Here is a 144,179-nt window from a genome sequence, read left to right on the forward strand (position 1 = left end):
TCAACATATGCAGGTTTCTCATGATAATTTGTATAAACAGTATAGCGCTTTGTACCTGCAATCCATAGATTGCTGTTCATATGGATTATTAAATTAAAAACAATTTATATATTTGCTTATTCCTTTATTCAGTTAAACTACAAAGCTTTATGGCATGTAATTAAATACTGTTTTATTTTTATGAAGCAGTAGTAGTAACTAATAGTACGAAAAAAATATCGTCAAATAATACGGGCATTTAAATCAGTATGTGTAAAAAACCTCATCGTCACATTAAAACTCATACAAAAATGATCTTTATACAAAACAAAATAAGCTCTATAATTAAATACAGCAAAAACTTTATCAATTATTAAAGAAGCATGTTATTTTTATTAATCGCATATAAAAATTACCTATAACTCTTATGTAATAAAGATCACAATAGCTTGAAGAAAATAGAGCGTAAAAAAAAGAAAATGACTGTAAATAGAACGTTGTTAATAGAGGAAAGTCGGATCCGGTCCGGTCCGTTTTGGAAAAGAATTATGGAATAAAAGGCGGTGGACTGGAAGTAACAGATGTAATGTTTTCCTTTACAAAGTTTCTGTAATGTTCATGGGTCGTCCAATAAAGATTTTCGTACTTTTTAGATTGAAACTTGAATCGTATTATACATAATATATATTTTTTTATTCAATACGAGTCGAGATGGCCCACTGGAACACGTGGCTCTTAATAGATGATGATTGCAAATTCAAATCGAAGCAACAGTACAGTACAGTAACAGCTTGTTAACGACCCATTGCTGGGTTAAGGCCTCCTCTCCCTTTTGAGGAGAAGGTTTGGAGCTTATTCCACTACGCTACTCCAATGCAGGGTTGGTAGAATACACATATGGCAGAATTTCAATGAAAGTAGACACGTGCAGGTTTCCTCACGATGTCAAGTTATAAATACAAATTAAGCACATGAAAATTCAGTGGTGCTTGCCCGGGTTTGAACCCAAGACCATCAGTTAAGATTCACGCGTTCTAACAACTAGGCCACCTCGGCTGTAAATCCAAGCAAGCACTACTGAATTTTCATTTGTTTAATTTGTATTTATAACTCATTTCTTGCTCGGTGACAAAGCATAACGTGAGAAAACCAGCATGTGTCGGTAGAAAATCTGCATTGGAGAAGCGCGATGTATATATAATCCTTTTTGCAATAAATGTAAAATAAATTCTATATGTATTATTATTACAAAGTTGCGTGACTTTGATAATTATCACACAATAAATTAGGGTTAACGAGTAACATGATTAATTCAAAAACGTAATATAACCTTATTTTATTTAAGGAAACTATTATTAAAAATACATTGCAATATTAAAAATACATGGAAGTTTTGTCTCAACTTTGTAGACTAATCCTGCTACACGCGGTTTTTCTCGCGTTAAACGTTTCGAATCCACTCTATGGGCCATGGCGTGATGTTAAATAAGTTATAACGTTAATTAATTGGGCTAAAAAAAGAAAAGAAATATCAAACCCGAATGGTAGTTTTTGGGATTATCGCGTTCAAACTCTTTAGCTTTATTGTAATTCTAGCTACGGGTTAATCGTACGGGTAGAATAAGGTTTATTTATATCCTGTATTATTTTTAATCTATGAGATATATACATTCGCCGACCGATCAATTCGACGGTACAGTGCTAACGGCTAAGGCATCGTATAAAATGCTCTGCGTACATATCAATGCGTTTAATTAAAGAACTCATAAAATTTCTAAAATTTATGTTTAAATTTCAGTGTTAGGCAATATATGTATAAATATAGAATTTAAAATTCACACGTTATTTATTTTGGATAAGGCGTTGTAGCGATTTGACTTAACTCATTCATCTTTTGCTTAATATTTTGAAATATCATCATAATATTAACGTCAAGACAATTTCCTATAATTGCTCAGCTTTCCACTGTCAAGGTGCAGTGACGTCACTCGTAATCCATGCAATCTGACATATTAAACCTTAGATTAATGCCCCGTAATTGATTGGACTCACACACGTGTGACTTGTGTGTGACGTGACTTCCATATATCACACATAAAGCTCTTATAACTTATCAAAATATATGTCCCATTCTGTGTTGCAACGATAATGTTTATGCTATTATATATACACAGATTTGATTGTATAATATATTCAATCGTCTTAATTGTAGCTGAAAATTTAGAAACTGAATTTAAATTCTAATTGAAAATATCTTATATCTTCTATATTTAATATTGATTTCAATTATATTTAGCACACTCGTACGCATAAATAATTTCAAATAACAAAAATATGTAATCGTTGTTAACTTTAGGCATAACATCTAATTACATAGAATTAATTCTCATCATCATCATCATCACCAGCCGAAAGACGTCCACTGCTGGACAAAGGCCTCCCCCAAGGATTTCCACGTTGGCCGATCTTGCGCTGCCCGCATCCAACGGCTTCCCGCGACTCGTTCTAAGTCGTCGGTCCACCTTGTAGGGGGCCTGCCCACGCTGCGTCTTCCGGTTCGTGGTCGCCACTCGAGAACCTTTCTGCCCCAGCGGCCGTCGGTTCTGCGAGCAATGTGCCCCGCCCACTGCCACTTCAATTTAGCAATTCTTCGGGCTATGTCGGTTACTTTGGTTCGTCTGCGGATTTCATCATTTCTGATTCGATCTCGCAGAGAAACTCCGAGCATAGCCCTCTCCATTGCCCTTTGAGTGACTTTGAGCCTTCTTATGAGGCCCATTGTGAGCGACCACGTCTCTGATCCATAAGTCATCACTGGCAACACACACTGGTCGAAGACTTTCGACTTGAGACACTGCAGTATTTGGGATGAGAAGATATCGTGTAGCTTCCCGAACGCTGCCCAGCCGAGTTGAATTCGACGATTGACCTCTTTCTCGAAGTTGGACCTACCTAGTTGGATGGTCTGACCTAGGTAGACATAGTTGTCTACAACTTCGAGTGCAGAATTTCCAACCTCTATTTGAGTGGGTGCAACATGGATGTTAGACATGATTTTCGTCTTGTCCATGTTCATTTTTAGACCCACTTGTTGGGAAACCCTGCTGAGGTCATCGAGCATAGTGCCGAGGTCTTCCAAGGTCTCGGCCATAATTACGATGTCATCGGCAAATCGAAGATGAGTGATGTACTCGCCGTTGATATTGATGCCAAGTCCGTTCCAGTCCAGAAGCTTGAAAACATCTTCCAATGCAGCGGTAAACAGTTTCGGAGATATCACGTTTCCCTGTCTTACACCTCTCTGCAGTTGGATAGGTTTTGAGTTCCGATCCTGGAGTCGGATCGACATGGTGGCGTTCTCGTACAAGCACTTTAACACCCTGATATACCGATAATCAATTTGGCACCTTTGAAGACAATTCAGCACGGCCCAGGTTTCGATCGAATCAAAGGCTTTCTCATAGTCCACAAACGCTAAGCAAAGTGGCTGGTTATACTCCTCAGTCTTCTGTATAACTTGCCGCAGCGTATGTATGTGATCTATGGTGCTAAAGCCTTTCCGGAATCCGGCTTGTTCGGGTGGCTGGAAGTCGTCAAGCCTTTGCTCGAGACGATTCGTAATGACTCTCGAAAACAACTTGTAAACATGACTCAGCAGTGAGATGGGCCTGTAATTCTTCAGAAGGGTTTTATCACCCTTCTTAAAGAAAAGTACCACCACACTTCTGTGCCATGCTTCTGGCGAATTAATTCTAAGCATATATTACTATTAATAAAATAAACATATAATTATTTTTAAAGAATATAAAGTAACTGAAGGAAGATTTTCGTATACATTTTTTCATTAGACTTTAGTACACGTTTTGCTAAAGCCAAGTTAAAATAAGAAACTTGTAAATTATCAGTTATTTTTTTAATTTTTAAAGGACAAATCATTTAAAAAGCGCAAAGGTCGTCTTTTTATTAATAAAGTGTTGCCTCACAGTTGGGTCTGACAAATCTATTTTTTTCGTCGTCCCTTTTATGTCTCGTGTATTTTTCTTTTTTTAAAACAGTTTTTTATAAGTTAAACTTTATTATAGACGAAGAATCAAGCAAGGCTGAATTCTATTATAACCGTTACAAGTATAATGTTTCTGATGCAATAATACTTAACTATTGTCCATAGACATATTTGTTATGAGTGAAAAGTTATAAGATATATCTTCATGAAATTATTTGCCCGGGTTTGAATTCACGATCATCGGTTAAGATTCACAATTTTCTAACCACTAGGCCATCTCGGCTTTATGAAGTAATAGTAAAATGTAGAATTTACATTTAGCTTAGAAATTAGTATAATCTAAAAGTAACGGCCTGTATTCTACCTGTATTCTATAATTACCTTTGATCTTTAAAAAACGCTAGTCCATCATTAATAAATGAATCGGGGTTGTTCATCGATCACGTTCGAGCTATCAACATTCATGATTATTTTTGCCTTATTATTGTCATGAAAAATGTCATAGAGATTAACAAGTGTCCTATTCTCATGTCCAATAGATGGGCGAAGGCCATTTCACATCTTAACGAGAAGGTTTGAACTTTCAAAGAAACAATGAATGTATATGCATTGACTTCAGCTCTGTAAGAAATATTAACTATTTCCAATTCTCCACGAATACGAACAAGTAGTTAAGCTCACAAAGCGAAACACAATACTATTTCTGTTTGTCGTTAGAATATGTGATGATGTGTGAACCACCCCGACATGCTCGCACAAAGCCTTGCCAGGTCTTAATTAAAATATATTATGTTTTCTTTATGACGTAAAATTTACAGTATATTTTATAAATAAGCTACATTAAAAGAATCCTACAAATTCTAAGCTTTCAAAATAATCTCGAATGTGTTTCCAATTCCTTTAAAATGTACTAAACTGATTACAGATCTGAACAGCGCAATTACGTTACGTTACACTTAATCCGAGCTATCTGTGGGATTGGATCTTAGAAGTACCTTTCTTCCTTTGATCAGTACAATGCAACTGCAATAATTTACAATATATAAAGATTTATATTTCATAAGAGTATTTTGATTATTATTCGATTAAAATCCTTTAACCTTTCTATTTAATTATTTTATCACTCCCGCCTTTAAAGGATTCTGAATTAATTTAAGCAACATTTTGTCATAAGTTGCCTTATACAAGAGTTTTTTTTTTGTTTTTATCAATGCATTGAAATTATAATGTACGAAATATTTAAATTGTTGCTTTGGTGATCAAGTAGGTTGTTGAGAAATCGTTCCCTTAAAATCGAGTCGAGTTTCATAATGGATTAAAATGTGTAACCCGCTTATTGAACAAAAATATATTTGGACTTAAATATGTCATTTTACTATTACATTATTATAATGAGTATTATTTTTCTTGGAAATGGCTTTGTGCAGATCGATTTAGATCGGTGCCAACCATTCATCAATCATTTTGCCGTCAAACATTAATTGTCTGTATTACTGGGTTCCAGTTTAAAAGGTGAGTGACCCAGTGTAATTACAGTCACAAGAGATATTTAAGGCACGGGCATATATCTCTTTTCATCGCCATGATTAAAATATGATTGACTTGATTAATTCTTGTTGCAGTGCCAATAATTATTTATGAGGAATGGTAACCATATTTGGCAGCCTGTTTGTCCATCTACCGTTGAATAAACTAAAAATAAGGATATTATTATAAATTACTAGCTACCCATACCGGCTTCACAAGGGTAGATTAAGACTAAACAAATCGGTTACATGAATGACGAAGAGCGAAGAGCGAACATACCAAGAAAATCATATTTATTTATTAATATATATAAATATTGACAAGAAAAGCATAAAATACTTTTTACTATTCCAATAGTTTGATGATTTTTTATTAAATTTACATTAAGCTATACATCCATCTAATAAGACTCGTAATCAAACTCCGCGGGCCTCAGTACGCAGCGGTTTGTTTGATATTTAATTGGTTTAACCAATATTTTTCTTTTGTATAGCAACTAAATCGTAACCGATATTTTATTCTCCAGGTGGCCACTATATACCTAGTTGTTAGCAAGTCATATCAAAGCTTAAAATTCAAATACTACTAAAATACATTACGTAGCACACGCACACAAGAAAACTTTTAACTGTCGTTACAATGTTTATTTTAAAGAAAAAAATATAAATTATTGTTATTGAAAACAAAATAGATGACCTCTGTTGGTCGGGCTATATTTTTATTTTTTGAAATTTGGCCCTGCTACTTAAAAGCTTAGCTAAAAAAGGCTTAAAGCTTATTCACGGTAGCATGCGAAAGCGATCCCGTGGCGCTCCTCGTTAAGACGGAAAGGGTACCCGCTGGTTTTTTAGTGGGTATTCCAATGTTCGGGGCGCACTCGGCGCCTTGGACACCGGCGAGCCCTAAATACCTCCCCACTGTTACCGTGGGAGAAACGCGTAAAGTGTTTTTCCAGCGTTAAAAAATATTATTGTCAAACAACGTTTGAAATAAATATATATTTTTTTAAATAGTCATGAAAAATTAAATATGACGTATTTTGATAGGTATCGTAAGTTTTATCGACTTACTGTTCAAAATCGTTTTTTCTATTTCTAATTATGTAACTCTACTTAATATTTAGTATTTTGCCAATTTGATATTAAATAAGTGTAGGAATATTAAATTAAACTTTAGAGTTTAATTTTAATAACTGTCAAAATATGATCGAATATTTTTGTATTTTTTTCTGCGTGTGAATAGGTCTTATATTGTACTTGTAAACAAAATCAAATTAATTCAATATTAAAAAAAATAAACCGCAAACAAAACTGTCAGGGTTTAACAAAATGTGATAACAAGTGAACAGAAATGATGCCAAAAATGATAACGTAAGTGCGCCATCATTGTGGGGGGACGCTCCTTACCTGTTATTCGTCGCCCGGACGTCGTGGCGAGCGGTCGTGTCGCGGATGTTATCGGGAGTGCGTGTAGTGGTTTCGTGATTTATGTACTGACTTGGTGAAACTCAACGCGTGGAATACAAAAGTGAGAATTTCCTTATGCTAATACCTTTTTGTTTTGTACTTACCGACATTTTTGATTTGTTGTGTCGTTCATATTTTATTAGTTCTTGCCTTCGTAATAAATCACGTTCCGTTTTAATATTATGTTTTGGAAGTTTTACTAGAAAGATTTATAGAAATATTTTGTAAGAAGTTCATAGAATTGATATTTATTTTAAACAGCAATGCAGCAGGTACGATTAACAAATATATTTCTAAGTAGAATTTGTATAAATAGAAATTGTTATAGAATATTTGATTTAAAAATATTAAAAATAAAATATATTGCGATTTGGATTAAGTCGAAAGAGAAGTTCAATTAAATACTAATTTTAAAAGGTTTTCATTACCCATATCATTTTTTTATCCATTACTCTTATAATATTCGTAGCCGCTACGTCGTAGAGATGTTCTACGACATGTAGGTATAAATGAAATCGTTAGTTAGATGATTTCATATATTTTTTTAAAAGTTTAATAAGAATATAATTATGATTATTTTTTTATTGAAAAATATTTATGAATCAAATCTGATGTAAAGATTGTCATAATATTTATGGATATTTCAAATTAAAAAATAAGGAGAAAAATATATAAAATTGAATCTTATTACGGCTTAGATTTGCCAGCTTCAAAAGAATTAAATGATTATTTTAATATGAATTTTTAAAGTCGTCCGTACTTTATTAAATATGAAATATTTCGTTATTTTCAAAACGAAGTCCTAATTTCTTATAAATTCAAGTACTGGCCAGCATTAAATTAACTCGCTTTGAAAACCGAACTCAGTTACCTTGTTAGTAATTTGCGCTTCGCTGTCTTTAGAGGATTAGCGGTTTTCACACCCAGTTTAAATACCAAATTAACATGTTTATATTCAAATACTTGTAAATGGCTAACAGTTACTTTGTTATATCTTGTGTTTTGAGTGAATATTAAATTAATTTTATTTTATATCATATTTTATTTTCGGGTATCTTTTTAATCACTTGAATTGTGGTTGACATAATATAAATATGAACTATCACCTGAACTTATTATAATATATGTATATTATAAACATATGAATTTTACCACTGTACTTATGTATATTATTGTATATGTGTTGCTCATTGTATAACTGTAATTTTCTTTATGAGTAATAAAGTTCTTTAAACTGATGTATGACGATTAAGTGAATAGTTTATTACTTACAAAATTAGTTTTATTAATAACTATAAATATCGATAAGCCTAATAACCTAAAATTGACAAGCTCACAATTATTTATACAAAAATATTATATGCGTACAATTTATAATCTGAGCCGAGATGGCCCAGTGATGAGAACTCGCGAATCTTAACCGATGATCATGGGTTCAAACCCGGGCAAGCACCACTGAATTTTCATGTGCTTAATTTGTGATTATAATTCACCTCGTGCTTTTCGGTGAGGGAAAACATTGTGAGGAAACCTCCATGTGTCTAATTTCACTGAAATTCTGCCACATGTGTATTCTACCAACCAGCATTGGAGAAGCGTGATGGAAAAAGCTCCAAAACTTATCCTCAAAAAGAGGAGAGGAGGCCTTTAGCACAGCAGTGGGACATTCACAGGCTGTTACGGTACAATTAATAATCTTAGCAATTAATCTTCAAGAAAATTAATTTATGCATAGAAACGACCCGCCGACGATTATAAATTTATCTTATTGGGGCCCTTCAAATCCTTTTTATTTGATTATCGGATATTTTTGTGTGTGTCAAGCCAGAGTTAATTACATCTTGACCTCTAATTAGAGCAAATACAGGAATTACACAGAGCGCTCGTAAATTGGTTTTCGTTATCTTCGTATTCCAAGCAAACAAACTTTAGAAAATGGTTTTAATATAAGACTAGTTAAGACTCCAATTTCGAACGAGCACAGTTCGAGATTTTCACGTTATTGTTTCTTTTTAATTTTTTGATTAATATTTGTAAAAACAAGAAACTGAGCTTTTAAATAAAGATAAGAAATATTCCGCATGTTATATAACTATTGTGTCAAAAAAAAAGTATATATACATATATATATATATATATATTAACACAAGAAGTTAATAAGACATGAAGCTAGAATATTCCTTTAATAACAAACTAAATTATATCTCATAAAATAACTTTCATAAATGAAAAGAAAATAATAGTGTTCAAATAGTTTCATATTAAATGTTGATTTATTGTTTTGGGCCAATTGTTTAAGCGTATAAGATCAGTCAGTTCTTTATACATTAAGAACAGACGTGTTTTCGAATATGGTAGACCTTTAGTATCATCCATAGAGAAAATTTCCAATGTGTTATAAGTCCAGTGGTTAGAACACGTGAAATTTAATGGTTGTCGATTCAAGCCCAGTACCACTGAATTTTTATGTTCTTAATTAACTTCCCAGAGGAAGTTGATGTCATGGGGCCGTTTCAAAGTCACCAGAATCCAGATCTAACTTTTTTATAGAGATGTTTGTGTGTGTATGTAGGTATGTTCGTATGTACGTTCGGATTTATTTTTCGCCTCGATTATCTCGCGAACCAAGAATGATTTTCGGACTGGGCTCATTCGACATGCAATTACATAATTAAGAACTAAAAATGTTTTCAGCAAAATTGGTCTTGCTGTTTTTTAGTAAAAATAAAAAAAGCAAATCAACTGAATTTTTTAAATCAATTTCAAAATGTATTTAATCGTTTTTAATTCCTCACTTCTTATGTTTCGTGTCGACCTTACAGGTTAAGGACTAAGACCACTTTTATATGTGTTTTTAATTCATTTCGAGCTTGGTGTTGAATAAAAAAAAACGTGATATAATGTATGTGTCGGGTGAAAATCTACAATTATGTTTTCATCAACCTGCATTGGAGCAGCATTGTGAAATATCTTAAGTATATGGCTTCGAGTTTATTCCACCAGCTTTTCTCCACAATATATTCCATCGCCTTTAAGAACAACATGTTTCGTTTGTTATAATTAAAAATTAAAGACATTAATCTTAGTAATGCCTGTCTCGATTTAAGCCTCTTATCTTGAGTTAAGATCTCAGTACTAAGAAATATAGCTTATTATTGGTATAGTAAAAGATTGTAACTACTACAAGCTTTGTATTTTGTACTAGTAAGGAAAGTGCACAAACACAACATGGACTAAAGTATCTAATACTTGTTCAGAGTAAGACCACTTTTATATGTGTTTTTAAGACCACTTTTTTAGTTAAGTTTTACTAAGACCACTTTTATATGTGTTTTTAATTCATTTCGAGCTTGGTGTTGAATAAAAAAAAACGTGATATAATGTATGTGTCGGGTGAAAATCTACAATTATGTTTTCATCAACCTGCATTGGAGCAGCATTGTGAAATATCTTAAGTATATGGCTTCGAGTTTATTCCACCAGCTTTTCTCCACAATATATTCCATCGCCTTTAAGAACAACATGTTTCGTTTGTTATAATTAAAAATTAAAGACATTAATCTTAGTAAAAGTTCCAAATGGAACTTCAAAATCAATTCACCGCGTTGGAAACCATAAGCAGCATTGATGAGAGAACCGACACGCTGGTCAAAATACTGCAAAACACATCCCGCAAGTGTTTTCCGCCACAGAGAAGAGACAACGCACCAAAACTCTCTGCTGAGACACTCGAGCTCATGAGAAAACGACGAGAACTACCATCGTTTTTGTCAGATAAGGCCTTAAACCGAACAATAAAAACGCTGACGCGACGCGATCTCCGACGCTCCAATACCCGTGCCATCAAGGCTGCGATTGAGCAAAATCGGGGATCGAAAGTGTTCGCTCGCAAGTTTGGGAGGCCGCGTCTGACAAAACTTAAAACTGAAAATGGTGGGGTCGTTACCTCTAGGCCTGAGATTATCGGAGAAGTAGAGAGGTTTTATGGGCAGTTGTTCTCTTCAAGATCGGATAAACCCGTGGGAATCAGTATTGATGACCAGCGCGCCCCTCTTATGCGCCATTACTCCGAGGAGCTCCCGGTCGTTGACCAAGGAGAGATTAGGGCGGCTCTAGAACAGCTTAAAAACAACAAAGCTCCGGGAGATGACGGAATCACAACAGAGTTGCTTAAGGCAGGCGGGACTCCGGTCCTGAAAGAGCTAGCAAGCCTCTTTAATTCCGTCATCCAACATGGCAAGACCCCGGAAACGTGGAGCGGGAGTGAGGTGGTACTGTTTTTCAAGAAAGGTGATAAAACCCTCTTGAAAAACTACAGACCAATCTCCCTCCTGAGTCACGTGTATAAGCTGTTCTCAAGAGTCGTCACGAACCGTCTCGCCAGACGACTTGACGAGTTCCAGCCCCCAGAGCAAGCCGGCTTTCGATCAGGCTACAGCACCGTGGACCACATCCATACTGTTCGGCAGATTGTGCAGAAGACCGAAGAGTACAATCAGCCGCTGTGTATGGCATTTGTGGACTACGAGAAAGCCTTCGACTCCATCGAAACCTGGGCAGTGCTCGACTCATTGCAGAGATGTCATATCGATTGGAGATATATCGAGGTACTGAGATGTCTGTACAACGCCGCTACAATGACTGTCCACATCCAGGACTGTAAGACGAAGGCGATCCAACTGCGCAGAGGGGTGAGACAGGGGGATGTAATATCCCCGAAACTGTTCACCAACGCGTTGGAAGACGTTTTCAAAACGCTGGATTGGACTAGGTATGGAGTCAATGTAAACGGCGAGTACATCTCACACCTTCGATTTGCCGACGATATCGTCATCATAGCAGAGTCGCTGGAACAACTCACCGAAATGTTGCGTAGCCTAGGCGAGTCTTCCCGGTGTGTCGGTCTCGGTATGAACTTGGACAAGACCAAGGTCATGTTCAATAGGCATGTCGTGCCGGGACCGATATACGTCGAGGGGAAACCTCTCGAAGTTGTTAGTGAATATACCTACCTAGGACAGATAATACAAGTCGGTAGGAACAACTTCGAGAAGGAAGCCGATCGAAGAATTCGCTTGGGATGGGCAGCATTTGGCAACCTTCGTCAAGTCCTCAAGTCGTCTATACCGCAATGTTTGAAGACGAAAGTCTTCAACCAATGCGTCTTACCTGCCATGACATACGGTGCCGAAACGTGGACACTAACTGCGGGACTAGTCCACAAATTCAAAGTCGCTCAGCGTGCTATGGAGCGAGCTATGCTCGGAGTATCTTTGAAGGATAAGATCAGAAATGAGATTATCCGGAAAAGAACCGGAGTCACCGACATAGCTTGCAAAATTAGCAGGCTGAAGTGGCAGTGGGCTGGTCACGTATGTCGTAGGACCGATGGCCGTTGGAGCAGACGAGTCCTAGAGTGGAGACCGCGAATCGGCAAGCGCAGCGTAGGGCGCCCTCCAGCCAGGTGGACCGACGACCTTAAGAAGGTGGCGGGCACCAACTGGATGCGGAAGGCGGAGGACAGGGAGCTTTGGCGCACCTTGGGAGAGGCCTATGTTCAGCAGTGGACAACGATTGGCTGTTGATTGAATCTTAGTAATGCCTGTCTCGATTTAAGCCTCTTATCTTGAGTTAAGATCTCAGTACTAAGAAATATAGCTTATTATTGGTATAGTAAAAGATTGTAACTACTACAAGCTTTGTATTTTGTACTAGTAAGGAAAGTGCACAAACACAACATGGACTAAAGTATCTAATACTTGTTCAGAGTGGATATCGACCGCAAAACCATCAGTAATGAAAACATTGCCAGTATAATAGATAGTCTAGCCCATAACCTACATATTGCACATTCGATTCGGTCATAACGCCTTTTTTATAATTATTAAATTGAATTATAATTTAAATAATATTATTATCATTTTTGACTCCAAATCTTGCACTTAAATTTTTCGGCTCCTTACATTATACGACGAGATTTTTAAATGGCCTTTAGTAATATATAAATATATATATATATTAGGAGTAATAAATAAATTTGAGTTAAAGTGGTTCTTGTCGGGTCTTATCTATATAATCCGCTCACCAGACCAATGGTAGCTTCACATTTAATTACATCATCGAAAGTGATTGTTCAAAAGGTCTGGTACAAAACCACTTTAAGTATTTAATTTGATTACTTTCACAATTTCACACCTTCCACAATTCTTCCTTTGAAAACCACATAATAGAAACGATTATTTTTAAGTTCCTTATAACAATATGTTTTATTTTAGACTGTTTGTAGTTGCGTTAGAAAACTCTGTAAAGTCTTATGATAAAATCAATTTTGGACATAGATATGAATAATGCAGCTCTAAGCAAAAGAATACCCCTCTTCTGAAGATTTGCTGTTTAATAGAATTAAATGTACGATACAAGCGTATAAAGGCGATTCTTTTCCAACAATTTTAGTCTACAGTGTTGTATCATTCATCAGATTAATTGTATCGAAAAATTACAAAAGAAACCGCAGCTAAATAATAGTTATTAAAGATATAACTTTTCTATACTCTGCTTCTAATGAATAGCAATGTGAGGTTAATATTATAATTGATCCTATTCAAATAGTTATACTAGTAAAGGTCGACCGCATTTCCCTGCAAATGTGCGTTGCGAAGAATCGAGTTGATGGAAAAAATGAAGTCAAGGTAATCTTTTCATTATTCATCCCTTTGTTTACATTCAGCGTTTTGATATTCTTTCTTTTGAATGTGAAATATTTTTCTAGATATCTCTGTTTGAATTCGACCATTTGTTAAAATATTGCAATTGTACTTTTGTATTTTATACTTAAGTTGGATATATATTTTTTGTTAAAATAATTTTGACGTCACTTATACTATACCTTCATGTCTGTCATTTATACTACACAAGTCACTTTAGTTTTTCTTGAATATTTTACTACGTCTTATTACATAAAAGCTGCCTCAGGGATTACGTTTATATGTGTATTTATAATTCAGAAGTCGTTTGAAAAAAAAAATAACGCTCATTCTTGATTCAAATTATTTTTGAATCTGCGTCAAGATTTTGTTAAAATAAAACGAAAACATATAAAAATATTATTACTAATTACGTTTATTTTTAGATAAGTCTTAAGTAACGTTTATATTAAAATAAAAGTGTTTGAAATAGAAATTTAAAGTTAATGAAGTTAATAATGTTGTCTAATGAAGTGAATTGTGTATGAATCATTCATGGGATAAATCAGACTTAAATACGTATACCATCCTATCCCGAATATAGCTGCCTTGCTGCACTAAGTACAAGAAGACAGATTTGCCACATAATAGACTTTGGAACTGCAAGACATGTTAACTATTGCCAATGCCCTACAACCTTGTAACTAAATGACCATGTGCTTGTAGTTACACTTTCTTACCCATCTTTCCATTCAGAACACACGGATACTAAATATTGCTGCTTAACGGTAGAATTAACGTAATGAGTTGATTCCCAGACAAAGCACAAAGCCCTACCACCAAGTAGCTTAAAGGCATTACTTTGAACTTTGTACAGGATAATTAGTAAACCCCAGACAACATATAGACATAATACAAATCTGACAAGCCAACTGTAAAGACGGGTTAAAACGATAAACTGCTAACTACCTAAGCTGCAGCCGTAACGATTGTTTAAACTTCTAAGCACAAAACGCTGTTATATGCACATGTATACAGCAGATAATTTAGATTTAATAGCTCATATTAAGGAACAAAAATTAATCATGAAATAACACACAACATTTCATTGTTATTAAAAAGAATAAAACCAATTTAAGTAATTTATCATTAATAAAGTAAATGTTTGTGTTAGATTTTTTTTAATTTCACCGAAGTCTAACTTATACAATTTCCGATGGGGTAATTTTCTGAAAAAAAAACACAAAACCGAAAACTGCAAATTAATATTAAGTACTTAAAAATTAAACGTTTTTAATAAACAACATAATAATATGTACCAAAAAAGTTTTGGGCATAAAAACTGATTTCTCTTTTACTGTCATTATTGATTTGACAATTGAAAGAAGAAGATACATCATTGTTTAACTGATTACTAAGTGTGTTTTTTAAATAAAGAACTACTAATCTAATTTAAATTAAATTTGTCCATGGTGATTATTTTAATATGTTTTAAAGAAAGCATAAGAATATAAGTAGAGTTGTAATTAGCACAGAACAAACTATTTTGTGACTGAAATTATTAAAAAAAAAAATCAAAACAAAACGAAGTGGACATACGTTAACGAGGCGAGCAGTTACACAATAACTACAATGGATCAACTTTATAGGGTTATATATGGGGGATCAACTATATACCCTCATGACGTGTAACTCGCTTGTTCAATTTCGATCCTTTGAATTATGTTGTAACAGCGCCTACCGCAACTACCATATGCCTTGAGAATAGTTTGTTATCAACTTTGAACTAGCGAAAGTATTAAATATCTTAGGTCCATGTGTAAACTATTATCACATAGACTTGATTAATTCGCTGAATTTTTAAATAATAACAAAATCTGTAACAGGGCTAAACATATAGTTAACAGTATAGGCAGATAAAAGTACACCTGACTACTTTTTTAGATATAAATCTTAGAAGTTTCATTTGAAACTTCTAAGATTCTAAAATTGTAAGTAAAATTGTTGTATTGTAAAATTCTAAGTTCTAAAATTAGAACTGATTATCATAATATATTATCAGCACCTTATATGTTATAGTAGCTGTGCCCGCGTCTTCACCCGCATGGAATTCACTTTGTGACTATAGAGTTACGCTCATGTGAATGAAGCAGCTCGGTAGCGCTTTGACAGACATCTTATTATTACTAAAACAAAATGTAACCCATGTTACGTTCAGTAGTTTCAAAGTTTATCGATAACAAATAAGCAAATCTTGTTCTCTCTCTTTAGAATAAAAAATGTGCTGGTTGTTTTTGCTCATGTTCCATCGGATTGAATTGAAACTTAAGTTATTACTGGCACGCAAGAATTTTAGTATTTTCTACACAGACAAAAAATTATTACTCGCGTAATACTGAGGCTCAATTCGATATAATTTGATTTTAAAAGAGGCGTCGCCTATAAATCTTCTACTTTATCCAAGTCATTGGAGTTATCTATAAAATACGATTTTTTTTTGTTTGTCTATGTCTGTCTGTATGTACATTCTAGTCTCTGAAAGTACGGAATGGATTTTCTTACGGTTTTTACAGATCAGCTACAGGTTTCAAGATCAGCTTGGAGCAAAATATAGGCATTTGTTTCATCTAAATTAGATGATAGTGAAAAAATTATCGTCATTTAAAGATAATTTTAAATTAATCTTCTATACATATAATAAAGCACTAGAAGCCTTGTACATACATGGAATGAATTTGCTAAAACAAATATAAAAAACTGTTTTTTTAATGTATGGTAAAAAACCGACTATCACGCTGAAGAAGTCTTGAGCACCAGCTAGTAAGAAGTAACATGTTCACAATATTTTTTTCGGGTTTTATATACATACATGAGGCGAGATGGCCCAGTGGTCAGAACGTGTGAATCTTAACCGATGATCGTGGGTTCAAACCCGTGAAAGCACCACTGCATTTTCATGTGCTTCATTTGTGATTATAATTCATCTCGTGTTTGACGGTGAAGGAAAACATCGTGAGGAAACCTGCATGTGTCGAATTCCACTGAAATTCTGCCACATGTGTATTCCACCAACCCGCATTGGAGCAGCGTGGTGAAATAAGTTCCAATCCTTCTCCTCAAAAAGAGGAGAGGAGGCCTTTAGCCCAGCAGTAGGACATTCACAGGCTGTTACAAAAATACAAAAAAAAAAAACAAAATACATGTTATGATTGTTCAAGGATTAATAAATTTTTAATTGAAATGTATTTAATTAACATACCTGTGTAAGTTAGCGCAATTGTGCAACTACTCCCAGTACTACTGTTTCTAGCAGGTAGAATCAACTTTCCCAGCTTGAAATATCTTTTCATTAATTAATTCAATACTGTGTGTGTGTGATTGAAAAGTGCTTTTATGAGCTTACTTCAATGAATAATATGTTCCATCTGTCGCACTGAAAACGCCATAATGTATATTTTCTTTAAATTTTCATGACAAATACGCTACGGTTATTGCTAATGTGAAAATTTCAGGTCGTCATTAAAGCTTAACAAAGGCTGATGTTATAATTAAAATTATTGTTACCGAAGCCCGTATAAACTGACTGTCAGTTAATATGCTTCTAAAAACATAGAGTACATCCTGTTATGCAAATATAACACAGTTTGCCTCTTATTAACCTTGGCCTTAATTAAGTTTTTTACATTAAAATAGCAATAATATTATATTAAATTTGATAGCGTACCTATTATGTGGACATTTTTTAAATGGCATCACCCTGACATGGAATAAAATAATACTTATTATCTGTATTCACTAGAAATATGACGGGATCTGAATGGAGGATAACTAGGAGCGTGGGAGAGGCCTGTCCAGTAGTGGATTGCATATTGGCTGATTGGTTCATATCTGTCTTTAATCGTTTCTTAATTTGATAATAATCTGCCAATAATAATATTATTTCAGTAGCAGTAATTGTGTTATTGCCTCATACCGCGTCAAATCAACATGTGAATACACCTACCATTAGTATGTTGATTTGGTTGTAGACAATGCGATCCTGAGCTTAAATCCCAGAACTGGACAATAAGAGTTAGCGAGTTTTTTGTTTTATCAAGGAATTATCAATAGTGGTCGAATTGGCATTGTCCACGTCATGTCTTGGAGAGCAGATACATACATTTGTCTTGCAGTCAGTCTCTCTTGATTCGCAGCAATTCACTTTACTGTCTCATCTGTATATGAGAGTATTTAAAGATCTACTCGTGTGTGTGTATGTGTGTATTTGCGCGTGTATGTTCGCCTATGCGAGCGTGTGTGTGTGTTTGTATTTCCCACGCCGTTTGTTAGTCTCCTGTGAGAATGGCAAGCATGGATAAATCATCAGAAATAATTACGAAACTCAAACCCGTATAACAGTTTTTATATTTATTAGATAAAACCTCATTATTCAAGTCCTATTGAATGCTGAACTATAACATATTTGTAAATATTTTTTATCAATTTTTATGTAATCTCGTATATTTTCCCTAATGGCAAGTCGGAATTAAACCTTTCATATTCACTCACGTAGCCGGTACTGTTTTGCATTTATAATTATTAATGTTCTGAATATAAAATTAAAAAAAGAAATTTAAACAAATATAATAAAAGTCAATTCAAATCCTTCAAGAAAAGATTTTTTCTTATTTATATAAATAACTTGTAATGATATGACCTCGATTACGAGGTGTGTTGCATAAAACTTAACTCTTATTGCATTAGCAATAAAAGTCAATTTGCAGCACCTTTTTTTCATATAACCAATGCAGTTTTCAGTTAACCTACTTTCAGGAACATGCACAATCACGTGTTTAATAACGTTACTAGAATGCAATATGGCATGCTGTTCGTTGAAACTGTATAGAAATTTCTACATTATTCTAAGTGACATAAGAGCGAGTTTTGAATTAAATTCGCTCAAAGTTTGCAGCGAATTTGTAAAGTAATTTTGTTTGAACTAAAGTTTTATATGAAATAGGTTTTTTATTAATAATAATATTACTAAGAACATTAATATTTGCATCTTATTAAGAAAAAAAAATAAGAGGCCTTACTTTAAATACTATCTTGACTTCTAAGTAGTAACACCTGCCAACGAACATTTATTATACAAGACAATGTATCATCTTATATTGGAAATTTTGAAGTCTCTTTTAAGGTCTGTGTGGCCAGTGGTCTGTATACGGCTAAGGATTTGGAAGTACTAGGTACTGCATGGTAAGACTTGATCAGTATATTAAAATTTATCGTTTTTTTAGCAGTCCGAAATAAATTAGATATCACTGTCCTGCCTCGACAAGTACTTGGATAAATCAATTCTCGATCTTTCTCCGATTGTGACGGTTTTTCAGCATATTAATGGTGTACATGTGTTTGTGCAAACATTTCTGTATTACAATCACGCGTTTTACAACTCGTCTCCGAGACAAGCCACATTGAAAGTCGGTCAGGGACATTATTTATATATGATTTTTGTTCCTATATTAATATTAGCATAATATTAAATCATTGCAAAGTATCAATATTTAATAAAACATTTATAAATTTTATAATAACATTTTTAAAATTAGCTTTAAATTAAGCCATAAATATAATGTATGTTATTAATAATTGCTACATTAATTAAAGGCAACAATAACTCGCAAACAATAACAGCACTTGTAAAATAAGATATATAATATAAATACCACCCATGGTACTAATACGACTACTACACTTATTGTACTCAGTATCCATAATAATGAAAGTAGAAATTAGCGTTAGAAAGCTGACGCATCAACGAAACTGATCGCTAAATTCAGAACGGGCTGGGCTACTGACAGCATATTGCATTTTGACAGCTTAACGCTGATAACAAAGGATAACTATTATAACGTAACTAATTTTAATTTGTATTCGTAATTTAATTTGATATAAAAAATCGATATAATAACTTCCAATGTGTGTTACATATATACACACCGTTTAGAAAATCACTTTATAAAATGGGCTTATTTGGATTGCATTAACATCTTCTTTCTCGGTAATTGATATAAAAAAAAAATTGATTATAAATATAAATAGTATACATTAATTTAGAACATAATTTATAGCATTTCCTCTACGTTTTAATTTTTTAAGCTAACGGAAATATTATTATATTTCGAAATTGTTTTTTTGACAGGGAAGGGCTTATTTTTGCAATAATATTTTCGTAATATTTTTGTTACGTAATTAATATGCGTAAATCGCGATGTAATGCCTCTATCGCCTATATATTAGTGCGGAACGAGACGTTGTGCTGAAGAGGCCTGTGATACTTTACTTCGCAAACACACGGTACGGATGTCTCCGCACGGTATATGTATCATCATCCCCAATCGAGCAAGGTCAACGATTTCTGACAAATATTAACTTAATTATTTATTAATATATTTATTAAGCCGAGATGGCCCTGTGGTAAGAACGCGTGAATCTTAAGCGATGATCGTGGGTTCAAACCCGGGCAAGCACCACTGAATTTTCATGTGCTTAATTTGTGATTATAATTCATCTCGTGCTTTACGGTGAAGGAAAACATCGTGAGGAAACCTGCATGTGTCTAATTTCACTGAAATTCTGCCACATGTGAATTCTACCAACCCGCATTGGAGCAGCGTGGTGGAATAAGCTCCAAACCTTCTCCTCAAAAAGAGGAGAGGAGGCCTTTAGCCCAGCAGTGGGACATTCACAGGCTGTTACGGATTAACTTAATAGTAATTAATTAAATTTATATATTTTAAATTAATAATTAATTATGTAAGAGATAGTTAATTTCTTACAGTGCTTACTAGATATTGTCTATGGGCGATCACTTATCATCAGGTGCCTATTTGCTTATAAATTATAAAAAAAATATAACTATTTATTTTAATAATTTAATACACTAGAGTGCTTTTTATAACGTTTATTCCATGCTTTAACTATGTTACTTGTGTGTGTATTTTTAAGCAACAAAACCGTAGCTTAGCTTAAGCTGATCTGAACAGCTTCCGCAAGCACTCGTATGTAGCGTGGGATGCTCGATAACATGAAACTTTTTATACTCTAAGCTTATATTCTGAGATAGCTAAGCTTCATAACGTATATGTAGATTTTATAGCCGTTTAAGTTTTTTATCACGAGCTAAAAACCGTTTTCATAGTTTTTAATATAGCTGTCTATAAAAAATATGATAACTTTATTTGTATTCGTAACTTTATTATTACGCGTTATGGAGAAATATTTTCAAATACTAGCTAGATTGTAGTTTTAGATTTTCCATATTTGATTTGGACTTGCAAAATTAAATGAACGTTATGTTATATATATTTTTTTCATTTTTTTGTTGCTTTGAAACATCTATTGATTCGCCTTGCGCCTGCGACTCGTATGTTTGTATGTGCGCTCTTTCAAATAATTACACATTTTTGTTTACTAATTTTAAATTCAATGTTTAGATTCCAGTTCAGAATGTATACGCTAACATAAACCGTAGACAAGAAACTGCACTGCACACAATGTAGATCAATTGATATTCTTGTCTTGTAAGTTTCATGATTTACTTTACGTATCCATATTCATCATCTAATATATATATTTCTCAATCATACTTATATTCTAAAACTTAATTGTTAATATGGCTGAATTGAATTAAAGAAATAATTGATTTTTGTTTTAGTTGTGAAGCCGTTTTAAGATCTCGTTATTTTAAGAATTAATTTTATATAACTAATACGAATATTAAAACAGCTGACATAACCCAGTGGTTAGAATCTTACATTCCTAAATGGCCGGCAACGCGCAAGCCCTGCAGTGTTACATATGTCCATGAGCACTTTCCATCAAATAAGCCTGTCTCCTGCCAGTTAGCATTATTTTTTATAAGAAATAAAATCTTAACCGATGCTTTAGAGATCAAATCAATGCAAGTGCCACTGAATTTTTATGTACTAAATGTATGTATAATGCTAGACGCTTAAAGAAAACATCGTAAGGACTAAGATCTTTATAAGTTTTATTATTGAAACGTAAAACTTTATGTGATCATATAAAATAAAAATCAGTAAAATATAGTGTTTTTAGACGAAATAAAAAGTTACAGCTAACAAAAACTAAAAAGTTACAGCGTGGCAATGTCGCACTACTGAGGGCTAAGGCTTCCTCTACTTTTGAGGAGAAGGCTCGAGCTTAATTCACTACGCTGTTATGATGCAGGTTGGTGTACACAAATGTGGCAGTTTTTTTTCTTTTATCGATATGCAGAATTCTTGGCGATATTTTCCTTCATCGTCATATAGGAGATAAATTAAGCACAGGAAAATTCATTGTTGTTGCATCTGGACTTACGCCCGCTTTCATCAAATAGATTGATCGGTACTGTCAAGGGGACAAAACCTTTGCTGTTTCTGTCCATTCCAAGACTCACGTTTTCCGACTGCCAAAAATATATTTTAAGCTAGTAAAATTGAAATAAATGTTTTTCGTTATTCAAACTAAGTATGTGTCGAATTTCTAAACGATACTATTTGTCGTTGTGAAGTTCTCTCTTGAGAAGGTGATTCTGGCTGCGGCATTAGTCATTTTAGCTTGACCTGGTATGTCAAGCGGTTCAAGTTTTCAAAATTCTAAGCGACAATTTATACAGATATTGCAGTTAATTTATAACTTTATATAATTTGAAATCTACTTTAGCTACATACTCGTATTTATTGCAATATTGCTAAAATATGATGATTATTTTAAAAAAAATCCAATATTATTTTATGTCTTGTTTTTTTCCGTAACAGCCTGTGAATGTCTCACTGCTGGGCTAAAGGCCGCCTCTCTCTTTTTTTTGAGGAGAAGGTTTAGAGCTTATTCCACCATGCTGCTCCAGTGCGGGTTGGTGGAATACAAATGTGGCAGAATTTCAGTGAAATTAGACACATGCAGGTTTCCTCACGATGTTTTTCTTCACCGTAAAGCACGAGATGAATTATAATAACAAATTAAGCACATGAAAATTCAGTGGTGCTTGCCCGGGTTTGAACTCACGATCATGGGTTAAGATTCACGCGTTCTTAGCACTGGGCCATCTCGGCTGTTTTATCGCAAATTCAACGAAACATAATGACGAAATTTTATAGTTCAATATATAAATATATAAATTCAAATTTATAAATTCATTTAGGTGCTACATTTGAGTTTTGAAAGTAGTCATTCATTTGTTTTTTCCTCATCATTTTTTTCTTTAGCGTCGCTTATTATCGCACAATAGAAAACATGAAATATCGGTATATTTACGAGTATGAGTTCTACCGTGGCACCAGTGTTGCAGAAACATCTTGAAAGATTAATGATTTGTTTTAAATTGAAAGCACGGTACGTTTTTGGTTTCGACCAAAAACGTACCGTGCGTGAATTTCGACCTTCAGAATCAACCCCGTGGACGGCCAGAGACCAAAGTGGAAAATGAAGAATTAAAGGCTATTGTGGAAATGAATCCATCACAAAGCACTTCAGAGATAGCTGCAGGCTTCGGGGTAAGTGATAAAACTGTATTAATCCACTTGAAGCAAATTGGGAAAGTAAAAAAACTTGAACTATGGGTACCTCATGAATTGGGTGAATCGATCTTGCAAACACGCGTCGGCTGCTGTGTTACTTTGCTCAAACGACACAATAATGAAGGGATTTTAAATCGAATCATTACTTGTGATGAAAAGTGGATACTGTATGATAATCGAAAGCGCTCGTCGCAGTGGCTGAAACCTGGAGACTCAGCCAAATCCTGCCCTAAACGAAAATTGACTCAGAAAAAGTTACTTGTGAGTGTTTGGTGGACTAGCGGCGGTGACGTTCACTACAGCTTTCTAAAATCTGGCCAAACGATTACGGCAGATATCTATTGTCAGCAACTGTAAACCATGAAGGAAGAACTAGCTGCTAAACAACCGAGATTGGTTAATCGCTTTAGGCCACTGCTGCTTCACGACGACGCAAGACCGCACACTGCACAACAAACAACCACTAAGTTAGATGAGCTACAATTGGAATGTCTGGTACATCCACCGTACTCCCCGGACCTTGCTCCAACAGATTACCATTTTTTGCGGAATTTGGACAACTTCTTACATGGAAAAAAATTCAACTACGATGTGGCAGTCCAAACCGCCTTCAAAGAGTTTATTAATTCTCGCCCCCCATGGTTTTTTTAGTAAAGGGATCAATGAACAACCTATGAGATGGCAAAAGTGCATCGATAACACAACGGTGGATACTTTGATTAATTAAATATATTTTACAAAAAAAATGACTTTATATTCCTCCCGTACAAAACGACAATTTCATATGTAAGGACCTAATATTACATATAGTTATATAAACTATATACATACATATATACATAAATCATATATGTATAGAGGAGAGTATATTATAACTATTTTGCATCTAAATATTATCAACATCGCTTTAGTCTATAGTGCACTATGTCTCTTCATTATTTAAACGTTAAGTGTTATGTGATCATCAATAGCTTCATAACAAGCTTAATAAAGTTAAGACGGCACGGAAGAAATAAACAGCTCACGGATAGACCCAAGATGAACTAGGCCGGATTTCCCATCCGGGAACAGGCGAGAAAATCAATCATTCATCATAATAAATAATCTTGTTCGATTGCTCGTGTTTACCAGTTGTTTATATTTATGTCTTACGATATGTAGTTTTATGCGAGCCTGAGTACGAATAATAAATAAAAATAAAACACATCAATACATAATCTTGTCACAGGATTAAATTGAATGTAAAATTACCATCAGTTCGGAATGTAAATTCTACAGAAATTTAGTAAAATAAACTTAGTTACTCTTATTGATGAAATTGTACAGTTAATTATACAGAATAAAATTATATTTATGTTTTTTTTTTGTATTCGCCGGGATAGCAAATGACTCTACTCCACCTGATGGTAAGTGATAGTAGAGTCCAAACGCGACGACGGCCAGTACAGTCGGAAAGAATGTTCTGTACCAGCCGTCCCCGCCTTGCCGGCCCGCAAGATGCCTCTTCACGCCTCGTTTGAAGGAACCCGGGTTGTAAGAGGAGGGGAACACGTGAGCTGGTAAGGAATTCCATTTTTTGGTAGTGCGACAAAGAAAGGAGTTGCCAAATTTCTTTGTGCGCGATGGAATTGATGTCACAGTTAGGCGGTGACATCGAGAACCAGCTCGCGTGGACTTAAGAAGGAAGGGTGAAGCAGGAATTAGAGAGAATAATTATTCAGAGCACTCGCCGTAATACAGTCGATAGAAAGCGCTCAGTGCTGCTATCTCGCGACGTATCCCGTATGAAATCAATTTATTTTACTAATTGGCAAAGCAGCATGTCATAAAATTTGTCACTGGCTCCGTAACAACTTGTGAATGTCCCACGGCTGGGCTAAAGTCCTCTCCCTTTTTGAGGAGAAGGTTTGGAGCTTATTCCACCACGCTGCTCCAGTGCGGGTTGGTGGAATACACATGTGGCAGAATTTCAGTGAAATTAGACACATACAGGTTTCCTCACGACGTTTTCCTTCACCGTGAAGCACGAGATGAATTATATTCACAAATTAAGCACATGAAAATTCAGTGGTGCTTGCCCGGGTTTGAACCCACGATCATCGGTTAAGATTCAAGCTTTCTTACCACTGGACCATCTCGGTTTTTTTTTCCACTGGCTCAATACATTCCTTAAACATATTAATCGAATCTAAATAAAGTTTTGTATAAACATAAACGCAGGCAACTCTAAAATATACTCTGAACTGAACTTGAACTATTTGATTTCTAAATATCTGACCCATTACAATATCTTTCAAATGGGACTTTAAAAAATAATGTTCGATTTTTAAATGTCGATTATTTCTTTCATCATCCAGTTGGCATAATCGAAATGAAATTCATACTTTATCGGCAAGACGGGAACGGTCGCGTCGCAACGACAGCATTTCCGTACAAAGACTTCTTTGGTTTTCAACCGGGAAAATGAAAAGCTATTTTGTTGATTGGCACAAGTTACAAATATTTAAGTTTTTTTTTTTAATTAAAAATTTTTGCTTAGTGGTGAAGTGAAAACCTTATTCAGTCAAATGTAGGGTAAATACATATTAGAAAATGGTGGTGAATGGGTAATATCACCTAAAGATTTATTTTTTTGTCTTTGTTTCTTTTTGGTGAATAAAGTTATTTATTATTATTAATATTACTACTACAACATTCCTACTGTGTGTGTATTTTACATGTATATCAATTTAATACTGTAAAGAAAGTCATTTCAATTTTCATATAATTAGACACAAACACCCGCACACATGCACACGCGCGTACACTCACAAACAACAAAATGTGTACGCATAAACAAAAAAATATTAGAAACGCTGATCTTTTGTATATTGTGTATCAAAATTCACATTTATTGCATCGATCTTTGTAGAAGTTTCAGCAATTTATATCTAATTTCTACGGTAAGGAATTTAAGTTCATATTGTAATTGCGCTATGCAAAATTGGTTGCGAATGCTCTTGACGTTTGTTACGAGCCGGTGTTTTAATCACTTTTGTTATGTATTTTATTTGATGTTCAAATAATACAATTTGCTAGTTGCATTTCATTGCTTTCTCGACTATTTTTTTAAACTATGTAATACAAACTAAGTATTTTTTATATTCATAATATATTCTTGTTTTTTGTAATAGATAAGCGTTTTTTGCACTTTTTTAACACATGATTTAAATTCATCGATGGGATAAAATTATAGTCATTATGTATTCTTATATTATGTTAATACGATCGGAGACATCTTTAATTAATCAATTAGAATCCATACTTTTTAGTTATTGGTAAATCACAATATATTATGTTTAATTTTCATGAATCGTGAAAATATCGAATGCTTTCAAAGGATACGCGTTACTATCATTAATTCATTCATCATACAAGTAACAATATATATGTTTATTTGATAGTGACTCAAACACTTTTGGAATTGCACAAGCTCATTAGCCACCGTGTACATGCTTTTCTATTCATATTTTTGCCAAGTCATACCTTTCACTGAAAATATAGCGATGTAGGATATTATTTTCTAATTGAAGTTCAACATAATTATTATACAATATAAATAATATAAAGATAATTTCATAACATAAAGCTTAGACTTCACCAACTTAAAACATCCCGGGGAATGGTATTCTGGTCTATAATAAACTTAATAAACAGGTTTCATTTACCTATAAATTACTTTAAATATGTTATAATTATGATTCCAAATTGCTTATAAGAGCGCACTTGAATAAAGTATATTTTAATTATATATTTTTCTAATTGAAATATATACCGACATCCTTGAAATAAAATATTACATAGTAATATTATTCAAGATTATGTATTTTGATTTTAAGAAGGCTGTCTCATAATTATACATCTTAATGAATTCTTAATGAACCTCTTGAAATTTAATCGATTCTTGTTTTAAATATCGTAAAATATAGCGTTCAATTTAATAAGAAATTATTTTAATGTATAATATTATTATTTTATTTTGATTACAAAATAATTTGATTGTATTTTCGAAATGTATTCGTAATAAAATAAAAATATTAATTCATAAAAAAAATCAGTATTTTTTAGAACCAACACAAATAATATACTAAATACTAAAACATTTTAATATCCACAATGTTTGTCTTATTTTATAATCTAATCATTATATTTATAAAATATATGACGTATTATATTTTATCTAAAAATTGTTTCAATATATTGAAAGCAATTGTTTGTACATTACTCGAATTATTTTCTAACTCGCCGTCGCATAACCGTTTATACCTTTTTATCGTTTTACGTGAATAAAACGCTCCCGTATTCCCCGTAGAAAAATGCGTAGGCCAACGTTCATTTGATTGTTAAGGGTTGAATTTATTTGATGGCATTTTTTCGGTTAACATTCAAACAACCTCTTTGGCGAGTTTAAGTGAAAGCTATGGCGTCATAAATATAGTATACTCGTGTCTCTCAATATTTCAATGTGTGTGTTATGTTATGGACTTTATAATAATGTCAAATATGTGCGTTTATTTTGAGATTTTATTTTATGTGCAGTTTTATGAATGATATAGTTCAACAACAGATTGATCAAATATTAAATACAAAGTTGTAAGTATTTTTTTTATTACTCCAGTCTTGTCCTGTCTAGCACATGTTTCACGATTTTAAAAGTGATTTAATTTATTTACAAAATGCATATTATACTTGTTTAACTCTTTGTAATGTGGAGGTAGCCCCGTGATTGAAACAAGTGATTGTTAACTTATGTGTTGGATGAAAATATGTTATGTATGTATCCAAGAAAAGCAATAAAACTTCAAAGAACCTTTTCCTTAAAAAAGAAGGTCTTAGCTCCGCAGTGGGACATTTACAGGCTGTTGCTGTGAACGACTACTCTTTTACTTAACCTTTGGCTTTATTCATAAAGATGTCAAACAGAAATGCTAATATACATTAATAAGCTAACACAGCTTATGCGTAAATAATTCTTATATTCCTTAGAATATATCCATATTAAAAACTGTTCGTCTAACCTGGACATAAATATGTAGCTATATAAATGTACACACAATTTTCTAAAAGTATATTTTAATGTGAAACAAATAGATATACTATTGACAAGACAAGTCTGACTCGTATGCCGTGACGGTAAACGGCATTACGCTATCTTATGCTGTCATGACGGCTCAAATCAGGCGCGCTTTCCTTGTGTGCACATCGCGCGTGTACTAAATACTTCGTTGCTATATAATATTATATTTGTTTTAAAACTAACTTTATATTTATTTATTGGTTATCTTTTATTATAAATATTTTAAATACCATCAATTTTGATGCTTTACATCTTTCCGTGGCTGGCCACAAAATAACAAATAATGTTTTATGTACATCAACTTTTATCCTCGATGTATTTTTAATTGTAATAACATGAGTTCGTAGTTTTATATAATGTAAAAAAAAAAAATCTTATAATATTCACTTATAAAACATCATAAAACACACAGGGATTAATGGTTCAAAACCCTCAACACGTACGAACCATACGTGCCTAGGATGCATATATAATTATTTCACAAAAGGGACACTTGACATAAGGCTGTTTGACCTAAAAACAAGCAAGGTTTATACAAAAATACTATATCTGGAGTAAAAGGCAAGGGTTAAAACGGTGAAAGCCCTCATAAACATTACCTTCGCCTAAGAATTCTCCCGAGAGTCTAATGGCAGGTTACACTCTCGCATAAGAAGCTCATGCCAAACTTTGAACGAGATATCGTAAAAATATATTGTGAATAGTTTAGATTATGATTTATAAAAATAATTCTATGAGATAAGATCATCAATTCATTTCACAATATTCTTAAGATACATATAGTAAAAAATAGAATAGAATATCGAGAAAAGTTTCAAACTTAACTCATACCAACAACACCTGTAAAAGCAACAGAATTTTTCGAAAGTTGCTGGCGCAATGGTATTGTAAGCGATGGTTAACATTTCTTACAAAGCCTATGTCTATGGGCGTTGGTGACAACTTATCAAAGGGTCCATATGCTCGTTCGCCTACCTATACTATAAAAAAAAAACTCTTCACAATTACAAAACAATAAAATTAAACAGCGTTTAATATATGTATTCCTCTGAACTAAGGCTTCCTTTATTGAGAAGAGGGCTTGACGCTTATTTCACTATGCTGCTCCAATGCTGGTCGATTGACACATGTGAAAGATTTTCAATTATATACAGTTTTTCTCACGATGTGTCCTTCAACGTCGAACATGAGATAAATAAAAAAAAACATAAATTAAGCAGATGAACATTTAGTGGTGCTAGCCCTGCCGTGAACCCGCAATCTTCTATTAAGATTCTCTGTCGGTCTCTCTGTCTGTTCTAACCACTGAGGAGTTCCATTTCATTATACTGGACTACACAATAGAACTTTAACGAAAATAAATAATATAAACATAACTGGCATTGAATATCAATTTCTTATTAAATGAATATGAAATATAGTAATATATACAATTTGTCTGTTGAGAAATATTCAAGACTACAACTCTGTCACTGATTTATAAAAGAAAATCTTGATATAGCTATGATAAGTATTCAGTAAGATAACAATAAAACATCGGACGGGGTTAATTTAAATATCAATACACTATTTACGTCTCGTCGTACTGCCTGTCTCGGCGAGAGTGGGTTCCGCCATTAAGACTGTCGCGAGAGGTAACTTTGAGTCTGCGCTATCATTAATTCTTGTCCCTTATCATTATTCCATGTCGAGAATTTCAACATGAATATTTTAATAAGGGAAAGAACCCAATAATGGATGCTATGAATATATTAGGTTGGATTTTTAAAAATTAATAATACAATAAATAATAAAGTAAATAACATTATGATTTAAAGGAATATTTTATATTTCAATTTTGCTTAGTGGTAGGGCTTTGTGCAAGTCATAAATAGGCACGTCCCACTCATGACTTATTCTACCTTACTCGTAGTTCATAAAGTTACTGGTTATACATAATATAACGATCAGACTATTGTATATAACAGTAACAGTAACAGTAACAGCCTGTTAATGTCCCACTGCTGGGCTAAGGCCTCCTCTCCCTTTTGAGGGGAAGGTTATATCGCACTGTAAATATACTCTAGTCAAGGCACGACTGGCAGTGTAAGATTATGTCTAAATATTTATTATTCAAACTGCATTATCGTATCCACAACAGCCCTCCCTCTCCCTTTTTGAGGCTTGGAACTTATTCCACCACGCTGCTCTAGTGCGGGTTAGTGGAATACACATGTGGCAAAGTTTCAGTAAAATTAGACACATGCAAGTTTACTCACGATGTTTTCCTTCACCGTAAAGCACAAGATGATTTATAATCATAAATTAAGCACATGAAAATTCAGTGGTGCTTGCCCGAGTTTTAACCCACGATCGTCGGTTAAAATTCACGCGTTCTCACCACTGGACCATCTCGGCTTTTTTTAACTGCATTATATTAATAAGTATTGACTTCACAGTTGTCTTTATAATAAATTTAAGAAAGGTGACACAAATGGTGGCAAGTGGTCATGTCTTCTAATATAAATGATTAAGGTAGGTTGTATATAAATGTAAATACTATTGGTAATCTATCGACGAGCAGTATTTTATTTAAAGCACTAACTTCGTCACTCACCCGTGCAATATTGAAACTGAACTGATTCCCTATTCTAATCTTATAGAATGGGTAACTCGAAATCGAATACAGTTATACAATAAATGTGTATTGCATGTAACTTAATGTTACTTCATGCAATTTAAAATTGTTTTTTTTTATAAGATATAAATAGCCCATCCAGTTTACAACCGAAGCCACATTAGACACTAACCACCTAAAATTTGTGTAACAAAGGCTTCGGAAGCATAATGGTGAAGTTGGCTCGAATTCTGGCTTTATTTTTGTGCCGTAAAAAAGGTTTATTGTCCTGGTTATTTTTATGAAGGGAACTAATGTTGAGGACGAATAAGAGGGAGACTTTAAGCTGTCAGCTTTGAAATGTCGAGAGAGAGTTATTATACGAACAAATAAAAATGACATTATGTTACGAATACGGATATTGTGTTCTGGGACATCTGTTTTTACTTTTTTATATTAAATTTGTTAAGCGATGAATATTAATTTTACTGACTGACGATGATTGCGTAAGAGATTGCAGACAAAATTAAAATATATTTATTAATGTAGGATCATATTATAGGCACGTTTTAATAGTCGAATTACGACTTTGATGCTGAATCAGCTACTGTTTATGCTAGGTAAAGTATCTTTTAATTATAATTTATAGTAACAGCCAGTGAACGTCCCACTGCTGGGCTAAGGCCTCCTCTCCCTTTTTGAGGAGAAGGTTAGGAGCTTATTCCACCACGCTGCTCCAATGCGGGTTGGGTATAATTTACCAATTTATAAATATTAAGGGAGTATTTTTTACTATTTACTGAAACTTAAGTTTCTATTTAATTTTACGTGTAACATATCTCATTCGTGACTGTGATTAGCTATAAGAAACATTTTTCATGACAAGGCGTTTTCGATCGAAATTTCGGAGAATTATAACTCTTACATACATATTACATAAAGTTGAATATCCAATAAATTTTTACAAATTTCCGTCTACTAAATTGATATAATAAGCTATAGTTAAAAAATAATTATAAACTAACATAATACGAAAGTTTCATTTCATTCGGTTCAATTATTGTTTGAACCGTAACCAAAAAAAAACAAACAACGAAAACTTATCTATTTATAATGTAGTAAATACAAAAACAAACATTATATGATATTGATGATATATATTAAGGTTTTTTGCGGTGTCTCGTGAGAAACATTTCGTATTCCTTAAATCGCAATAAGTTATTAATGATGTATTACATAAACTATGTCTACGTTGTTTTATTAAAGTCTAAACAATTGTTTCCCGTGACGCGAATCCAAGTTGATTAGTCAAATCAGTCACTGTGAAATAATCAAGCAAAAGATCACTCAAATCGATCATGATCGCTTTCGCTATTTGTCAAGCCACATCATCCTTAGTGGAAGGAAATAGAAATATTAATTTAAAAAAATATATTTCTCTTATGATTTGAAAATATGTGTTTACAATGTTATTCCTTGCCAATCAATTGGACCTTATGCGATTAAAAATATATACTCATTTTGTATTTTATTAAATTGACAATTATTAAACTTGCAATACTGAAATTGAGCAATTGGTCCCACACTTTTTCGAATAAAATTACTATCAAAAACACTTTCTTTAATATAAAATAATAACAATGAAATTTTATCTCATGCTCTTTCCGAAGAGATGATTGAATTTTGATTATCAATAAACGAGTTAATAATGATCTTGTTTTTAAAACAGCTACGCGATGTGAAATGGTTGATGTTTCATTAATTTCTTCTTCATTTATTTGGAATTCAAAATTTGAACAAGATAATCAAAATATTGAGGTTTTGTGTAACAAAGTTTGTTAACTAAACTCTAATTTTAATTTAAATGTTATTAAAGTATCTTTGTATAGGGATGAGCAAAGTTTGTCTTATTATAAACAATACGTATAAACTGTGCTTAAAACGTATATATTATATATATAGTTATGTATAAAAATTATAGCGAAAAAATGTTTGGAGCATTTTTCAGACAAATGGGCTACCTGATGGTATGACACCTCCTCCTATAGACGTTGGCGCTGTATTAAATATTAATCGTTCCTTGCATCGCCAATGCGCTACCAAACTAGGATGCTATGTCCCTTGTGTCTTTACTTGTGCAATACATGCACTCACTTAGAAAATTGGAACACAACAATACTTTAATTACTTTAATAATTGCTGTTTTGCCCTACAATGCCTGATGAGTGGCAGCCCCAGAGGGGCTAGCACAAAGCCCTACCACAAAGTAAATAAGGATGTAGAAGATGCCTGAACTCTTTCAAGTATTTTGATATCGAATTAACTACGAGTGCTTATAATAATCTTGAAATATATTTTCCGGTTCTTTTTACATCATTTATCAAGAAATGCTTTACATGTTTCTTGAATAGTCTTCCCGATATACGGTTGTCATCCTCATGGAATTTAATGAAGATCCACCAGTAATGCTTCCAATCAACTCAAATGTATTTATTTAATTTAAATAAACTTTACATTAAAGAGTTTTTGAATTGTCAATATTGTCACTAACGCCGTTTTGGAAAACAGCCTCTTCAATATCGATTATTGCTCGACAAATAACAGTATGGAATTAAAAATAGCTATTGTACAAATAATAACCGCATGGCATGGTATGGCAAGAATTTCGTTATTCCGATCCTCTGGACAAAAAATAAACTAGCCATCATGTTACCAAGAGAGGCAATAAGACGGGGCGTTCTATATTTAAAAAAGGGTTTTGCACTTTTACTTTTAGGTGCAAGTATTTCAACTGCAAACGGAACATATTTATAATTTGGAATAATAGACAAATATTTGCAATGTTTGATCGCTTCAGCTTTTTACGCATCGGCACCGGCCTTTTGTAATATTACGATAATATTAAATATTTCCAAAAAGATTTGAATAATATATATACCATTTGTGTTTCCATGAAACTTATGATTTGGGGCTCCTATAAAATTGCCCCGTTTGGGCGTTGCCCTTTTCCATGGGCACTTGCATTTTTTTTTTAGAATAGTCCGCATTCCTATTATGATATGTAAGCGATGGTTGACATTTCTTACAATGCCTTCCTATTCTATATATAAAAAAAAAAAATTTTTTTTTGTAATTCATTACAAAAAAAAAATAACGTAAAAATCGCGTTCGTTCAGAAAATTAACGACATCTAAACATAGAAAACGTACAAATTAAAAAAGGTTTTCTCCTTGTCTGTTGTAATCAGAGTTTCCCATTAATTGACCTCATTCGCCATCCCCTGTTCCGTAGTACCCTCGTATTTCAACTATTTACGCAAAATTGAGCTCCCCAGGTCAAGTAATTAAAGAGCTTGTTCTAATGGTTGGGCTATCAAGCATATTGGAAATCGTATGGAACGTTAAGCAGAAAAACAGTGTGGCTAACATATGGATATCATTAATTTAAATTTCTATAAATACAATTATTAATATATAAAAAAGAAACATTAGAAAATACAGACGGTATAATATAATTTGTTTATCTATACACAAATAAATAAAAATGAAGTGTATTTCTGAAATTGTTCACATGTGTATTCCACCAATCCGCATTGGAGCAGCGTGGTGGAATAAGCTCTAAAACTTCTCAAAAAGGAGAGCAGGCCTTAGTCCAGCAGCGGGACATTTACTAGTTTCAAAATAACTGTCTCTTTTTTAGTTAATATGGTTAATTGCGAGATACCAAAACAAAAACAATTATTTTTTAAATTTTGTCGTCTTTCGTCGCTTTGGTAGTCTTCGAAAGCCTAAATATAAATTCCTATAGCATATAGTATAGTTTGTACATATCATTTATAAATTAATTATCTTACAGTAGACCAGTTTTTTCGCTTTAATGGCGAAATTTAACAAAATTATAATAGATATAACAAAAGTTTGTGTCATGCAAAGATTTCTAGGTCTTAAAATTAATATTGAATATTTTGTAACACATTATAAAATTTTTAAAATAAATGACGACACCACTTTTAAATTTAAGGATAGAAAAGGAATAAATAATTATTAAATAATAAATGGTTCAGCTAGTTATCCAACAAAGTACAGTATGGTCTTTTTTCTGAACAAAACAGTTTTGGAATAGATTAATTAAGGTGGGTTCCAATGTACATATCTAGCAAATAAAGAGTTTCTCTGGGGATATTCCAAAAACCAGTACAGCCAAATTACCATAATTCGTACAATTAGTTCGAATAAGTTAAAAAGCATTTTTCTGTAGCCGTACCTCAATTATCCGTGTGCTAAATATAACATTAGGATATAACGTTGTAGAATAAAAGGAGGCTACAGCAACAAACATTTGTTATAATGATTGTTTTGTAAGTTAAATATAAAACGAATTTCTATTTGTGTTGATGAAATGGGCTGGCCATTTCTGTGGTATTAAAGTTAAATGGAGAAAAAATATCTTAAGAATAGATAGAAAAAAACACACGTTTATTAAAAGTCATTCACAACTTACGTATTTAGTTTAATTATTTAAATTTGTGATCAAAAAAGCACAATATTGGTGTATTGCACAATATTCTGTCCGTTGTTTTTCTCTTGAGAATGACTTTCGTGGCCCAAATCGGTCATTCGGATACCATATATCATCCACTTATCACGTTACTACCGCGAAGCAGTAATCATTTGTATAACTGTATTCCGGTTTGAATTTCGAATGAACCAATGTACAATGTACGTACATACATACAATGTACGTACATTTTGTATATATTATCTTATAGTTTTTAAGAACACTTAAACAAGTATTTATTAATTTATTATATATATATTTATTATAAACTTCTTACAATCGAAACATGCTTCCTACTATAAAATTTATGTAATACAGCAATCCTATTATAAAAGTAACTTTATACTGATATTTATATGCATTTATTCCGTGTGAAGCCACTAACAGACTTGGAATTAATATATTTATTTTATTAACGAAACTCAATGCTTAAACTTATGAGTATTAGTTATTAAATTTAATTATATATTAGTAATTAAATTATAAATTCTTTCAATAATTATTATTCTACTTGAATTGAATTATAAACATTTAGTACACCATGTGTTATAATAAAACGCAACTCATACTTAAAAAGTTATAGGTGATTGCTTATCATGTATATTGTAACATAGTCTGTTTGTCATATCAACCCCATTTCACTCGCAAACTGAGGTTTTTGTATCAGGGAGCGGTTTGTTAGTTTAGTTATGACCCGTTGTCATGACGACGGTCGTAAACATTGTGTCATGTGTCACCTGATTTGTATTATTCGGTAATTTGATAACAAATTACATTGTCATTGTATTAAAGCACGTCTCTAAGGTAAAACATTTGCATTATTTTAATAATATATAACCTATATAAAGTTGTCTGAAAATGAAACCCTTAATCCTGACCAATCTGACATATATATTATATTATATAGGATGTTGATGTATATATAGCCTAGAGCTGTCGTGCTGCGCAAGGAGTGCGGGGGGGGAACGATATTACGTTTGCCTGCCAAGGAGCACTGCACCGAGCCACGAGCCAAGCACAGCACGGAAGGGCAGCTGACGCTGTACATCGACTTCCTTATCCGTGCCGATTATGGACACCGCTGTGATTTTAGTGACGGTTTCCGTTCCCATAAGGAAGCGGAAAACCTTCCTGAAGGTTTCCACAACGTGAGAAAAAAGATATTGATATATTATATTTGACACAAAATACCCTTCACTGTTCGCCTCGGCAATCCGTATAATATATATAACTTCTTCGAAGGACAAAACCCGGTGGTTCGGCTGGTATAATATTTATAAATAATAAAACCGCAATTTCATAAAAGGCTATGAATTTTTAATATAATCTCTTATTAAAAATCCTCATTAAAATGAGCAAGTGTATCAATTTTCAGTAACGAAATATAATAAGAATGGAAATAAGTTGGCCTTTATTATTGTACCAGAGCTCAAAAATATATTAAAAAATATTTTATTTATGATATATACAGAACCTTAAAGAATAATTATTATGACTTAATTGGTGGTAGATATAAAATTAAAAAAAAAACTTATTAATAATAATATAAAAATAGCAGGCCAATAATGTTGCCCAGTGCTGGGCAAAAGCTTCTTCTTCTGTTCATCGTTATATCTAATCAAATTTTTTTACTGAAATATTAATTATCGACGGTTAAGTTTATCTTATATTTAAAAATATATGTAATTAATAAAAAAATAGTAATAATTAAAAAGAAACTTAATTTTTTATATCCTCCAGATCGTATTCAGTCATGGCAGCCAATCTTAACGGAGAATAGGCAACTGCAAGATTTCATAGTGCTCAAGTGCGAGCACAAATGATAATGTACAAAGTCTGACTGACTTCTAAAACGGATATAAAATCAATCTTTAAGCACTTGCGCCAAACCTGGAACCGACAGGTGGTGGTCTCAGGAGTTTCAAGTATGTATAATAGTTACGTGGTTGGTAATTTTAAAAACTACTTAATCCTACTAAGCCTGATTTTTGGCTTCAATTTTCTAATATTTTTCCAACTAGCCTGGAAATGTCTATCGTTGATCATGACAAGGTATTTTTAGGACTCTATTCAAAAACTCATGTTTTAGTTCGGCTATTGATTCTATTGCAGATTTTACCGACCTAATACACTTCAGCTTGCTAATCCTCTGGGTCGTGTCGGTTACTTCAGTTCCCTGACGAATCACTAGAGCGGTTCTTCAGAGTAACTTTGAATATAGCCTTTTTTACAGCTGCCCAAAATCTAGTATAAGAGTACAGTTGCAGTAAAGAAACCTATAAATGTCTCATTGATGAGCAAAGCCTGTCCCTGCCTCTTTCTAAACAGAAAGGCTTACAGCTTCCAATGCACCGGTTCACTGTGGATTAGTTTTATTTGCTTCAGAATCATAATCACAAATTTTAAAGAAAATAATTATAAGCAGGATAATTTAGTACATTTAAACAAACTGTCATAAAACAAAAAGATCTACGTAATCTATCAACTGAACTAGGACAAACGATCAAACAATATATAGAATGACAAGTCCAACACGATACGATTATAATTTCTGAACCCCTTATATTTGATCCTGATTATATTAAATCACATTGTCGTCCGTTCTCGACCTCCGTAATGCGTTTGTTACGTTCCGATTTTGACACTTGTGATATTATTATAAAATATCATATTTCTTCACCAGACCGAAGAACTATATGAATATACAACTCTATTATGTAACTGAAAAAGGTAAATACTCCAGTTACAGATTATATTAGTTAGTATGACAATATAAGTTTTATTTTTTATGTTTTTTAAATAAATAAAGTAAATTAAATTGTAATGTAATAAGGTTCTAAAATTAAAATGTCATCACAAACAAATAAATATCTAAATGTCTTGAAATACAAAAGACAAATATTTTTTCAAGTATCTTTTTTTATTGTATTTTTTTTCAGCCTTTTGCCGTCCACTGCTGGACGAAAACCTCCCCCATAGAACGCCAACCATCCCGATCTTGAGCAGTCCGCATCCATCCCGAACCTGCCACCTTTTTTAAATTGTCGGCCCATCTTGTCACACGCCGTCCTACACTACGTTTGCCTAAGCGTGGTCTCCACTCTAACACGTGTCGGCTCCATCGGCCATCAATGCGTCTGGAGACATGACCAGCCCACTTCCACTTCAGTGAGCTAATTCTACGCGCTATGTCGGTGACTTTATTTCTCTGGCGAATGTCCTCATTTCGAATTCTATCTGCCAGAGAAACCCCAAGCATCGCACGTTCCATTGGTCGCTGAGCGACCCTAAATTTGTGGACCAGTCCTACGGTAAGTGTCCACGTTTCGGCACCGTAAGTCATTACAGGTAGGACGCACTGATTGAAGACCCTGGTCTTAAGCGACTGACGATTCAAAAATATGACGTAACCTCCCGAATGCCGCCCAGCCCAAACGTATTCTTCTTTTAGCCTCCTTCTCAAAGTTGTGCCGACCAAGTTGTATAGTTTGGCCTAGGTAGATATATTCCTGCACAACTTCAAGTGGAGAGCCATTTACGACCACTGGTCTCGGGGATACATGACGGTTTGCCATAATTTTGGTCTTTTCAATGTTCACCCCGAGACCTACTTGTCTTGAAGAATCGCTCAGGCTGTTTAGCATCTCTTCCAAATCCTGCAGAGTCTCCGCCATGATGACAATGTGGTCGGCAAATCGCAGATGTGTAATGTGTTGGCCATTTATATTAATGCCGCGTCCGTTCCAATCGAGCGTCTTGAAGACGTCCTCCAATGCATTGGTAAAGAGTTTCGGTGAGATTACATCTCCCTGTCTTACCCCGCGATGCAATTGGATTGGTCTTGTGCTGTGATCTTGTACTTGGACGGTCATGATTGCGGCTTCGTACAAACACTTCACCATCTGAACATACCGACAGTCAATTAGGCATCTCTGCATGGATTCCAGAACAGTCCAGGTCTCGATGGTATCGACGGCTTTTTGTAGTCCACAAACTCTAGGCATAGAGGCTGATTATATTCCTCGGTTTTCTGTATTATTTGCCTTAGTGTGTGTGTGTGGTCTACGATACTGAAGCCTTTTCGAAACCCAGCCTGTTCCACGGGTTGGAAGTCATCGAATTTTCGGGCAAAACGATTCGTGATTACCCTCGAAAAAAAATTGTAAACATGGCTTAAAAGTGAAATGGGGCGGTAGCTTTTCAGAAGAGCTTTATCGCCCTTCTTGAAAAACAGCACCACCACACTTCTGCTCCATGTCTTCGGTGTTATACCATTGTGCAGGATGGAATTAAAGATGTTAGCCAGCTCTCTCAGAACTGGTGTGCCTCCTGCTTTGAGAAGCTCTGAGGTAATTCCGTCATCTCCTGGAGCCTTGTTGTTTCCAAGTTACCTCGTGGATGACAGGCACCAGACCATTGGTGGCGTCGTCAATGCCCTGCCTGGTTTCCAACATGGCAAATCGGTTCTGTAGTTCCAGCTGGAAGATTTCGCAACCAGCTTCGACCTGAGGCAGAGTTTGTCTAAGAGTCGACTTCATTGACCGCGATCGTTCTATTTTAGTGTTAATATTCAGGGTGCCTCTTACCAGGTGGTGATCACTTCCAGTGTTTACCCTGTTGATCACGGAGACATCCCTGAATATTTGGTGCTTATTGGATAAAATGAAGTCAATCTCATTTATCGCTATGTTATCGGGGCTTCGCCAGGTCCACTTCCTTTGGGGCTTTTTCTGGAAAAATGAATTCATCAGAAATAATCTCTGAGCCTCGAGGAAGTTTACCAGCATTTGCCCCAGATGTTTTCTGCGCCCATAGCCGAATTTTCCTACCCTCGATTCACCATCTTCTTGTACTCCCACTTTGGCATTGAAGTCACCCATAACAATTGTGTAGAAGGTATTGGTACGAGACATAGCTTTCACTATGTCTTCGTACATGGCTTCGACCTCTTCGTCAGTGTATGTAGACGTTGGGGCATACACTTGTATAACCTTCAAGGCATACCTCTCGGTTATCTTTAAGACAAATATGCCACCCTAGCCGACACACTGCCAACCTCCACGACATTGCTTCTGAGTGACTTGTGGATCAAAAAGCCGACGCCACCTTGGGATGGTTGGTGTCCTTCTCGGAAGTAGAGTAAGTGACCGGCATCTAGTGTCATCGTGTCCTCGCCCTGTCTTCGGATTTCTGATAGACCCACTATATCCCAGTTAATACGATTTAACTCTACTTCCAATTCTGTCGGATGTTCGTCCAGCCGCAGAGAGCGTCCATTATACGTGGGCAGAAACAGTCGCCGTTTGTGGTACCATTCCATTCAACCTAAAACTGCAATACAAACTATTGTTGTTAGAAAGAACTAGTTCAAATTTAAGAATCTTAAAACATTTTCTTTTTAAATATTTTAATGTTTCCGTGCGACCCGTGGCGCGGCCGCATGCAATATATTTCCGTGTGTCTCTCATATGTCATCGCGCTGACAACGCCCGACGTACATTTAACAGCCTGAACCCATTATGGCGTCGTTATGTAAATACTTTTAGCTTTATATACTTTACGTGCATATAGTGGCCAACCTTTTTGACTTAGCCTTTTTTCAAGAAACTTTATGATGTACGGGCTTAAAATGGTAATGGTACGGTTCATGCAAAAACATGTTAAGATACATATACATATGCAAAAAGGTTATGTGATTATGTTGAATTTTAAAAGACGGTATCAATTTGCATTTTTTGCATATAGCGTTAACATTTTATCAAAAAATTATTCTATATTTGAAAATATTTCTTGCATCAAAATTAATATAATTTTAGTTGATAATGAAGCGTGATAGTCGTGTAAAACATTAATTATGCTTTCTCAATCGATAATCGAATATAGAAGATGACTACGATTTTGTCTGAAGATATGTCTTACTGATAACCTTTTTTAAGCGCAGGTAAGCGTACGCTCAGATGTGCCACCGGATCGTAATTGCTAACCACCTCTTATAGACATCGCATGCCTTAAGAAGTAATTTTTATATAAATTCATACAAATAGTAAAAGAAAAATGTCTATTAGTCATCGTGCACATAATAATCAAAAACCAAACAAAAAATCGTTACGATATTGTAAATTATAGTTTTTTTTAGTTTAAAACAAAGACTGTAATACCAAAACGTTATATTTCCAGAATAGCCTGATTTTATCGAAACAAAATAATAGGATGAAAGAATAAAACATAAAAACGAATTGGCAAACACAATTTGTCTATGCAGGCATCAAGCGGAAACGATGGAATAGAATGTGTCGGCTTTATACAATATTAACTGACTACTGACTTCGATCGGGCGCAATTTTTATTTCATTTCAAGTTTTTTTTTTTTATTAAATAGAACAATAAGTATTCATTACATTTCTCTTCCTTATAGTTTAAATAGGATACTCAGTTCTTATATATTTTATCGCTTAACGATTTTTTTCAATGCTTGTATATAAAGAAAGTAATCTATATTAATATTATAAAGAAGTTAAGTTTGTGAGGTTGTAGGGGGTAATCTCTGGATCTACCTAACCAATTTTGGCAATTCTTTTACCAATGGAAAGCCACATTTATGAGTATCATAGGCTATATATTAACCCGAAAAATGAAAAGACTTTTTCGTGGTAGTGGGATTTGCAAAGTTAGTCGAAAAATAAGGGTCGAATGAAAACGTTTCTTACGAACGCTGCCTTAATGATGAGAAATATATGATTGAGTTCTAGAGAAAAAATTAAGTAGAGCTTAATAATGCCTACAAAAAAGTCAACGACAGCATATGTCTAACTTTTATATTTAAGTTACAAAAAGTAGTTTTTTATATTATAAATATAATTTATGTCGTTAGGTCATGTTTATTGGTCATAATATCAACAATTATGAATTCTTATCAAAATAAGTAAACTTATCGCCTCAAGTATTTAGAACAAAAGACTTTACATTTTTACCGCATATAATTTGGACCAATGGTTAAAGAGATAAAACGACACAGGTATCTAAAAGCCACCTTGTTGTAATCTATTGAGTGATATTTCTATTAGACGGTTTTTTCATATACAACACGTCAATTTATTTAGAAATAAATTACCTTATTACCAAGGAAATTTTATTTATATAAAATTCGTTTTTTACTGTTTGTTTTTTGGTTCCATAGTTTAAGAGGTAGTTTAATATATCAAATACGCGTAACAATTTTGTTAATGTTCGGTAAATCGATCACAAGTAAAAATGTTTATCGCTCAACGGAGTGGGCACGGGTCAGCTAGTTATGTATGTAATATATATTTTAATTAGTCGCAAACTCGTCTTGCCAATTGATCGTAAGTAGTCACTACTGCCCATAGACATTGGCTCTGTAAGAAATATTATTCATTACAACCTAATGTTATGTTCCTTGTGCCTATAGTTACACTGGCTAATAAGTTTGGCGGTAGAATATGTAATGAGTGTATGCAGATTTAAATGGTGGTGGTAGAAACATATTTCAAGTTATTTGAAAATTCAACCCTAAAGGGTAATTGGTGGTTAAAGTTTGGATAAGATTAGACACTGAACTTACCAGGTTTGTGAATATTCTACATCTAGATAATTAGTTCTTGGTAACAAACAAACAACATTGCCTAATCATCTAATTAGTAAGTATATTATACTAACTAAACCAGCGGCTTCGCGAGTATTAGTTTTTTGTGCTAAAATCCCTGTTCAGCAATTTGAAATAAAATAATAATTTTAAATTAAAAATATAAAATGCTTAAATTATAAGAAGCTCGATGTTATTGTTTCTAAACCGTTGAATTGATACCACTAGGAAATTTACATGCTTAGAGGATGTTTGAAGTTTACATTAAACAACTTCTACTGCCTTCAACGCGCACTGACTAGTGCGCGTATGCATTTTGACCTAACTCTTCTTGAGCTAATAACTAAATATTGAGTAGAACCCTTTTCTTATCTTTTAGATATTAATATTATTATAAGGAAAATAATATCTTGTATCGTAAATTTTCTCTCACAATAAAGCCTAATAAATAACTTTTTTATGTAAAATGTTAGACGCGCCTTTGTATTCGATACGATGTTATCAAGTTACCGCTTTCTGATCTATAAATTATTCGCAAAAATGTATAGCTAAATTGTAGTTCAATATTAAAAGGGTTTCAACGGACAATAATATAGAGACAGCGTCGTTTATAATATGTTTAAAAAAAAAACATCATGAAGTAAAACTTATTCTATGCTTAATTATTGATGAGGATGAACTAAGACTGTAGCTGTAGTGACCCAGTGGAAAAACCAGAAAGATCGTAGGTTTAAATCAATGAGATTTATTTGCTTAATTTGTGTTTATATGTCGTATTAACAATATGAAAAAAAGAATATATTGGGAAGAACAGATCGTGTATCACACATATTTGGTATGATCTGTGTGATTACTAAATCTCACGAAATCTACTTGTAGAAATATATATAATTGGTAATACTTGGAGAAAACTGCTTAATAACTGAATATTTAAAAATATAAATCATTTAAATTTTTCTACAGAAAGTAAAATATTCCTAATTTTACAAGTTCAATTTTTTACGGAGAGTCGTCAAACCTATAAGAGAGTCACAGAAGGACAGGCGGAAATGACAAAATTATAAGGGTCACTATTTGACTAGGGATCCATAAAAAGGTAAGTTCCTTCCTTACTAAAGGCATTAAAGGGTCTATAATGGTACAGGTCACGGATTCCATTTCAACCAATTTGCCTATAGCTTCATTTTCGTTCAAAACGAAATTCTATAACTAGTTACCTTGATATTATATGAAAAATAAGCTACAACACCTAGTACCCACTATCACGTTCAGATAAACTGTTTTTCATAAAGAAAGAAGTTATAGAAATTTAGTTATTCTTAAAGTAAAAGTAAGCTTAACTGGATAAGGTATCCTCTCCTTTTCAGAAAAAGATGATCCTCTAATGGATACAGGTTTCCTCAAGATGCTTTTCTCCACTGTCAAACATTAGATGAATTAAAAACACAAATTTAGCACATGGCACTTCATGATGATCTTCAATTAATTTATACGAAACTATTTTTGTTTTTCTTAACTTTCTTTTTAAAATTACGAACTGATCATAATAATCTATGAAATAAAATAGTTTTTGGAGTATGTCAGAAATGTGCATACATGTAACTATTATAACTTTCACTGAATCAATACAGAAATATATTTAAAAAAAATAAAACATAAAATATAGGTATATGTGCCATATACCAACGTATACATAAATTAAAAAAATATCTGTAAAAATTATTACCAGAAATAAAAAAGGGGAGATATTTTCAGAATTAAATGCTGACTGTGCAATCATCACTATTATTTGTCATATTATATTGAGACACGATTTTTTTTTAAAAAATTGAATTATCTCTTTCATATTCAACATTCAAAGTACTAGGCTCAAACGTGATTTAAAAATTTTAAAGCAATTTCGACATACGAAAAAGAGAAGGTTAACATCACATTTTACAACGAGTATTTACATTAAACTAACTAGTAAAAAGATATACGACAGTACGGCCGCTACGGTACGCTACGATACGCTACGCAGTTACGGGTCGCTTAGCGATGTAAAAGTCGCCTGATCGTTCTTGACCCCTTTGACAATAGACAATAGACGTCATCCCCACTCCCAAGCTTTACGCTTAATTGGAGGGGTAAATAGGATTATTAGTGATTCTTTAAAATAGGGATTGCTATTATTTTTTATAAAATATACAATACAATTTTATTCAACTTTTGTCAGGATATTAAAAGTATTTTCATTGAATGTTGCTTGAACAATAAAACGGTGATAGACTTGGATCTTAATTAAATATTGGTGAACTGGTGGTAGGGCTTTGTGCAAGCTCGTTTGGTTAGATGCCACCCACTCATCAGATTTTCTACCGCAAAACAGTAGTATTTGGTTATGTTGTGTTCCAGTTTGAAGAGTGCCTGAGCCAGTGTAATTACTGGCATAAGGGACATAACATCCTAGTTTCCAAGGTTTTGGCGCATTGACATGTACGTGATGGTTAACATTTCTTACAATGCTAATGTCTATGGGGGGTGGTGATTACTTACCATCAGGTAGCCCATATGCTCGTACGCCTTCCTATTCTATATATAAAAAAAGATTACGAGTTCAAATCCGGGCTAACAACTAACTTTCATGCATATATGGTGTGATTAAGAAACATTAATTTGTGTTGAAAAATCTGACATCTATGCTGCCTACATTGGAGCGGCGTGGTATAGCTTCGAATTACCATTAAGAGGTTAGAATTTGCCTTAGGAATCAGCAGCGGTATGTTAACAGGCTCAAAATTTACTTTAGTGAAATATTTAAGAATAACAAACTGAATTTATAAGCATTACAATTTTAATAAAGTCGATCTTAAGTAAAATGTTATTTATTATAATAATATGTAAATTCCTTTAGACTACGAGACTGACATTTTTAAGTAATTGGAACAATTATGGATTTATAACGTCTAGACGTGCTTTTAACAATATCTGTATTTTAATTCTGAGAAAAAAGTGATATAACAGAAAAATACAAATATCAACTTTTAATCTTTATAAAAGGGCTATATATTTTTCATCTATACAAATAAATAAAATTGAAGTATCTTTCTGTGATTCCAAAATAACTGCTAAGTTAAAAATTGCGAGTTAGTAAAATTGAAACAATATTTTTTTTAATTTACCATTGCTACCAAATAATTAAAATACTTTGTATTATGTATAATTCAAATAGGATTCAAGTTTTGACGGATTTTCGTTACAAATAGAATGCTACGTGAAGCCGCGGGTTTTGCTAGTTTGTAATAAATAGCAATGACTCAATGACAAGTCTACCAGCAATTTGGTAAGTTTATAATGCAAGTGCTATAATATGTTTTTTTTTTCGATGAACACAAAATGTTCCAAGGATTTGAAGAGGTCATTATTATTTACGTAAGCAGGTTAATCAAATCAAATATAATTATTAAAATTAAAGTGATATGAATAAAAAATCTCATACAAGCACTTTTTTTAATTCGATTGTGATGTACCGGCAAGAAATCAATATTTACTTTACTTTTACTAATACTACTAAAGTGGAAGTGGCAGTGGGCTGGTCACGTATGTCGTAGGACCGATGGCCGTTGGAGCAGACGAGTCCTAGAGTGGAGACCGCGAATCGGCAAGCGCAGCGTAGGGCGCTCTCCAGCCAGGTGGACCGACGACCTTAAGAAGGTGGCGGGCACCAACTGGATGCGGAAGGCGGAGGGCAGGGAGCTTTGGCGCACCTTGGGAGATAGGCCATGTTCAGCAGTGGACAACGATTGGCTGTTGATTGATTGTTTGATTGATTTTACTAATAATATTATTTATAGCGTACAATCAATAGAAACTGACCATTTTCATTTATGTATTATTGTGAAGAATAGTATAACTTCGTTGATCATTAATACATAGACTTATTTACTGGTAGATATTGAGATAAGATCCTTTCGTATATAAAAAACTTTATATTGTAAAAATTTACGAGTTCAATATTTACGAGTTCAATGTTCAGGGAGCTTTGGCGCACCTTGGGAGATAGGCCATGTTCAGCAGTGGACAACGATTGGCTGTTGATTGATTGTTTGATTGATTTTACTAATAATATTATTTATAGCGTACAATCAATAGAAACTGACCATTTTCATTTATGTATTATTGTGAAGAATAGTATAACTTCGTTGATCATTAATACATAGACTTATTTACTGGTAGATATTGAGATAAGATCCTTTCGTATATAAAAAACTTTATATTGTAAAAATTTACGAGTTCAATATTTACGTTTTATAGAAATAATCAAATTCAAATATAGAAGTACATTATACTTACTTATTGCACTGGTGGTAGAGCTTTGTGCAAGCTCGTCTGGGTTGGTACCACCCACTCATCAGATATTCTACCGCAAAACAGCAGTACTTGGTATTGTTGTGTTCCGGTTTAAAGGATGTGTGAGCCAGTGTAATTACTGGCACAAGGGGCATAACATCTTAGTTCCCAAGGTTGGTGTCGCATTGGTGATGTAAGCGATGGTTAACCAATTCTTACAATGCCAATGTCTATGGGCGTTGGTGACCACTTACCATCAGGTGGCCCATATGCTCGTCCGCCTTAATATTCTATAAAAAAAAAAAATTCTCATTAAATCTCAAAAAATCTATTAGACCTCAGAACGGAAAAGAACCCGCTAAAGAATTCATATTTCTATTTGTAACGACCCTGTGGAGATCTTTTTATTCCCAAAGTGTGTCAACATGTAAGAAGTTAAGTCATTAGACTTATATCCTTTAACACAAATATTCCTTAACGATTGTTATGGGATCCCGTTGTAAAAAATGCCCAACAAAATAAGTTTTTACCCTGTATAGTCGGATAATATTTATAACAAGCTTATGCTTGTTCCTGGTACGAATAGTATCTGCGTCAATTTTTTTTTTACGAACACACATCATATTAGCAAATATATATTGAGAAGCGACAAAATATATTTAACTGTTATTTTTTTCTAATGGCTAACTTGTGACGCTGGAAGTCCAGGTTCGAATTTGGAATGTTCATAAAATATAATTGAATTTTTCTTTCAATAAATTCTTATTAGCTACCTGAAGTGAGAGAATTTACATTATTACATTGAAGTTAGTCTAAAATCACGTAAAGCCATCATGTTGTTGATCTGTCTTCTTATTGGCCCATCTGAATGTGATAGTTACTCGAGGGAGTGCACTTCAATTTTTCATACGCATATTCGTATGTCTAGTTAATTTTAAATATTAACAGCTTGACCAAAAATCGCCAAGAAGAACATTATGTATGTAACATTTATTTTAATTTCCGGCCGCGGATTTACCCGCGTGGGGGTTAGTGTCAATATTCCTTGACAACTTGCTTACAAAATCATTCATTATGTAACAAAGAAACTAACCAACTTTCACATTTATAATATTAGTAAGAATGTAGTATAATTAAATCGGTATTTCAGTTAATTTATAATATTTCGGTATTGTTTTCATTTTCGTAGGAGTAGAATACTATTATCTATGGAAGGACGTGACTTACTATCGGGCCACCTTTGCCCGTCCACGTTCCAGTTTTAAATTAAAAAAAATATAAATATACACAAGAGAAGCTGTCCGACCCCGACATTCTCTCAGAAAATATTTACTTACGCTCCACCAACAGTTTGTAGTAGTTGCTATTACTTGGAAGCGCTTCACTTTGAAATATTTATACTTCACTCAGTAATTGCTTCCTAACTGACTTGTTATGAAGTATAATTTTAAAATGTTCTGCCTGCTTATACACTTTTTATAAATTCTATTTTTAATAAGATAAAATTAATTCTATCTGTCTGTTACGCTTTAGAATAATGCACCGATTTTTATGTAATTTGTTATGAAGCAGGCTTGAACCCCGAGGTAGGACATAGGCTACTTTTTAATAACTCCTCCGCTCTTACCTAATGTGGGTGAACCCATGGACGAACACTAGGTTTAGATAAATTAAATGACTGCTTATAACACAAAATATTGTAAAAATATTATATCACATTTTAGAATGCAAACGATAAGATTAAAATAACATCAGAGTTATGTAAGGTTAATAAATAGTTAATAAAATTTATTTAGATACTTTTACTTATTTATGAAATACACTTTTGTCACGCTTTATTCCATTATTAGAAAAACTCCCATATTGGCTATCCCTTTTTCGCCGTTACAGCCTGTGAATGTCACACTGCTGAACTAAGGCCTCCTCACCTTTTTTGAGGAGAAGGTTTGGAGCTTTTTCCACCACGCTGCTTTAATGCGGGTTGATGGAATACACATGTAGCAGAATTTCAGTGAAATTTGACAATTTGGTTTCCTCACGATGTTTCCCTTCACCTTCAAGCATGAGATGAATTATAAACACAAATTAAGCCCATGAAAATTCAGTCGTGCTGGCCCGGGTTTGAATCCACGATCATCGCTTAAGATTTACGCTTTCTAGCCACTGGGTCATCTCGGCTCGTCTTAATCTCGTTCTAAGGAGAATAATTGTAATCATTCCACCTCGTTGAATGAACTCCACACCTTTTTTTCACAAGATTTTTTTTCATAACTATATAACCTATAACTCATGCCATATAAGACAAATATTACAAACATTTATAGTGTGATTTTAACACGCACTCTTGTTATATTCATATAATATATATATAGTAATACTTGCATGTTGTTATATTTTAATTTTTATTTTATTTTAGCCTATTTGGCATGTTATACATATGTATTAACATAATTCTATAAGAATATTTAATTTATTTTACCTTTTAATGCACTGAATGTAACGTTTATGATGGTAGCATATGTACAAGGCGTAAACTGAAAAGCAGCTGAGGCTACGACCTTTCAACCAAATTATCAAATATCGCACTGTTAACTTTTTTTTAATGGCTTTGTACCTTAATTATGTCTTTGTTTCTTTTTGGTGAATAAAGTTATTTTATTATTATTATATTAATTTATCCTTCCTTTTATTTATGTTAATTGCTTGGACAAACTATTATGAGAAGTTAGAACTTTTAGTAATTCTATTCATAGAAGGCTTATAACTAAAATACTATATTTGTATGTCTGTCAATATTATCGTTTATTTATCACTATATATTATATATTTACTGGTGGTAGGGCTTTGTGCAAGCTCGTCTGGGTAGGTACCACCCACTCATCAGATATTCTACCGCAAAACAGCAATACTTGATATTGTTGTGTTTCGGTTTGAAGGGTGAGTGAGCCAGTGTAATTACAGGCACAAGGGACATAAAATCTTAGTTCCCAAGGTTAGTGGCGCATCGGCTATAAGCGATGGTTGACATTTCTTACAATGCCAATGTCTAAGGGCGTTTGGTGTCCACTTAACATCAGGTGGCCCAAATGCTCGTCCACCTTCCTATTCTATAAAAAAAAAAAAACACTAGTGTCATGTATACACTTGTAATTCTTGGTTATATACATAACGATATAATATTATATATAATATATATTATATACGAGTGCTCTGAGGAATTATTCTCTCTAATTCCTGCTTCCCCCTTTCTTCTTAAGTCCATGCGAGCTGGTTCTCGATGTCACCGCCTAACTGTGACGTCAATTCCATCGCGAACAAAGAAATTTGGCAACTCCTTTCTTTGTCGCACTTCCAAAAAATGGAATTCCTTACCAGCTCACGTGTGAGGGGAACACATTTCGTTAGAGAAAAATACTTTCCTGCTTCCCCCTTCCTACTTAAGTCGACGCGAGCTGGTTCTCGATGTCACCGCCTAACTGTGACATCAATTCCATCGCGCACAAATAAATTTAGCAACTCCTTTCTTTGTCGCACAACCAAAAAATGGAATTCCTTACCAGTTCTCGTGTTCCCCTCGTCTTACAATCCGGGTTCCTTCAAACGAGGCGTGAAGAGGCATCTTGCGGGCCGGCAAGGCGAAGGCGGCTAGTGCAGAACATTTTTCCCGCCTGTACTGGCCGTCGTCGCGTTTGGACTCTACTACCACTTACCATCAGGTGGAGTAGAGTCATTTGCCCTACTGGCGAATATAAAAAAAAAAGTAACGTAAGTACTTAAGTAACGTAGTATAACATTATTGTATGTAATTGTAAAAGTTAATTAATTGTGCTTTTTCTTGTCTTAATTATAATAAGTTGATTTCTTCGAAAATCTTATATGGAAACTGTTTTTGAATTAAACTTTGAAATGATCTCAAAACTTACAATTAATTATTTTATATTTAAGCATCATAAAAATAATGATAGTATAATTAAAGATAAAAACAAACAAATAATAAAGAATAGGTCCCTGTTTATAAAACATCTGTACACATTATGTTCGCAAAACTCTAAATTTAAGCTATCCAAGTTAACTGAAGCAAATGGGGGTCTAAATTATAAATCGTGAAAGCACCTGCGACACCGGACACACGTCACACAGGCACGAGAATAATGTCTAAGGGCACATTCACACAATGCCTTTTTTGTTTTCACAATAGTGCTACTAAATATAACTAGGTTTTCATCGCAACTGAGGCAAAAAGACTTGATTGCAAAACTACTTATATCTAACTTTAATAATGTTCAATGAATCGTCCAAGTGAATGCTATAACAGTCTCTTATAATGTTATCAATACAATAAAGTTTTTAAACAAGAAATTACGCTAAGATTGTTTTTAAGGCGACATGTGTTTTGTATGTACTTAACTTTATACCAACCCGCATTGGAGCAGCGTGGGGAATAAGATCCGAGCCATCTCCTCAAAAAAAAAAATTTTAATTTTTATAGCATTAAGTCCATAAAATACAAGTGGAACAATAGAGGGTTAAATAACTTAAAGCTCTATATTTCCTTGAAGATTGAAAACCACAACGGTAAATGACACATTAAGTTGATTTCAAGAGACCATCTCGTTTGAAGTAAGTGAAAATAAAAAAATATCCGTAATTTTGTACACATGAATATGTTTTTTTTATTTTGTTACTAGCACGAAATCTGGCTCCGCTCGCGGAAATTTAAAGAATATACAGATTCCCGACTTCAAATGGGTAAAATTCATACAAAGTTACACCTTAAAGTTGAATTTTTCAAAAGTCCTTTCATAGTGACTGATGTTATAAAATAAACCTACATTCAGAATTTCAGCTTTCTAGACTCACAATTAGTAATTTTGCTCTCGTTGATAGTCCCTCTCAGTCAGGTTCAGGAAAAACCATATAAGTATAAATTAGTGCATTTTACTGATGACACATTTGTCATAAATGAAAGAAATTATAGTCCGACAAGAATATTTTAGTGCGTGGTAAAAATCGGAACTAATATCTAAATTTTGTCAAATGTCATATTTTGATAGCTACTACAACAGATTGGAATCTAACATATCTAAATAGAAATTCTAAATTGCCATCCATAATATCTGATGCACTAAATATTTTGAAATATGAAGCATTGCAAATATATTTTTAATTACAACTCTAAACGAATAACTAAACAGTAAATTAAAGTGTAAGCGTAGTTCAAAACATTCAAGCGACCAAGTCTTGTTTTCGCCCGCTAACTCCCAAGTTTGTCTAAGTTAACTATTTTCACAGCTGTTCCGTTAAATAATAAATTATAAACGAAACACCTAAAATAATGCCGTATATAGGAAGTTTTAATATTATATAAGAACGTTGAAAGCCCTTTTCTCTGATATTTTATATGTATATAACATACAAAATATCATCCGTATATTTTAATTGACAGTTAGATGAGAAAATGTAGCACCTGCTAATAAGGTCATCTCTAACCTAAACTTTGTATTTATAAGATGGAGTCCTATCTAATATGTAACTAACACAAAATCTGCACCCATGTTTATATTGAACTCAAAGTAATACAATTTTTATTTTTATTTCAAATAAGTTGTCAAATTGGCAAATGGGCCCCTGATTATTAGTGAGCTGCCCATAAACATTGCTACTACGAGGAATATTAACCATACCCTTATTTTATCGTCAATACGCCATCAACCAATAACTTTGTATCCACTTGACCTAGGAACTAAAACGCTTTCCTTTTTCCTCAACATGTATGGAATTACTTTTATGTTCATTAAATATTTTGAACCATGGTAGCATATTTCAATTGTAACTAAGTTAGTTTAGTTATGTCTGTATGATTGACAAATACAGAAAGACAAATTTTTCAAATAAAAAAAAGGAAAATATAAAGTTTAAAAAATATTAAGGATACCTTTTCCCTGTATCTACCCTTTATTTAATCTGTGGTCCTAAAGTCTGGTCTTTACGTATTCGTGCAGACGGCAGCTAAATTATTAATCATGGTGCAGCACCTGTGACCGGGCCGAGTAAAAGTTTTTGTACCATCGATCTTAATTATAATGAGCGATCACTGTACATACTTGAATAAATTTTTTCATAAGGTATGATAATTTGTAAGTGACCATAAAAGAAGGATTTATAAACTTAAAATTAAAAAAACTATAAATATATTAAAAATAAATAATTACCGCAAAACAGCAATACTTGATATTGTTGTGTTCCGGTTTGAATGGTGAGTGAGCCAGTGTAATTACAGGCACAAGGGACATAAAATCTTAGGTCCCAAGGTTGGTGGCGCATTGGCTATAAGCGATGGTTGACATTTCTTACAATGCCAATGTCTAAGGGCGTTTGGTGACCACTTACCATCAGGTAGCTCATATGCTCGTCCACCTTCCTATTCTATAAAAAAAAATACCTCTTAAAATTGGACGGGCTTAAATAAAATAGAATGGAATAGAATATATTTATTGTACACCAAAAGAGTTACAGAAACATAGGTTTAAACACAAATATAAAAAACGAAAACTATTAATGTACAAAAGGCGGTCTTATTACTAAAAGAAACTCTTCCATACAACCTTACCAGAAATATGTGATAATTTAAGCATGAATTTCATTTAATAAGATTATACTGTATAATAATATATTATTAATTATTTATATATATAATATATTATTTCTGTTTATAATTCATCTCGTGCTTTTCGAAATACATAGTAATGTTACGTTCCGTTTTGAACGGTGAGTGAGTCAGTGTAACTACTGGCACAAAGGACACCTCTGAGTTGGTGGCGCATGGCGCATGGCGAAGTAAAGGATAGTTAATATTTCTTATAGCGCCAATGTCAATGAATTGAAGGTGGTAGCAACTTACCACCAAGTAACCCAATCTCCCCACCGTATTGTAATAAAAACAGAAGTTTTTTTAATTGGCATATATTCGTATGTACCAATCACGTTTTTAAAATTTTTGAGACGAAAAAAAATGTTATGAAGAAAAACTTCCAACGATCACTGAGCGCCAGAAGGCAACTTATATAATGTTTTTTTTTTTTTAAATTGGGTGTGAAATGAAGTACAAAGATTTAATGGAGTAGATATACCAGGTGGTGCTATAAACTTGGAACTTCGTAAAATTATCCTGAAAATATTTTTTCACGGGAAACCCTCTGAGACAGAGCCAATAAACGGACGTATATTTAGATGGCTTGTCTATTATTTAGTATCAATAATATGTGGAGATTAGAGTTTTGTAAAAATAATATAAGTTAAGCGTTTTATAATATATTTGATTGGCGGAGGCTTTGACAACACTTTTGATTTATCAATAATAACAATCAACGAAAAAAAATTGAAAGAAACTGAAATATGTTAAACAATAAAAAAAGTTATAAATAGCATGTATTTTTCTTTTAATCACAATCTGATTCAGAACAGATGCTAAAATCAAATAAATTTCATTCTATTTACAAAATGTGACCTCTGACCGAACCATGGACTTTTCGACCGTTCCTAAAAAGGTCAGTGTTAACTTATACCGTAACCGTAACAGCCTGTGAATGTCCCACTGCTGGGCTAAAGGCCTCCTCTCCTTCCTTCCAAAAGGGACAGGAGACCTTAGCCCAGCAGTGGGACATTCACAGGCTGCTACCATAGTGAAGCATTTTTTATTGAATATGAGGACGTATAAATGATAGACTTAACGTGTCGACGCATATAGTTGACACAGTGAGTTCTCATGTCCTGGGAAACCGGGTCAGTTCCAAGCTCATATCATCAGCATAGCTAATTCTAGAGGGCTCAATAGGAGCAGCTACAGCAGGAATCAATGGCAATTCCCCTCTATATAAAGGCAGAATAGACGTCCTTGGAGAAAAACCAGGTAATTCAAAACGATCAAGACTTTAAAGAAAACAGAGCTCAAAAATAGTGATATTCTATGCTAGATTGTCTTAGCGTATACGAAAACACAGATTTAGTTAGTAATTAATTCGTTGTTTTTTTTTTAATTTTAACGCTTTCACAGTCTTCAAGAGGTGGACGTAAACAACATTCACCATTATGTGTTCATGAAAAAATACCATATATATATATATATACATACCTATATACTACTAGTTTCCTCTCACGGCTAAATTCGCGCAAAATCCGCATTTGCGGGGAAGGAACGCTGGTGTTAGTTACCTTATGTCCTTTTCTGTGCCCGCGCCTGTGACAACATACATGCAAAAATTTATGATGATCGATTAAGTGAAAGTGCAACAAACAAACTAACTCGCATTTATAATATGCAATTAGAATTACAAAAAAAAAAACATAAAAAAAAAATTGGAACAAAAATCCACAGTTAGTCTAGGAAATTTAAGTAAATTTCTCAGCTAGCAGCCGACAAGTATCTTTCTACTTAGTGGAATGGCAACATTAATATGCAAAATACTGGAATCTATGCAAAATTAGAGCTTTTCAGGTCAAATGGATTTTCTTGCGGAATTCGTGTGATATTTAAATTACAAGTGATAAGCAGAAAGAGGAACTAAGAAAATATAGCTTGTGTTTAATGTTATTCTTGAAATTGTAAAGTTTCAGTTATGTACGCGAAATATACAATTTTAAAATTAGAATATATACTGGTGACATAGACTTTGGTAGGTAAGTTGGGTAAAGTAATCATTTGCCGAACATTTTAAGTACATTCCATTGATGTAAAGTACAATTAAGTGACTACATCCTCCTGTTAATTAAATCTCTTTAAACTGGGTATATATCACTATTCGTAATAATCGATCACTATTCGAAGTTAAAATACAATTATATATTTAATATATTTTTGATATCAAACGTCTATTGAAGCGTCTTAAGGGTAAGACCGAATCGTATGCCGTAACGGCAAACGGTATGACGCTCTCTAATGCTGTCGTGCCCTCTCTCCACTGCCACTCTCTACTCAATTGTGTACATGTTACATACTTAAGAGGAGACGAGGACATCGAAGAGAGAAACCTTTTTGGTAAATTAAAACAACAGTTCATATATGTATGAAAACTATTAAGCTTGCTTAAATATAATCCCGTAAAGCGTATCCACTCAATCCTCGGTATATCAAAAATAATAATTCTAAAATCATTAGCAGTCTTAACATATTACTGCTTAGGCCTTCTCTCCTTATTCCACCACGCTACTTCAATACGTTGAAATTTTGAGTTTTAGCCCTGAACCTGCGATGATTGCGGGTTCAAACAGATTAAGATCTAACGTTCTAAGCCATCCAGGTTCAAAATATTAAATAATGCACAACACAATATCATTAAATATATTTTATTATTCATAAGAGTATAATGTACTCGTATTATCTTTTAGCAACATACTTGCATTAAAAATAAAAGAATTATCTCTTAATGGTCGCTTCCATTTTCAAAGCGATTTTTTTTCGCCTTAACGCCTTTCGTTCCTGACTGCACCCAAGATCTGCATATTCTGTAAGAGCTTGCATATTTATTTTTCGTCAGTTTTAAATTACGCAGACACTTCTAAGTCCAAGATGTTTCAAGAAATATGTTATTCAACTTTCAACTTAATTAAGCGTTGATTGCTTTATGAGTTTCGAAATAACTTGAAATCTCTCGTGTCTATACCGTCTTGAATCAATTAAAAACACTCTCCTTTACAACCTTTAAACAGCCTCTTCATTTTATAGAACTTACTTACGTCATAAAAGAGACAATAATTAGATTGAGGTAACTGTTTTTGTTATCGCTTTTGATGTAAAATTTATTCCAAAACTTAAACTCTATTATTCAATATACAAGCAATTACACTTACTTATTGATAATGAAATTAATAATACTAGTATGTAACGTTAAATCAATTATTGTCATAACAATTATTTCTAAATAAATACTATCATCTCTACTAATATTATAAATGCGAAAGTAACTCTCCGTCTGTCTGTTAAGCTTTCACGGCTAAACCATTGGTCGTATTTTGATGAAATTTGGTATAGAGTAAGCTTGAAACTCAGGGAAGGATATAGGCATGTTTTTTTGTAACAACTGCCACTCTCTGAAAACGCGGGTGAAGCGGCGGGTAATAAATAGTACTAAATACAAATATTAACATGCTAAAATATAATCATTTCTAAGAAAATATTCCATAACAATTGTGTATTTTTGGTGATATCATTTTATGTATAAATTATAAAATCAATTTTTTCAATATATAATGTGGTTATGTATTTTATTTGTATCTATAAAATATATATGCATATTTAACACACGCACACGACGTAAGCGTTACACATGTGTTTGTGTGCTGTTGAGTTAGCGCCATAAATGAATGCGTACTGTGCTATGGTGCGCTATTGTGCATTGAATGTGTTCGTGACAGTGGCGTAAAATAATGTGTGAAACATGATACACTGCGTCCATTTTATAAAGGCTTAACAATTACTATTATAGGTTGTGGTTTTATCTTTATTATTATTAAAACAAAGATCAAAGGAGTCAGGCCTTTAAAACTTTTCAATAGCAGTCGATGATTCAGAAATAACTTCAATAGAAAGAGGGTTAGTAACGTAAGCTATTGTTACGATATCTTTTGTCTTGACAAGCTAAGTACTTTGTCGAGTGAAAGATTTTAAATAAGTAAAACAGTCGATTGACATTCAATAAAATCGATATTAACTTTTTTTGATGATGATGATGAAATGTTTCCGTTACAGTCAGCAATGGTCACAGATAGGGAAATTTTTCCAAGACTAAGCTAATTGACATAATATGTTTCAAAATTACCTTGAGGTATTTTTCTCCACGGTCGATCTTATATAATATATTTCCAACACAAAATTTTACACCTCGGATTTCAACTGTCAATTTTGTTTGTGTTATACAGAACCATTTTTACATCCGGTAAATATTGCAATATTTAGTACAGACATATTCCGATTACAAATTGTAAAAGGATCAGCTTTTGACCGAATTATAGAACACTTTGGCAAATCTCAAGATATTATAGTGCATAAGCGTGTGCCGATTCTTATAATCCATTAGGACGGCAATCTGACAAGATGAATGAATCTGAAAAGTTCCAAGTTCAATCCAGAACCCTAAGGCTATTATCTTCCCCAATCCTAACACACGCTTTAGACTTAATAAGAGAGGTAAAAATAGAAATATTAGTAATTTCTTTAGGACGTAAATTGCTAATATTTTCGCTTGACCCGATATTTGAATCTTCAAAATCCGCAAACATAATAAGGCAGCCCAAAGCTAATGTAGGCCAAAGTTGCCAAATTACCATCACATACATAAGTAAGCAAACGTTAGTATTTCGGCTCTCATCAATCAATCGTAAATCAAATTTGACAGTCGTACCTGGACAACAAATTATAAAGTGACCGGTCGTACACGGTTCAGTTCACTAAACTGCGTTGAATCTGTAATGTAAGAACAAAGAATTATTGACTTTAAAAAAAACATTCTTCAATTTTAAAATACATCGACTTTACCCAACAGACAGGCCCTTATAAAATTCTACCAACACGTGTACCTAGCTCTGCACTCGGTTATAGCATGAAGTCATTTATGTATATTCAAGTTAACTATTGTTGGTATGTACAAACGCTAACCAAAATAATTATTCTAATCTAACAAATTTCTGAGAATAACATGTTCAACTATACAAACTATCTAGATTTATAATAACAATATAGATGGCCCAGTAAAAAGAAAACGTAATACTCCATCGAAGATTACTAGCTTAAATCGGATGGATGTAAGACGTCAGATGGGTATCCACCACGCAATGGAACTGAATGGTGGAATACGCTCCTTAAAAAGAAAGAACATCCTTGCCCAGTAGTGGAATATATATCGTTATTTTTATAAGCTAATGTTATTCGTAAAGTTACATAACGTTGTGAAAAGGGTAATTTTAAAGCCAGACCAATGCGAAACTTCCAAGACTGCGCAGAAATTACTGACCTCAATAATAACAACGCATTATACGTAATACAAAATTGCTTCCAACGTTTTACTCGTTTCTTATTCGCAATTCCATTTATGTTGCTCGATATTTTAATTAATATTTCAAAATAAGTTATTCATTCTTAATAAATATAAGCTTACTAAAAATATGCGAGCCAATTTTTGCTGTCATTTTTTTAAGAATTAGTTTATTGGTAAATCATCATTAAAAAATAACAAAATATACTCATAATTTAATTATTAATTAATATAAAAAACATGTGCACGCCGTGCTTTCTTTCTTTCCATTCCCTCAGTGTTAAATTTCAGATCAATTTTAAATTATTGTCTTAGCGGTATTAGATCGTAAACTTAGTAGCAACAGTCTGTGAATATCCCACTGCAGATGTAAGACCACCTCTCTATTTGTGGAGAAAGTTTGGAGTTTCTTCCAATGCTACAATGCGGGTTAGTGGTAGAATTTCAGTGATATTAGACAGATTCAGATTGATTTATAATGTTTTCCTTCACCGCCAATCTCAAAATGAATAAAATTAAAACACAAATGAAAATTCTGTGGCGCTTATCTGGTCAAGATTCGCGCCGTTTAACCACTGTGTCATTATGAAATGGTAATATCTCTTCGCCTGTATTGGTACTACCATAACTATAACACGATTTGGGAATAGATTTTCAAAGCCACCGTTTAATGAATGGCTCCAAAGCAAACATAATGGAAGATGGTTGTTGAATTTGAATGCTACGTGACTATCAGACGACAAACTATTGAAACGCTTTGACCATTGATACCTGTAGCATCCTATATATATCTCAAAACTCAATCATTTATTGTACCTCTTTCGGGCTCAGCAGAACAGAAGAAGACATCTTTAACTTATGATAAATTATGTCTTGATATAAATTATATTAATGTCTAATATAAAAGATAAAATACAATTATTAAATGACTAATTATATTTAATCATTTAAAAAAACAGTAACTTTATTACAAAATTTAGCTTTGAGTTATTATTTATATATATATTGTTTGTTATTTGTTTTATGTGTATGTATGTTATCAATGCGTTCCTTAACTATTTATCCGATTGTAATGAAATTTAAAAGAGTAAAGAAACAATCACGTCAACCTGGAAACTAATTAAACGAGATTTTTTTATTTCGTATATTTGTCCTTTAACACAAACTTCAATATACTATGCAGATTTTTATTCTAACCGTGCGAAGCCGATATGGATATCTAGTTTATTCATAATAGTGTTAATTTGATTTCTTTTTTTTTTGTTCCTTTTTTGAAATTGGTTTTTTTTTTTCTCATAATATTATTTTTAGTACCACGTTACAATTTTGTAGAATCTTTAGCCACGAAATGGGTATTTTTTAACGATGACATCGCAACACCATTTAGTTAAACGAAAAGGAATATATCTCTAGTAAATTTCCGTTCTTAAATTTGGTTATGAATAAGTAAGTTAGTATTTCGCGGAATATAATATTATGTAGGTTAATTTCATGAAGATAAATCCTACAAAATTGAAACTTGGGAAAAGCCTTTTCTTTTACGACAAAGAGAATATATAGATACATACAAATAAGATTTATTAATTTATTGTTACTTATGGTCCTTTTTTTATTCTCTTAGGAGTTATTTTTTAAGAACCTTTTTTTTATTGTATTAGCTAGGCAGACTGGCAAGTGGGTCAACCGATGTTAAGTGGTCACCACCACCCATAGACATTGGCATTGTAGGAAATATTAAATAACCTTACATCGCCAATGTGGCACCAACCTTGGGAACTAAGATGTTATGCTTCTTGTGCCTGTAATTACTCTAGCTCACTCAACCTTCAAGGGGAAACACAACAGTACTAGGCCTTGGTGCTTGGCGGTAGAATATATGATGAGTTTGGTTGGTTCTGACAATATACCATAAGGTTGGGATTGCGCACAATAAATAACTATCAAATAAAAATACCTTAATTATTTTAATATCGATTTCATAGCAATTAAGTTTATTTTATTTAACTCTTTTCATCATAAAAATATTATTAATATTAATCTCTTAATCATGGACGTTCTTAATATAAAAAGAGAATAACTTAGATTTATTAATTGGTATTTAATTTCGATACTATATATTATATCGATACTACATATAAAAAACTTCATATATTTTGTATAATGACGATGTTACACGGTAGCGATAGATGGCGTTGATTGAATCTGTCACATTCCTGAATCGCGCTGTCTAGATAATATCCATATAATAACCATAAAGTGAACAAATAAATTATAGTTGTATGAACAGTGTAAAGCACTTCCTTAGTTTTATTTACCATTTGATCTCCCGAATATTATACCAACGTAAACATATATTATTTATTGTTAACTTAGATAACTAAATTCCATTGCCAAAAATCCATCACCGAGGAGATAAAGAGTGTTACAATACATCCGTATTTGTCTACCGCACTGTCTTTGAGCTTGCGGAGTATTAAAAGTAGAAAAGAGGCGTTCGAAAACATTTAGAATTCAGTAATGATATCTTTTTATTTATTATTTAACATATGCAACTTCTTTTATAAAATAAGTCGGAATAAATATTATAATTTTTGAAAAAAAAAAATACCGCAAAAAAATCTTTTCAGGACATCAACATCTTCAAAAAGACGACAGGAATGACAGTATCATTTTTCAAATAAGATGTAGAACTGGTAACTATAAAATTGTCACCTAAATACAATATACATATTTATCATCTTTTAATAAAAAAAAAATTATAAAAAAAATATACTTCATGTGCAAAGAAAATATTAGCGCTGGGTAATAAAAACTTCATCGATAGAAGTATACGAGGCCCTTAACAACTTAAATGTAATAGGTAAAACTTTACCGTAACTAGCAACGTGAAAAATATACTGAACACATGTATGTACAAGTAGAAAAAAATATTACAAAGAAAACTAAACTTTGTATTGTGGACCGAAAAGTTTTAATTGGATTGTCGTAGATCCGTATTATATGGAAATACTTTGTCGCTTAATAATGAAACCTTCTGCTAATATTTTTTAATATATTTTAAAAGTTATCTGAAACTGAGCGTTTAAGTTTTTAACTGAGAAGGTACTTTATAAGAATTTTAATGAGACTTCAACAAAGGTATTCCGTCGTACTTAAAATTTATGTTTAAATCAAAGTGGGTTGGATTTTTTTTTTTGCATTATTAACTTCCTATTTGGAATATGTTTTTAATGATTCCAGTGCTAGTTATCACCATCCTTTCTAAGCCAGATTTTAAAATTGTAGCGGTATCACATTTTTTTTTCTTACTTTTAAACTAGATCATATAGTACAATAACTTATTAAAGCATTTATTTTGTTTCAATTTATATTTATACCGTTGTGTAACAATTAGTATAAGACGTAATAAAAAATTGAATATGTGATTTTGACCAAATCGCTTTAAATAACACAGATTAAATAAATAAAATCAGTTACCACTTTATTAAGAAATAAAACAAAATCTATCAAAAGTAATATTTACATTTCTGAAAAACGGTAAAATATACGTCAAAGAAATTTATATGGACTTAGGGGACATTATTAAAATAAAGATTAAATCGTGCAAATTAGTGTAGCAGTTAAAGTAATCGGTTGATGTACATTAAAAAAAATTAATTGACTCAAAATCTCGGAGAACTTTATTACTGACATCGCATAATGAACACATATTTTTGAAAACAATTAAAAACAGCTGCATGAATATTTTGTTAGGCTTAATATAATAAAAAAATGTTAGTAGGTGTTTCAAGAAATGTGTTTTAGGTTACATCAGTATACAACTGATTAAGAAATATTAAAATAGTTCTTTGTAATAAAATATTATAATGACTCGAAATTCTGAACATTTTTTTCTGAAATACTCAATTACCACAATACTCTTTCACATATTTACATTTTCATTTAGAATCTTACTTGCGAAAAACTTGAAAAATGGGTCGCGGTCATTGTATATTTTTGCTTGTCACGATGATACTAAAACGTATTTTTAAAATACGAGTTATATACATTTACAAAAGTGGGTACAGTCAACAAAAAAGCTCATTTGCACTCAGGCGTGGCCAGCAGCCGTTGTTCGACGATCCGCCGGAACAGCGATCGCTATTTGAGTGGAGCCAGTCATGCATGGCGCGTTTCATAAGCGAAAGCAGGAAAACAAAAATGTGTCAGATGTTATGAAAAGATTCAGTTATATACATAATGTTAGTTTTAAAAGTCCACGGACTTACTAACACGCAGTGTGATAAAACACACTTTGAAATTAGACAATTTAAACAACAAGAAATTGTCATAGTGACCAATGGTCATCAGATAGCAAGTTGTCCATATACGTCGGTTAAATACAAACCCTTTTTACTCTATCAATGCACTGCCAACAAATGAACTTGTCTTACATGCCTGTAATTACTCTTAAACTACTATTTATTTTTGTAGTTTAAAAGTTATTTTCCTAATTCTTTCTAATAACCCTAAAAAAATATACAATTATATACAATTTACAATATACAATAATATACAATTTTTGAAATAAATAAAAATGTCGCAATATCGCTTCCTTTATTATCGTGTACCACGTGACCGTTGTAGTGGTTCCACTGACTCGTGTCAAGGGCCCATTTGTCCGTCACACTGGTCGTTTCGAGTGCTTCGAGTGTGTCTACTGTTTATATTTACGTTTTACACTTAACAGATATGTTACTGAGAGATGGAATGATACGGAGTGATTGTCACGATTTATGCAAGAAAATGCTGCATTAACAGACGTGATAAGCCTAAACAAAATCCATACTAATTATTAAATGCAAAAATAGCTATGTTCGTCTATTATGCTTTGAACGCTAAATCATAGATCCGACTTTGATACAATCTGGTATGCAGCAAGCTTGAACAAGGCTATTTTTTTAACGAATACCCACTCGTCTCCTTCTATAACAAGGACGAAGTTGCAGGTGAAGAACTATTATACTATGTTAAGATTACTTGGTAAGTACTTTTGTATATATCTGTGGTAAGAGCCGAGATGACTCAGTAGATCTTAATCGTAGATCGAAGAGCGAGCCGGTATCACCGACTTTCGTATGCATCATTAGTGCTTGAAATACTTTTTGTGCTTGAAAGTGAAGGAAAACATTGTGCGGAAAATTTAATGTTTCTGCTGAAATGACGTTATACCTGAATCCACCGCCCAGCAATAGAGCACCGTGTTAATAAGCTCCATTCTCCTCAAGAGGAAAGAAACCATTCTCTATCTACAATATTAAGTCTTGAGATCTACAGCTTTAAAGCTAGCCACTAGAAGAAAGAGCCAGTTTTGCTATCTTCCATAAATGATTTTTAAACATAATCTTTATATGCAGAACTAGACATATGTCTAACGAAATTTATTATAGACACTAATGCTTTATCATGAACGAGTTGTGTTGACTTTAATAATTGCTTTGTTTATGTCTATCAAACTATTATGATACATAGATAGCAGTATTGTTTGTTTTTTTTTCTAGTTATGTCAAAAATATAATGCAATTGATCAAGGTAAGTTCCATAACAGCCTGTTAAAGTCACATTGCTGTGCAAAGACCTCCTCTCCTTATTCGAGAGGACTTTCACCATGCTGCTCCAAAATGAGGATACATCTTCCTCGCGATATTTTTCTTCATCACCGACCACAAGATGAATTATAAATACAAATTCAACACATAAAAATCGGTGTTGCTTGCCTGGGATCAAACTAGCAATCTTGGACAAAGATTCACGAACCGCTGCGCCATCTCAGCTCTCAAAATATAAAATTGAATGTCAACTTAGATATAGTCATTTATTTTAAGGCATAATCATTTACTTTTTTATTGGTGCTAAGTACAATTTGTAATTTGAATTAATTTCCTAAAACAATAAATGATGGTAAAAAATGCAGGAAATATTATTTGTAATCCTGCCTTTTGAAAGGAAGGTTTCCCTTGGGTATCCCACAGTGATAAATTCTAAAGGGATGATAAGAATCTTGCTATGACGTGATATAATAAATTAAAAATAAAGCTTGTCGGAAGCTATCAATATTGTATAATTTATTTGTTTTAAGCACGCGATTACTTTAATAAATAATTTCGCTGGTTTTTATATAATTTAGATAATAGTTCAGTTTCAGTTCTTAATAGTTCAGTACTGCAGCCTAACGTAAGCAAGTATTACACTCGCTTGCACGGTGTTGATGCACGGTCAGTTCTTTCCCAAAAAAACAATGTTACATAGATATCTTTATTCTAATTCAACTATCAAACGATTCGGTATAAATATAAATTAATTAACCTAATAATAAAATTATATATGTTGGAAGAAGTACTTTTAAAAGTGTAAGCGTGTGTGTAAGAAGTAGTTTCAAGTGTGTGTATATCATTTATACATTGATAATTAAAAAAGTTGATTAATCTTGTAATGAAATGAACTTCAGATCTTCATTAAATCTATAATAATATTGTAAAATTCTTGATTCAACTTGATTCACTGAATCTATAAGAAAATGTATTAAAATTCTTATACAAATTTATTTATTTAATATATACGTATGTAAAATATACCACCAGTTCGGAAAAGAAAAGAAATGTCCAGATCTGAGAACTAGCAAGAGAAACACAGCGGACTTATTTTCAACTTCTATAGTTTTTTACAATTTTCTTATCGGACCTTATTCCACCACGCTGCTTCAATACGGGTTTGTAGAATACATATGTGGCAGAATTTCAGTGAAATTAGACACATGCTAAAGGATATTACACATCCGATGACTTTTTAAATGATTGCACACCCTGGGAATGAAACGATCGCCTCCAGGTTATCTCAAATTTAAAAAAAAGGTATATGTAATTTGGCTAGTGTTGTATATATATTGCAATTCTTGTAAAGAAATGAGATATTAAAAAAACCGGTTCTTCTCAGGTCTGAGGTGTTTATTTCCGAACCGGTGGTAGATTTATGACAATCAATAAGAAAGTGTAACGCTTCTATATTGAATAAAGATTTTTGACTTTGACTTTGACTTTGACATGCAGGTTTCCTGTCGATATTTTCCTTCACCGTCGCAAAAGCACGAGATGTATTATAAACATAAATTAAGCACATGAAAATTCAGTGGTTCTTGCCCGGGCTTGAACCCACGATCACGGGTTAAGATTCACGTGTTCTTACCATTGGGCCATCTCGGCTATATTTTCAGTATAATAAAATAATAGCCTAATCATGAAAATAAATATTAAAATATACTGTGTGCTGCCGAATTTATTTAACCTTTAAATAAATTAAAAATAAAATACTATATTCATAAAAATATAAAATATTATATTTGCGTTTGTACAACTATTAAAATAACTATTCATTATAAGTCTTTTTTTCACGCTGGAAAAACACATTACGCGTTTCCCAACGGGTACAGTGGGAGGCTATGTGGGGCTCGCCGGTGTCCAAAACACCAAGTGCGCCCGAACATCGGAATACCCACTAAAAAACCAGCGGTACCCTTTCCGTCTTAACGAGGAGCGCCACAGGATCGCTTGCGCATGCTACCGTGACGATTCATTATAAGCCTCTGTTATCCAACTATATCGAGTTTTAATTTTTTTGTGGAAACGCGATCCCAAAAACACTTCAACGATTGTATTAATTATAAAATAGTTAAAGTAACGTTTGTGAGCTCAATTTAACAATGAAACTAATAAATTTAGATAATTGTTTCAACTCCAACTAAAAATCTAACCTATAAATTCCTACGTTAAAACGTAAAAAGATTAATTTTTAATTTATTTAATTTGTAAAATATTCTTTTGTATGAAATGTCATTGTGATAAAACTCATTACATTCTGAAATGAAGAACAGTGAAAGGTTTAATTAGAACACTTTTTAATAGTTTCTTTTGTCCTCTAAAGGGTTGTAGGAGCTATTTACACGCGGTCTTTCATTAGAATTCATTATAACTTTTCAATTAATATGTCGTGAATAAATTAATATTTGTTTCGTTTTTATATAAAATAGGAAGGTGGACGGGTAACCTGGCGGTAAATGGTCATCATCGCCCATAAACATTGACGCTGTAAATAATTTAAACCATCACTTACATAGTCAATGTGCCACCAACACAGGAAACTTAGTCATGTCCATTGTGCCTGTAATTACACTACCTCACTCGCCCTTAAAACCGGAATACAACAATAGTAAGTATTGCTGTTTTGCGGCTGAATATATGTTTAGGGAGCTCAACTGCCTCGTTGGTCTAGTGGCTTGATATAAGGCCGTAGACCCGGAGATCCTGGGTTCAATTCCCAGGTCGGGCCAATAAAAAGTTGTTGGGTTTTTCTGTCAGAAAATTCTCAGTAGCAGCCCGGAGTCTAGAAGTTGGAAATGTGAGTATATCCCTTGCTTTAGAAAGTACATAAAGCCATTGGTCCTACGCGTGAATACTTTCCGGTCTTGTCGGATTGCCGTCCCATCGGCTTAGGAGAGTGAGGGAATAGAGAGTGCACCTGTGTTTGGGCACACACTTGTGCACTATAATATCTCCTGCGCAGTTGGCTTATCTCTCTTGAGATTAGCCTCCGTGGACAAAATCGGTCTGGAGCACATTATTATTGTGTTTAGGGGGTCGTATCTACCTAGACGACTATCATTAAAAAAATCCCTACCACCGAGTATTTATCACCAACTTCAATGAATTATACATTAAAAACTATCAAATTATTTATTTAAATGTAACCCAGTTATTTTATATAGGACTAGTACGTTCCGATTTCATACGAATGAAATACGCCTTTTTTGTTTTTGTAAAATAAAAAAAATATATAACCCGACCGTAGAACACCCTACAGGGTCTGTCAGGGTCAGGGTCCAATCAATACCATTTATGAACACAAACTTGTAATGAAGAGTTGGTCCACTGGATATATAATTCCTCAACTACTAAAATTTACGAAAACAAATTCGTTATAAAATTAATTAAGCCTTATCAAGAAATAAAAATATGAGACTCAAGTTTTAATTAAAATTTAATATTGGCTTTGGGGTTCTTACGTATAAATATATAAAATATTACACACATATTATATTGAAATTTACCGAAACATATATTGGTTTTAATTAAAGTGAAGCTTTTCCTATTAAGCGTTAATATTTGTGGGAAAACATTTCTCTAAAGAAATAGATATATGCATTTCCGTTAATATTTCATCGTCATGCAAAATATATATTATACATACATACACATACTTATCGAAAACACTACATGGACATTATAGCATACATATACATACATGAGGCACGCAAAAAAAATGTCATTAGTGCTTGCTTGAAATGAAAACACTGTTTATTAGCTCTATCTTAATAAACATCAGACTGAACTTTATACAATTAACAATACAATCAAACTTCTTTGTCTAGTGGGTAGTTTTTAAGACCTCAGGTCGAGAGTTTCTGGTTTCAAATCTTGGATCGGGCCACTAAAAACTTATTAGGTTTTCAGTTGACATATTTCCTTTCTACGTTTACAGTCTTACACCTGAAGTCTTTCTGCTCTAGTCAGACTTTCGTCTTATCAGATTACGAGAATGAGGATATAGGGCACTTATTTTTACGCACACATGTGCAAAATACGTCAGGTATAGCTGGTTAGTCTCACTTGAGAATGGACGTTATGACCAAAATCAGTAGGACGTATGTTCGTATATATATAAGTAGTATTGTATACTATATACATGTTTTAATATGTAATTAAATACCATTATTGTTTGTTCTCAGATAATGTGAGGAAGATGCACGAGGTTATTAGATGGGATCACTATGTAACAACGTAACATGACTCCAAGCAGCCTCGCTCTTTACATCACGAGCCTTCTCTGGCTTGATCTTACTAACGCTAAGATTGGTAAGTTGCTGTTTTAAAGATAACCTTAAAGAAATAGTTTATTAGTTTAAAGTTATAATATTATACACTATGATATAAAAGTTGTATATAACCTTTATTCTCTTAAATTATGACGTTAAATCATTTGAAACATTTGCAAGTATATATCTAAAAATTTTGCAAGTATAATATAATACGTCCATAAATGAAGCGTGTTCGGATAATATAGAAAAAACTATTAATAATTATTTTTTTTGGTTCTCGATGTCACCGCCTAAATGTGACATCAATTCCATCGCGCACAAAGAAATTTGGCAACTCCTTTCTTTGTCGCACTACCAAAAAATGGAATTCCTTACCAGCTCACGTGTTCCCCTCCTCTTACAACCCGGGTTCCTTCAAACGAGGCGTGAAGAGGCATCTTGCGGGCCGGCAAGGCGGTGACGGCTAGTACAGAACATTCTTCCTGACTGTACTGACCGTCGTCGCGTTTGGACTCTACTACCACTTACCATCAGGTGGAGTAGAGTCATTTGCCATCCCGGACATATATAAAAAAAAAATTATTGCACATAGTTATTGGAGCAAGAGTTAATGATAAACCCAATATTTTCTTCATCGTCACCTACTGTCTACTAATACAGATAAATAACTTTATTATTTATTTTATTTCAATACTTAATTACTTAAATGGTAACGTTATTAACGTGAATTTTAAATTTTGAATTGAATAAAACTAACATTATATATCGATTTAAAATTCAACGTGTAACTTTTGCATTACAGAAGCATTTGATACTTCAAAAGATTTTCGTAAGATGAATGCTTAAAGTTAGTTGGGTGAGTGCAGTGCATTTCGTATTCAAACTATTTAGTTTCGTTTTTAGTTATGTACTAAGTTTTTTTCTAATACTGGAATAATTATTCATATTTTACTAATCGAGACAGCTCTATGGTAGGCTTAGCTTAATTCTCCGTTCGATCACATTCAAGCACCACTCATATACGTGTCATTACAATACTAATATTTACAATAACTTACCAGATATTGTAAATACTTTAATTTTCAATAAGTAAGTGTAATGCTTTTATATTGAATAGTTTTTTGAATTTGTTACTTTACTTAATATTTTTTAAAAGAATTTCTTAACAAAGGATCGCTGGATCGAAGTATTAAAAAAAAGTAGAGAGAGCTCACTATGTGATAATGGGGATATGAATGTGCTAATATTTAAGAGACATTAATCCATATTCCATTTAAAAGATAGTAATATTTTCGAAGTTAAAATTATAATTCTTATTATTCACGTATTAATGTTGCCTTAAAAAGTCATGAGAATTTTTATATTTCACTCTACAAAAGCAAGCAAAACAATGTAAGGCAATAAAATTAATTATTTACTTTTCGAAACTCATATTTGGAGTAGACTAAAAGACATGCCTATTTACTTATATATAAGTAAATGAAATAGGCATGTCTTTCAGTATATATATTCCTTAATTTTAATAAAATATAAATGTAATTTTTTGAAATGTTTAAGCAGCATCTGGCATTCTTAAGGCCTACTAAATGTATTGTCTTAACGGCTGTCGCATCTGTTTCAAAGTTATTCTCGAAAGTGTACCGAGCATGTTTTAAACGATACTACTCCTAAATTTCATAGAGAAAATAAATTTGTATTCTTTTTTGAGATATGTACTTATTACGTTATTTAATTCTTAGAGTTTTTATGCAAGATTTAATAGATTTATTAGTCCCGTACTAAAAAGCTATTGAATTTTCCTGTTACCACTGGTCCTGCGCCTGAACTCTATCCGATCAGATGACATTGACAGAGCGTATCTGTATTTCCACACACACACACACTTGAGCTACACACTACGCAATTGACCACTACGGCCGATTGGTCTGGATGACATTATTTTTAAGATCAATAATTAACTTCCAGTTTATGTAACGCGAAATCAAAGCCAGATTTACTAAACTGAGTAAAAGCTGAACGCTCATTGGTTGCCTATTGCGTCAACAGTTGCCATCGATCAATTACAAATAAGATCGAGTAAAATTAGTTAATTTGACTTTAATTAGCGTTTCAGAAGCGAGAAAGTTCTTGTATTAAAAAATACTTCTTACACAAATAAGTTAAAGCATTTTTAAATATCTGTCTTTTTGCCGTAGTGTTATTATTATAAATGGTTCTCGCAATGTCATTCACGTCGACTTTAAAAAAGAAAATATAGCTTTTTGAATTTTCACTTAAAATACAGTTTTGTATTAAATATTACTTCAGTTTTATTAAACGTATTCGGCTTTTGTAATAATTATGTACATATCTTCTACATAATATACACAAATAATAATAACATATAAAATACAGACAAAGAAGAAAATTATTACATTATACTCTTAAAAAATAATTTAATCAAGTTAACTTAGTACTCATGACAGAAATAATAGATTCAACGACGAAATGCTGTGCACGAATTCGACCTTGAAATTTTATTTTAAAGAAAAAGTATCATTTCAAACTTTGTTGTATACCATCAATTTTTTTATTATATTTCATTTAGATGCAAATATATAAAAATGAAATAAAAGAAACATATCACCAAGATTAACTTTACAAAAACATTTAAATGAAGTCCCATATTTTGTCGGATATACCTAAACGGCCTTTGTTTGTACTAAATTCAAATTTTCTTCCCAGGGTACTTTTGGCACATCACAGATCTTCATTATGACCCGTTCCACAATTCCCAGGAGCTGCATAGAGGTAAGCTTTGAATTCAAAATTTTGTTTAAATTTTTAACTGGACTCCATACCATTATTGTGGTTTTGTTTGTTAACTTAATAGCAAGTTAAGAGTAAAACATTAGGTGTTGGGAGTTCAAGTTTTATTTTAAGTAATGACAAAATTATTAAAGTATAATTTATATTTAAGCATTTTATTTCACTACAAAAAGCAAGTTCATTTCATCGTAATTATTTACATTAAACAACAAATTTAATGCTTAAAAAGAAAAGAGTTTGTTACTAAGGTGATTACAATAGACTTAAATTATAAGATTAAAACTTTACTAAAGCAGGCTGTAATCAATTGCTTTTAAGAGTAACTAAGCAAACTAATACTTTATAATTCATGTAAGATTAGGGACGTATAAAAGGCACTCGTAGCGATCTCGTAGCAAATCACGTAGCTACGCTACAATTTACCGTGGCGCTTGTAGCAACTCAAGCGTAAAGAATCAATGACACTGAGCGTTTTGAAGCGCAGGAAATTATCTTTTTATAAGTTTGTCATGTTTTACGTTTATGGTTGAAACAAATTGTATTTTTCATCGTCAAATTTTATACAAATTTCGTCTGGAAATGGTAACGGGTGTTTAATAATATATGAATTATATTATAAAAAATATATAATAATTAGTAAATGAGAATTATAGAAAAGATGAGGTATTATTTTAAAAATAATGTTTACTAAACAAATATTAAAAGAAAATATTGTTCAGCAATTTTTAGTTTGCCGCTTTCTTGTTTATTTCGAAGTATTTATTATGAAAGTCCCTGTCACCTATGGTAACCTTAAACACTTCATTCATTTTAACAATAAATATTATTAGATTTTAATTTTAACATTTCAAAAGTGAATCCAAGTTAACATTGTCATATTATGCGTAGTGGTGACTTCGTTTCTTATACTGTGAACTGAATATGGACTACATGGCGATTTTTTTAATCTTTTAAATATATAATGTAATATATAATCTTTAATTGATATAATATACTGTAAAATTTTATAAAAAATCTAAGTATTTCGTAGGCTTAGTGGACATAATACCTGGATTTTAATCAAGGGATGAGAGATATATCCCGAGAGATTTATTTTATTCATTCAGCATGATAAAATATTTCCCTATTTGGAGTACAGGACACGAGGTTTCTGCTTCTGTCCAAAATATCAAATTTGATATTTAAAAAGATAAATTGTAAATAATTGATATAAAATAAATTAGTTTCACACTAGCTCTTCTATATACAGTCACTTGAGTCAATGAAATAAAATTTCAATGTAAATTTTCAACCCGTCACGTGTGAAAGATTCCTAAGCAATAACGTCAGAAGGCGACGCTTTCCATTCATTACACGTATCCGTTGTGGCGCAACTTGACTCGTAACATCGAGATTTGCTTTAACTTAAGTCGAAGCGACGTTCCAATAATGCATCCTGATACAGATGCGATGATATAACCGATACAATATCTTGATCTTTTCGTTCTTCATTCAAAGTCCACTGAGACATTCTAACATTCAATTCATTCGTTCCATATTTAGTTTAACGATTTAAAATAAATAATTTTAAATTCGGAAAATTTTATTAATCCATTTCATTTTTGAATTTATTATTACAAGTACTTATACTATTGTACTATTGTCTAAATATTTTAGACTAACGTTTAAAAAAGTTTTTTTTTTTGTGAACTATCAATGTTTATTCGAAACATATAAAATATTATATAACTACTACTATACCCATCCGCTGTATTAAAAACCAAATAATTAATTATTATTATTTATTCAATAAAATAAAAGGAACAGAATCTCTATCAGAACTGGTATTTTATAAAACCTTGTTTATATTCCTATAAAATATGCTAAGTATTATAGAAACGTACATAAATAAAATAATTCCATGTTATTCTTGGCTTGAGAGATAAATATGATGTCAAATGCATGACTTTTGCTCATGACGCATGACACAATATCTGCAAAATATTCGAAATATCCGGTCCTTAAGTGGAATCGTGGTATTTCACCCCCAATATTTTCATGTTACAAAAATGATTGTACAGAGTAGGGGAGTCGATTTGTATCAAAATCGAATAAATAAACATATTTCATTTCTTTCAATGTATGATAAATTCTAAACGCAATTTTTAAAAATAATAATACAAATATATATGTAGTTTTTAATTAAAAGACTTTTTATTCTGTTCAACTTTCACTTTGATTATTTACGACATTTCAGAAAGACTTAAAATTTTCCATTTGTAAGACAATCATAATATAGAATTCTCATAATGTTATAAAAAAGAGCAATTGCTTCTTAACTTTATATACAACATTCAAATATTTTAGCATTTAATAAAAAAATTAAATAGGTTGGTATGATTCGGTTATAAATTGTAAGTTACGTTACATTTGGAAATGATAAAACGGTATAATTTAATTAAGGGAATAAGTAAATTTAAATCCTTTACAAAAAACATTAGTAAATAAATATGCCTTATATAATGCTAAGCGGAAGCTTTGTTCAAGCTCGTCTTTGTAGGTACCACCCACTCATCAGATCAGATATTCTTCTAAACAGCAGTACTTGATATTATTGTATTTCGGTTTGAAGGGGGAGTGAGCTAGTGTAATTACAGGCACAAGGGATATAGCATCTTAATTCCCTAGGTTGATGGAGCGTTGACGATGTAAGCGATGGTTAACATTTCTTACAATGCCAATGTCTATGGGTGGCGGTATCCATTGGCCCGTCCGCCTACCTATATCATAATAATTATAAATTCAGTAACAGACCACTAACAGCCTGTGAATGTCCCACTGCTGGGCTAAGGCTTCCTCTCCCTTTTTGAGGAGAAGGATTATATATTCACCACAATATTATATATAATCGATAAAATAGAGTGGTTTAAGTATTTGTTGTATTTTAAATAGGAAATATATAAATTTCATTTAACACACCTGTTTAGTTTTATTGGTAGAAAGAAAAACTGCTAAGTTTCTTGCTTTCTTGAAAATATCTACATTCCGAAGCGTCGCAGTTTTGCATTTAATTAAATTCTACTGGGGGTAGACTTTGTGCAAGCTTGTCTGGGTAGGTACCACTCGGTCATTAGATATTCTACCGCAAAACAGTAGTACTTGATATTGTTGTGTTCCGGTTTGAAGGGTGAGTGAGCCAGTGTAATTACAGGCACAAAGGACATCACATCTTAGTTCCCAAGGATGGTGGCGTATTGGTGATGTAAGTTAAAATTTCTTACAATACCAATGTCTATGGGCGTTAGTGACCACTTACCATCAGGTGGCCCATATGCTCGTCCTTTTTCCAATTCTATAAAAAAAAAGTACTTGTAAGAGCCAAAATGACTAAAATATATTTTGATTTCGACAATAATTGAGATGTGTAGTTATAAATGTGGAATTCCAGGTTGTAAACACAATCGTGGTAATAGCGAGCACAGTCACCGCAATGGACGACACCGCGACCACACATGTGACAGTTCGTGGCCACTTATACAAAGCGCCGCTGCATTCATGGCGGAGCGACATCCGGACACACTAGAATTTGTGCTGTGGACTGGGTTTGTATAACCGTCAATGAATTTTAAAATTTAGCCTTTAATTTTACACCTTAAACAATTATTGCGAAAGTAATTTAAAAAACAATGCATGAATTGTTATTCTTATCATGATTATAATAGTTTATTTATGTTTAATTAATGTACATTCTAAAATTAATTTATATGATAATATATATATATATATATATATATATATATATTATATACGATTGTCTATTAAATACGTTCTTAAAACATTACATAACTCATTCCATTTAATTGAGAATAAACTGAATGAAATCTGAGTGAACAATTAATGTCGGTGATCTATTATCATCAAACAATGACAAAGTTTCCTGTTCATGACAGATTATAATTGCTGTACAATACACGTATAGCTTGTAAGTCATTCGAAATTGCTTCGTTGTTATATTATTGACAAGAATAATCTGATTACCATTGCCAATTTACGAGTAGAGACCTGATTATAATTTGAATACAATACAGTACAGTAACAGCCTGCGAATGTCCCACTGCTGGGCTAAGGCCTCCTGTCCATTTTTGAGGAGAAGGTTTGGAGTTTATTCCACCACTCTGCTCAAATGCGGGTTGATGGAATTGAATAATGTCCGTAATTGAATACAATACAATTATAAAATTAAAACATCTAAGTGTCAATATTAATAATTTACTGAAAAATAAATTACAGAGATATCCCAATACTATATAAAAGTTTAAAATGTAAGCAATATGTTTTGCATTGTATTATGCGAGTCCAGATCCGATGGTTTCGTGTTCAAATCCTGGCTAGGGTCAGTAAAAAGTAGTTGCTTTAAGTTCGGAAGATTTGCTGCCCTCGAAATGTAACACCTGATCTGTTTCCGATTATGCCGAATTGCTCTCTCATCTTATTAGAGTCCTATTAGACTGAAGAAATTTTAATTGCTCGTGAATATTGAGTTATTTCTATCAAGCCAATACAGTAACAGCCTGTTAATGTCCCACTGCTGGGCTAAGGCCTCCTCTCCCTTTTGAGGCGAAGGTTTGGAGCTTATTCTACCACGCTGCTCCGACGCGGGTTGGTAGAATACACATGTGACAGAATTTCAATGAAATTAGACACATGCAGGTTTCCTCACGATGTTTTCCTTCACCGTCAAGCACGAGATGAATTATAAACACAAATTAAGCACATGAAAATTCAGTGGTGCTTGCCCGGGTTTGAACCCACGATCATCGGTTAAGATTCACGTGTTCTAACCACTAGGCCATCTCGACTTCCTCGGTAGTATAGTGGTAAGTATCCCCGCCTGTCAAGCCAATAGCACTGTGGCAATGACAAAAAAGTAAGTTAAAAAAAATCAACTAATTTTACTAAAGCAAAATTAACGTACTAAAGAGAAATGTAAAGTTTATTTATGTAACGCTTATATACAAAAACTCTATTATATTTTATTTATATCACGCATGCACTGCTTTGTTGTTAAAAGTGAACAACTAAAATAATTTCATTTAGTAAACATTAAAACCCCGAGCACAATTCTAAAGAATAATTACCCCAACTCCAGCGTAGCTTTATCTCGCTAATGGTCAGTATACTATCTTCATTAATAAATCTCTACATTCAGCCGATAATGTTTGGTCACACAATTACGGACATTATTCTGAGTAATGGTTGCTGCAACATCTGGCTTCTGACCGATTATGCGATCGTTTGTGGTAGCTAATAATACTGTTAACAAAAGAAGACAATCTCGTGGTTTAAATAGATGCAAAAGTGAATTAGTATATAGTAATTAATAGAAAAGTATATTATTTTGTTTCATGGTTCTCATTAATTATGAACGAAAATTTATGTAAAATTAAATTAAATTTTGAGGTCTAAAGTCTAGACCGAGTTATGTAAATCAGAATATGGAGATCTTTGTCAAAATTTCGAGAAGTTTGTTTGATGGCGAAAAGTTTTTACGGTTATCAAAACCTATTTGTGAAACACTTAAAGCAAACTTTAGCCATAAGTAAAAACATTTCAAGTAGTTTTACAAGTTGCGTTTCTGAAGTCTTAAAGTTGTTTTTTGTAACAGAGACATCTTATCTTCATCGATGGAGCATCTGAACGAGGAAATTAAGTTGGAAGCTGTCAGAAATGTGACCGATATTCTCAGTCGTACATTTAGCAGTCAGTTCGTTTTCCCAGCGTTGGGTCATAATGATCCACCACCTTCGAGAAAATTAGTTGATATGTGGATGCAGTGGTTGCCAACTGAAGCGCTGCAGACGTTTGAAACTGGTAAAATCACAGATAATTTTAAACGCAATGATTAATAGAGATTTAATGCAATTTTTTTTATATGTTTAATTTTTAGGAGGATATTATACAATCGAGCAATCACATAGCAGATTACGAATAGTAGTGCTAAATAGTGTGCTGTGGGCTGGTGGAGCGGCCAAAACTGATGGCCCACATAGAGGAAGATCGCAGTGGGAATGGCTAGAACACGTTCTCAGCAAGGCAAGGAGGAAAAATGAAATGGTAAATCTTATACTTACTAATCACTTTAATAATGTTAAGTTTATGGTGTAGAATTTTTATTTTCATTCTTAGGTGCACCGTTACAATAACAAAAAGTGGTGCGTGCATGATTGACTGATGATTAGCAGTATATTGAGACTGTATAATAAATCATTCGTTCATTTTTATAGGTATACCTGGTAGCTCATGCAGGACCTGGCGTTGAAGAACGGCACAATGCCGGTAGTTCATCAGCATCAGGCGGGGGTGAGCTCACGCCGACAGCCAACGCAAGACTGCTGCATGTGATCAGAGCCTTCAGTGATGTTATAGCTGGTCAATTTTATGGGCACCGACATACAGATACATTTAGACTTATTTATAGCGAAGGTATGTAATGCGATAGTTTTGATAACTATTTTTTAAGCAATAATCATTTGTCTTATACTTGATACTTAAATGTTACCTGACCACACAGGGTAAGTTATTCTTTAGTTGGACAATGTTGACGCTTTTACCACAGGATCCTGGAATGTGTTAAAAATATTTTAGAAAAATTATATTGTTGAATTAAACTATTAATGTTTGTGTGCTTAAAAAATACAAATGACTTTATAGACGATAGCACGCATTGTAAATGAGAAGATGGACGTATAAGATAGTAAGTTATTTATTGAGTATTTAAAATTTTGTACGTTTTATATGTACCTATGTATGCACATTGATAAAGTAAATGTTCATTTTAGAAAATATATTTTCTCACTTGGTAACTGCCGTAAGTCTCAATTAAGTTTTTTAGAGAAGTTGCCATCAGAAAAATAATAATAATTATATTCGAGGTCAAATAAGTATATACATATAAATCCCTATTTTCAATTGTCGCGCAGTAAATACAATGACAAGTAAAGCTTTAACATGTTCACGAACAGCATGTTAATTAATTTATTTTATGGAAATTTACAAATATTATTTATTTTATTTAAATAATATTCTAACACATATCAGATATGGTATAATTATGAATAGATGTGGTATTTCTTTTCGTAATTATAGGTTATTTTTTTAATAGCATAAATATACTAACTATAGTGACTTAACAATCAACAAACAGTTTCTAGTTGCTACGTTATAACGCTTTTTCTTCTTAATATCTATATAAGTATATAAGGTCCTTCAGACCGATTTCGGCCACGGCGGTCAGTCAAGAGAGATTAGCCAAGTGCGCAGGACATATTATAATGCACAAGTGTGTGCGCAAACACAGGTGCACTCTCTATTCCCTAACTCTCATAATCCGATAGGACGGCAATCCGACACGACCGGAGAGAGTTCAGAGGCAGGATCAACGCCTTTATGTGCTTTCCGAGGTACGGGAGTGTGAACACTTACTACTTCCAGACTCCGGGCTGCTATTAAAAATTTTCGACAGAAAAATCCAAAAACTTTTTATTGGCCCGACCAGATATTTGAACCCAGGACCTCAGGGTCTGTGGCCTTACATCTGCCCACTAAACCAATGAGGTAGTCGAGTCGAGTCAAGAGTCGATCTTAATTTCTAGTGTACTGGCTAATTGTGCTGAATTTGCTCGGGTAACATACCCTAGTACCCTCTTCTTCATAGAAGAGATTTTGCGTTGCGCTTTGTATAGACTAGAAGTTATTTTGTATATTTGTTACAGGACGACCAGTGTCCTGGGCTCTTCTTGCACCTTCATTGACTCCTCGTGGTGCTGGTAGTATATCAAACCCTGGATTAAGACTTTACAAATTTGAATCGAATACAGGAAAGGTAAGTTATCGATTCATTCTACATCCTCAGAAGACCGAGCACGTCAAACAAATGATGGGTTTGACGGAAAGAGGCCACTACGATAAGACACGCGGATTAGCTAAAATTATTGTTTAAACCGGAAAATTAAATATTATAACAATTAAATATTTTAACAAGTCAGTATATTTCCATTTACGACAAAATTACTGTATCATTAATCTTTTTCCTTGCCGGAACAAATATTATTATTTTATATTTAAACAAACAACTCATTGTTCACGGAAAAGCTCGAGGCTTCAGTTTGCCTACCTCTAAATAACCCACTTTGTCCAGATATTTTTGATTGGGATTTTTTAAATAAATTCACTTTCAAACTCAAGCGTTCTTTTCGAATTATCTTTCTCAGTTCAAGTCGTAAATCTTTGATCGTATCAATTTACAAAGATTTATAATTTTTATAAAAATACTTATGTCTGGTTATTCATGAAACGATTTGTATGGGCGATGATGACCACTTGCAATGGTGGCCAATTTGCCAGCCAGTGAAACCTGTTTTAAATAAATTGATAAATAGTGCTGTGTGATTAAAAATTCTACCAAACTTTTTATCGTTCTGAAATAACAAAAAGAGTTAACCCTATAAAAGCTTACCGGGCATGAATCTTCGTACGGTTCAATATTCATTTAACAGCATTTAACGCGACCCCTTTATGAGTTTCGAGCGCAGAGATTACATTAAATGGAATTTTATGTTTTCGTTCTTCATTTCTTTAACCACACATTGTAATTGAAAAATAAGAAAATTTTAATTTGATGTTAGACTATTATGAAAGCTTAAGCTTTGAAGCTTTTACGGTGAAGGAAAACATCGTGAGGAAACCTGCATGTGTCTAATTTCACTGAAATTCTGCCACATGTGTATTCCACCAACCCGCATTGGAGCAGCGTGGTGGAATAAGCTCCAAAACCTTCTCCTCAAAAAGAGGAGAGGAGGCCTTTAGCCCAGCAGTGGGACATTCACAGGCTGTTACGGTACGGTTACGGTTAAGCTTTGAAAAATGTATACAACAAGGTTAAAATATGAAGAAAAAAAAAATCAAACAACTTATAGCCAATCTGTATCAGTATACACCCACCTACCACCCAGTCACTAAGCTATATACCATGGTGTATTCCAGTATATATTAATGTATTCCGGTATAAATGTTAAGTGAGTCAGTATTGGTATATCTTATATTATACAAGGGATGATGACATATCTTGAGATTAATAGATTTCGACATTATAGACCAATTATCAAGAAAGTTGGTACATATATTATGTACCTGACTCCGAGTTCAATCCCGTGCAGCCACTTAATTTCCATGTGCTTCATTTGTTTTTTTAATCACGTACTCGGCGGTGATAGAAGACATCATGAATCATGTGACGAAAAAAAATCTGTTAATCTAAAGTAACCAATCCGCATTGGAGTAGCGTGGTTAAGTAAGCTTCAAAATTTTCTTATCGAAAATGAGAGAAAGCCATTATCAGGAATTTCTTTAAAAATATAATATATTTGTTTTGTTTTTCAACTAATTAAGAAAATAACAGGGCACTGCCTAATTTCAGCTTCTACCTACTCCGCCCCAATCATGTTTAAGAAATGTACACAGGAAGATCAGATTTGCCTTTTAAGATTTAAATATCATGATTTTAAGCAATCAAATTATTGTGTTCTTTTACATCTAATTTAAAAACAAACCATATTAAAATTCAGATTTTATGTATAATAATATATCGATTCTAGAACCATGAATAGTTCAATGACCTTAACTTATTTCTTTCTCAATTTTAGTATTATTCTCTGGTAAATACTCTCCATTCTTATACAGTCATTCTATATAGATGTTTTTTTTTTAAAAAAAAACTAATAATACTTTTATTTATTTAAATAAAAACAGATTAAAATTTTGACTACAAAAAAACGAAATTTTTAAGTAGGAAATTGTTAATGTAACAGTTAATAGCAAACAATTTACTTAGCACATTTTTTTCTCAATACAAAAAAATATATAAAATACTCAAAACAAACAAACATCTTGTTAAGATTTAAACCAATTCGAATGTTTAATTATTCCACCTAAAAATCCATATCTAACATTTAATAGCATTAAAATTATATGACGACGGATTTATTTTCATTCTATTTTTAAATTAAATTGGAAACATAATTTCCATATTTAATTGACGCTTAATTAACAAATGATTGTCAATAAACAGCTGACAATTATAAGTGATTTTAGTAATACGTTGCTATGAAATGTAGATTTTTTAATAATTATTTATATTTATTTGGTCCAATATTGTGGCAAAGTCTAAAATCGGTGACGGAAAATACCGTGAGGAAACATGCCTCATGTGTGTTCACGTATTCGCATTAAGCAGCAACGTAGAATAAACTCCAAACCTTCTTCTCAAAAGGAGAGGAAGTCTTAACCCAGTGGAATTTCTAGACTGGTATGTTTTCCCAAATAAAAAAGTTGACCTTTACGCAAATATCTGTAAAATATTATTATTCAAAATATCGACAGCTGTCTATCACAACCTACGCCCGATTTTCACATTTACTGACATTTTCTTTGCCCTTTATATATTTTCCTATAGGTATATACTGTCAACAAATCATACATTTTCATGGCTGACAGGGTTAAATATAATGATGCTAACTATATCTACTAATATTTTAATGATGATGTCACTTCATTTCACTGCACGCTCATTTATCATTCAATTGATGTGATCATTATCTTGTCTATTTAAGTGATTTGATATTTTAACTTATTCCTAAAGCACATTTACAGACGTGAAATCTCACTAGAAATAATTATCTCCATATGGTATGTTGTGGTGTTAAGTGCTGATTTCATTAATTTAATCAGAATCAACTATCCTTTTTTTATCACTGGAAAAACGCGTTACGCGTTTTCCCCACGGGAACAGTGGGGGCTCGCCGGTTTCCAAGGCGCTGAGTGGGCCCCGATCATCGGAATACCCATTAAAAACCAGCGATACCCTTTCCGTCTTAACGAGGACCGCCACGGGATCGCTTGCGCATGCTACCGTGCAGAATTAGATACCCACCATAACTAGTCATTTAATATAAGAAGTTCTGTTTTTTGTTTTAGTTCTTTAAGTCGTATCATTTTAAATTTGTAAAGTTCTTAATTTTAATTTTACTATTTATATTAGCTGTTACTTAATTGTATGGGATGGATACTGTGGTTTCCTGTAATCGAGGGAGCACATAGACTTATAACTCACAGAATGTATTTAAAACTTGTCATATGCATTCCCTGTTGGAGATGTATCAAAATAAAATAAAATCGCACGGGTAGAATAAGGGCCAGCACAAAACGCTTATATCGTAATACATATATTCACTTTACTATTGGTTTACGCTGCGCATGCTAGTAAAACTGTCAGTATTTTTTTTTTTCAATATCTTCAACAATCATCGTTATTTTTCAGCCAATTTATACAAAACTTTTAAAATAAATACATTTTGCAGGTACTGGACTATACACAGTATTATCTAGATGTAACCAACACAAGGGGGGAAGCACATTGGGCGATAGAATACAACGTGACACAGTACTATGGTCTTAGGGAAGTAAGCGCCGTCACTCTGGACACACTTGCGGAGAAGATAAGGAATTACCATGACCGCGGGCTGCTTGCCAAGTAAGTTCTATTATTAATTAAACCATAGGATATATATGATGTATATCTCAAGTTTTACTATCTTCTTTTCAGCATTTGTTGTTTTCAAATTGAGTTATTTTTTGTTTTCAAGCTTCACTGAAAATTCTTCAATCAAAAATTTTTGCTATTTTTATCGAATACATAACGATTTGATGTTCTTTATGCTGTAAATCATTAAAATATTAATTACTCTTAACATTTTATATACGAAAAATTTGTAGCAATTTACACGTTATAAACGATGCTCAATGATTGGCCAGGTACTTGACAGCACTGCGTGTGCGTCATACTACTGACATATCGGACTGCGACAGCGCATGCGTACACGTCCACTTCTGTGCGATAACTCGAGCTGACTTCCAAGAGTTTCGTACATGTGTGCGTAATCCCGCGTCGGCGCTTGCGTCACGGGCGCCTCACAACTCTGCCGCCATATTGCTTTACGCCATTTTGATTTTGATTTCGTCATAAGCAATTATATAGATTATTATTAATACAATAAAATATAATTATATGTTTGATATTGTTTGTATTAGAAAATATTTAACTTCATGTTACAATTTTAAGACTGTTTTAATTTAATTTATCGTAAAATTATAATGTATATATGGTATGCTTTTAAAATAATTATAATATTGGGAAATAGAAAAAATAGCAATATACATATAATAGCAGGACATACATTTGTAAATAATCTGAATTTGTGTATCAATGTTTTATGTCCGTAAATATGTAAACACTTTCATTTTTACCTTTGAACTTATTATATACATATATATATAATAGCTTATTATAGCATAAAATCATATATTAGATTAACCTATACAGTATCGATTACTTCTGTGAGTATTTATTTTTATATCTTTCAAAAAAGTTGAATTAAGGGAAATATTAATATATGCATATTTTCCTGTAGTCTCGGTTCTGTGGTTGGAGTTCTTGTAGTAAAATTACCCAATATACTCCTTTAATATAGCTGAGTGTACATAGTTTTGCTATTTAATATTAAATCGTGTACAAGTTATACATTCAAAAATAAAAATATATCTAAATAGATTAAGTTGGTGTACAGTTTAATCATAAAGTAAATTCGAACATGTTTAGTAATAAATATTCATAGAAAAGCTTTTGTTCTCAAAAAGATTGTTTGTAAGAATTAATTTGATGCGTTAAATGAAATTTTTGAACAGCACAAGGCACTCTAATAAGAATAAAATTTGATCGCATTAAAGAAGTGGTCCTTTTTTGTTTTTATTTTTTAAATAACATATATATGATACATTACTTTTATTATATTTTTTTTTAATTAAATTAAAAAAAAACCAAATTCTGTAAGAATAAATGCCATTAAAACTATACCAACTAGTGCAACGATCGATATATATTCAAATATTTGTATAACGTATCCTAGCATAATCATATTAGTTTCGAATACACTTATTGCTGCGTAATCTGGTGTACTTATTACTGGTGGTAGGGCTTTGTGCAAGCTCGTCTGGGTAGGTATCACCCACTCATCAGATATTCTACCGCAAAACAGCAATACTTGATATTGTTGCGTTCCGGTTTGAAGGGTGAGTGAGCCAGTGTAATTACAGGCACAAGGGACATAAAATCTTAGTTCCCAAGGTTGGTGGCGCATTGGATATGTAAGCGATGGTTGACATTTCTTACAATGCTAATGTCTAAGAGCGTTGGTGACCACTTACCATCAGGTGGCCCATATGCTCGTCCGCCTTCCTATTCTACAAAAAAAAAAAAAAATGTTTGAAGACGAAAGTCTTCAACCAATGCGTCTTACCTGCCATGACATACGGTGCCGAAACGTGGACACTAACTGCGGGACTAGTCCACAAATTCAAAGTCGCTCAGCGTGCTATGGAGCGAGCTATGCTCGGAGTATCTTTGAAGGATAAGATCAGAAATGAGATTATCCGGAAAAGAACCGGAGTCACCGACATAGCTTGCAAAATTAGCAGGCTGAAGTGGCTGTGGCAGTGGCACTGGTCACGTAGGACCGATGGCCGTTGGAGCAGACGAGTCCTAGAGTGGAGACCGCGAATCGGCAAGCGCAGCGTAGGGCGCCCTCCAGCCAGGTGGACCGACGACCTTAAGAAGGTGGCGGGCTACAACTGGATGCGGAAGGCGGAGGACAGGGAGCTCTGGCGCACCTTGGGAGAGGCCTATGTTCAGCAGTGCACAACGATTGGCTGTTGATTGATTGATTGATTGATTGATTGATTGATTAAACAATATATTGCAACGAATACATAACAGCAATGCTATTCAGTAAGAACTCACTTCATTACTCACCCTTTAAATGTTGACAACCTACTTATACACTATTTTGATGCGTGTATTCTTGAAATGTTATAATTATTACATTCAATGTCGCATATCACTTTCTGAAATTTCATGACAGTTTTTTGCGATGAGTTTCGAGTTTGTCTTTACAGAATAGCCTTACTGGTAGTAGAGAGAGAGGCAGAGGAAAAGCGGAAAAAAGTTTGACGTCATGGTATTCGAGACCCCCAAAGAGCACGAATTGATGTTTCAAATAAAAAATGACATTATAAATGACCTACTAAACTTTCATCGTTTGAGTTTGTTTTAATTTTACTACACACTATATAAGGAACCCTAAAAGCAGGCTTTGATCGCTAAAATTTGTACACCCCCCTCGTTACGCTGAAGGTTAATCTCATTACGGCCCCAGTAAAAAGGCCAGCGTTTTCCGTAAACATAAAAAGGATAGATGTTGCCGTAAAAAACGAAATTCGAAAATAGTATCAAAGCAGATGTCGGTCCAGCGGAATGATTACTGCTATAAAGTAATGAAGGCAAATTCAGAACCGACCAAATCTATACATTTAATACACTTCACCGTATCTTTTTTAAAGATACGCATTATTTGTAACGAAATTAGTAAACATATTTTCATAAATCCGTATTCCGAGAACTTTTCACGTCGTCTATGTACAAGCTAAAACGTGAGTTATTTAAAATCCAAAGATTTCACGTGATACATATATAGATAGATATAGATAAGATTCTGATCACATCTGTTTTATATTAAAAAAAAACATATTTTACATTACAATCAATTCAAACATCCATCTCAAAAGTCTCTTTATCCAAATGCATTCGCCTGTGATAACGGTAAAGATAAAACATGAAAACATTGTCAGTTATATATATTTGTCTTATGCAAAACCCTTGGATAATAAATAAGTCACGCACTCACCTTGCTTATGGAAAATGTAAAAATTCAAGTCACCGGAATATGGATTTATAAAAATAATACTTCAATTTAATGTCATCCACTCTAACTAAGCCTCCCTCTCTTTTTTTATCAACGCCCATAGACAGGCTTTGTAATAAATGTTAATCATTGCTTACATCGCCAATGTGCCAACAACCGTGAAAACTAAAATGTATGTCCTTTGTACCTGTAATTACACTGGTTCACTCACCCTTCAAACCGGAATAGAACAATACCAAGTACTACTGTTTTGCGGTAGAATATCTGATGAATGGATGGAACCTACCCAGACGAGCTTGCACAAAGGCTTACCACCAATTTGTCTCTAATAGCTTTTTTTTCTCATACAACGTTCCGATACGAATGGACGAATGATATTCTTCTAATGCTGCTTTGAAAGAATATTAACGGTGCCTAAGAATATAAGCGCAGTTAGTAACACAGGTCCCACATCTGGAGAGAGAAGAGCTTCTCGTAGGGATACTATTTGCAGGTTACTCTTCTCCAATTTGGTAGATATGTGGTAGGATTTCATCCGACACAGGCAGAGTTTCTCACGATGTTGTCTTTACCGCCGAACACGAAATTGTAAAAACCAATTAAGTACATGAACACTCAGTGGTGTTTGCCTGATTTTGAAATCTCTTTGATTAAGTTTCAATTGTTCTAACCACTGGGCCATAAAATCTATCATGGAAAAAGCATAACTTGATTCAAGCACGCTATAAAAAGATGGGTAACAAAGAACATAAAACAAAGAAGACAAAAAAGCATTTATTCGACCTTGAAACTTTACTTAACGAGTTTCACATGAACAAAATTACATTACCGAGATTTTTTGTCAAAATCGCTTAAAAGTAATCAAATAAATGAATTGATTGTCAAAGGAAGTATCTTACCAAACAATCTCTTTGAATATAACATAATTAAATGTATTAAATATTCGTATTTAGACAATGTATTGCTGATTTCAATGTGATATTTGAGGTTTTGTATATATTTATTTATAAGTGAACTGAAAACCATTGTAATGACATAAGTAAATAAATAAAGATATATAATAATAATATGTATTGTTTTATTTTCTTTTATGTAAAATGTTGCCCGATGCTGTTTAGTTGAAGCCCTTCGTTTTAAAAAATAAATAAAAACAAAAAAATTTAAAATTCGAAAATGAACTTACTAACGCTAGCTACTAAGATATATATATATCTATAGATATATATATATATATTCGGTTTGTGTATTACTGTTTGCTTTACTGGCCTCTACAGCGTCACCGGGCGGGTTGGGCGAGTTGAACTCAGCCGGATGTTGGGAGCCACACAGGGCTCAAGAGAGACGGACGTCCTAAGGGTGCCTCCTGTGAGGCCGGACCTCGGCTTAGGACTCCGTTGAAATTGGGACCTATATAATAGGGGCGTAACAACATCTATATCGATTACTTTGTCAAAATATTATCGAGACATATATTTTTTTATTGATATAGACCTAATTAAAAACCTTTGGATGTTTATAAATTTATAACTTTAATATATAAGATTAATCGTCAGTCAATATGATAATTTAAGCTATAAATAACATAATTTAAAAAAGAAATCAAGATAAGTGAATGTGTGTGATATTTTTTTTTTTTCAGCCTTTTGCCGTCCACTGCTGGACGAAAGCCTCCCCCATAGAACGCCAACCATCCCGATCGATGATGATCGATCGATGTGTGTGATTACGCGTATTAAATAAATGATTAGTTTATTTTTATCTATTAAGAGGTTAATGCTAAAAATTCAGTCTGTGTTCTTTAAATCTTCCAAGAAGTACAAAAAAATAGTCAAAAATCATTATAAATGATATATTATTTTATGATATTTTTAAGGATATTATTTACCCGTAACAGAAATAAAGACGTCCAAAAAACTGTGATACTCGGTTTAAGCAATACGTCACAAAACATCGATTGTGATATTTGTTATTTTAACCTACATTTTTGGAAAAAATACAAAGAATTTGCAATAATTTTTATAGGAATATTATCAAGGAGCGCTTTCACTAATGTCTTAGTGGTATTACTAAAAGGCTACAAAATCGTTCGTAGCAACCATTTCTCTATCTGTAAACAACTATCCTGTTACAAAGACCCCGAGCTACAGAACACGTTTGAACAAATTGACCGTTTAAACACCAGACGGAGGGTCTGAATATCTGGGCAACATACTGTGGGAACTTTGTACGTTATGAATACTAGTCGAGGCCGAAAGGTAAGGCTTAGTATACTCGGTAAAAAGCTACTAAGCATTTATGAGTGGAAAAATATTATATGAGATAGGGACGTACGCGTTTTATCTCCTCTAGAATAAAAAAATACTGCAAATATTTATTATAACTATTAGTTTTTGTTTGGCTTTTTATTTCTAATCAAATTTATTATAACTGAGATTTTTTTATAGGTAAGTGATAATATTGTATGACAAATGCAAAACATAATATTAATACGTAATAATTTAATATTATAAAAAAAAATTAAAAAGAATAATTCCTCTTTGTATTAGACTAACGCAATATATTATTTATTTTGTATATTAATTAGTTTGAGTGAGTGTGTGTGATTTTTTTTCAAACTTATTTCAATATCATTAATTTTAAAATTTAAATGTTTATATATTATCGTACAAGTGTATGTAAAATATTATGTAATGATTGCAAGAATGTTGGTAGGATTTCCTTACTGAGTCGTATTGTCGGAGTCACTCGCTAATGTAAATGAACCAGCTCTTGTCGCTAGAAGAAGCAATAAGACGTATTGTTAATTGTTTAAAAATAAATAGTATGTATGCGTCAATTTACGTGTAAGTAAAGTGAGTAAGCAAGATTTCCATAAAAATGTACGTATAATTCTATAAATGTATTTTTTTTTTTATAAAATAGAAAGGAGGACGAGCATATGGACCACCTGATAGTAAGTGGTCGCCAAAGCCCATAGACATTGGCATTGTAAGAAATGATAACCATCGCTTACATCTCCAATGCGCCACCAACCTTGGGAACTAAGATGATATGTCCCCTGTGCCTGTAATTACACTGGCACACCCACCCTTCAAATCGGGACACAACAATACAAAGTACTGATGTTTTGTGGTAGAATATCTGATGAGTGGGTGGTATCTACCACCAAAATAAATTTACACACAGAGATACATTCTTCTATTCGAACGTATTGAATAAAATACTATGGAATCCAAAAATCTGTTATAAGAAATATCTTTCTTCCGCGCTTTTTCCGCATTGACTCAGGCGTACATTTTTGACAATCGATACGAAATTGTGTTACAATTTAGCGCTACTATATATTACATCTCACTTCTATCTTACTCGTGAAATATTGATCGCCGATTTAGAGTAATACGCTTTTTTGATGTGGACACGTATAACTTTCAGACACGTCTCGTTCATGTCCTGTGGTTCATTCGAGTTTATTCTTACATAAAAGTTCTGCCGAATTAAACAAAAGACTGACTGACTATGTTAAATTTTCACTTTGTATTACCAAGTACTCGTACAGTTTTGTTTGGTGAATAATGATTTTAACATACAAATAATACATTTCCCATATTAATAAATTAAGTATACAGTAAAGGTATAAAGGAGTTCATATCATAACATTACAAAAAGATTACACCGAGGATATATCATAAGCGAACAAAGGGCGGAATCCATTTAAAATTCAAACACTGAAGCTGAATCCTCACGCCAGAGGCATCTGATATCTAATTAGTGTGTATAAAAGACTACAATATATTTACCAGGGTCATGTTTATTATATTACGCACATTTAGCCCACTGACCCTCGTTGGTAATTAAATTCGTTGCAAAATTAATGAGATTTGATCCCATCGTATCCAACTCTCAGTGCGATTAAATTACACGACTAATGTCGTAAGAAAAGCTCGTTTTGTTTTCGCGAGGATAATTATGAAATGATACCTCTGAACGTACAATTGTTTCATTTGAATGTCACAGGATTATTAAAATATAAATTTGTTTGAGGATTTCGGACGAGTTGAGTGATGACATAAAGACAGGACTTTTTAAAATCGCTGTCAATTTTTCCATCATGCAAATGTAGTTAAATTAATATTAATATTCGCCTAGTGCTACTTAACAGAAAAAGATACTCATTTGTTTTGTCCTTGCTTAGTTATATAATTTATAAACACTAACATAAAGTATGCTTCAATAAACCTTCAAAATTAAATTATGTTACTCCCAAAGCAAAATCAACAATGAGCGGCAACTTTTACATTTTGAAGCGTAAAATTTTAACTAACCAAATTAAAACATCATAATCTTCCACCTCACTTTTTGTTATAGAATAACATTTTATTTGGTTTCATAATTCTACTCGCTCTTAACTCAAACGTTTAGTTTTGTCTTAGTCAACTAATTAGCGACAGAAATGCGATAGTGAACAGAAAAAATACGATTTTTATTTAACACATCTTTAAATATCAACCGATTACAAAATTGAAAGTAATTGATATTTTTAAGTAGTTTATCAAAGCGACGTGACCCATGGCCTAAGAACTGATCTTAAACGAAGTTCAAAGGTTCGAAACCATAATCATCATTGAGTTTTCACGTTGCAAAATATTAATTTGTATATGATTTCAATCATAAGTGCACTTCTTTTTCCTCACTCTCAAATTAAATAAAACGGCAAATCTGACTACCGAAATTAGGTTAGGTGAATGACCAGCGTCGGTACATGCTTTCTAAAGTACTGTATAAGCACGGACAACTTTTAAACTTTGGAATGCTACTTTACTTTATACATCATTGTACACGACACCACAAAGAGAAAAATAGGAAACATGTATACTTCCTAAATAAATGTACAATTATTGCGACCTTATCGCTACATAGCGATCTCTTCCAGGCAACCAACGGTGTAAGTAATTACAGTTAGGATATGAGGTAGGTGGTGGTACGAATAAAATAATATTAATATTTAATTAAAACAAAACCAATAAACAAATGTAAATATAAAATACACATATTATATACCAATAAACAAATTATATTATCAGTACATACAAAATTACATACTATATACAGCAACAACGAATAAAACGATAAGTCCTCAAACATAACAAGAAAAAAAAAGAAAAACAAATGAATAATGCAAAAAATACTAAAATAAAAGAAATTGTTGGTGATAAAGCATTTGAGACAAAAAGTGATATTTTACAAGTTTTAAAAAAAATGCTACTGAATTTTTCTCACAGAAAACCAATAACAAGAACATTTTTCTAAGAAGCAACTGCCATCAACGTTTCTACTGGCCTGGTAGGTCTCAAGGACAGTTACAGCTATCGAGATCGGTCTGTTGGATACTGTTATTTCAACATAATGTTCTCGTATGTTTGAATGTTAATAGATATAAAATTACTGCAATGCCATTAAAAAGGAGCTATGACGTCATGTCACGCTGTGTATATCATTTAAACTGTCTCAATAAACGGATTATCTTTTTTTTTTTTTTATATTCGCCGGGAGGGCAAATGACTCTACTCCACCTGATGGTAAGTGGTAGTAGAGTCCAAGCGCGACGACGGCCAGTACAGACGGGAAAAACGTTCTGCACTAGCCACCTTCGCCTTGCCGGCCCGCAAGATGCCTCTTCACGCCTCGTTTGAAGGAACCCGGGTTGTAAGAAGAGGGGAACAAGTGAGCTGGTAAGGAATTCCATTTTTTGGAAGTGCGACAAAGAAAGGAGTTGCCAAATTTTTTTGTTCGCGATGGAATTGATGTCACAGTTAGGCGGTGACATCGAGAACCAGCTCGCGTGGACTTAAGAAGGAAGGGGGAAGCAGGAATTAGAGAGAATAATTCCTCAGAGCACTCGCCGTGATACAGTCGATAGAAAGCGCTCAGTGCTGCTATCTCACGACGCAATTGTAAAGGTTCAAGGGTGTTTGTGACCTTTACGTCGCCAATAATGCGTACGGCACGTCGCTGCAACCGGTCCAAGGCCTCAAGTAGGTACTTAGAGGAGCCATCCCAAAGGTGCGAGCAATATTCCACGCAAGACCGTACCTGTGTTTTGTACAGCAGGCACAGTTGTTGTGGCGTGAAAAAGCGCCGCACCTTGTTCAGAACTCCGAGTTTCCGTGAAGCTGTTTTTATAACAGCCTCGATGTAATCCCTTGGACTAAGGTCGCAGCGAACGTCAATCCCCAGCATGGCGATTTTGCTTTGCATCACCAGCGGAGTACCACAGAGGGAGGGAAGAGGGGAAAATGTTGACTTTTTCGCCGTGAGAGCGCTGTGTTTTCTTGGCATTAAACTCAACAAGATTATCAGAGCCCCATTTGGCTATGAGCTCTAACGTCCTATCGAGTTCAATGACAAGATCCTTCCGCCTCTCCTCAATTTCCGCTCGCCCAGCCACTGCGCGTCCGTGGTATCCACCATGAACTGTACTATCGTCTGCATAGCAATGTATGTTCCCAAGAGAGAGCATATCATTGATATGCAAAAGAAAGAGTGTGGGAGATAGCACAGATCCCTGGGGGACCCCAGCATTCACTACATAGAATTGTGATAAAGAAGAGTCTAATACATTTTATTTTTTAATTGAATAAGTTGTTTTATAAGCAATATGTTTTATAAGCAATATACATAAAAGCGTTATAATAAAAATAAAGATTGCTTATGAAATAAATAGTTTTATGTAAAATGACAAATACTTGGCTTAAACATTTGTCCCAATTTACATCCAACATGACACCCTTAAGTTGCGGGCTTTCTAAGCAAACATTCTGTCTGACTGTCGACTCAAGTTGTCAGCTGAGCGTCGTGACCCCATGACCCATGCACTTTACACGTACGATTCATCTTCCACGGTTATGAGTTTTGAAATGTTAAATTTAATCCAATTATCTTACAAAAATATAGAAAGGTTTCATTTCTGTGAAATTTGAGCAAAATGAAATATATATGTATATATCTGTTTGAAAATTACATATATATTTTTATAAAACTTATAAATAATGGACAAATTATAAAAATATAGAAGATTTTTGATCTATTTATTTATGTTTCTTCACTGATTAAATTGCTTGTTAATTTAGATGATTTAAACTTTCTAAAGTTAAAGGTCTTCGTGATACTTGTTTGAGTTATACATTTTTCCATTTAAATATTGTTATATCGAGATTTGTGGAGATCCTCAAAGGGAATAACAAATCAGTTCCGCGGAATACAGTTTATTATAGTAAATTAATTATGCAACCACCAAAGTCCCTAATAATTGACACCATAACATTAGTTTCAATAATATTAAAATAAATTAAAATGACACTTCGTTAGCGCGATTCAAAATACAACTAGTGCCATCCAGTGACAAAAAAATTAACTAACCTACTAGGAACTATTGACGATTTTAAAATGACCGTAATTTCTATCTATAATCGTTGTTACAATATGTAGGTTAACTACTTAAAAAACTAATCACTGATTTTCTTGCCGGTTTTTCTCGATGGTATCCTAACAGAGATAGTTTTTTTTCCTTTAAAAGAAAGTCTAAAATATATAGTTAAGCTTATAAAAACCTTTTTTTTTATAGAATAGGAAGGTGGACGAGCATATGGGCCACCTGGTGGTAAGTGGTCACCAAACGCCCTTAGACATTGACATTGTAAGAAATGTCAACCATCGCTTATAGCCAATGCGCCACCAACCTTGGGAACTAAGATTTTATGTCCCTTGTACCTGTAATTACACTGGCTCACTCACCCTTCAAACCGGAACACAACAATATCAAGTATTGCTGTTTTGCGGTAGAATATCTGATGAGTGGGTGGTACCTACCCAGACGAGCTTACACAAAGCCGTACCACCAGTATAAGTGTCCGTTTCGTAATCAAAAGAAAATTTTCAGTATACTATCATCAATATTTAATTTTTGTGCATACAAATAATATGCTTTTTGTAATCCAAAGAAAAAGTAACATACGACAAAGATAAATGTTATAAAATAATATTAAAAAGTAAATTAATTAAAATTGTAACGTACAATAAAAAATTAAGCCTAATCCAATGCCTGGCTAAGCCAGTACGTGTATCCGGTTCTCGTTTTTATAGATCTTCCATAGATTACCAGTTGCTGAAGGAACCAGGGAGTATCGTCCACACTTATATATATGATTATAGAAGTCACAGAGAACATATATTAATTCTCTCTCTCACAGAAAACACAGATTACATTTTTTTATGAGAGCGCGTAAAAATCGACCTCGTTCGTTTAGTTCGGATATCGATTAGTCGTCAAATATTATTATAATATTATTAGTCTGAGTCTTCCGATGGGGCGTGGCCTAGCGGCATGACTTGATCACGTGCTGATCATCATAGTGGGGACTGGCCCTGCCGAGCTCGTCGGCCGGCCAGGCTGGCTTTAAGACACTTCTGCTTGGACTCTCGGTTGTGGCGGATATCTGATAAATAATATTTTAGTTGCTCAGTTTTGATTCCTTCTTCTATTTGTGTGTGTAAATTGTACATCAATCTACGTTTACTTTTTTGTTGTATAGTTGTATTGATTTATCTCTTTTTAAAAACCTATTTCTATCTTGATTTCTAATAAAATTATTACTGGTCAGACGCGCGACTACCCACATGCGTTGAACTAATCCATATTCGAACTAACCGGTCGATATTTTACGCTGTGTTCACTGTGAGTTCTATCATTATAATATATAAGTGCGGACGATACTCCCTGCTTACTTCAGAAACTGGTAACCTATGGAGGACGTATAAATAGGATGACCGAAGACGCGTGCTGAATCCAGTGTACGTAAGCTGGTTGGTGCTGTTGAAGGTGCTTAGGCTCAATTCCCTATTGTACGTTACACAATCTTTACTGACGATATTAGTATATTCATAATATCGGAACGTTTCTATTCCTCTATTATGAATGAAGAAAGTACTCAAACTTTATCCCGAAAAAAGAAATAAAAACTAAATGCATCTTGTTTCTAAAGATTGTGTTGTTTTATAAATTAAATTTCTAGTATAAGTAACAAATTAATTATAACTTTATTTCGGTTCGGAACAAAAATAATAAATGTTATTACGAGATATTTTAGTAATTACGCGAGTGATTCTGTAAGATTTATTATTATTAACACAGTAGGTACAATACTTATTTATATATTTAATTATTATACTTTTTACTGGTGGTAGGGCTTTGTGCAAGCTCGTCTGGGTAGGTACCACCCACTCATCAGATATTCTACCGCAAAACAGCAATACTTGATATTGTTGTGTTCCGGTTTGAAGGGTGAGTGAGCCAGTGTAATTACAGGCACAAGGGACATAAAATCTTAGTTCCCAAGGTTGGTGGCGCATTGGATATGTAAGCGATGGTTGACATTTCTTACAATGCCAATGTCTAAGAGCGTTGGTGACCACTTACCATCAGGTGGCCCATATGCTCGTCCGCCTTCCTTTTCTATAAAAAAAAAAAAAAAAATATATATACTCATGTATAAATATTAATCAAAAATGTTCTGCCTTATATAAATCTGTTGTTCTAACTTCGTTTGTCTCCAAAAAAAACGTCAACTCTTTGTTGGATGTAAAAAATACGCCAGTTCAAAACCCCGTCACGCGCTGGGTCGGTTTCATAGTTTTTGCTTCATCCCGTTAGCGTTTATTTGGCGGTCGAAATTGAGATTTAAAATTCTGCGTCAGCTATGAAAAATATATGCTGTTAGTTTTTGGTCATCGGCATGATTCGTTGTTGAACGTATTATTTTGTAGCGGGACCTGAATTTTATTTATTACGTAAATGTGTAACGCCTGCGGGAAACATGAATACTTCGTGAATTGTGACGTGACGTCATTATTCCTTTCTTTCTAATGAGTTTGTTTTAAGGAAAAAAAAGGAAATTGATGATGCGATTTATTTAAAGTTATGGTATTAAGTAATACGATGTTCCTCTAATCATTTATTTAAAGCAAGGATGTCGTAGGTTTTTTCCGTTTTTATTTATAATTTGAAATGTTAGGTATCTTATGTTTAATTATATATAGTGTTCAATTTTTTAAAGCTATAATAATAAAAACTAAATAATATAAATAAAAACGGGCAACGGCTGTATTTATAAAATAATATTTTTTAGAAATTTGAATATGAAAAAGTTGTTAATCACTATAATACTAGTCGGATGACGTCCACTGCTGGACAAAGACGTATTTCAGGATTGCCGGTCTTGCGCTTTACCGGTCGGTCACCTTTCTGCCCCCACACGTTTCAGCCGTAACATGCTAAAAAATATTTAATACAATTTTATTTCAAATAACGCAAAGTTAAACCAAATAAAAAAATAACAAAAAGCTGAAATTGTAGTAAATACTTGTTTAAAAAAATACACGATTACATAAATGTACTGTTATACGTACGCTTATCAACTGAATGACCACAAATAGGGCACTTTAAATAATTTGTACGAAATGCGAGCCTTACATTAAACCGACAATCGTACAGTTCACAAAATATAAATTCTATTTCGCAAAACAATTTATTATATTATCCTACTTATTGTATTGGACATAGCGTCGAAAATCGCGAGCAAATATAAATGTAAAAATAACGTTTTGAACGATGAAATACAGTAATGTTTTCATAATAAAACGAGATAATAACGTAATTAGAGCGATTTACCAATTGTAACAAATTGTTGTCCACAAATTTATAATGCGTTATGAAAGTCCTAAAATTGTACAACCGCGAAATGACAGAAATCTTATTTATTGTTCCGGACCACACGTGTTGAATAATGTTTATTGCGAGTTAAGCTGATCAGCTTTATAGGCCGAATAAAAAAAAATCGTATGACATTAAATTCGTTTTTTAATAGACCATATTATGTCAGCTATACTCAACGACTAGCTGACCGAAAGTGCACTTGTGTTATTTTTTGATATATAGAATAGGAAGGCGAAAGAGCATATGGGCCACCTGATGGTAAGTGGTCACCAACTCCCATAGATATTGGAGTTGTAAGAAATGTTAACCATCGCTTACATCACCAATGCGCTACCAACCTTAGGAACTAAGATATTATGGCCCTTGTGCCTGTAATTACACTGGCTCACTCACCCTTTAAACTAGAACACAACAATACCAAATAATGCTGTGTTGCGGTAGAATATCTGATGAATGGGTGGTACCTTCCCAGACGAGCTTACACAAAGCTCTACCACCAGTTCGCAGGAAGTGCAATACACTTTAGCACTATGATATTATTATGAATACATAATAATATCATAGTGCTAAAGTGTATTGCAGTGCGTTTAGTAATAACAGGCACAAGGGCCATAATATCTTAGTTCCTAAGGTTGGTAGCGCATTGGTGATGTAAGCGATGGTTAACATTTCTTACAACTCCAATATCTATGGGAGTTGGTGACCACTTACCATCAGGTGGCCCATATGCTCTTTCGCCTTCCTATTCTATATATCAAAAAATAACACAAGTGCACTTTCGGTTCCTTCAACCTGATAGTCCAAAAGGGTTTACATGTTTTAATCCATTGTGTCAATGTTACCCGAGCATTATAATCTAGGTATCTTCAAGACAACGGTGAATATAAATAAAAAATAGTTCTAGGTTACATCTTGCAAATATTTCACCCGAAAGTACGTGGTCGTATAAATATCGCAAGAAGTGTAACTGATTTTATTTTTTAATATTTTTATTTTAATGATTGAAACGTTAAGCTGTCATTAATTACCACGAAGAAAAACGCGATGAAAAATAAGAATATTTAATTATGAAAACAAAAAGAAGCGCACACAATCACTTGATCGTATTACTTTGTGCAAGCCCGTCTAAGTAAGTACCACCCATTAATCACATGCTCAACCACAAAACAGCAATACTTAATATTGTTGTGTTCCGGTTTATGGTACAGTTCCAAAGGTTGGTAGCGTATTAATGATGTAAAGAATCGTTAACATTTCTAACAGAAACCGTCCCCCATCCTATTTTAGATACTTTAAAATTTACCTAATATATTGTAAGAAAATAAGCGTATTATTTTCCGCGTGACTTAGAAATAAAATAAGGCATATTAAAAATGGTTATAAAATATTCTTTTGCACTTGATATTTTCTTGGAAATTTTTAATCCTATTAGCAACAAATAGAAACAGGAGTAGGATGTTTTCTTTGAAATCACGAAGCGTTCTGATTCTATGCACGAACGATAAAGTATTTTTATCTTATTTTTTTAACTGAGCTTCTTATTTTCTATATGAAATTCTTATGAATTTTAAGCTAATAAAATTACAATAAATAATAATGTTAAAAAATAAATAAATATTCTAAGTCGTAATTTATAATGTATTTTCATTGTAACGAATAAATGTTTTGATTTAATACTATCAATTTTAATTTGGATTTTTCGCCTCGTTCTTCATTCACGTAGCAACATAACAACGGTTCGGCCTGTTTTTTTACTCAATACATACATAGTTTATAGACCGGAGAGTGAAGTGAACTTTTTATCCGAAAAAAATATCACTGAAACAAACGCAGTTAAGTTTTATTTTTAAATATTTTTCTTTTGGAAGAAATACAGTTTTCGATATACACACATGTTCATATACATAAAATAAAATTAAGCATAATTTCAGTTTATTGTGCTCAGCGGATAAGGAAAGTATCATAAAAATCACGTGGGTAGTGTGCAATTCATCTATTAAATCCTAATCTTTCTCTTAAAGAGTTCTTAGGGTATAAGCCCGGTAGGGACATTTACAAGCTGTTTGATAGTACTTTTATTTTATGACTGTAAAAATTTTAATAAATTACCGTATGGTAGTTAACGCATTTGACTATAATTTAAAGAATATTTAGAATAGAGTAGTACAATAAATAGTTAAATTCTTAAACACTGAAATTTATTGTGAGTGATTGAAAATTTCAAATATTTTTTATAAATTTAAATTTTCAAAACTACATTTATGACATTTTAATATATTTTCTATAAATTAAAATAAGGTCAGATATTGCGCGTAATTTTTTATAGCATATAAATGATGGTTGTTGAGGCGAGATCTTAACCAACTTTGCAAATAAATAGTTTGAATTGATGCCAACCTGAGATATTTATAAGACGCAAAAATGTTTTATATTTCTCTCCTTCCGTCAAAAATATCCAGTTGCGCATTATGTATTTTAAGCAAGATATTAATTAAATCCATTGAAGTGGTGTCGCTTATAAGCAGGAACCGTTTGTCAACAATAATATTGTTTTAGTAAGCAAAGCGATTAATGCGATATTAAAATAATCGGTGGTACAATTATAAAGCGAAAGCTCGCTTATAGTTAAATTCTACGAATAAAATGATTTGATATTTCATTAACTTTTTTATCATAAGATCTTAGTTTTTTTAGGATAATTTATTTATTATTCATTTAAATAAAGAGCCAAGATGGCACCGAGGTTAGAATATATTGATTGTAACTGAACATTAAGGGTTAAAATTCGGGAATACCAATTATTGATATGTGGCTATAATTCATCTCTAGCAGCGGTAAATTAATCGATCATTAAGATACAAGTATCCGATAATATTGTTAAACATGTATCGGGTCGGTGGATCAACCCGCACGGGAGAAGAGGGCTGGAATAAGCAAAAAAATCTGTATTATTTTAAGGAAAAACTTAAAATAGTTGAGGTTTTTCCCAGCTATTTGAAAGGCTGTTAATTTAAAATATGAATAAATATCATATATACTCATATTATGTATAACTATACCAAAAATATATTTTCTGTTATAGAGAAACCATGCTTAACGTACATTCCGCAACCCGACAGTAACGCTGCCAATTCTCTAACTACAAGCTGCAGGCTGCTCACTAAGCTCTACTGAGCAATTCTTGACAAAAAATCGTTAGAACTTGGACTTACCTGACCGAGGATTTAAATCCGGAGTATTTAAAACTGCACAAGCTATTCAATAGTTTAACAAACATTCATTTCCATTCCATTCCGTACTAGTATCTAGTCAAATACATTAAAAAATTATTGGTTGCCTGGCAGAGATCGCTATGTAGCGATAAGGTCGCCAAAATTGTATGCTACTTTTATTTAGGCTGTATCCATGTTTTGTATTTTTTTTTCTGTTTGTGGTGTACAATAAAGTATAAAGTAAAGTAAAATATTTACATAGATAAAGCACTTAATAGTACCCTCATCAAACAACATGTCTTCAACAGATTGACAGAATATCTTCAAAACGCTGCTTATCCAATTAATGTTGAATGAATCGGTTCGTTTAAAATCAATTCATTAGTAAGTATTATTTATTAAAAATCTACCCACTACATAATTGCGACTTCAATAACTATTGTCTGTTATTTCGATAAACTATAATTGTGAAAAACATATTTTTTTTTAATATTATGATGCGTTTTTATTTTTTTCTTTGTATTTATATAATAGAACTGAGATTGAACTCGAGGAAAATAAAAATGATTGCAGATAAACAAACGTATGCATTACTAATATTCCTTTTTTCCACTTTTATGGTAATTAGTCAAACAATCGATGTATGTTTATCTTTAACGTGTATTCCAACATATATTTGTTTATTTAAGTATATTTATGTAATTGTGTATTATACATTTATAGTATATTATTTAAGAAAAACAATTTACGACTTATAAGTTAAACGACTTTAACGCGTCAAATGATTTTGATAAATAAGATCTCTGTATGACATAATAGTACATAATGACTAAATATAATTATTATATTCTATTATTTAAGGATATAACTAATAGCCGGGATGGCCTAGTGGTTATAACACGTGAATCTTAATCGATGAAACTTCACTGAATTTTCATGTGCTTAATTTGTTTTTATAATTCATCTCATGCTTAACGGTGAAGGAAAACATAGTGCGAAAAACCTGCATCTATGTGTCCAATTTCATTGAAATTCTGCCACATGTGTATTATACCAACACGCATTGAAGCGTGGAGGAATAAGTTCGAAACCTGCTCCTCAAAAGGGATAGGAGGCCTTAGCCCAGCAATGGGACATTAACAGGCTGTTGCTGTACTATATTTAAGGATATTGTATACAAAGCCGTAACGTTGGTAAAATGAGGCATTTATAGTTTGTAAATGAATATCGATATTATAATTTGGACAGCGTTCATTTGTGAAACGCCTTGACTTTACAAAAACTATAAACATATTACCCTATGTATCGCACTGAAACAGTAAACTAAAATAATTAAAAAAAACTAAAACGCGCATTAAGGGTTCCGTACCACCACACAATACTGAAAGATTTACCAGGTTAATTTAAGGATTATATTTCTCATAGTTTTTCCTTTAATTCGTTCGTAAAAATTAATCACCTTAATTCTATTTAAATATTGTTTTAAGCAACAAATTTTCAGTTTTTCCTTTACTTGTACTACAAGATATTGCTTCTCGCCAAAATTCATGTATCTATGTCAACAAGAAATACCCTATAGGTTTTGAATCCCTTTGCGAATGTATGGGAAATGTGACATAAACTTTCATATCTTTTGATTGCTTAGATATAGCAGATTGATTTTTTCACAGCTCCAAGATAAGCTTTCGATAATTTCAACTTCATAACTTTAGGAGTTCCTAAAAAAGGGTCATGATGGACAGAGAGGCGGACAACGATGTGACCTTATAAGGGTCCCTTTTATTCTTACGAGGTACGGTACCCTAATTATATCAATTACGTAATTACTTTTCGGAAGAAACGAAAAATATATATTATTATAAAATAAGTATGACTTATTATTTGTAAATGATAGGCTTATTATGGCTAACATAAAAAGAATATATAATTAAGAAGAATATATTAATGATTACGATGATTTTGCTTGACGAAAAGTAAATTTCTTATGCCATAGACACGTAATGCAACAAAACCGATGGCATTATCTCATCACCGCTCGTTCCAGTCTACACATTATAATCAGAATATTAATACGGTGGCCGACATTAAATGGGATGTGCGCTCGAATAACCGCTACTTTATTATTAAAATTCTGTATCGTTCATTATTATTTATATTACGACCAAAACTCCTGAGTAATGTTTAATTTAATTATATTTATTGCGGTATTAAAATATTTAATATTACTTGAATTATAAACGTTGAAGATTTTGTTACTGTTGTTCCTTTCTTTGACGCACTTCAAAAAATGGAATTCTTTACCAGCTCACGTGTTCCCCTCCTCTTACAACCCGGGTTCCTTTAAACGAGGCGTGAAGAGGTATGTAAGTAGGTTTGCGGGCCGGCAAGGCGGGGGCGGCTAGTGCAGAAAATTCTTCCCGACTGTACTGGCCGTCGTCGCGTTTGGACTCTACTACCACTTACCACCAGGTGGAGTAGTCATTTGCCTTCCCGGCAAATATATAAAAAAAAAGTTTTGATGGATTCAACAGTAATTCGACTTAGTAGTCGATAGACTTAATAGTAAAAGTAGTAGTGGTAGATTTTCTCTCACCAAATATTTTTTTTCTCTTTATTCATTAAAGTACAAGACACTCGATAGCGTATTTTCAAAACACAGACTGCAAAAACAACTATAATAACATTGAGACATTTAAAAAAAGGTAGCTAGTACATTATGCCGAGAACATGTAAACGACTCTCTTTTTTTTTCTCATATTTTCTTTCAAATATTTTTCATTTTATTTGCAATAGATCAATAACTTTGTATATTATTAGAGGCTACAAATATTGAGTTTAAGTTACTTGTTTTTCCTTACATTATGTTGATTATTTTTTGGTTCAAAAATCTCACTCAATAGGAACTGTACTTTATACATACGATTTATTTACATTATTAATAAAGCTGTGTTTCATAAAATAATAATAAATCATGGAAGACTCTTGATCTTTACACTCTATTACCTCACACTCACGTCATTGTCACGTCATTAAGACGGGACAGTTACCGAGACGACCGGCGATACTAAGAATTTTCGGATAAAAAAATCGAGAATTTTTAATGTCATCCGGGATTAGCCTCCATGACCATATATATATATGCGGACTAGGCTATCTATTTCTGTTATACTTCACGGTTAATCCACTGAACCGATTTTGATAAAATTTAATATGAAGCAAGGTTGAACCTCAAGGATGATCATGGGCTACTTTTTTATACTTAACACCTGACCCCCTAACACGCGGGCAACAACTAGTATAACATTTATTTGTGCAAAAATATCACACATTTCAGTAATCTTCTTCGTCGTGACACTCTTGTCAGAGCGGTCGTGGTCTCCATGAAGTATTATGAATTATTCGGCGCAGATGTTATTCGCCTCACGAGCCTTCGCCATATTTTATATATATTTATATTATATATATATTTCAGTAATATAACGTACCAATTAACCCAATTGTATTAAATTTATATCAACCAATAACTTTCTATAAATAGGTTTCGGTTTGTTTTATTTAAACAATTGTGATTGGCTTACTTACTCATTGATATATGTGTTACTCGTAAAATTGATATTAATTGTTATTGTTTCATATATTTCATCACATTTACAATGATTTTCTATCATAATATATATAATTTAGAACATTTTCACACTATAGTTATGTATGAAATATTAAAAGTATTTTACGTTATTCGCTATTAATTAGCTTAACTGGATAATTTATTACACTTCGAGATATTTTATGCTTTTTAATTTAATTCTCCACGGAATTTTTCCCCCGTGCTTTTTTACGTTTAAAGACATTTATTTTCTCAAAAGATTTACATTCAAATCACTTGCAGAGAAAATTACATAACAATAAGAATAAAAAAATGTTTAAATCGAATAGGCGTACACAGTGAAACAATGAATGTTATAATAACCTAATAATATAATAATAATATCTTTACAGTGCAAGCAAGTACGAGTAGTTTGTGACGTGAAGTAGGGTAGTCCAGTAAAAAGAAAACATAAAAAATGAATAAATGTAGTGCGTATACAAAGTAATGACAAGTAAGGGAAGTGACATACACTTTTCGGAAGGCATCGTATTATACCTCGCACAGCACCGTTTGTTGAGAGAAGTTTTTACGTGTTTTGTCAATATGATATTTCCACGTAAGCTGATTATCCAGGACTAAGCCGAGATATTTTTGTGTATTGACCCTTTTTATGAATTCCCCGTTAATTGTCAGGAGTTTGAAGTTGCCTATCTTTGTGTTTTTTGCTGCAAAATTTATGTAAGTTGTTTTAGACGCATTGATAGTCAGTAAGTTGGATTGCAGCCAGGCATTCAAAGTGTCTAGATCTTGTTGAGCTTGATTAACCACAGCATCTATCGAATTACCATAGTAGAACAGACTAGTATCATCAGCATACAAGGTAAGGTCCCCTTTTAGTCCAATTTCATGTACATTGTTAATATAAATTAGGAACAGTAATGGGCCTAAGATTGAGCCCTGGGGAACGCCGTAATTGATCATTTGAGGCCTACTTTGGTGATTATCTAGGTGAACAATCTGCATCCTATTTGTTAAGTATGACTTAAACATTTGATATGCCTGGTCCCTGACACCCAATGCCTCTAACTTCATCATAGGACTTACAAAGCCAAGTTCCGTTACATTCCGTTTCATTAAATTTGTTGAAAAGATTATTTCTAAACTTAAAATTTACTAAAATCTTTTATTCAGCAGATAATTTATTTGAATTATTCATGGAGCGCATAACATAATTTATTTTCATATTTTCTATTACATATTCACTTTACGCAATATCAACAAGACAAGAGTTTTTATCAGCCGAGATATCCGTAAAAGTTAATTAGCGTTTGCAATGTAATTTTTCGGTTTTCAACTTAATTTTTTTTCACATATCTGACACATTAAAAATTTATAATACAATATAATAATATATAATAATAGCGCTTGTATACAGTAACAGTACAGTTACAGCCTGTTAATGTCCCACTGCTGGGCTAAGGCCTCCTCTCCCTTTTCGAGGAGAAGGTTTAGAGCTTATTCCACCACGCTGGCAGAATTTCAATGAAATTACACACACGCAGGTTTCAAGTCGCAGGTTGCACACACGCAGGTCAAGCATGAGATGAATTATAATCACAAATTAAGCACATGAATATTCAGTGGTGCTTGCCCGAGTTTGAACCCACGGTCATCGGTTAATATTCACGCGTTCTTACCACTAGGCCATCTCGGCATTAGCGCTTGTATAATCCTAATTAATTTTTCGAACACTATAAATATTCAATTATATTAACACAATTCGATTATTGTACAAACAAAAATGAAGATAAAGATATGATGCTAAACAATCTTTAAGTACCATATTGTGGACTTAAGTTATAATGGAAAGAAACTTAAGTAATTATATAAGAGTATTTTAAAGTTCTCATTTTACAGCTAAAATTCTGAAACGTTTTCGACCGACAAACTAATAAGCCAGCTCAGAGGGCTGTCGACTTGAATGAACTTTTGTTTAACTCGGAGAACTGCTTAACTTTTTATCTCGACGTCGTAACATAAGAACAAACACACAACGTTGTATGTTGTTTATTTAGGCGTATTTAACTTGGATGCCGTGCTCACAACCCTTACTGTTAAGTCGGATTCTTTAAGTAAGTTATAATAAAACTACTGAAAGCATTTAACTTTCAGCTTTTTATATAAGGTAACAATAAGATATATAAGGTTATTCATAATAATTATTGTGTATAAATAATAAAGCAATATCAGATATTAAATGTAAATCTATAACACAAGATAAATTAATGAGGCATTTAAAAAAATATTTTAAAACATAATTTTAATAATACCACATGAGCACGTATTCATTTGTATAATGATAATCATAAAAATATAAATAATTCAACTGGGTTGAACTGGAACTTCACAAGTGATTTTTTTATCTGTTTGCTTTCCAAATGTAAGCAACATTTACCAATCAATCATTTAGATTCAATACATTGAATGTAAACAGTAAACAGCTTAAGATATTCAGTATTATTCTATAAAATTGAAATATTTATTATCTTAGAACATCTGTTCTGTAAAGCGGACTGTGTTAATCCATTATTTGTTATATGGAATGACATCATAAAATAAAAGCTTGCATAAAATATTTAAAAAAAAAACTTTAGTAAAATATAAAAATTTAAATTTATTCAACGTCTTATCCACTATACTAATCATCATTAAATTTTTCATACATGTTGCCAGGAGTGCAGAGAAGGACTGAATAGCTTCTTAATAATAAAGAGAAGGGAAGGAAAAAATCGTGATGAACCTGCAGGTGGTGCATGAAAATCTGCCACCTGTATCCACTAACTCGCATTCGAGAAAAAAGGTGACGTAAGCTCAAAATGCTCTCCTCAAAAAGCCCTTAGACCAGCACTTTGACATTTACAGGCTTTTTTCTGTAATAATGTATATTAACATACAACAAAACATATGGAAGCAGCAGTGCTTGCCCGTGGTTGATTGCGCAATATGTTTACCAAATGCAATTTATCTGGTACAATTATTCAATTTCATAATTTACTAAATACCTACAAATTATAAAGTCACCGTTATCTAAAAAAAAAGCAATTATCTAAATCTGACCCACCGTAACAGATAAAATACGTAGATCTCATCGTCCTTTTATTATGAGCCAACTTGTGCTTCGCATCGCAATCAGCAATGCAATCGCAAGAGCATCGCAATGAAATACGCTTTTTAATCATTTTCTTCGACAGATGATACCTATACTTGACAGTACGCAAAACATTAACTAATACATCAAATTATTTCTGTCATTTATATGTCAAGCGTTATATAGTTATGGTGGTAATGACATTTTTGTTAATAAATTGAAAAATCATCGAATTTTTTGAATATGGCATGATTTAGAATCAATCATAATTTTATCAAAAGAATTCAAATTGAGGAGAAATATCATTTTTCAATGTGCCCACAGCTCGTTCTGTCCCTTTCATCAGGTTTTACAAGCCATGAATCCGATACGCTATCTCATTGGCAAATTTAGCGTAAACCATCTATGAGGCCGTTGAGACTCTGAATAATGTTGGAGCATTCGACGCTTTGATTAAAAAATAAATCAATATATAAAAAAAATATCAAATTGTCACGAATAAATGTGAATGCGAATATAAATACATATAGATGGTAGATTTGTGACAATCAATAAGTAAGTGTAACGCTTCTTTATTGAATAAAGATTTTTTACTTTGTTTTTAAATATTAAATGTTTAAACTTTGTCTTTAAATAATAAATGTTTAAAATGACAGTACGTTTGTATTTGACATAAATCCTCAGAATAATTATGTTTTTGTTAAAATCGCATATAAAAATGATATCTGCTAAAATCGCATATGTCCGTATCGCGTTTCTTAATCGGAATGTATTGTATGATAAAGTCATCACAATTATAAATGCATATAATACAAAGATCTCATTAAAGTTGTAATTTGACAACTCTCTGGGTAGGTACCACTTACTCATCAGATATTCTACCGCAAAACAGCAGTACTTGGTATTGTTGTATTCCGGTTTAAAGGGTGAGTGAGCCAGTGTAATTACAGGCACAAGGGACATAACATAAATAAATTAGAACGGCTGCAAAATATAGCCATAAGATTTATTTTTGGTCTGCGAAAGTTTGATCATGTCTCTGAGTATCGGTCTCAGTTAAAGTGGCTGCCAATCAGACTACGAAGAAATCTACACGCCTTATCTCTGCTCTACTCTATTTTTTATGTCGATCACACACCATCTTACCTTAAAGAACGCTTTAAATTTCTTGGTTGCGACAGCGCACACAACCTGCGTTCTTCGTATGATAATAAACTAGTTACCCCCTGCAGCCGGACACAAACCTACAGTAACTCTTTTACTGCAAAAACCATCAAACTTTGGAATGCACTACCTACAGATATTCGGCAGTCGAATTCATTGATTATTTTTAAATACCGCTTGAAAAGCTATTATTTGTCCATTTCCAAGTAAGGTATGGATGTATGTATGAAATAGTATGTGGTTTATAATTTATCTATATATAATTTTATACTCTATAATTATACATAATATGTATATGCTATATAATAATTATATATATATTTGTATGTATGTATATGTGTATGTATGTATGTATTATTATATGTGGTTAGTGGGATGTAGATATGTGTAGTTTATTAAATATTTAGTATCACCTTTTTATATGTAAATGCACTTACCTGTTCTCTTACAAAATTCTTTCACCAAAAGTTGTCTGTTAGAGATCGCTATAAGCGATAAGACCGCCTTTGCGCACCATTTTTTTTTTTTTTTCTTTTTCTTTTTCTTTGATTGTTTCCTAATTCTCTCATTTTATGTATATGTTGTGCAAAAAGTGTTAAATAAAAAATAAATAAAATAAACATCTTAGTTCCCAAGGTTGGTGGCGCATTGGTGATGTAAGCGATGGTTAACATTTCTTACAATGCCAATGTCTATGGGCGTTGGTGACCACTTACCATCAGATGGCCCATACGCTCGTCCGCCTTCCTATTATTTAAAAAAAAAAAACTCTCATATTAATTTAACTCACAAACGTCACGTACATTTTGCATAATACTAATATACTCGAGTTTACTCGAGATAGATTTCTGTTAGATTATACATAGCCGTTGAATTTTCATGTGCTTAATTTGTCTTTATAATTCATCTCGTGCTTGACGGTAAAGGAAAACATCGTAAAAAAACCTGCATGTAACTAATTTCATTGAAATTCTGCCACACGTGTATTCTACCAACCCGTATTGGAGCAGCGTGGTGGAATAAGTTACAATACTTCTCCTCAAAAGGGAGAGGAGGCCTTAGCCCAGCAGTGGGACATTAACAGGCTGTTACAGTATACATAGCCGATAAATGAACGATGAGTGCCGAAACCGAGCATAGAGCAACAACTTGTATAAAATAATAGTATCAAATTCTGAGTCATTAAAGCAATTGCGATCACCGTCTTTTCCTAACGACATCGCCTAATGGTAGGATAACGAGAAATAATCCGTACCGATCAATGGTTTATCTCTCATCTCATGAATTATTCATTTCATACAACAAATAACGGATTAACACAGTCCACTTTACAGAACAGATGTTCTAAGGTGATAAATATTTCAATTTCATAAGTCCATACGGAGTTTCGAATAATACTGAATATCTTAAGCTGTTTACTGTTTGCATTCAATGTATTGAATCTAAATGATTGATTGGTAAATATTGTTTACATTTGGAAAGTAAACAGATAAAAGAATCACTTGTCAATATTATGCCGTTATACGTTAAGAATCACTTGTCAATATTATGCCGTTAAGGAAATATTAAGTTTTATTTAACAAATTTCCTTTGAAAAATAATTTACCGTTTAATAGAATAGAATTTAATAGAATTATCACATTATATGAATACATATGATAAAAAATATATATTTTATTCGATATTTCATACTAATTACAGAAACACATAATATGAATATTAACGAATAATAACATGTTACTATATACTAATACTTTTTGTCATATAATCTTATTTCCATTTCTTTTATTTATACTATAAGCTTATAAACTCAATAATAGTCTATAACTTATAACAGTTTATCTCATCAACAGCTACTAAACAAAAAAAAAACTATTTTTTTTGTTCCAGAGTAAAAGGTTATTCAAGGCATTACCTTACTGACGTGTTTTGTTTTTGCCTATTTCCATAGATCTTTATTCAAAAATGAAGAATTTTCACACAAAATTTCATCCCATTTAACTTACCTTCAGCTTACTGGTTGAATTTTCAAAAATCCCTTATCACTTATAACCTTCTATATAAAAGGAACGCGTATGTAAATCCATCCATGGTTCCAGTCCCAGTGGTTTGGGTTGTGCGTTAATATGTCAATCAATCAGTTATTCTTTCCTATCTACAGATGTAAGATGATGAATGATCAGATATAACTAACTAACTCTATGAAAACGAAGCGGGTAAAAGCGAACTTTTTTTTTAAATATATAAACTAGCGCTTGACTGTTATCACACTTGATGGAAAGTGATATTACAGTCTAAGATGGAGCGCGCTTGCCTAAAAGATGCCTATTCAATCTAGACTTGAAGGCACCCATATTGTAGGTGGTGGGAAAAACGGAGGTCGGAAGGGCTTTCCAGATCTTACCGTTGCGTATCAGAAACGAGGAAGCAAATCAATACAATATGATGATTTATATTTATTCTCGAACACTATCCAAAGAGATACCATAATAAGCAATTACTGTCACATTAACAATGTTCCCACAATGTGCTCGGTCTATCTTCAGTAATAAATAACAAAATCAATAGTCTTATCACTGAATTCGCTGCATAGCCCGAGGTAAGGGGTAACATGACGTAAATTACATTTATTTGACAATGAAAATGTAGCCCACAGCGGCATTACCGCTAAATAAATAGTACATGCCAAAATAATCCTTAATATATGCACATAAGAGACATGTTGTTGTGAAGTCATGAACGGCCGTAAACTCTTCAATCCGTTTGACATCTCTTTTATGCGTCGTAACGTCAGTGTGTAATGTTTTATGTTTATAAACTGACAAATTGGAATTTGAATAAGCATTAAAGGTTCATTCATAGAACTCGACTTGTGTGATAATAATGTTTGTGTCACGAAAAAGAGGGAGCTTGTAAACTGACACAAAATTGGAACGGGTATTGTTTTAAATGAAACGTATAAAATTTTGATAACTTCACATTAGATTAGGTAATAATAATTTACGCAGGCTGAAATGATATCAGCAGCATACCCCAGTACAGGATGTGGCATTATGAGCGAACAGGCGAGAGGTTGGGTTGAAACTTGCGTTAAAATTAACGTACTCAACTACGCATAGGTTTTAAAACATTAAAAGTAAAGCGCTCCCTGCGCTTTACTTTAGGTTATACTTAACAACTGTGCCTTTCGTGGAAAGTGTTTTATAGCCATTAGTTTTCATAAATTTTGGTTAAATAAGAGAACTATTATAACTCAGTGAGTATTGCGTTTATTTAACTACAATCAACAGACACCCCCTTCTTGATCGGTCCCTAGGTATTGGTATTTCAATTATAAATTTCCAATATTTTTATTTCCTATCAAAATAAAATAAATAACTGGCTTTAAAATTCCTACCCAACTACCCAATTGAGCCTAGATTAAGTAAATCCTTCCACTTAATCCGAGGTAGTTCAGATTTTTGGGTACTTTCTTTGATCCATTTTCCATCGTCAAAAACAATACCTCCTAATAAAATAAAATAAATTGACAACTGAAGTTTTTTTTTTTTTCAGCCTTTTGCCGTCCACTGCTGGACGAAAGCCTCCCCCATAGAACGCCAACCATCCCGAACTTTAATTTATTTTTGGATTTAAGGGGAGCCGATAACAACCTAGGCTCTCTACCGTCAACCTCACCTGCTCGTGGTACATCCTGCTAATCAACGAACGAGGCTCTGGCGACCGAAATCGTGGCGGTATAACCACACAAATGCTGGAATCCGAAAATGCAAATCCTGATAGCGGGCAGCAGCGCTATTAGTGAAAGATTTCCAGCCACTGCGGTCACCAACCCGCCTGCCAAGCGTGGTGACTAAGGCAAAAACCCCCCTATGAGCGACGACAAAAATTCACGGCCCCCAATTCCCGGTAATCACACTATTCCTGGCCACGGTACCGGCCATGGTAACGGTGCGATGGGGGGTGCTAAGAATCCCCGGGCTACGGCAGGGTAACTGAAGTTTAGAAAAATATATCATAGATTTTTTTTCAACGTCGACAAAACCTTAAAATGACAATTTATTTTATGTTATTGACGTACTTTAAGATTTCAATTCTTGAAACCTTTGAAGTTCCAAGAGTATTTTTATAGCATTTTATTGGTGCAATACGGGTAAGCATCCATAAGAAGTAATGAGTATTTGAAAAGGATTGTTTGTACATTGTTTTATTAAACTCAATTCGAGTTATTATTTTACTTACCGTGTATAGTATAAGTCTCTTGATGGTAGGACCTTGTGCTGTCTGGGTAGGTACCACCAACTCATCAGATATTATACTGTCAAACAGCAATAGAATAGTAGTGTTGTTTTCCGATTCAAATGGTGACTAAGTCAGTGTAACGATAGGCCCAAAGGACATAACATCTTAGTTCCCAAGGTTGGTGCATTGGCAATGTAATGAATGGTTAATATTGTCTATGGGCGGTGGTGATCATTAACTATACAGCCTTGGCGTCAGATCCCAAGATATTATATATAATCCGATTAAAAGTTACAGGAGTTTTGTGTCATAAAACTCTCATTAGCACCTCGCAGTTTGGGAGTTTTAATGTATTTTGATGATACCTGGAAAATGAGGAAAAGGTACTGTCATCTGATCGTGTCGGATTGCTATTTCATTGCATTAAGGTAGCGAGCTGTGCAGTTAATGTCCATAATTATAATATATAATGTAGAATACAAATATTGCGGAAGTTGTATCATTTTAATGGTTTTCATTCATAATAGCAATGCTTCTTTTTAAAACATTATTAATAATTATTTATTTATTTATTAATCCTTTATTGCATACAATTTACAAACGTATAAAAAAACAAGTAGTATATATAGTATGCAAAGGCGGCCTTATCACTTACAGTGAGATTCTATTCCAGGCAATCTCTGTAAAGAGAAATATTTATATATATATATATATATATATATATATATATATATATATATATATATAATATATATTTTTTGATAAACATTTCTATTTATCTCTCCAAATATGTTAAATGTGTAAATGTGTGCGAGATTATTTATCATTATATACAATTTAAATTTAAATAATTATATAAACAGAATATATTGTATATTACGTGTTATACATATGGAAATGTAGAAAATGATTTCAAAAATAACAAGCATTTTGCGTAATGACAAACACGTAGCTCGTCAAGAGTAAACTCGTATCTGGTAACAAAGCCGCAAGTGAATTCTAAATACATAGTTATTATAAATTCCACGTTTATCTTGTGACTATTCAATGAGCAGTGAAGTGTACACTTCTATGAGGAACAATGGTTGGAGAGAACGGAGCGAGTAACGCAGGTGGTGGATCGCTAGCTTACAATAACTAACAATAGTTACTAAATCGTATTGTTCCATTTATTCATTGCTTGTACGTGTGAGCACACATACGCAATAGGTCAGTCAACATGCTTCATGTAATACGAGGTAAATCTTTGTTTTGGGGCCACGAGATGGAAGGCCCTTTATTTTATTAAATTCCCATGTATATGCACATAACAGTGATTTTAATTAGCTTACATATTTCCCAAATCATTTCTAGACCGTCCACTCTATACAATATTGTAGGATGAGTTTTCATGAGATTTAGTTATATTATATACTTCTGAGTGATAGTATGTAATAAATTTAATTTCTATACCCCGGTTCGTCTGGATTTTTAAATAATCATTAATTCTACCGCAAAACCACAAGTCTTTGCATTGCTAGATTACAGCTTAAAAACTGAGTGAGTCATTGTAATTATTAACAAGAGTAATAACGTCTTAGTTTCAATAGTTGATACCACATTCACGTAGTAAAGAATACTTAATATTACAATGCCAATGTCTGCCTTCCTATATAATGTTTTAAAAAACAATCGGTATTATATATAATACATAAGATATACTTGTGCTGAGATGCAAATAATTTTCGGACACAACAAAAAAGAGTTGTTTTTCAATATTATACTGAACGTCATCACGTCACGTCACGTCACGTCACGTCAACGAAGTGACCAATAAATTGTTATAAAATGACCTCGTGTAAGATGTTAGTTTAACAATATGGGTGTACCCAACCCCGTTATTTACAATTGTTTAGAATAAGCTGAGAGGACCCAGTGAATTCAATGGATTTTAATCGAAGATCCAATGTCCAAACCTGTATGTTACTGGGTAAGGCTCATTTGCCCTAGAACCTATTGGTAGTTATTTCATTCAAGCCTGAATTGAGAAGGTCCTTCAACTAAAACTCAGGTAGCTCACACTTCATATTATCCGTTTTCACTGAGAGTTGGCAATTTTTACAATGTATACTACTATTTCCTTTCGATAGTGGAAAACCATAACAGTATAAGAAGCCTTTCCACAACTGTGGAATGTGTTTACTTTATGCTTTTGAATTATTGAATGTCTATGCTACATAAGTAATGTTACCTTTGATAGATTTCATACTGATACTGAGTAAAGTTCGTTTTATACAAATTATGAGGAGTTCAGAAATTTGGATTGCATGTTTGCGTGCATTGAGATAGTGTACTTGTATAGTCGAGTACGTTGATGTGTGCTTGTGTTATTTTTTGGATCGTAATATTCATAGTATAGAATAAAAATCAACAAATACATACACGACGCCAGCGATACCATTTTAATGGAATTATAAAGTTTTGCGTGTGAGCATATTTACTTTCTACTGTTTGTTTACACTTGTGTATGTGTGCGTAGGTGTATTTTATTTTATTTTCTGTTATTTTAAAGCTAGTTTTTATTTCGACAAATATGTATAATAAATTGAAACATGTAAACTAAATGTACTCGATTTTGGGCTCAAAGTAATTTTCGTTAACAAACATTGACTCAATTAAATATTCATCAAGATTATTTGTCCACGATTTTCAGAGCACACTGTTTGTGGCCATATAACCATACCAACGATAAATAGCGAACCAATCCGAAGCATGTCGTCGCGTGCCGCGGCAACTTAATAGACTATTAACAAGATCTTCCTTATCCGGGAAATCCATATCATACAACACTATTGACACGACGAAATATGACATACACAGATTAATGTTCGTATTACAAATAATCACACATTACAATTACTTTGTACGAGCAAGATTTTGATAATTTCCTCTATAAATACAGTACAGTACAGTAACAGCCTGTTAATGTCCTTCGTTACTGCTGGGCTAAGGTCTCCTCTTCCTTTTGAGAAGTATTGGAGCTTATTCCACCACGCTGCTCCAATGCGGGTTGGTAGAATACACATGTGGCATAATTTCAATGAAATTCGACACATACAGGTTTCCTCACGATGTTTACCTTCATCGTCAAGCACGAGATGAATTATAATCATAAATTAAGCACATGAAAATTCAGTGGTGCTTGCCCGGGTTTGAATCCACGATCGTCGGTTAAGATTCACGCGTTCTAACCACTTGGCCATCTCGGCTTTTTATAAATACTTTTTTTTCTGTTGACTTAATTTGTTTTATAATTGTGATCAAAGGCAAAGTCTTTCTTTTTTTTATCAATCTATTCGGAACTTTAAAAACCTACACTAAGCTCATATTGATCGGTGACTTTAATTACTTAGCGATGAAAAAAAAAAGTAGATACAATGTTTTCACTGTAATTTAAATCTGGTAGTATAAGCTGCGTCCTTGCCTCACTGAAAAATGAAGAATTTGATAATCTGTGCAAAATGTATAAATGCAATTTTTGTTAATAGCTACATCCAACAAAATAAAGTCATAATATTTCAAGTCACATTGTCAGCCACATTTTACACAAGTCCATAAAAAAAACCTACGTGTTAAACACGTTAGAACAGTACCATAAAACTAAATAAACGACATATATACTAAATTGAGTTATAAAAAATACATTAGCTATACTGTAAATGTATACGACGCGTAACGCAATATTCATGCACGTAAAAAGTGTACAGGGCACCCAACAGTTCAGTTACGTGAGTATAATGAAATTCGAGCAACGAGGTAAACAATATGAGCTTGGTTGTAAAGCTTTGTGCAAAATGTGTCTGGGCCACATCACATTTTTTTTATATAGGCGGACGGCCACCTGATGGTATGTGGTCACCAACGCCCTTAGCATTGTAAGAAATGTCAACCATCGCTTACATATCCAATACGCCACCAACCTTGGGAACCACGATTTTAATGTCCATTGTGCCTGTAATTACACTGACTCATTCACCCTTCAAACCGGAACACAACAATATCAAGTACTGCTGTTTTGCGGTAGAATATCTGATGAGTGGGTGGTTCCAACCCAGAGGAGCTTGCACAAAGCCTTACACCAGTGAAAATATTCTACGAGGGTTGAGTGTTTCAGTGTAACTACAGGCACATAACATCTTAGTTCCCAATTATACTAATAATATATCTTACAGCGCCAATTTCCATAAGCGGTAGCGATCACCTACCATCAGGTGGCGCATTTGCTCGTTCACCTATCTAATTTATAAAAAAGAAAACATAAAATATTATTTCAAATATAAAAATGTTATTATGTAAAAATAAAGATGCAATTTAAAAATTTGGATGAGTACTTAAAAGATGGTAATACTAAAATTTGTAGCTTATTACACCACGCTGCTCAATTGATGTACATAGGTTATGTTAACTGTATAGTCTGGTGATATCACGAGACGGCTCTGTTTTCATTCTATACAAACCGCAATTGACTTCTTCGACATCGAATATGTAAAAGAACTTTCACTGAGCCCAACAACACACTGATCTATATATGATAGGATACAAATTTTAAACTATTTTTTAGTTAAAACTTTTATAGAAATAAAAATTTATAATGTAAGGTAAAAATTAAACAGCTTTATATATCAAATGATTAATTTCAGAATACCTCTCATAGAAGAATGAAGTGAATAACTTTCTAAGTAGAGTTGGAAAATCTTCAATAAATCAAGTTAAATTTACACATATATAATATGTATATATATTTTTTAAGTGACAACTTCTTTAGGCGCATTGCGCTGGTTTATCGTAGGGGATAGACTCGTGCTTCGCGTAACCGATATGCTAATTTTAATATAATGAAATCGTTGAAAGTACAAATAATTCGAGTATTGTGGAAATTAAGGAGGATAATAATGATTGAAATTTATGTAAACACTAACAGAATATTCAATATATATAATAATATAATATAAGTGTCTATGTATTACTTATTTAAATTAAGCTGTATTAATATTTTGTACCGAGTTAACGACGTACTGAATATTTTGATGAATAAAAAGCTATGTAATAAAAAGGGATAGAATTATTACTTTGAGTGCAAATATATGTGGAAATTGGACAAATATATATTTAACTGTTTCAAGTTTTCACTTCTATCAGTAGTCCCTATGACTGTACTTGCCTGTTTTTTTTTTTATTGTATCTAACGGACCGCTCTGTATTATTTGATAAAATTGCCATGGATTTGACCTTGAAATATATATGATTCCCTTTAAATGACAGGAAAATAAATAAAATTTATTTGTGGAGTCAATAAACGCAAGTGAGTTATTTTCAATTAACAATGTTCTTATTACAAAAATAATAAATTAAAGTAAGTCAGAATTGGAACGGACAAGACCACACTTCTATATGAGATATCTAGGCAAACGAAGCAGCATGCGAAGAAGGAACTCTATAAATATTTATGCCTTTTAATTATCACACAATTTCAAGTTAATGCAGTTTTCAGTGTCCATAGAGCCTTAAGCCAACTCTCAGCGGCTGTGACCTAAATTTCTAGTTATTAATGAGACAAGTTTTAATTGTGTGCTGGCTCTATGCTGGGTTTTGTTATGTGGTTTATTAGTATTTTGGGTTTATTTAAGTTATAAGGTATAATAACTTGTAACAGCCTGTATATTCAGCCTTTGAAGTTTCAATAAGCATTGACAGAGCTTAGTTATAATGAAGCACTCATTGAACTTTGAGAATTTCCTTTATTAGTGAATAAAGGTATATATTAAATATCATGTTAGTTTTGCTTATTACTTTTTTGATCTGCTTCATTAGAGTAACCGTAACACCGTAACAGCCTGTGAATGTCCCACTGCTGTGCTAAAGGCCTCCTCTCCCTTTTTAAGGAGAAGGTTCGGAGCTTATTCCACCACGCTGCTCCAGTGCGGGTTGGTGGAATACACATGTGGCAGAATTTCAGTGAAATTAGACACATGCAGATTTCCTCACGATGTTTTATGAATTATAATCACAAATTAAGCACATGAAAATTCAGTGGTACTTGCCCCGGTTTGAGCCCACGATCATCGGTTAAGATTCATGCGTTCTTACCACTGGGCCGAGATGGAGAACGCGTGATCATGAGACTATTAGGTATTAATTAAGAAGGCTCTTACAAGTACTTTAGAATAATTTTAAAATTATTTTTATAAGATTGAATTGAATGTAAAGCTAACCGCTTCAGTAGTGGATTTCTACCGAGGAGAAAGTAATAAAAATGATACACTAAAGGCACGGATAACACATGTTTTTTTTGGAGTTAGTAAAATGTCAACCGGCTGAGTTGATGGAAAATAATAATCGTAGGTCATGGTCATCGGCAACACCACATATGGTGTTGCCGATGACCATGACCATGACCATGACGAATCATAATTCGTAGGTGCGTTTCCGGCTTTTAGTAAGGAGATATGAATATTTGAGAAAAAGAATATAAATTACTACAAGTATCGTTAATAATCTTTATTAAAAAGGAACTAACTACAAAATCTATTGCTCGGTCATCTCAAGGCGATCGTAATGTACGTGGACCACGACGTAATAAAAAAATATAGTTTTTAGTTTAGTTTAAGTCCTCCAAATTTGAAACCCGTATTGCGATTAAACTATAAATAAATATAAATTAAATGAGATAACAACTATTTTCAATTGGATATATGTCGATGGATTCAATTTAAAGTGAACCCTCATATTCTATACGCCCACATCAATACACAACGTCCAACGTATTGGTTTTTTGTTTATATGACACATCACAAAGGGTTTAGCGTTTGATATTTCCAGCGTGACAATATTATGACGCATGACGTCCGATCGACATACGTAGTGGATTTATTTTCGCATCATATATTCCGTTTTTGTTATGTTTTTTTTATATCTGTGAAAGCACATATAACAAAGCCAAATTAAAGAGTAATGAACGTTAGTTCACTTTTAAAAATATACTAACGTATTCAATTACATTTAATTATTCTTATTTTAATTAAAATTATATGAGTGTGTAACATAAACCGACTGATTTAAAAATACTATTAAAACCAAACACGTTCCGAGAGAATAAGTGCTAACATAAACCTTATAACACAATAAAATGTAATCGAAAAAGATACAAATGGTAGTACCGTAGAGGGAAAACATCGAAGCTGTCAAGGGACAGACATTACGAAGAGAAAGCAAAAAGAAGTAAATTACTATGTCAAACAAACACATAATTTTATATAAAGACGCAATCATTTCAACGAGATCACGATGGAACAACGCCGAGCTATGTTATGGACACAAGTGACACACGGACGCTGATATTCGCGGACTTAAGTCAGTTACCCATACGAGCGCACGACACAGGAAAGAGCGCATTCATTATTAAAAGGCTAGCAACGAACCATCAAGCTTTTCGGTGTTGCAAATATCCATGAGCGATGGTAGACACTTTCGTTCAGATGAGATTTGTTACTCCAATTCAATATGAGGTTTATTTGTCAAATTTATGTCATTCATAGTTTTTATCATATTATGAAACATTTTGGTCGCTATAGTTTTATGTATGTTTATAACTTTTTAAAATGTACATTAACTTCAAACTACGAGGTTCAGAAATTTGAAAATATCTATCTATATTTTAAAAAGGAATACCGCACGATTGTTTTCTTAGGAACCGTGAATCACTTCAATCGTCACAGCGCCGAATCTTAATGTCTGCTATTTGACGCTAGACATTGACAAATACATATCTTTCACACCCACATCTGACTGGTTAACCCGCTTCTAACAGTGATATCAGTTCCGCGTCGAAAAAGTAATATATTACAAAGTACTCCCTGAAATTGATTTACTAAGAATAAGCAGTGAGCTCTTTTTATATGCTTAAAAAAAGTCTATGTCAAGGTCATGATAATTTTTTTTTTATAAAATTGGTAGGTGAACGAGCATATGGGCCACCTGATGATAAGTGGTCACCAACGCCCACAGACATTGGCATTGTATGAAATGTTCGCTTTCATCGCCAATGCGCCACCAACCTTAAGAACTAAGATGTTATGTCACTTGTTCCTGTAATTACAGTGGCTGCTGTTTTGCGGTAGAATATCTGATGGGTGGTACTTACCCAGAATTACTTGCATAAAGCCTTACATATATACATTTATTTATATTATAACAATTATCGTTCCAAGTAATTCATTGCAGTAAACAGAAGAAACGTTTTTTATCCAAACTATCCTTACTAAAATCATAAATGCGATAGCGAGTTGGTTTGTTTGTTACGCTTACACGCCTTAACTTTTCAACTGATTTGAAATTTTACCTACTTATTATCAGTGGTACAGAAATGAACATAATGTACCTACACCTCCCCCCACTCACATGCAGACGAAATCATTATAAATACGATAGAACTCTGTCTGCCACTCTGCTTGTTACGTATTCACGGCTAAACCCACACACACTAAACCGATTTTGATTGAAATGTGGTATGAATCAAGCTTAAACCCCAACGAAGGAAAATTGCTATTTAATGTATACGGAGGGCCTAATACACGGACGAAAACTAATAATGTTTTTAATACGAAAGTGAGCATATAGAAATTAGTTTATTATTAATTAATCTATTAATTATAAAATGTTTATATGACTGCTTTTTATATTGTCGAGCTAGAGTAAATAAACAATCTTTAGAAACTCGACGTGGTTTATTATAAGCTAGGTTTTAATTTAACAGCCGTTGAATTTTATTTGTTACTTTTTGAATATTAATATTATTACAAACATTTAAATAACAAGATTCTTGACCTAAATGTTCCTGTACAAATTCATTTTAATATTCCGTTATTATTATTTAATGAAGCTTAAATATGTACTTTCAGTGCTTTTTATTATTCGCGTTAAATTCTAGGTAGCTCTGTCGAATAATAAATTTGTATATTTATTTTAAAGTTGCCCGGCTTTGACGGATGAAATGAAAGTGTTAAAACATTTGTATTGAAAGACATACACTGAAATACTTTTTTGAACCTTCACATTATTCCGCAGAATAACTCACAAGAGTTTTATCACAATCGGATGAATGGTTTAGGACATACATAGATATGTTGTATGTTCAGTAAAAATTTCATCAATTATTATTCGCCATGAGAAATCAATTATTATTCTTTAAGAACAAACTCGGAACTTACAAGTGGTATCTCTATTCTCTCACTCTTATAATCCGATTGGATGACAATCCGACACGACTCGAAAGAGTTCAGGTGCAGGACAGCTTAACATGTTTCCGAGGTACGAGAGTTCCACTTCCAACTTCCGCACTCCGGGCTTCTACTGAGAATTTTCGACAAAAAAAAACCCTAATAGCTTATTTTTAATAGCCAGATCTAGAATTTGAACCCAGGACCTGCGTTCTTAAATCTATAATATTATAAAACTAAAAAGATTGTTTGTTTGAAAATGTTAATCACAAAACCTACCAGTCTGATTTGAAGAAACCTTTTCATGGCCAATAAATAGCCCACTAATTGAGAAAGGTTATCGACTCACAATCATTAACATCAGTGTAGCAGCTAGTAAAATAAAATGTGTATTGTATATTACTTAACAAAGTAATTTTCTTTATTTAATATATTCAACTCCGTCTTATATAACATATCATGTATTATATAATAGGTATAATATATTGGAGCGTAATGATTTTGCGTAGACACTACTTGATCCAATTTTACGGTCTGATGGTTCCTGAGTTATCTCTTTTGCTTAGCTGTACACTTTTATAATCGAAAACAAAGACTGTAAAAAAAATGATTGAAAAGGTCTTGGGAAAAGTGCTGTATGTGTGAGCGTGTGTTATTATATAATTGTGAATGATATGAGAAGTAAGTATATGTGCTAAATAAGCGATGTACAATTCTCTCACTTCTAGATTTGTGCATTGGGTATATATCCTTTGGTATTAAGTAAGTATTAGAAGTTATTGGGAAACCGAGTAACCTCCTTTTCATCGCAGTGCACAGCCTAGGGACTAGGGCGTTAGATAGGAACATACAAGTGCCCTAGGAAGGATGATTATGTCCTTCAATTAGGTATAGACTCATCACTAATAATGGTGTCAAGAAAAAAACATATGAGTGCGAAATAAATTTGTGCCTATTATAGAGGCACTTTTATCTAATGCAAGCGCTGCTGTAGCGCTTAATTAAAGGAGAAACAAGAGTTTTCACGAGAATTTAAAAAAGCATGTAAATAAGATCACTCTATTACGAGCCGTACGCGTGAAAGGTTACAATTGACATGTAATAAATATGATATTTATGACTGTTACTCATAAAACAACCACTTTATAACTGATGGTACATCCTATATGCACTGAATTATCATGTGCTTAATTTGTGTTTATAATTCAACTCGTGCATCGTCAAGGTGAAGGAAGACATCGTGAGGAAAGCTGCATTTGTCTTAATTCATTGAAATTCTGCCACGTGTATATTCCACCAACCCGCATTAGAGCAGCGTGTTGGAATAAGCTCCAAAACATCAAAAAAGAAGAGGAGCCCTAGCCCAGCTGTGGGATATTGACAGGTAGTTCTGCCCCCGTACGTAGTTGATGTATCTAAGACACGTACGAAACGATTTGCTTCCTCGTTTCTGATACGCACCGCTAAGATCTGGAATACCCTCCCGACCTCCGTTTTCCCCACCACCTACAATATGGGTACTTTCAAGTCTAGAGTGAATAGGCATCTTCTAGGCAAGCGTCCTCCATCTTAGACTGTATCATCACTTTCCATCATGTATGATAACAGTCAAGCGCTATCTTGTATATTAAAAAAAAAAGTTAGTGGTGGTAGAGCTTTGTGCAAGCTCGTCTGGGTAGGTACCACCCACTCATCGGATATTCCACCGCAAAACAGCAGTACTTGGTATTACCATCAGGTGGCCCATATGCTCGTCCACCTATCTATTCTATAAAATAATTTAAAGTGTTAAGCATTAAACCATAAACTTGAGCTTAACTTGGTGGAAACAAACTACACTAACATAAAATATATAAAATATAATTGATAAAAGTGAATGATCAAGAGAACATCTGTTTACATGGGGACAGATCAAAGAACTGGCTCTGGGGCTAAGCGAACGGACGACATCAAAGACGCATTAAAATTTGATGTGAAGAGAGATATTTAAATTATTAATGATAACAATTTGTAATGCGATATTTTTAAAATGTTTTTATATGATTAAGAAACGCCTAATTATATTCGGGAATTCAGCACATAGAGTATATTTTTGACGGTACAACGTCCTTATCACCGTATGTTATATATTCTTTATTTTTAAATAAATTTAGTAGTCAATTGTTTCGTAAACAAACATATAAATTAAAATTAGAACTTCTGCTTGACGACAGAACTTTGTACCTGGGTACCCACCAATCACATGTTCTACCAGTGAGCCAATATAACTGCAGGCACCTTAGCTCCCAATGTTTGTGGTGCATTGACAATGTAAGGGATTGTTAAAATTTCTTATTGGGTCAATGTCTAGGGGATGTGGTAATCATTTACCGTCATGTGGCAAAAATGTAAACTTTTACACTCGTGCTAATTATATAAATTAATTATTATATAATTAATAATAATTACTAATCAAGTTTTTAGCTTCAAGATAAAAAATAGCCCGAGTAACTTTGTTATGAGGGCTTAATTCAATTTTTATATGCAGTGTTTTCCGCAATTAGATTCGGCTTATTAAAATCACAAATTTTAATAACATTTTAAATTCTAATCTAATTAAATTTAATGTAATTATAAACTAACTTTTTTGAAGATATGTCAAGTACACTGATTTCGGTTATTTCATTTTTTTGATGTCTTGTCATTGGTATTAATATATAAAATTGAACGTAGCGACAAAACAATCTAATATACATATTAAGACAAGTACCTGGGCGATGGAGCTTCGCTCGACCCTTATAATACTAAGCTATATTTTCTTTTGTAAACAATTGAGCCAAATATTGAGTACAATTTCCAAGATACACGATTAATTAAGATTTTTTTCATTTAATAAGAACAAAATAAAGATAATTTAAGTTAATATTTATTTTATATACAAAACTAATAAAATGATTAATTTATTATTTTATTATCATCAAAACCAATGTGTATGAAAAATTTTAGTGAAATCGGTTGAAAGAGATAATTTCACAAACAGTTGGAACGTTACCGTACTCATACTTATAGGTAAATGAGACATAAAAGTTTGTAAAATTATAACTGATATACGTTTTAACTGATGTATCAAAAACTAAAGTAAGGTCTATGTATATATATCTACTAATATATTAATAAGTAAAAAGAAAACTTTGTACCGCTTGGCCCGGGTATGAACCCGAAATCTTCGGTTGAACTTCACGTGGTCTAGCCACTGGGCCATATCAGATTGTTGAAGACCACTGCTCAATGAACTAAATTATTTTAACCGAAATTAAGAAACTCCACCAATTACATATACTAAAACATTGTGTTGATAAGTATGCAGTACACAAAGCTCTTGCTTATATACCTAAATAAATTCAAAGGCGTTCTTAAATACGCCGTCATATGCTGTAACATCAACGACATTCGTGAACGGTCGTGGGTAATGAATGAATGAATGACACATACACATTGTCATATTTGAATACAAAACGAAACAAAGTACGTGCGTTGCATATAAGCTTGCCGCTGGACACGGGTGTTTAAATCCTGGCACAGCGTGTTAGAATCCTTTTTTAATTATGCAGATAATGTTAAGGCGCTGTCCACTGGTTATACAATCAAAAGTTTCAATGGATATACATAATATGCTTCTAGGGGTAAATATCACATACAATGACTGCCTCGTTGGTCTAGTGGCTTGATGTAAAGCCGCAGACCCAGAGGTCCTGGATTCAATTCCCAGGTCGGGCCAAAAATTATTGGATTCTGTCAGAAAATTCTCAGTAGCAGCCCGCAGTCTGGAAGTTGGAATTGTGACCACTCCCTTACCTCGGAAAGCACGTACACCCGTTGGACCTATTCCTGAAGTCTTTCTGGTCGTGTCGGATTACCGTCCCATCGGATTATGAGAGTTAGGGAATAGAGAGTGCATCTGTGTTTGCGCACACACTTGTGTACTATAATATCTCCTGCATAGTTGGCTAATACCTCTTGAGATTGGCCGCCGTGGCCGAAGTCGGTCTGGAGGACTTTATTATCACATGCAATATTGCACTATGTTTTTGTATGATAGTGTGCTGTATAATAGCACACTGCTTGTCCAAAACGCGTAGTAGTAAGTATGTGTTATTATTATTATTTAGTGATACTTGACGATGACGTAAGCATGCAGCAGCTTTAAAAACTTTCCTGCAATTTCATATCGTCGTACGTATTTATAGATTTTTCTTTTAATCTTATGTGATTTATATTATTTTCAATAAAGTATGCTTTATATTTTATGGATCATTTAAATAAAAAACATTTCTGGTTTTATAAATATACTTTGAACACAGTAATGAGTAAAAGCCGAGATGGCCTAGTGGTTAGAACGCGTGTGAATCTTAACCGATGATCGTGGGTTCCAACCCGGGCTAGCACTACTGAATTTTCATGTGCTTAATTTCTGTTTATAATTCATCTCGTGCTTGAAGGTGAAAGAAAAACACTGTGAGGAAACTTGGTTATGTCTAATTACATTGAAATCTTCCACATGTTTATTCTACCAACCCGCATTGGAGCAGCGTTGTGGAATAAGCTCCAAACCTTTACCTCCAAAGGGAGAGGAGGCCTTAGCCCAGTAATGGGACATTAACAGGCTGTTACTGTACTGTACTGTACTTTGAATACGAATTTTACTTGTAAAAATAAGTACATTTTATTCACAATTAACTTCAATAATCCTATTTAATATTAGTGTCATAATTTAACTCTAAATCACTTAGTATAAAGATTACTTTTATCACACTATTAACACAGGAGCTATCGATCTAGGGAGCACGTTGAAACGTAAACACTAAATTTGCATATCTCATTAGGGCTGCCTCTGTTGGAGTTAATTTTATTGTTGTATTTTAATGCATAATTAATCAGTAGCCAGTGAATTAACGTATTTACTATACGTATCCACATATGTGCCGATGATTAAATATAATGTCCTATTTCATTTTAAATTTCGAATATCTATTTATACGACGATCTGATATACGTTTGATCCGAAAACGTAGAGTTCGCAAATAATAAAATCAAATATATTATATAGGAAGTTAAATATAACTCGGAACAACACAAAATATGACGTATCTATTCAACTCTTGTTATCATTTTCTCAACCTGAATAATTGTACGTGAATCGCATAAAATTATAACCAGCCCTTAATACATGCACGAAACCCAGTATGTACTTTATTGTAGTATGTTAGCTTGAGCGTGGCCGCCCTCTGAATTATCCTCGTGTCCACTGCGGATGAACTGAAATTAACTATACGTGTTTCATATGAAAATAATCTGAATGAAATTTCATGTTAATTTTATTTCATTGCTTGTTTATGATTTGCGAATCTAAACACTTTACACACACATAAAGAATGATTTTTTTATGTGTGTGTAAAGAGTTTAAAGTGTGAGATAAATTATGCTTTACAAGCACGAATAACGTTCCTAAAATGATATTTAGAATTAGATTTAGAAATTAGAGTTCATTTTGAATCAATATGTTTTTTTTTATAGAATAGGAAAGCGGACGAGCATATGGGCCACCCGATGATAGTGGTCACCAACGCCCTTAGACATTGGCATTGTAAGAAATGTCAAACATCGCTTACATATCCAAAGCGCCACCAACCTTGGAAACTAAGATTTTATGTCCCTTGTGCCTGTAATTACACTGACTCACTCACCCTTCAAACTGGAACACAACAATATCAAGTACTGCTGTTTTGCGGTAGAATATCTGATGAGTGGGTGTTACCTACCCAGACGAGCTTGCACAAAGCCCTACCACCAGTAAAATAAGTGTACTCAATATATGACGATATCTATTCTCAATAGAATCTAAATTACCAACCAATTAGCCAGATATGATGTGATAGTACACAAAATATCTTTTTTTTTTTATATGCCCCGGGATGGCAAATGACTCTACTCCACCTGATGGTAAGTGGTAGTAGAGTCCAAACGCGACGACGGCCAGTACAGTCGAGAAAAACGTTCTGCACTAGCCACCTTCGCCTTGCCGGCCCGCAAGATGCCTCTTCACGCCTCGTTTTAAGGAACCCGGGTTGTAAGAGGAGGGGAACACGTGAGCTGGTAAGGAATTCCATTTTTTGGTAGTGCGACAAAGAAAGGAGTTGCCAAATTTCTTTGTGCGCGATGGAATTGATGTCACAGTTAGGCGGTGACATCGAAAACCAGCTCGCGTGGATTTAAGAAGGAAGGGGGAAGCAGGAATTAGAGAGAATAATTCCTCAGAGCACTCGCCGTGATATAGTCGATAGAAAGCGCTCAGTGCTGCTATCTCGCGACGCAGTTGTAAAGGTTCAAGGGTGTTTGTGACTATTACGTCGCCAATAATGCGTACTACACGTCGCTGCAACCGGACCAAGGCCTCCAGTAGGTACTTAGTGGAGCCATCCCAAAGGTGCGAGCAATATTCAACGCAAGACCGTACCTGTTTTTTGTATAACAGGCACAGTTGTGGCGTGAAAAAACGCCGCACCTTGTTCAGAACTCCGAGTTTCCGTGAAGCTGTTTTTATAATAGCCTCGATGTAATCCCTTGGACTAAGGTCGCAACGAACGTCCATCCCCAGCATGGCGATTTTGCTTTGTATCATCAGCGGTGTGCCACAGAGGGAGGGAAGAGGGGAAAATGGTGACTTTTTCGCTGTGAGAGCACATACCTGTGTTTTCTTGGCATTAAACTCAACAAGATTATCAGAACCCCATTTGGCGATGAGCTCTAACGTCCTATCGAGTTCAATGACAAGATTCTCCCGCCTCTCCCCAGTTTCCGCCCGCCCAGCCACTGCGCGTCCGTGGTATCCACCATGCACTGTACTATCATCTGCATAGCAATGTATGTTCCCAAGAGAGAGCATATCATTGATATGCAAAAGAAAGAGTGTGGGAGATAGCACAGATCACTGGGGGACCCCAGCATTCATTACATAGAATTGTGAAGCGCAACCATCTACTAAAACACGAAGGCTACGCTTGTGTAGGAAACTGGCAATCCAGGTGCATAGCTGAGCAGGTAGACCATATGCCGGCAGCTTGGAGAGAAGACTTCTGTGCCAGAACCTGTCGAAAGCCTTGGAGATATCGAGGCTGACAGCCAACGAATCTCCATGCTTGTCGATAGCTTCACCCCAGAGGTGTGTTACGTACGGTACAAAACGGTCCACAGGTGATCTTCTAGAGATCACCTGTGGACTGTTTTGGTCGAAACCCGTACTGACGATCATTAATTAGACAGTGATCTTCTAGGTAATGGATCAGTTGGTTGTTTAGAATCCGTTCCATCACCTTACAAAGTACTGAGGTGATAGCTATTGGTCGATAATTTGCCGGGTCAGACCGATCCCCTTTTTTGGGAACCGCTTGCACAATAGCTCTTCTCCAAGCCTCCGGCACACATCCCGAAGAGAGAGAAAGTTGGAACAGGCGCGTTAACACAGGAGACAGCTCCGCCGCGCACTTCTTCAGCAGAATGGCTGGTATTCCATCGGGACCGCTAGCTTACCGTATATCAAGTGATGATATACGCACATCACGTTGCCTGATTTTGATGTCAGGCATCGTGTGACCACATGAAGGTATTGTTGGTGGCTGCGCACTACAATCATCGATCACAGAGTTGTCGGCAAAGAGTTTAGCCAGGAGGTCGGTTTTCTCCTGCGGACTGTGAGCTAGTCATCCGTCCGGATTTCTGAGCGGTGGCAGCGAAGGTTGGCAGAAATTGTTTTGCACAGACTTGGTCAGACGCCAAAAGCTACGGGAGCCCCTAGGATGCGAAATAAGGTCATGACCAATCTGTACAATGCGCTGTGCATCCGCTCTCGTGTATGCCTTCCTACAGGACTTGGAATTTTTATTGTAGTTTGCTTGATACAGCGTCGGCACATTCACGAGTGAACCAACGGTTACGCGTACCCCTATTGATGAGATCTGAGCTAGGAATGTAGTATTCCATTCCTAACATGATCCCATCAGCAACAGCAGCGGCACTAGCTGTCGGGTCATTCCCACTGAAGTAACGTTCCTTCCAAGGGACTGACGAATAGTAATCGCGCACACAGTCCCAATCTGCCGACTTATAGTGCCAAACGCGAAGTTTGCATACCGCTGATAGCGGCAGCTTGGCCTGTGGCACTTTGGTAGATATAAGGCCGTGATCCGAAGAACCAATATATATCGCTCTAAATACTACCAACTGTAAATATCGTGGCAACTGACACTTCCTTGAAAGATAACCAATAAACTATTATTGATCGAGATTTATACTCAAGACCTTGGCATCTGCAATCTAAGCTAGCTTATGATAACTTTATCGATTTACGATTTTTTGTGGTTTTTTTTACACGGCCATCTGATCCCAAGCAAAGCAAAGCTTGTACTATGGAAACCAAACAACTGATATACTACCTATATCACTTTTCTTTTATAAATACATAATTATATAGATAATTATACCCAGACTCAGGACAAACAGACAGATTCATGCACACAAATGGATCCTGGGTGGGAATCGAACTCACAACGTTCGGCGTAGGTTCACAATCTATCACTATCCAACCATGCCAACCGGTCAATTTATTATTAATTATATGATTTATTAGTTTGTATGAGAAATAGTGAAATTTATTTTTGAAGCTAAGCAATTACTTAATAGGGTATAACATTTTGTATGGGAATTTGTATTTTTTTAAATTAATTTTATGACAGATAGGGGTGAGTATTTTTTAAAATACGCAAATCGGATAAAATAATGAAAAAAGAAAACAGTTGTATCGTTGTTATTATTCATTACTTTTATATTTATTTTATTAAAATAACAAGCCTGCTTCTATCAAGTCAACCCAAATAGTAAAGAAATACAAGAACTTGGAACACCTTGTTTACATAGGGATTAAGTGAAGCCAATACACACACATCCTTGTTCAAGCGATATTAGCTCAAGTGACTCGGATGCTGAAACTTTAAACATTCTGCGTAAAATCAGTTCTCATTTAGTCGTCACGACATTATGTCGTATCAGTGAACAAAACCTGGCTGATGTATTTATTCATATATTTATATCGTAGGGGATTGTCACCAGGTCTAGCTAATTAAATTGGAGCTAACTGGTTCAATATCGAAGGCTTTCATTTCGTTACTTTCAGCACTATATTACTGATGATATCGTGTTGAGATTATATGTTTGCGTAGGTATTTATAACAAGGTATTGGCTATGTCAAAAGTCAAAAACCTTTATTCAATATAGAAGTGTTACACTTACTTATTGACTGTCATAAATCTAGCACCGGTTCGGAAATAAACACCTCAGAAGAATAATATGTCTCCATTAATCGGTTATCAATATTTCACGGGTGAGTAATAAAATGAGTTAAAGGATATCACTGATGATTGAATAAATGTACCTATTTGCTGACATTTGTCAATAAGCTATATTAAAAATATCTAAACGAAATTAAGCTCAAGTAACAGGCTTTTAAGTTACATGGAACGCTCTGTTTATAATTACCCACTGAATTTTTTTTCCAGAAATGTTAGCTGTCAAAGTAGTTTTTTTTCACATGCTTAAAACTACCCTTTTTATATTTACATAAACACACTCGGTAAATATGACATGATGAAAGAGACTCTGTTTATAAACTTAAGTACACTTAAAATATTCCATTACTTATTTAGATTTAAAAGAATTTAAAATGATTAATTATAAATGCGCACGCTCAGGGAGATTTTCCGCACGAAAGCATTGTTTGTCTAATCTGTGAGGATCAAAGCGTAGATTTATTCCAATGTACACACGTTCTTATTCCGACGTTATATCCTCCTGTGTCTCGTGTGCGAGATTTGTGTCGATGCTACCAGTTTTATTAGAACTTTAAGATTTTATTAAGTATGTTATATAAAGGAAATGAAAGTAAAAATTTATATGTTCGTTTTTGATAATCATTTTGTTGGTTTATTTATTTAGATAATAAATAAAACTATAATGTACTAAAATGCACTTATAATTATAGCATGACAAAGTAATAGCTTACTACAGCTACATCCAGAAGAAATTTCAATACTAAGCTTTTTTTAAATAAAACTAGTTTAAGCTATGTATAATATAAAAGAAAAACAGCCTAATTTTTTTCAATTTTGTTTTAAATTGAAACGATGACAATAATAAATTTACAAGTCTAAAATATTTTTTGAGATTTAAGATTTTTGCCATGTCCGAAACGTTTGAAAATATTACCATGATATGCCGCCATTAATACCACTTATGGAACAAATAAATACAGTAAAACTTAAAGTTCTATGAAATTAATTTATCTTAGACATCGTATACAACCAGGAGGGGAGCCAACAATTTTTCAAACGAAATTTTCGATACACTTACTATTTTCCGTATATATTCTATAAGATAAGCTTGACAATTGGTATTGAGGATCACGAAAATTTTCTCCGAATCTTCAAATAATTTCTTAATCACATAAGATTTTACACCGGAATTTAAACGAGTAGTTTGATCACCGCAAATATTTATTTAACCATAGTTATTTGTTGTAATTTAGGTTTCAGGCTTCGTATATAAATATTTGTTCCGACCCTTGCTAAGATCTCAGTGAAAGGGGTTAAGGATGAGCATTTTGAATAGGATAAAAATATGTCTATATAGCTTATCGACCAGAAACAAACGTGAATTGCTAAGAATGATTTTTCTAATTTGTATTTGAAAATAAGTCAAGTGTAAAATCAAGTGGCCGTTGCACCTAGCTCGAATCCGTATTCTACCGTTAAGATTCGAATTTTTTAACCACAATATCTGCTCTTGTACATGGATAGGATATGTAGTTTGAAATGTACTGTGAGCTAATGAAATTTTTGCCGATTCGTTAAGTTCCTCTTATTTAAATATAATTATTATAATTTATTAAAAAAATATTAACCACTGTGATTATAATAATATAAAAAAACATAATTCATGGCTTACGTTCTGTCAAAGGTTAAGGAAACATGATCAAACTTTGAGGATTTCTTGTAATGCTCTATTCCGTAGCCGTCGCTCTCGAATGCGAAAACTTTCGGGTCAGTGTCGTGTACTTTGTTAACTACAAAAATATCCTATACAGTGTTATATGTGTGATATATTTTATTTACTTTAAAAAAATTTGCAACGCACATAACCTTAATAGCGCAATGGTTTACGGGCCGCCTAGCAATGTAAAAGTCGCAGGTTTGATCCTGACTACTCGGACTATTGTCGTCCTCTCTCCTAATAAAAGTTGTACGCTTAATTAGTAAAATTAATCCTTAAATCTAATATATCCTCAAAATATAAGAATGTAAATATATGATCATTTTAGTTAACGTGCACGCTGCGTCCTCAACAATTATTGGTTTGGTAAAGCTACCTATAGCTAAAGTCGAGATATCCTAGTGGTTAGAACGCGTGAATCTTAACCGATGATCGTGGATTCAAACCCGGGCAAGCACCAATGAATTTTCATGTGCTCAATTTGTGTTTATAATTCATCTCGGGCTCGACGGTCAAGGAAAAACACTGAGGAAACCTGCATGTGTCTGATTTCACTAAAATTATGCCACATGTGTATTCAACCAACCCGCATTGAAGCAGCGTGTTGCAATAAGCTCGAAACCTATTCCTCAAAAAGGAAGAGGATGCTTAGCTCAGCAGTGGGACATTAACAGGCTGTTACCGTTACTGTAAAGCTGCATTTTATTCTATTTACTGAACAACATAAACCTAAAACTGAATGCAATCCAGTTCACAAATAATTAAGCACAATGAACGTAAAAAAACTTTTATTGCTTATTCATCGTCATAATATTATAGAGGATTAATTTGGATAGTGTAAGGTAATTAAACTAAATAGCATTTCATAGTGAGTTTTCATGTTTAAAGATACACACGACCAATTACAGGTTCGATTTAACTGTGTTTAAACAAATTTTAACACATAATTTGCAACACGCAGACAGGACGTATGATATATGTGTGGATAGTGGTAGGTCTTAATCAAAGATCGATGGTTCAAATCTGAATAAATCCACTGGCTATTCACGTCCTCAATTTACAATTCAACTCATTCTCGATGTTCAAAGAAAATATCGTAAAGAAACCTGCATTACAAAGACTTAACTAATAAGCTTTTGATAGCTGATTTCCACAATAAAAAATAAAGATTTTTATTATGTATACTAGTATTAGAAAATAAACAACAGTAAGTTATATTTAACGGAAAATGTTCGTCATCTACATAGAAGTTTCAAACTCCACACTTCCGTAAATACCGAGAGTCAGTTCATGCGACGTGAACGTATGTTGATATTTCTCTGTTGCGCTGGAATTTTTGTTGTTTATTTTAAATTATGTAACTCTAGATACGTCTGAGACAAATCGATATTGTCGTTGTTCTTTTTGTAAAATAAAATTTTATTCTACAAAGTGATGCAAATATTCCACACGGTATTTAAGATACTATGAATGATAAGGTTTGTATGTTTCATCTGTAATTAGTACTAAACGTCGAAGGCATAATTTCTACTTTGTATTTCGGCGCTGTGCAAGCTCTAGTACAATTTCAATATATGTACATATTTTTTTCGATTTTAATAGAGTATTAGTTTGTACCCACACGTACAGACATATATATATAATATTTATGCTACTGCTGCTTGACCGCCTCGTTGGTGTAGTAGCTTGATATAAGGCCGCAGACCCGGAGGTCCTGGGTTCAACTCCCAGGTCGGGCCAATAAAAAGTTATTGGGTTTTTCTGGCAGAAAATTCTCAGTAACAGCCGGGAGTCTGAAATTTGGAAGTGTTTACACTCCCGTGCCTCGGAAAGCACGTAAAGCCGTTGATCCTGCGCCTGAACTCTTTCTCGTCATGTCGGATTGCCGTTCCATCGGATTATGGGTAGGAAATTGAGAGTGCACCTGTGTTTGCGCACACACTTGTGCACTATAATATCTCCTGCGTACTTTCCTATTCTCTCTTGAAATTGGCCGCCGTAAACGAAATCGGTATGAAGGACATTATTATTATTTATGCTATAATAAAAATCGAAACGACTTTTATCATAAAATAGATATTCCTAACCACATTTGCGTGACCACAGTCCATAAACTAATCACAAATACAAGATCTTAAAGCAAGATAAAGCCTACAAGTTAACGATGTGTCCGCTAACGATCAACCGTCAAGAGCGAGATAACAATAGAGTTTTCTAATTTTTTTTAAGCAAGATGATCTAACAGTTTAATGTTCGTATATCTTAGTTTAATTTTTTTTTTTATAGAATAGTAAGGTGGACGAGCATATGGGCCACCTGATGGTAAGTGGTCACCAAACGCCCTTAGACATTGGCATTGTAAGAAATGTCAACCATCGCTTATAGCCAATGCGCCACCAACCTTGGGAACTAAGATTTTATGTCCCTTGTGCCTGTAATTACACTGGCTCACTCACCCTTCAAACCGGAACACAACAATATCAAGTATTGCTGTTTTGCGGTAGAATATCTGATGAGTGGGTGGTACCTACCCAGACGAGCTTGCACAAAGCCCTACCACCAGTATAGTATTGCAATCCTATCGAGTATATTAGAAACGAGCGTTGATAAATAAAGTTTCAGTTTGAAATGGCATAAATAATATATATATAACACTGACATACCGTATTTCCGAAGCATGTCGGATATGAGCAACATTCATGAGGAATTGTGTAAATACGTTGCCCCACGTTGGGCGCCAGAGTTATAAAAATACTTTTCTAACAAGGCTCACTTAAATATTGCTTAGTGACGGGCAATTTATAATCTCTGAAATCGAGACTCCCTTAGGGATGTTTTTTAACAAAGTATAAATATTTACAGTCGTGTCACATTATATTTATAACATAAATATTTTCGAAATAATCAGTAATAATCTATGTAAACACGAGATACGATACACTTTCCAACTTATTTGTCAGCGAAATCTGCGATAACATTCTGAACCGTTATACTTTCAACGTTTATCCTGTTATTATGTTGGGCTTTAAATCGCCTACTCTAATAAATAAAAAATATTTTGTAGATAAATAATAAAACATATTTCGTTATCAGTGATTACAACTTAAATTTATTAATTATGCCTTATTTGTTTAACCTAAATTCAACATCTCTTGATATAAGGATAAAATGTATTATATTTATACATAATGAAATTATACCATCTTTATTAGTTTTAATATTATGCTATCACTTTTGATAAACTTCGCGATATTTCAATTTTATTACTAGTGGACACATTTAATATAATTATTGTTGATATATAATTCTCTCATGTTGCAAGCATCATCATTCATGACTTTGATAAGATTTATGGCCTTTCTGTCTGTAATTGATGTAATACTATAGATACAGAATCAGACGTATGATAAATTAAAAAAAATAAGGTAACTAGTATCAGAAATTTTATTATAAAATTCTTCACTTCTTTATTTAAATATCGTTTTATTAATTATAAATGTACGTCCTATGTTTACTTGTATAATAAGTCGTTAATACATAAAACATTAATAAAAATTTACTGGTGGTAGGGCTTTGTGCAAGCTCGTCTGGGTAGGTACCACCCACTCATCAGATATTCTACCGCAAAACAGCAATACTTGATATTGTTGTGTTCCGGTTTGAAGGGTGAGTGAGCCAGTGTAATTACAGGCACAAGGGACATAAAATCTTTGTTCCCAAGGTTGGTGGCGCATTGGATATGTAAGCGATGGTTCACATTTCTTACAATGCCAATGTCTAAGAGCGTTGGTGACCACTTACCATCAGGTGGCCCATATGCTCGTCCGCCTTCCTATTCTATAAAAAAAAAAAAAAAACATTAAAGGCATTTAAATTCCGCTTGAAACAGATTAAAACTAAAACAGTGTCCCTGATATTAAATTGACTGTTACTGCGTATAAACTCTAATTAGTAGTTGTAAATCGAAGCTGTGGTTTCCGACCACCTGTACATTAGTAAGACCACAATCACTACCCGCCGAGCGTAAATATGGTCCCGCGTAAATGGACACCTACAGGCAAATGACGCGGTCAACGGTCATTTACCGCAAATTTGTATGCGCAAATAATACCACTCAATATCGATACGAATAATTTTTAGTGATATGGAATCCTAATGTTGCCATTTCGATTTTATTGAATTATTTATCTGTTCACTTTTCTCGGTTTTTTTTTTTGTGACATTTTTTTTTTGAATAACTATTTCGTTTTAATAGTAATTAATTAGTGTCCAGTTCAAAAATTTATTGTCCTTAAGTAATTGCCAGTTTTTAAATAACTATAAAATTCTTGTTTTACATTTTATTGTTAGATGCGTATTAAAATAAAATAATTCTATTAATTTCTCAGAACTGACGTAGAAGTGGTTTGCGATAAATAGTTACGTTACCGGCAAACATTTTTTTTTATTTATATTCATTAAATACATATACATGATTATAAAAAAATATTTTGCTATACATATTCTTTATTTATATTTATATAAAATACGTAGCTGGTTGGGCGAATAGGCCATCTGATGTTAGGCGGTCACCATCACCCATATACACGTTGACGCTGACATATTAACCATTCCTTTCATTGCTGATGGACCGCAAACTTTGGCAACTAAGATGTTATGTCCCTTGTGCCTGTAGTTACACTGACACACCCACACTTCAAACGGGAACATTATAATACTAAGTATTGCTGCAGTAGAATACATGATAAGTAGGTACCACACCTACGAAGACGGTCTTGCACAAAGCCTACCTGCCCTACCAGCAATGATGCTGTTACTGTGTACCTGTTTAAAGGGCCAACAAGCCAGTACAGGCGTAAGGGTCAACATTTAAAATCGAATAGTTGTAAAGAAACGTTTTGTAATAAAAATATTTAAATAGGTTCATATGTTCATGTTACTAGATTAAAAAGAAATATATAGCTACCGATTCACAATGTTCTACTGAGAAGTATTATTACCAGTACCATTGATGATGACGATGAATTAGTACCATTTGCTCATTTAAATTTACTACGTTATTCACGTTAAAATATATTTATGAAATTTCATCTAACGAATACATTAAAATAATAAATATTTTGTATCTCCTAGGCCGTGTTTATTTCAAAAACAATATCGATACTCTGTTTAACTGAAAGCGTGTAGGTATTACGATTCATACAAAACTCATTTCATTTCAACAAGAACAAAAGACACGCGATGCAATGAATCGATACTCCGATATCAAAGAGGATTTCGCTGCAATAACTAACACGTCAGTTATAGGCTTAGCTTGTAAATATTTTACAACGAGTTGCCAACCCCGTGACGTCATTGACATAGACTCTGTATAGAAATATTTTTACAGCCTGGGGACTCAGTATTTTCCCAATATAGTTTTCTAAGCATCAAATTTTATTAAAGTTATGTTTGAACACTATAAGAGTAATATTTTGAAGTCGTGTACAATAAGTAGCTTTTTGACGTATAGCTTGAATTTGACAGAACTTTCTAGAAGCTAGCTTAAAAAGCTACAATTTCCAAAGTCCTGGATTCAAATCCCTTTAATTTATCCGCGCAGGGACGGGTAGCCGGCATACCCATTGACTCCAAAATATTCTGATATAAGACTCACATTTCCAAGCCACTAGGATAACTCGGCTAAAAATAATACTGGACGATAACTCAATTGGGAATAAAGAACCTTCAGACGAATCCAATTCTTCATTCATGCATTATATATGTTGTCTAGAACCCACTTATCAGTTATTCTAGGGAATTTATTCCTGTGTTTTGGTACGCTGTGGAACAATGTAATTAGTGGCACAAGGGACAAAACATAAATGCTCGCAAATTAATGTACGCTTACAATCTCTATCATTTTGTGATTATGTGCAAAACTAACTTCCTGACTAAAGCCAGGAAATGCGAACATAATATGTGTTTATTTTACTAAGACAAAGTCTTTTGCGACAAACTAAACTAAACTAACTCGATAGGATAGCTGTAAAATAATATAATATGCGATTTTATCATACTTTTCATCCCATCTGTTAACTCTATTCAGTCACTTATTCGTACTCTTAGACTTTTTACTCGTAAAACATTTTATCCGCGACCCTTTGAATATAGAATCGTACCCACAATGACACATACAAAATTCTTTCCTTTGTCAATACTTAAGCTAAAAGATTCAAGTGCGAGCCGTTGCTATGATGAGTGTATTTACAGCGGTCCTTCACATAGTGCCTTTTTATCATAAGTGCAAGAAAATATTGACTTAAGTAAAAAGGGTTAGCGTACTAATATTAAAAAAATATATTTATGTGATATAGTTCTGCTGCAAATTGTGACAACTGACTTGGATTTGATGCTTATTCTTGAAATGTTATGATTATTATTGTCAATAACGTATGTCACTTTTTGAAATTTTGCAACCAATTCTGCGGTGAGTTTCGCGTCTACTCTTTCAGAATTGCCCCTCTACTGGTAACAAATGCAGAAATAAAGTAATTCCTTAGCTTTATTTAATTATTTATCACATACTAATTACATGTTATTAACAAACTAAGGACTCAAAATAATAACTTGAAATTAATGGACAATGAAACGTGAATGACGTAGTTGTGGATTCTCGTCATGAAACCCAATAATGTACTGAACCGTCTGACATCAGTGAAGACAATAAGATAGGATTTTATATCTTTTATTACATCATTAATATAAAATGAATAATTGTGTTTTAAATTAAAGTTAAATATACTTTCGACTAGAACATATTATGGGTTGGCAGAGCAATAATTATTATAAGCCACAGCTCACAGTTTTAGTAATAGAATATAAGTGGTATATTAAAAGCAAATTTTACGCGGTTTTACTCGTTTTAAATGTTACTACTTCTCTCCCGTAGCTTGATACTACTACTTACTATAACCATTCCTAATAAAAGAGGTATGTTTTCAAGTAAAAATATGACTGAAATTGGTCCCTTCTGAAAAACCAATTCAGTATTATAATATTTTAACTATTGATTAACATACAAAAATAATATAGATCGCTTATCTCTTTTACCTTAATAAAATACATTCACTAACAAGATATTGCTTTTTCCCTTATATGATCGTTTCTTTTTCATGTAAAACACTGCTATATATGTGCTGGACGCATGTGTGGGTATGGAGATGAAATGGTCGAATAAAATAAAATAGCCTATACGTGAAAATATCGATTTTTATGTTTTTATGAACGCATTTACATACTATAAGTTTATAGTAGCAATAACCCGAACTAGTTAAGAAGGACGTTTCATATTTTTGGTGAAGAATATTTATACGCGTTGCAGATATTTGACAATAACAACGTTTAATTTCACGTGATATATTCAACGCGAAACAACTATTTCAAATATTAAATTTTGGTTCTATCCATGGTTATTTTTTATTATTTTTCCTAGCGTTTCAACAGAATTTCACCTGTCGTAGTCAGGAGTAGAAAAAAACATATTTGAAAGACTTAAATTAGACTTAAAATTATATATTTTAAATATAATACAAATATTCATATTTCTGACAAAATATTTGATACTATACTGGCCAAAAGTATTACCCTACGGAATTAAAACGGGCATCTGCTTATCCTTGTTTGTTCTATAAGAAATACTTTTTGCAGTCGTATATTTTAAACCGCATTATATTTCATCGTGCTTCAAGCGGAGTCTGGTGTGTGGTCACTTAATCCCAGCTAACAAGAGCAGTCATTAAGATAAGAGCGATATATTATCACAAAGTGCAGAATTCAAGAGCTCTGTCGACAAAATGAACTCGTTTAAGAACTAAGGACGTTACTCCTTTTAATATCTTATATATAGGGCTGTCAAATTTCAAAAATCGAAAACTTCTTGAGATTTTTCTGAAAGATTTTCTACAAAATATATTATAGTATGTAATGCTACGAAATCAAAGTTTGTGACGAATATTTAATATCTTTGCTTATTTAAATGTGAGATATTGGTACGTAAATTCATTGATCCAGGTCATGAAATATTTATGGTCACGTCAAGTTTTATATGACCCATCAGATTGTGAGAGTGAGTGAAAAAACAGTGTATTTATGCTCATATATTTTTACTATGTAATGTTACATCTCCTATGCAATTGGTTAACCTTAAAATGAGTGCAATTGGTTAACCTTAAAAGAATGAGTCTGATGAAAATCATTTAGTAGTATATAAATATACAAATGATTTTATCACATTATTATAATGTTAGAGTAGTACAACTAAAACATATTCAAAGTGACGAAACTCATCGCAAATTTTAATATTCATTTTTTTTAAGGTTGGCTTAGGCTTGGTAAGGCTGGCAAGAAAGCCACATTGGTCTGGTCATCATCCCCCATAGACATTGGTATTGTAAGAAATATAATCCATACCTTAAAAATAATGTCTTCCAGACCGATTTCGGCCACGGCGACCAATCTAAAGAGAGAGTAGAGTAGTATACGCAGGAGATATTACAAAGCACAATCGTGTGCGCAAACACAGGTGCACTCTCTATGCCTTAACTCTCATAATCCGATGGGACTTCAATCTGACACGACCGGAAAAAGTTAAAGCGCAGGGCCAATGGCTTTGCGTGCTTTCCGAGGTACGAGAGTGTACACACTGCCAACTTCCAGACTCCGGGCTGCCCGACCTGGGAATTGAACCCGGGACCTCCGGGTCTACGGCCTTACTTCAACGCACTAGACCAACGAGGCAGTCCAAACCATACCTTACATTGCCAATACACCACCAACCATGTGGACTAAGGTTTACGTCCCTTGTGCCTATAGTTACACTGTCTCACTTACCCTTAAAATCGGAACACGACAATACTAAGTATTACTGCTTGCTGTTTTGTGATGTTTAGTTATGTTTTCTAAAATTACAAACTAAAACTAAAAACCGAGTAGCAGTTAACCCTACGTACATAACTACATATATATACATATAACAGCGTTGGAATTCCTCCAAACGTCTCGCAAGTTCAAAAGGTAAAACAAATAGGTAACTTTGAAAAATGCTTTGTTTAAATTGATGAAGTGTACTAATCTTGCGTTATATTCAGTTACAGCTTTAGCAAAGATATAGTAATTTGTAATATACTTGAAAGCAAAGTGAATCCAAAATATTAGTAACATAAACATAATTTAGCAGCTATGTCTACAGTAACAGCCTGTTAATGTCCTTCGTTACTGCTGGGCTAAGGTCTCCTCTTCCTTTTGAGGAGAAGTATTGGAGCTTATTCCACCACGCTGCTCCAATGCGGGTTGGTAGAATACACATGTGGCAGAATTTCAATGAAATTATACACATGCAGGTTTCCTCACGATGTTTTCCTTCACCGTTAAGCACGAGATGAATTATAATCACAAATTAAGCACATGAAAATACAGTGGTGCTTGCCCGGGTTTGAACCCACGATCATCGGATAAGATTCACGCGTTCCAACCACTGGGCCATCTCGGCTTTTTCAGCTATGTCTATAAAACTATAATTATCTACTCTTATAATTATCTACTAGACTATAAAAGATTACTAATTGGAGGTGGGGCTTTGGTATAAGTACCACCCACTCATCAATTATTCTCTGTAGTTGAAGGGTGAGTGAGTTAGTATAATTACAGGCTCGAGGGACATTTTCGATATATTCGAATAATTTCTTACTACGACCAATATCTATGGGTGGTAGTAGTGGCGGTAGTACTATTATGAATAAAAATAAACATGATAAACAACATCAATAGTTGTAGTACACCATACATATTTACATATATGAATCGGTAGTAAAACTTTTTACAAGCGCGTATTGCGTACCATCTGCTTCCTAATTTTTCCACAAAAAAGTAAGACTTGTATTTTCGTGTTTCGAACTAAAGAATAAGCGAGTTATTACAGACAAAAAATACTTATTAACATAATAAAACCCCATGATTGGCTCCACGGTGTCAGTGTATGAAGAACTTATTTTAAGAGTCGTGTCTACGTTACTTGCGGTTTTTATAAAATGAGCCGAAGTCATTTGACTATCCATTTGCTGGTCGACGCTGGAGCGGCGAGGCTGTTTTTATTTTTATTACGTTTTTTGAGTTGTAATTATTTAACCGTGTAGTTTTTGGTTGATTAAAATCATAGATATTTGTTAACTGTTTCTTTTTTAAAATTAATTTCCTCTTCTAGTTCCTAAAATATATATTCATTAATTTCGAGCTATCAATTAATTATTTTAATTATAATTTATTATCATTGGTAAATATTATTTAGATTTTAAAATGAAACTAAGTTATATTTAGTCTAGAATGTACACCCAGCCTAATACGAATAACTCATTATGATATGACATTAAATGTCATTGCTTATGACAATAAACAAACTGAAACATTTAAATTTATATCTTGTCATCATCATACGGTTTAATTTTCTTTGCAACAATAATTTGTCTCAGCAGGCAGCTTCGAGTGATGGTTGTAATTTTTTTATTAATAAAATATATAATAAAAGGAGACTCCGGAACATAATAATGTTTTATAATCACAAACGTCACGGAGGAGCATAATTTTGAAATATCAGAATGTGATATGCGACATTAAATATAATAAGGATATTCTTTTTATAGAATAGGAAGGTGGATGAGCATATGGACCACCTGATAG

At 33.3% G+C, this 144,179-nt stretch overlaps 1 protein-coding gene across 1 annotated transcript; it reads left to right on the forward strand.

The window, feature by feature from the left end:
• The first annotated feature begins 6,935 nt into the window (after positions 1-6,935).
• On the forward strand, positions 6,936-84,233 carry LOC126769144 (acid sphingomyelinase-like phosphodiesterase 3b). Its single transcript, XM_050487756.1, has 10 exons — positions 6,936-7,036; positions 69,269-69,395; positions 72,083-72,148; positions 75,594-75,747; positions 77,811-78,016; positions 78,093-78,259; positions 78,430-78,628; positions 79,918-80,027; positions 83,560-83,732; positions 84,014-84,233. Exons 2-10 carry the CDS (start codon positions 69,326-69,328, stop codon positions 84,222-84,224), a joined length of 1,356 nt encoding a protein of 451 aa, XP_050343713.1. The 5' UTR covers positions 6,936-7,036; positions 69,269-69,325; the 3' UTR covers positions 84,225-84,233.
• Positions 84,234-144,179: the final 59,946 nt, after the last annotated feature.

The sequence above is a fragment of the Nymphalis io genome, chromosome 6, assembly GCF_905147045.1.
Source record: "Nymphalis io chromosome 6, ilAglIoxx1.1, whole genome shotgun sequence".
Taxonomy (NCBI): Eukaryota; Metazoa; Arthropoda; class Insecta; order Lepidoptera; family Nymphalidae; genus Nymphalis; species Nymphalis io.

Bases quoted from the DNA above. Each gene is read 5' to 3' on its own strand.
- LOC126769144 (XM_050487756.1), top strand. From the start codon at position 69,326: ATGACTCCAAGCAGCCTCGCTCTTTACATCACGAGCCTTCTCTGGCTT. The intron at 69,396-72,082 runs GTAAGTTGCTGT...TTTTCTTCCCAG, and splicing joins TCTTACTAACGCTAAGATTG to GGTACTTTTGGCACATCACA. The intron at 80,028-83,559 runs GTAAGTTATCGA...TACATTTTGCAG, and splicing joins TTGAATCGAATACAGGAAAG to GTACTGGACTATACACAGTA.